We start from the raw sequence: 144,179 nt of genomic DNA, 5'->3' as shown, positions 1-144,179 counted from the left end.
AAGCAAGAAGTATTTTCATAGATTGGTCTACCATAGAAAACATTTACTACTAGTTAAAATGGCCATTTATACAATTTATACAACATACCCATGCAAGTGAGTAATTAAAACCAACAAACAGTTGGGTTATTCCTTAAATACTATTACTTACCATACAAGTTAACTTGAAAATTATTAACTATGGAGCGTCAGTGGAAACAAAGAAGAATCTACTCTGAATAAAACATACACCGTTAAAAAGTTTCCCCTTCTCCCAAGAGGTATTTAGAACTGTTTGAAGCATAAGCATTCACAATCTCATATTTCTCCACTAGTATGGGTATTTAAATTATTTTCCCCATAAAAAAGCAAGAAAGAAATAATTTGAGACAAAAACCCAGGAAAAAAAAAGTTAGCTTTGTAGCAATTGTATCATATAAACACAATTAGAATATGAACCATCTAGAAAAATGCACACTTGCACTGTAAGGATGCATCTACATAAAGAGGCCCCAATATAAATTGGACAAATAAATTAATATGCAAAGTGAAGGCTATTTAAGAAGCAGTTTCATTACAATGCATGGATCTTTAAAGTCAAAACATAAACAAACCCTCCCCTCCACACAGCACAGAAAAATCTGGCTGAATAAGTTAATTTCATGTTTAGATGGCAACAGAGGCTTCACATCATATTGATTTGCACAGCCTGTGCTGAAGTGCAGTCTAGCTGAAGCTAGAACTGCTGAGAACATTCAGTCCAAGAATGGAGAATTGAGGAGACATCTGCATTTTTCTCATTTTTCCTTAGTTTAAGCAGCACAAGAAATCATTTATCACACAGATAGCTCAGCAATTATGTAGAATCTTAGAGGCTTTCAGGTTTTTAGCACACTTGGCTCCCCAAGACTTTATTATCCAAATGATACCAAGGAAAGATAATTCTAAATTAAGATCCAAACTTGTATTTTGATCAAATGATTAAAAGCACATTGAACTTCTAAAGGTAGTTATTGATCAAGAAAACATTACGATTGATAGTAAGATTATATTAACATTTCATTGAAATATAATCATTAGACATGAGAGCCAGCTTCTTTTGTCTACAACATATGCAATTCATCCTCAAAAAGGAAATTAGTCAGATCACTAGAAGACACATAGCAGAAGCCATCTGTGCAGATAAGGATTTTTTTCATTTAAGTGATCACAAAAATGACAGTCACTGAAATGTCTTTGTACACATCAGGAATTATCACAGACATGTTCACTCATGCTCTGCAATACTGAACAATGTACTCATTTTTATATGAACCAGTAAGATCTATGGCTTGTGTTTAGCACTCATTTTAAAAGGTACTAAAACAGAGCCAATCATTGTACATAAGATGAAGTGATAGCTTAGGAAGAAAATGTGATGAAATGGTAACAAAGGAGGGCCTTTACTAACCACAATGTGATAAGAAAAAATACTTCAACAATAAAGTGAGATATCAATTTGTCAAAACTAAATTATAAGAGCTGTTGAACTGGAACATAATACATGGCTGATAGTAAATGCGATGACGTTTAGGAAAATAGTGTCTTCTATTAAACTGTTAGAGATATGTCAGAAATTTCATTGCTTTTTCAACATTATTGGATGAGGGAAGATAAATGAAATAAATTGCAGAATTTTCCAAAGTTTCCTACGACTGCTTGCCTATCCCTGCTTTAGTTTGTTACTCTAACTCAGCATAATCTCAGCAAACTTTTCACTGAGTGACTATTTCAAAAAGACTTGATAGAGCAATAAAGAATTCTCACAGGCTTTGTAGAGACAGTGTAAGTACCCACAGTGGGAAATGTAAGAAGAATGGAGCCATCACACATGCTTTAGGAACAGGCATTTGCCATAAGGATGCAACGATCCACAAAAGCAGAGCCACTTCTCCAGTGGCAGAGGTTACAAGGTCAAGGAATAGTTAGGGTTCAATGAAGAGAAGGGAGGGAAAAAAACATAGAGGATATAGGGCACATACCCATAGAAAATGGGATTGTATTAGTTCAACTGTTTTTGAAACAATCTTCTGTCTGCTAATATATGAATAAACTAAAACTGACCCTGAGAAAAAATGTTTCGGGGAATCAGAAGACAGAGTATCCAAGTGCAGGAGTATCCCATGAGAGGTTCATATATCCTGAAGCAACATAATGTATCAGATATGAACAAATACATTGTTTACTGCTTCCAGCAATGAGGAATAACACATTAAAGGGGGAAAAAAACCCTATTAAACTCTCAAAATAATTTATATTGCTATTTAATTTGCAATAGTCTCTCTTCATAAGTATTCATACTGATCTTCTGCAAGTAGAATTTTAGATTAAAGACTATGCCTAAGACAAAAAGGTGGTTAAAACATAGCAAGGGAAAATCATACACTCTGGCAAAAACAAATTCTGAATCAAGGAAAACTATTAATTTACAGAGAAAATTCTTACACTGTAAACTACTTTGATCTGAAAAACTGATTTTATATCAAGCTGAGAATGTAAAGATTTACCATCTTCAGTGTTATCATTACAGAACAAAGAGAGATCACTAACAGTGCTGAAGGCAAGTACAAGACCTTTACAATTGGTATTTCTAAAAACACACCTTCTGAAATTTTTAAAGGCTTCCTTCCAAGTTATTATTGTCCCCAGTTCAGTAAGGGAAGAAATTACTTGGGAGAAGGCAATTAACATTGGCACACAAACTAAAATTCATTTCTGAGTTGAACTTGCCAAAAAATCATCAACTGAGATAATTGGTAGGTACTTACCAACTTTCTACTCTCAGTTATACCAATGCCAAATATGCTAATAATTTAAATATTTGATAACATAGGAATTGATCCACTAGTGCTAAACATCCTTTATGAACACACAGTCATCTATTACAATTTTATTGCAGTGGACTGGTACTCTTGATTACACTACATCACATCTAATTGTCTGAACAGTCATGTATTTCAATATTTTACACACAAAGAACTGAAATGTTTCTCCACCTTGCAAATTCATTCATGTCATTAACAAAAGAAGAAAATCCTTTGCAGGCATCACATTTCTCTGTCCAGTTTGAAGGAAATGTTTTAGGGTTTGTTTTGGTTTTAAATAGAAATCTTTGGGGTTTTTCCCCAAACGAATAGAAGCAAACATTCAGAATCTATCATTATGAACTGGAACACTTTGTGATGGGTTTTTTTTCCATACTTTTATCAAGATAGCTTGCAAACCGTTTGCAAGCAATGTCACACACACACTGTTTACTTTTGAAGCAGTAGTATGGGTGACATACATCGAGAGAAAATCTATCCCAAAGTGACCGTTTGCCATTTCAGTGGTTTCCCCACTGTAATTCCTCCACCATTTACTTCCTTCCTTCTAATTACTTCAGTATGTTTTGATACAGAGCTGTTACTCCTTTCCCAACATAGACAGGAAACTGAAGCAATGTCCATATCTACTAGACAGATCCAAGTCTCTCCCTAGCACAATTGCTCAACATCGCTGGCTCATGTTTAGTTTGCTGTCCACCAGATCTCTCAAGTTCCTCTCTGCAGAGATGCTCTCCAGCATGTTAATCCTCAACCTGTATTGGTGTACGGAAATTTCCCTCAAGTTGCATTGTTTTGCTGCTGGTGGTAACTGGTAAAGGACCTCACTGACTTTTTCTTGACACACAACCTTTTTTATCCTATTTTACACCCTGTAGTGTTGAGGACAGGGAGTGAGAGAGTCGCTGGGTGAGGTTCTTGAGATTGCCAAGGTCAATCCACCACATCAACAAAGTTCACTGCAGCAGTAGAGGGTAGCGATGTTTTTGCACAATAAAGGAATTATTCCAGTCCATTCTCATAATCTGGGCTACTAAAATAATCACAACACAAATTACATAAAGCTAAGTAATTTCAACTCCAGTCATTTTTCCCTCTGATCTTGAGAAAAGTTTTAGGACTCAGTAATTTAAAGCTGATGTTTAACAGCTCACTCAGGTAGCACATAAGGCAATATCACTAATGGTCATAAAAGACTGAAACCTTTTGAGTGTTCTTGGCATTAGCAAGCAATTTCCAAGTGACAATTTCTAGGGAATTTAACGACCATAATAGAAACTACTTTGATTTTTTAGAAATCATTTCTTCAGGCAAAAAAAATATAGCAGTAGCACAACCTGAAGAAAGCATAGGGTGACCAAAGAAGGGGAATGAAAATTCTCTATCATCTCTAACAATGTAAGGTTTAGAAATCATCAGTGAAATAGTTTTCCTTCCTTCTGGAAATACAAAGCTATGCAGCACAGGAATATCTAAAGATATAGTGGAGAAAGAGGAGTAGGGGCGCATAGAACCATAGAGCATTTGAAACAAATCAATAAAAGGTAAAACTACTTCCTGAATAATAAAAGACTGAAAAGCCAGAAAAAGTTCTATTCTTTTAATTAGTTTAAATTTTTTAAAGGTTTATTTTTGTTGTAACTTCATACTGAACTTCATAAGATCACCTTCTTAGAGGACTTTATAAATTTCCACCAGTGAATTGAGTTACCTGGGTAACTCCATCTATAGTTTGTAAACATCACATTTGGGTTGTGTTTTAATCACAGCTTGTCGATATTCAGAGTTCCATAATGGATGAATCAATTTAAGTTTTTTAAATTAACTCTCTCTGAGGACAATACAGTCATCACAATTTTACTCAGTGACTAAACAATAATTTCATGCTATTAATTGATAGTTCCATCCTTACGAAGAGGGGCAAATTATGTGTTTGTTCATTCATCTATAGCCCTTTCAATTTTATGTGCCTTGCCAGTATTCCATTATTATTATTTATTCCAGTATTCCATGTACTACAGTAAGAAAGAGAAACTTATAGAACTCAGATTAGTATCATTCACATAAGAAAATGAGAAACCGAACATGCAGAAGGAAATTGACACTTTTTCCTCCTTAAAAACAAACAAACCAAACCAACAAGAAAAACCAGCTGCAGCCTGGAGTGTTGGATAGCTTACAAAGTCAGTAGGAAACAAAGTGTATTAATTTTCAGCATGTTACTGCTAAGCAAAATACAATTGCCCTATCACTGGTACCAAAGGGGAGAATTCAAAAAAGAACATAAATCAGCTGTATTGGCAGTTGAAATGTAGAAAAAGAAACATCACAAAGATCATTGACTTGGGAAACAAATGGTAATTTTTGAGGATTTGTAAACACTCGGAAGAGTAAATGAAAAGAGGTTTGGAAAACTGCTGCTGGGAATTCATTCCAAAGTTATATAAACTATAGCTATTCCCCGACTTGATAACACTGCAAGGAAGGGACTTAAGAAAAGAAGGCATCTTCAAAAGAAGAAGAAAGTGTTGACAGTGGCATGTATGGGGCTCTCTAAGGCACTGTCAGCTTTTAGTATCTCACATGCATGGAGACAGTTTAGCCCAGATTGCACAACTTACTGCTCATAAAACTTGTTATGTTTTGAAATACACACAAATCAGAAACAAATCCAAACATTTCAAGTCTCTAATCTTGCAATGGGCTATATCTAATTTTGTAATGAGTTGAAAGAAAAGCAGTGGTTGAGAAGTGCATTTTTGATCTTCTGAGACAAACTCAAGTTTCTACAGAAAGCAAGCTGGTATTTGCTTCTCATCTTCAACAAATCAAATCATTATTTTCCCATTTCAATTAATCATTTACATGCATTTGATTTTTATCTTGAAAAGCACGTTACGGTTATTTGATACAAAGTGCTTGAAGTATTTACCTTAAGACGCAAAAGAAAATTATTACAGATGATATTAGAGATCAAAATACCTACAGAATCAAACAGTAATGTATTCAAAGTTATATCTGGATGTCTGCTATTGTAAAATGCAAACATATTACAACAAAAACTAGATGTCAATGTCAGAGAGTATGATCTACATTAAATTTATGAGTAGGATTAGACAAACTAGTGCTATTTGAAATTATCTAATCTTATCAGTCAAAATGCAGACTTCTTGCAACTCTGGCCTTCTGTTTCTCTTATCACTGCTTCTCCCTACTAAAAAATAAGATTAGAAAAAAGAATTTGTTTATCTCCATGAACTTTTAGAATTGATATAGGGAAATAGAAATAATTCCAAAATCTCGTGGCAAAGTAAGCAAAGCTATTTATCTATCTATGTATCTATCTATTTATTTTGATTTCCTTTAGTAATTATAGTTGAACAAGTGGGTATTTCTTAAATATCTTTTGATTCTGCATTTGAGAACTAATGACTTACTGTCTGCTGAGACAAAGTTGTGAAAATCTCTTCTAAACCGCCTCCTTCTTTAAGCCTCCAAACGTGTTTGGTGATAAAAGAGAAAGAGCATCTTTACCTCCTCAGCATTGGGAAGCGCTGCAACACACAGAGCTCACTGTTTATTCACTGTCTGCCCTCTATATCCCTGGGGGTGCTCATATTGACGGAGCTATGCTGAAACAATGTGAATCGGACCCTTAATTCAGAACAGCTCCACCAAGATTTAAATCTCAGAATAGTGTAGATTTTTTTTTCTCCCCACACAATATTTATGTTACAAGCTCACTGTAAAGAGTGTTGACCCAGTCAGCTGAACACCCCTAAAGAATACAAATATTTTTATATTTATTTAATGTATTGAATTTACTTCAGTGATGGCACATAGTAATTTAATTCCACAATGTTTTGAGAGGTTCTGACTTGACTACTTGAGAATCATGACTTCCATTCTACTGATTTAATCACATTGGACTTTGATAAACAGGAAGAAAATACTTAGACACAACAGAGCTTAGCATCAAGACTAGTCACCACAAACCTGTTAGAGAAGTTATTATTGGATATTTTAAGTAAGAGTGATGGAGCACTGGAACAGGCTGCCCAGGGAAGTTGTGGAGTTTCTTTCTCTGGAGATTTTCAAGTTGTTTCGACATGTTCCTGAGTGACCTGATCTAGGTGGACCTGCTTGAGCAGGGAAGTTGGATTAGATGAGCTATACAGGTCCCTTCCAACCCCTACCATTCTGTGAACCTGTGATTCTGTAAGTACTTCAGAAAATACTTCAAGATATACCAACATTGTAACGAAACTTTGCCATCAGTGTCACATAGCAACTACTATTATACATAGTCCTCTGTTACAAGAAAATTGCAAAGATGTTTTCATATAAAGAATTAGAAGCTTACTTAGTAGTAAGTAAAAAGTATCATACTTACCTGTTGACATCCTACTCCAGACACCTAGTCTGGAGATGAACAGGCTGAAATATGATCACTCTCTGCAACTATCTGACAGAAGGTTGTAGTGAGGTGGAAGTTGGTCTCTTCTCTCAAGTAATGAATAAGACAAGAGGAAATGGTCTCAAGTTGCACAAGATTTAGTTTGGAGATTAGGAAGAACTTTTTCCCTGAGTTGTTAGACACTGGCATAGGCTGCCCAGGAAGGTGGTGGCATCCCCAACCCTGGAGATATTTAAAAGATGTATAGATGAGGTGCTAAGGGACACAGTTTAGTGATGGTCTTGGCAATGTGAGGTTGGTGGTTGGCCTCGATGATCTTAAAGGTCTTTTCCAACCAAAACAATTCTAAGATTTTACAATCATAGAAAAAAACACCAGCACCACCAGACCCTTAAGGTGCTTCAAATACACAGCTAACCTTTTAAATGGTTCTGTGAATTTGCAAAAATTGAAATGCAACCAATTGATATGTGATTTTGTACGCAGTAATTAATTTTGTACTAAAAGAATTTCAGAAGTGCCTAAAATCAGGTTCAAACGAGTTGACATGCAAATATTTGAATAAGAAAATTATTCCTACACAATTTTTATCAAATAATTAAATCATTTTGGCAAGTGTTATGTTGCTCTGGTTATTTCAAAGCCTGAGGCTGCTAAACACAATTTTTGAGAGCATTAGCAATTCACCAAGCTAAGACTTAGCCCTTGTTTTTCTACTCTTCAATTTTATACAAGATCTATTACCAAGTTCTACCTCAAGCATTCTCTTTATTTAAAGTCAGGAAACATTTCCTATGGGAATTGCTACATTGATTATTACTCATAGAAGTACTAAAAAAGGTGAAGATTTCACTTAAATCAGCTTTATCTGATCTCATAAAAATTTCTACAGGAAAAAAAAAACCTACAAAGATCTTTAAAAGGTAACAATGGGGATTATTAATCACTACAACTAAGAAATGACATTTTTTGCAAGCACTGAAGCATTCAAAACATTAGTCACGAGCGAGCAGCCTTAAACACAACAGTGAAGCCATCAGTGGGAATTCCTCAATGTATAACCCCTCTCCAGCACCACAGAAAGCAATTTACTCTGCCTCCTGTTCTCAGGTAGCTGGACACAGCTGCCAGCAAAGCTCATCTGAGCAGGATCTACCTGATCCCTCTTTGAGCAACAAATTGACTAAAGACCTCTGCACGTCCCTTCCTACCTGACTTATTCTGTGATTCACTGCAGCAGTACTATAGACACTGTAAGAGGGAGTTAGTTTCAAAGGCTCATTCAATCACAGTGTCCTTCCTCAGAAAGTTTGAGAAAAATAAAAATCAGTAATTCCACAAAGTCCTTCCTTCATTTGAGACCCTTAAAACAGATGACTTCTCTTGGTATAAGAGGGCTTGTATGATTACAGAGTTACCTACAGTATCTAACCACAGCTTACCTCCCCACACTGGTAGAGAAGCCCAGATCTGCCCCTTCCCCTAGGCAACAGCTTCCAGATGTAGCACAAAAAGGTTATTTGGCCTCCAGGTTCCAACAGACAGTGAGTGAAATTTATATAGGCCAGAGTTATAAGAGAAGCTATGAGACAATATTTGAAAGGGAGCATTTTTTAGGTTAATTGTCAAGGAGATAGGAAGATAATCAGTAAAAGCACTAAAAAACTGAAGTTTTTTGTTGACAAGTCACAATAAAGCAGTTATAAATGCATCAGACATTAAAACTATGAAAGAATATGCTATTATGCAATCTAAAACTCTAGAAGCAAATATAAGGTCTTCAATACTAAAACTGACATCGTACAACCTTAAGAAACCAAACCGAAGATGGGAAATGGCTGTTGCAGAATAAAGCTATAGCAAGTGCTAAATCCTTTCTGCAGACTATAGAAGTGTTTTCAGTTTCCAGAAATTTCTTGGCTGAAGGCACTCAGCATCTCACCAGTATAACAACATTCTCTGTTCATCAAAGTTTAATAGCCTTGACCTAGAGTTCCATCTAAACTGCATCTTGCTTTTTTGATGCTACATTTGATAAGTGAGTTTTGATAATGGACCTCTCACATGAAAAAGGAGAGCAAAAATGCATGAGAACATTCAATTGCTAGCCATAGAGATTAAACTCATGTGGAGATTGACTAGACAATTCAAAAAATACGTCCTTTAAAGATTGTTTTACTTTTCTCAGTGACATGCTTTTTCTTAATCTATCAGTCCACTTCTGAAAATCTCCCAATAAAAGAAAAATTACTTTTAAAAAAATTGAGATTATACTGCATCTTTTCATCTGCTAAATGGAACTTAAGTGCTTACTTACACATTTGAGATAGTAGATTCTCTCAAAGCAATGCTTTATTTCCTCTCAGAGATTTCCTTCAGTTATATTTGACATTGACATCAAATGTCAGTTTGCTTGTATAAAGTCTAAACACACTATAATCTACTTCTGAAAGTTCTCCAAACAACTAAGCATTTTCCCTTTCGAAAGACAGAATTTCTGTTCCCTCAGATGATCTCTTTCTTTTAAATTATATTCCCTTCACTAAGGTAATGAATTACAACAGATGGAAGTATAAATCCATGTATTCAGCACTTGAGTAAATGTCTGTGGACCCTGCATCAGCAGATTGTGTGCTTCCATCTGACTCAGTATGACCTTGAGTGAGTGAATTACATCTCAGCACAATTCACTTACCCAGAGCTTCGATGTCCACGTAGACACACATCAGCTTGAGTACTCACTGTTCATAACGATCTCCATGTTGGGAGAACACAGCAGCTTGGGAAAATAACAGAACCCTTGTCCACAGTGAAGCTGGTCAGCCAAAACCTAAGAAATTAGAAGATACCTTTGGAAAATGTGGCCTTAAGAGTTTTGACAGTGTTAGAGTAGTGGTTAGATTTGATGATTTTAAAGGTCTTTTCCAACCAAAATGATTCTATGATTCAAAGGACCCTCAGTTTCAAAATGCATGAAAATCTACTAGTAACTACTCCTATCAAGTTTTGAAGTTTGCATCCCAGTAAATGTGATTTTTACCATCACTAGAAGAAGCACTCAGCCACTGCCCTGTGACCTGAGCCTGGTCCAGATGGCACTGGCCACTCCAGTTGTCAGGGGGTGAGCAACTCAAGTCTCCCAAGAATGCGAAAGGACTTTGTTAAACCATGTGAACACCAGTTCTTCTTCCCTGGTGACTCAGAAAAAGAGATTTATTATCAAAACAAACCCAAATAGGCCTCCAGTCTGAGGAGAAAGAAGGTGATACTGAGGTCACATTTTTATTTGCAGGGGAAAGTAAGAAAGCCTCACTATAAGCATCACATGCCTTCTGGCGAGGACTTGTATTCCTCTACCCTTTTCCTCAAGAGACTGTGAAATGGCTGGTGTGAAAAACTAGAGAAGCAGTGGGAGGTTGAACTTAATCCCAACAAAGAACAACAGAAAAGAAAAAAGACATCTATTAAGGGGCTGTGCTTGGTTTGGGAGCTTTGTGTGATGCAGTAGCTTTAGCTGTATTATTACTGAGTCTTTTCTGTATTAAGTAGATAGTTTGAACTATTACATAATTTTAAAAAACAGATGGATTGACAATTCTTGGCTCCATATATATAGCATGTTCCCTTTTGACCATATGATAATTTTGAGTGTGATGGTTCTTAACAATGAAAATTGCTAGGCAAGCATTGTTGTGATCAGTATATATTCATAGAGGTTGAGACATGTGGAATGTGAGATGAAACAGGTTTTTAATATAGGCTTAATTAAGGTTAATATTGCAGCCTAGTATTAGAACTCACTCATTCTCATGTTGATAAATACTCCTCCAAATGTTATTTATCTACTTCCACACTTGCTTCCTTACCAAGTTGACATTCTCAAAACCAGCTTTAGCCATTTTCTTCCACACAATCTCCCTTGGTCCATGGATAGAAATCAGAGTACTGTTTAATTTTTCTGACGTTATTTAAGTGAGAGCGATTTTCTGAATTGGGAGTTCTCATCACTGAAGTCCTGTTACAAGAAATGTTTAATTTTGAATGCTATAATGTTAAATTCTCAGTGTTAAAAAATCAGGTGATCACTTACCTAAGAAATATACTTAGAGATCTTCAGTGAAACAAGTACGTTAAAAAATTCTATACAGCTTATCAACACTTCAAAACAGCAAATACTTTTTCTTATATAGAATAAGCTGTGATGGCAAATCACCCCTTACTTGCCCTCCACTTCTTTATGTATGCTGTCTCCTCCCACATGATTATCCAGGGCTCAATTGATTAACCGGCAGCATCTGTTTCTGATAATTGGAAGTGGTTTGCCAGCTGTATCACCTTTATTAAAGAAATTTCTGGCTGGTCCAAGTCATATTTCCACAAGAAAGGTATATCTTGCTATGAAAATATTAAAAATCCTAGTTTTCCATGTTAAAAACAATTTAAAACAGCTTATTGTTCAGTTACTTTATTGCTGTTCTGTTTTTCAGAAGGCTACCAAACTTCTACATCCCAAACAGTGCTACAGTATCACGTTAAACTTAAAAAACAAATAATTTTTTTTTCCAGTCTTCCCTCAACTCCCAAATGATTAAATTAGAGCATACTTTGCAGCTTTTTCATTTGCAGGCAATGAATTAATTTTTTTTCTACCTCAATTGTTTCCTACAACCCCTCAAACTGCTGATTCCATTTCGGAAAAGGGAACCTAGAGGACTAGGGTATGTAGCAAAATATATCTAAGAAGGTAGAAAATACTTTGTGATGTGGAAAGCATAGTAGAAGGAAATCTCTGGAGGTCTGTGATGTTGAATTTTAGATAACCTCAGGGACACAGTTCTCAGTACAGGTTAATCAAAGTTTTTAACTATTTTCAGTACTATTTTCTAAAGTGTGAATTCCAAAGATGAGGGGACAAAAAAGTTTGTGTACTGTGACTGTGATACAAAAAAGTATTTCTTGTTAGATTGTTCTAACCCATGACCTATACAATTTAACCTGAAAGACAGAATGCTAGATTCTTTCATTCAGCAGAAATTTAATCTTTAAGGATAACCATAAAGCAGAGTACCTATGTACAGACCAATATAGTCACACTAGAGATATCTAGATAAATAAGAATAACATATAATAAAATAGTTTCATTACACTAAACTTCAGGAGAAAATTATTCTAGTTCAGTAGCTTTTTAACTATATTCCAGGGCAAACAAGCCTTATTCATATAGTTTAATTTCAAAATTATAAACTGCTGCAAAATTGTAATATATCATGTATTTTCCATAGGTAAAACGTTGTAAATGTTCTGAATAATAAACTTTCTATTGCTACAACTTTCTTTTAAAATTAGATAGGAGCAATAAAAAAAAGCACAAAAGGCCTTTTTTAATATTCTCTTGATAAAGTATTACTAGTTGTTACATTTTAATTCAGGAGCTTTCAAAAGAGATCAGGTATTCCATCTTTTCAAAAAGAGAATTGTTGTATTGTATTATTTGGAGAAAGAGACAAAGAAAAGAGAAATATTTCCATTCAAGTATTCAGCTGTCTTTTGTTTTCATTTTTATAGTTCAAATGTTTAATTATATAGATGCTGGTTGTGTCCTGTGTATGTATGAGAACGAATACAAGAGCAGCTTCAAATACTTTCTTAAAAAAATAGCCAAATACCCAGTTCAGTTAAGAGCTGAATCTTCTGATTACCTGCTTCAGTGCCTTAATAAAGGATTTATCAGTCAAAATATTTAGAGAAGAAAAGAGAGAATGGTGTTGCAAAATAAAGCTGATTAAATTGTCTAATAAGAATCACTAAAAAGAGGTTACTTCTGAAATTCCAGCATTATTCCAGATGTAGAAGTAAGTTGAATTAAGTGACTTCTTGAGTCTAGGAATCGAAGCCTGAGTCTCTTCCTCTGTTTGACTCCTCAACTGTTCTTTGGTGTACATCGTCTGATTCACTGGTCCCTTCCTTTCAAAACAGAAGTGTTCCCTGGCTAGAAAAGGACTGGTCAGGTTTCCATTTGTCATGGGTTTGTGTGGAGCCATTACTGGTAAGGGGGAAGAGGCTGTAGAGATGGTTCCTGTAAGAAGTTGCTCAAAACTTTCCCTGGCTCTGAGCCAGACCCACTTCTGGGGCTGAGCCAATTGGGTGCCTCCACAATCACTTTTTTAAGAAGAAGCCAAAGGAGGAGAGTTCTTCTTTATTTTCCTGCTGGTGCTGGAAGGAGTTGGAGGAGAAGCGACTATACAGACCCCAAGATCAGTGAGGGAAAAGAGAAGTGTGCTGGAGTAGAGATCCCCCTGCATCCTGTGATGAGATGGCAGCTGTGCCCGTGCAGCCTGTGGAGAGGAGTAGTGAAGCAGAGATTTGTTGGCAATTCATAGAGGACCCCACACCAGAGGTAGTGACAATGTCTGTAGGAGGCCATGAATCTGTGGGAAGCCAGTGTTGTAGCAGAAGTTGCCTGAAATGCTGCTGGCTGCAGAGGAGTCCCATGGTGGAGAAGTTTGTAAGTGGAAGCTGTAGCCCCTGGGAAGAACTCATGCCAGAGAGGTTCATTAAGGACTGTGTCTTGTGGGAGGGACCCTGTGTTGGAGCAGAGGAAGAATGCAAGGAGTCATCTTCCCCGAAGAATAAAGTAGTGGCAGAGACCATCTGTGAGAGATTGACCACATCCCCCAGTCCCTACCCACACTGAGTCGTTGAGGGGTGAGGAGGTAGAGATAGTCAGAGCAGTGATCTGGGCCTGGGAAGAAAGGAGGGATGGAGGAGGGAGATCTTAAAGTGCTGCTTGTAATTTTCTCATCATCCTACTCTCTTTTTGCTTTTTATTCTGTTCCGTTTCTTGTAGGTAGCAGAACAAACTTTTCTTAAAATGCTTTTAAAAGTCTGAGGATCAAAAATCAGATTTTTTATATGATGTAGCCCATTTTTTGAGGCTGTCCAAAGGAGTGCAAGATGCACAGAATCAAAATAAAATGGTGTGATGTTATCCCAGCGTGTGCCACGTTACTTCCTTTTCCAATGCTGCATTTCATTTGATAGTATTATCTGATAGTTCTTTAATGTAACATATGCTAACAGCTCAAGACCTAGGGAGAAACCAAGACTCTTCTCCCTTCCAGACTCTCCGCCATGTAAAGGATTATATACTGAAACTAGAGTAATGTAGAATAAAAAGGAAGGAGTTCAAGCAGTTTGTATCCTAAGCAGTAAGTTTCTTAAGTGGAGCATCAAAAATATCATATTAAATCTAGGGAGACTGTCTTCCTCCTTAAGCTTTCCATTCAATAATGAAGTTGCTTCTGGTATTGATTTAGAAATTACTTGGAAAGCTAATATAGTGCTGCAAGAAGGGCTATCTTTCCTGCAACGAGACACTGAAGTAACCACAATCACTCCCTGTATGTCACAGAACTTTAAAAAAACCTCTTCAATTAGAGGACAAAACTCCAGTATATCCTTCACCTTCTTAACCATTTCTATTTCAGTTCACACTATGAAATGATTCTTACATATGTAGAATAGGAAAAATAATAATACAAAAGAAGTGCTGTAACTCAAAATAGAAGCTGAATGAGCCAGCAGTGTGCCCATGTGGTCAAGAAAGCCAATGGCATTCTGGCTTATATCAGAAATAGTGTGACCAGCAGGACCAGGGAAGGGATCGTCCCCTTGTACTTGGCACTGGTGAGGCTGCACCTTGAATACTGTGTCCAGTCCTGGGTCCCCCACTACAAGAAACACACTGAGGTGCTGGAGCATGTCCAGAGACAGGTAACAAAGCTGGTGAAGGGTCTGAAGCACAAGTCTGATAAGGAGCAGCTGAGGGAACTGGGGTTGTTTAGTCTGAAAAGAAGACTGAAGGGAGATGTGATCACTCTCTGCAACTACCTGACGGGAGGTTGTAGCAAAGTGAGGTAAGTCTCTTCTCCCAAGTAACGAGCATTAGGACAAGATGAAATGGGCTCAAGCTGCACCAAGGAAGGTTCAGACTGGCTATTAGGAAAAAATTTTTTCACTGTAAGAGTTACTAGACACCGGCACAGGCTGCCCAGGGAGCTGGTGAGGTCACCATCCCCATCCCTGGAGATATATAAAAGGCTTAGGAATATGATTTAGTGGTGGACTTGACAATACTAGGTTAGTGATTGGACTTTATGATCTCAAAGGGTTTGTTCCAACTGAAATGATTCTATGAATCTATGAGTCAAGAATGTGGGGAAGAGCTGACCATACTTGGAAGCATGCTTCTGATCTTCTGTCAACTTTGAGCAACATCAAGAATGTCTGAAGATGTCCCTTAGAGATAAGAGATGACATTTTCCTAAAAGGTAACAGTTGTAGGTTGGTTTTTTTTTTTAAAGAAACTTTTCCCTATAAATTCTGCAACTATTATGAGTCACCATAAACCTCTATCTATAACATATGGTCAGTTGACATTGTGAGTAACATAGAATATATATTTCTCATAAGGAATTAAGATAGCAGCAATCAAAGTGTTACTATACCCTAAGTTTGAATCCAAACTGAAATCAAATCACTGTCAGAAGTCTGACACAGTCTTCATCCATTGCTTGTAAGTCATAAAGCAGAGAAGCTTTGTCTCATTCACAGCAACATTTTTTTTCTGGAAGAGTTACATTTTGTTTTCTCATTTTCCCACAAGTACATCATGATATTTGATATTTTATGTCAGGTTTCATCAGTATGTTGGCTAACAGCTGAAGCTGACTGATCCTCACATATTTTTTCCTGTGAGAAAGGCATTTTTAACAGCTCGTGTTCTTGCTTCTGTCGTTCAATTGTAGCTCATTCTTCCTGAAAATGATTGTTACACTCTGTTGTACTTAATGCCACACATAATCCTACAGTTAAAATATGTCCCTCAAAAAACTTGACATCCAGAAAAGCTCATTGGGCTGTTACAGGAAAAAACAAACTCTGAAAAGATTCTTCTTCAATTTGAAATCCAGGGCTTTGGACAGATATTTTAGGCTCGTACTTGTCACTCCTACATCAGTGTCTTAACTCCTTAATGAGTTACTCCTGATACACAAGAGTAAAGCAGATTTTCTATTCTAACATCTCAAACAAGGAAATTACCAAGTATTAGTTAATAAAAGCACAACTTATTTTTTTTAGGAGGTAAACAATTAAGACCATATAAACAGCAAACTTAATTATTAGCAATGGAAGCAAACTAGACACAATATTTTTGGCATCAATTGGTATCCTTCAAGTATGCATGCTATTGATCTTACTGAAGGACAGATTCCTCAAAAAGGCTTGAAAATCTAAAATGAAAAACCAAAGAGCATTATAGAAACTCAAGTACAAGACCTGTATCCCCAAGCACCTTCTAACTCTGTAAAACCCAAATGCCATGACCATTCAAGTCCCTGCTAATAAAACTCCAGACATGAAGTTCTGCTTCGGAACATAGCTAGAAACAGATTTGTCAGAATTTGTCAGAAATGCCTTTGTTTTTGATAGAATTTCATATACCTCAATGAACTTGTAAAAGAAAAGTTAAGTGAATTTTTTCCAGCATGACTAGAAAAAAACCCTTCTGTTTCAGTGAAGGTCAAAGAGTATTAAAAATACTTTTCTTCTCCATTTTCTGCATTGACTCACAGCAATGACAGCTGCTCAGGCTCAGTTCTTATACAGGAAGCCTATGTGCCCCACAAATGGGCTAACATATAACATATAACCTAGAAGTGGATAAAAGACCACAGATACAAAGGCTATTTGTAAATGCTGCAATGAATGTGCCTATAATAGCCAAGCACTACTATTAGTTACTGATATCTTGAATCTAGTATCCTTATCCTTCTATTTTTACTGGGTGAAGACAATGCAGTATTTCCCTCTCAAACTTCACCACATGCTTATGTGATTTGTTTTCTACTGTCACTCCTGTTTGCTAGGTTTAAAGGCCAGAATTTTTAAAGTCTCTAGAGTTGTATTAATTAAAATATTTCGTTTCCAATCTCCTGAAATAGCAGGAGATATAGAAAAGAATGGTAAGCTCAAGTACAGAACCAAAAAGATTACAAGATTTGAGTTTTCCTATGGAGAAGGACAATGTGGTTATTACAGTGAATTATTGTGATTGGAACCCTCTTAAAGCAAATATAAGTCTTCTGAAAAGCTACAGCAAAATGTAGTTTCTGGCATGGAATTGGTTCTTACACTTTGGTAGAAAGGTTGACCAGTAAAACAAAATCAGTATTTTATATGCAGCGCAGTCAGGGCAGATTATACTCCTCCATTTAAATGGGCCAAAAATATTTTCTTTCAGCACAGGATATGTGATTTACTGTACTAACCAAGCTTCCTCTGCCACAGAATACAATAGAGGGACTAAGTTTCTTGTCCTCCAGAGACCACACCCTCATTAAAAATTATATGCATCTAATACTCTCCAGTTCATACCAGAGTCAAGAAAGATCCTGATAACACTTGCAGGGAGCCAGATCACCTCAAAGATGAGACTCAAGGTTAAGATGCATGCCAAAGGTACCACAAACAAGTCTACAGTTTATTTTATTATCTCAAAATGGCATTCTTCCTGTCTAATGTCAAGGTTCTGTAAAAAGACCTCATCCCAGGTTGGAAATCTCTTCTTGGGCAAAACAGATAAGGTCCCGAGTATTATGAAAAAATCATAGGGTTGCACTGAAATGTTTGGGAGTGCTCTACCCTTGCTCCACAAGAAGACTATTGTCCTCTCCTGAGAGTAAATACTTGTGACCATTTAACAAGATTAGGACATAGTCAAACAGGAGATTATAGACTGTTTGTAGCACTCGTAGGTTATATTACTTCTTGCTTCTAGCTCTCATTCAAGCAGTCAGCATAAGCTTCCCTTCAGCTGCAGGTGCTATTTGGCAATGAGCACTTCATGCCTCAATCCCAAGTTACAGCAACAGTGCCAGAAATCTTCACATCATCACTTTCCTTCCTACTTGATCGAGAAATCACTCATCACAGAGCAAACAGTTGACCTCCCACCACTCCATGTGTACTGAATCCAGACCTGGCAGTTAGCTTCAAACAGAGTCTGTGCAGAGTCAGCTCCAAATTTCCCTCCAAAATAATTAAGCTTTTAATAACGTTAGATAATGTAGAAGTTTTTATTAGCATATGAACAGAGGAAAAGGAAATGTTTAATCTTCTCTCCTCTGGATGTTAAACATCTATTCAGCATCTATTCAGATGCTATTCTAAAATTTAAAGACAGGAGTGCCTGATTTGAGTCTTCATACAGCACGAACTAGCAACTAAACATTGGAAGCCAGGCATCTGGCCAGCCATAACCACATGCAAACACTTGACCTGTAGTGGCAATCAAGATATTTTCATGCATATAATTATATACATACACATATCACTGAAAATCATTTACATTATCTTAGCCTAAAATATTATCAGCTCTCACAAATTAGGCTTACTGACATCTGGTCATTAAAGTAGATGTTCTAACAGGAAGTCAACAGAGTCAAGTGATTTAACAGATTTCTACTGTGTGGGATCTATGGTAAGATAAAATCCTCTTAAAGGTTACAAGAGCGTTGTCATTAGTGGTAATGCATCTCAAACTAGATTTAAATGCAAATCTTACAGATACTTTTGTTGCTAAAACTCCTGTTACGGCTTCTGGAAGTTGAAAATCTCTGGTTGCCTACACAAACTTCCTCTATTCCATTAATTTACATTTCTATAATTTTTTTTTCTGGTTTTCAATTACATGTAACATTTCAGTCAGCAATTGCACTACTCCATTGTCAGAGACAGCTGTTCTTCAGAGGCAGGTGAAATGGTTTTTGACTGTAACAGCATTAGGATGATTTGGGAGGCAAAGTACTAAAACGTATTGCCATCCTTCTCTCATAAATGCTGAGAGATATATTTTCACATTTACACTACTTCAAACCATATTCCCTATTGAACTTACCATTGTAAACCTAACTTGCATACTTAAAAGTGAAAAATGTGCAGGGCACAATAGAGCATTCAGGAAGTTCAATACAACAATGAATAGTGTTTCTCTTTAGTATTCAGAATTTGCTGCATTAGAAAACAATAAACAACTGTACCTAGAAATACAATTTTTCTCCATGTTTGGTAAAAACTTCTGTATTAATTTTCTAAGCTATTTACATTTTATATTTTCTACTCAGTCATGCTTCATAGGGAAGGAAAAACTAACCCAGAAGAAGGGAAAAGGAGCAATAATTATTTTGAGCAGTCCCTGTGGAGGTGAATAAATGTACACAGCATCACCTGAGTAGGTGGGTGATCTTGGGAACTCACTGAAATGTCCATAATGGAATACATTCGAGGCTTGTGCATTTCTCAAGACACATTCCTCACATATGGATCTTAGTCAACAACTCATTGCCTATATTCTGACTTTCGACTAAGTGGAGACACCTTGGGTGGATCATTTATCTTTATCTTGTTCAAAATCTTCAAATGAATGCTCACTGTGAGTCATTTACATCTTCCCTCTGCAAATCCCAATATCATTTTTTTAATCCACTGAATCCATAATCATTCTCTTTGGAGCAAATGACAGCTGCCTTAAAACTATGAAGACTTCCAAGAGATCTGTTAGACTCAATTCCTCCATCAGAAATAAATGAAAAGCACAGTATCATCCTGCATATCCAGCCATGCCATCATACTGCCTGTTGTCACGGAGGCATTTAGAGTGGGATGGCTGCAAAACCAGAACTGCACCACTCAGTGACATAAATTTCGGATTTCATTGACTACGCAGGATCGGTATAGTGGGTAGGCAGTGAATTCTATTGTGTGACAATTACACATTCTCTGTCCAGACCACATTCATCAGGGTCTGTAGTCCATTTGTCATTAGTACCACAGACTCAGGTACATAAGACAGTCACTCCAGTTGCTAAAGGTGTCCAAGTCTTGGCTGGTGACCTGGTCTTTACATTTACTGGGCCTTTGGTTCACAGTGTTGAACACACAGATGTGTTTTTCATGAAAGTGCTACTGGTTTTGATATTTTAGCTTTCTAACTCAGCTAGTTACCAATGGTCTCATTGTCCCTGTCTCTTCCAGCCCATTTCTGTGACTTTCTCTAGCTAACTTGTTACCTCAGTTACTACCACATTCTGACTACATAGATTTAAAGCTATGGAGTCCATCTGTCCTTTTTGGTTACTCTTCCACGCGTACCTAAACCATTACAGCAGGGTAGGCGTAGTCTGGATGCTTTGAGTAAACTGTACCTCCACCACTTATTTGTACTCAGTTCATTTCCATAGCCCAGGCCAGTCCTGGAATAAGTTAGAACAGGGCAGATGCAGTAAAGCCCTCGTTTACCTGAGTGATGCTTTCAAGTCGACTTTATTCCATGATAGTTATTCACATGTTCCTGAAAAAAAAGAGACAGCAATTAAAACATAATTAGGTACAGAGGAGACTGAACTGTTATTACCCAACAGATGTGTCTATAACACATACATAGTCAGACATCTCCATTTAGAGAGCATCCCCTCTAGGGAATATATGTGCCTATATCAATCCAATCCTTGATAAAGGCAATTCACTAAACAGGAAAACCTGGATGAGTCATGTTTTTTATCACTGCATTATAATAAGATTACTATTTTCTCCCTATAGCCATCTCTTCTGGAAAGAAAAACTGGTCTGAAGATGACAACTTTGAAACTCACCTTACAGATGACAGATACAGCACTACACTTAATATTTTTGCAGATAGGTGTTATTTAATTTTTAAGTTGAATATTGAGGAAATTATCACCTTTCACTGTGAAATTAATCAAAGTTGATTTAACTTACAATTAGTATGGATAATCTGTGGTATAAAAATAATCTCCTTGCTTTTTGGCTTGTAATTTTGCTTTGATTCTTGGATGCTCCCATCCAAAAATTATACGAGACCTTGAATTTATGTGAATTATGTGAGGACTTGGTGAATGTCACCCATTGCTTTTCAGTGTGCTTAAAGTAGTGAAATACTAATGAGGCAGTAAGTTATACCTAACAATATATCCTATCTGACGGTATCAAATGAAGGTTAAAGAAATGATGAATAAAATATCTTTGAGTTTGATATCCTTATAGTGCCTTTTGAAACAACCATTGCCAAATACATTTAAATCTGTGCATTATTAACCAGCTGCCTCTTGGGAGCCATGGAGTGTTCACATTCTATTCAGGATGCTATTACATACCAACTGCCTTATATGGCACTTGGTCTTTACATCTTGTAACTTTAAAATATAACTGGCCCTATATGAAAAGCTATTTCTGTAATGCCAAGACATTTGTATTCCAATGCAAAGTGCCAGTTCAATACAAAAAGGGCATGTATACCATTATGCACCAGCTGCCTCATCTAGCTGTTTGCACTTCCAAAATATAATAAAGATCTTTATTACATATACAAAAATGACATCAGAATCTGGACAGGTTTATGCTTAAAAGAGATCTTATTTTAACTGCAGAGAAGGCATGTACTTCTAAGGATTTCTATCTGAGTACTGACTGGAAAGGTCATTTTTAGAGGTCTCTGTTGGCTTTGAGACATAAATGGTCTCTATTCTGGAGTCGTTATTAGATTTTGTGTGTAGCCTGGGAAACAAAATGTGCAGAGAGAAAATTAGTACATCGTGAGAAAAGGAAGATAGAAGGCCAAAAAAAGACAATACTGTATGTACCTGCCAAGAAAGATGCATCCCTCCACCACCCCAACTAACAAAAACCCACAAAGACAAGACACATCCTTTGCTAAAGTTTGGAGTGAGTGAAAATCAGAAGAGAGGATGAATATAATGGATGTACAAAAATTCAAAAAAGGAAGGCAGTTAATAAATGCCATTGGATTGAAGACATTATGTTATGTTTGTACTACCTTAGTGCCAAATTTTAGGTCTTACTCTACCATGTGGTGTCATACAGTTTCAGCATCTGGTCATTCCTCACTTTATTACACCAATTCCTGATGTAATCCATAATACACAGAGTCATAATTATTTGATGAGGGTATGTGAAGCCCAGACAGATGTTGTGGATCTATGAACACTATAGAAGTAAACACCATTTTGTAAGAATTTTAGGAATCTGGAGGTCTAACAGAGTTGCAGATTTATGAATAGGCACTTTCACTTTACTATCAGATGCTGTACTTTTTCCTTTTGGATGGTGTTTGATGACACGTAAAATTCTATCACAAGGAGTGTGGTTACAATATATTCCCATACTGATAGCAGCTCTCATTTAAAAAAGGGAAAGATGTGCTGCAAGGTGGTTTTTGACTCATTTAAATATCAAGATTATAGGAATACTGTTTTAATGTATGGTGCATATGTGTTGTTAAGACTTCCCTGAACTGACCACTTTGTGATTTCTCACATGATACAATATGTCCAGCATAAAGCTTATAGATTCAAGTCAAGGACTAAGGAACCTCTCCAGGTGAGGAAAAGAACACCTTCTAGTGAGCACTCAGATTTTATTGTAAGTATTTCAGTGTTTAAGCTTGGAAAGAGAGGAAGATTAACCCGCTCTGCAACAGAAAGCTCTGCTATGTCAAAATAGATTACATTTTGTAACAAAAGTAACATGTGTTGCCCTTTATTGAATTAAACATTTTAATGTAGCACTGTAAGCTTTTGTTTTTAAGAAACACAGAAACAAGTGTAATACATTGGTGTAAATAACTGATCCAGAAAGATTCATACCTGTCTCTGCATTGATGTCTGTTCCCTGTAATTACTTGAGGAAGATGGATCAAGCACAGGAGAAGATGGAAAGCAATCGAAAATGAAGACTAACACCTTTCGTGCAGCCATATTTTTAATGTGTTCAGGAGGGCTGCTTGACTATTACTATGTAAAGGGAGATGGATACTCAGCCTCAGCTATGATTTGATCTATCTATTTGCATATGCACAAATTTGATATTCCCTATAATTGTCTATACATATTTATACATGCCATAAGAGAATCAGGATGAAGGAGTAAGCAGATAAAGAGCACTTTTACAGAAGTAACTGTTATACAACATCCCTTTCAGAAACGTTATATAATTGGCTAAAAAAAAAAGTATTACTTTACTAGAAAAATATCAATATTCCCAATTGGCTTTTGGTGGCTATTTCCAAATTTGGAAATTATATTAACAGAATCACAGAAGCACAAAATCCTGGTACTCCTTTTTGGACAAAACTACTAATTAATTTCAATAATATACACCTGAAGGGTTATGGGTCCTGGAGATTGATAATACTAATTACTCTTTCTGATCATTACATTTCATCTTAAGACTTCAAAAAAAAAAAATTACTCAAGAAGTCTGTTATTCCTAGCTAAAATGACCTCTCAGAAAATTATTTAAATCACAAAATGCTGTTTTTTACTCAAAAAGAGACTTTTAGAAAAAAGAGATAAAGCATCAGAAGCAGAAACTGCTATATTTTTCTCAAATCATAACATAATTTTATCTTTCCTTCATTAATTCGTTCTTTCAAGGCATTTCTCAATTGCCAGCCAAATATTAACTCTGTTCTCAGCTGCCCTGTGATATACACCCACATTGTAAGCACAGTACAATTTCAAAGCAGCTTTTCTCTTGTTTTCTCCTGAGGTGCCCTCTTGTTTTGGAGGATTTCCTTCTTATATAGGGGCTCTACTAACTCATTATCTACTCTATCATCTTTTCTCTGATGCCAGGAGAAATTTTAGCAACAATTAGGCTGCTGAAATGCTTAGCCTCATGTCTTTGATGATGACTAATACTATCAGAGATCCCCTCTAACCTCTCTTATTCAAATATATCCTCTGTTCTATATTGTGATGTATCACAGCTGCGAGTTCTCTGGATGCACTTTTTTAGCAGGAAAGACACAGCACAACAGAATTCTAATTGTTAACGTTGTTTCTAGAGGTTCTGACCCTGCACAAACAAATTACCTTCATTTCTCTGCTGTGAGAGAGCAAAGCTTTCTTACACTTTTTCTTACACTCTTCCCCTGCTTGTCACCTTCCCCTCTCAAAGTCTGCAATCCACTTCAGCTTCTCCCTCCCTCACTGCTTATCACATCTTTAATTTATATATGGTTCAGAAACATAAACCTGAAAACTTGACTATAGGCAGGCAAATAGAGAACACTGGAGGAGCTGTTGGCTAGAAAAAGCCTTTGGTCCTGTGGACTTTAGAAAAATAGAATAATCTATCTGATAAACTGGGATTTATCAGGTACATGAGGCTTTGTTAACTGAGGTTAATAAACATGGTAATATTTCTCAAACTCCAAGAGCAGCTTCTACTGAAATATTCCATCACCACCACCAGAAAATGGCCTTATCTCCTTCTCAGCTTTGAGGCAAATGAAAATTCCTGCAGGAACTATTAAGTTTGTGTTGGCTATCAGGCTCCAGTGAGATTAACAGAGACCAACATTATGTTTTTTCTTCTCCTCTATGATTATTTCAAATCATTCAAACTGAAACCTAGAAAATTGTTTCAGCAGAATTAAAAGACAAAATGTAAGATTTTTAATTTCTGTAATTAAGGAAGCACTGTTAAAAGGCAAACCTTTATAAAACCACATCTGTCAGAGAAAAGATTTGGCAAATGGACTTCACAATGAAGCCACCTTTGAGAAGTCTTTTTAAAATAAATCATTACATTTACACAATTATTTTATGTAGATATCCTATAGCACATTTAAAGTGTCTCGTCCACTGATTAAAACATCTCAATCAATCCTATATTTACAGTATTCTTAAGAAGACAATCCGAATTAGGTGACCTTTAAGGTCTCTTCCAAACCAAACCATTCTATGATTCTATGACCTGAAAAAGATTTTGATACTTTACTTTGAAATAGCTCATTGCAAATGTCTTACCAGCTCTAATCACCTTTCTACCATACACATCGAATTACCTCATCACCAAATTCCCTGCTTTCAGGCAGTTATTAGAAACTAAATGCCACCTTCTGTCACAAAGATAAATCTTTCCAGATATTGCTAAACTTAAATTACTCACATTCATATTCAGTACCTAAACTTACATGCTTGAGAGTTTGGGGCCATTCTCTTTGGATGGACCAACTTTGCCTTGAAAATATGATAAGAAATACAAGCTCAAAAAAATTACTTTGTAAAAAATACTTTCCCATGCTGGGGTATTTTTGTTCCTGAATAAAATAAGAAATAGCAGAAGGGTACAGTGATTTTTTTTCACTGACAATATTTGACAGTGGATACCTACCACCCACAAAGAATCAGAGACAGCATGAAATTGTCCTAGTTAAATATTTTTTCAGGTCACTTATAAAAGCTCAGTTTCCAAAATTTAACATGAACATTAACAAAAAATTTGGATGGAAGATTTTTATTTCAGGATTTTGATCCATTCCTCTTACCCATTATAAATGTCTGAGTAATTACACAGTCGAATCCGAGTAGGGCTTCAATAGCTGTCACTGAATACATCAGGAAGGATTAACATTACACAAGGGCCTAATAACAAAACAGCTGGATGTGAAAAAGGGACAAGAAGGCTGATCTATTGTAAAAGGCACTTTTCTGACGCAAGGCGATTGGCCCACATTTTGGAAAATTTCTTACAGATAAAGGAATAAACACAAATTGCATTGAGGCTGTGGAGCTTCATAATAATGTAGTGAAAACCTCAGCCATGCTACAGACTGCTGCAGATACTATGGTTTTGATAACACAAAACAGATCTAAATCCAAGCTGGCTAAACAACAATTCCAAATACACCATGCGGGGATTTTGGCTTGCAGAAAGGCACAGTGTTCTGTGTGTCTTGGCTGCTTGCGTTCAGAGCCATCTGTGAAACAGGCAGAAAGCCTTATTGCAACTTGGTCTGCCAGTGTCACAGGAGTCCCAGTGCCAAGCTACAACAACTTTCCATAGGCAATCTGCATGGCTAGTTGAAGTGCTGTCAATTCTGCATGAAACAACTCTTTAGTCTTTGTTACTCTAGACAAAGCGATGATCAGGTTTAAGATGTGCACTACAGTAGACGGTAACCATATGAATGGAATGGAATGGAATGGAATGGAATGGAATGGAATGGAATGGAATGGAATGGAATGGGTGGTATACAGATGTGTTCCAATATACATGGAGTATATTTATGGTGTATGTGTGCATAGATCTGAAAAGCTCACTAGTTGTATAGTCATAACCTCATGGAACAGTAGGGGTTGGAAGGGACCTCTAGACATGATCCAGTCCAACCCTCTGCTAAAGAAGGTTGACCCAAATTAGGTCACACTGGAACATGTCCAGACTGGTTTTGAAAACCTCCAGAGGAGACTCCACAACCTTTCTGGGACAGCCTGTGCCAGGGCTCCCTCACTCACAGAGGAAAATAAGCACATCTCTCTCGAGATATGGGTATCTCAAAATCTCACCATAAACATATAAGCTGAAGAAAATCCTACTCCTCTTTCAAATGCTGTCAGAATTTTGCCTTCATTAACAGTATGGTTTTGCACTACAGTTGATAGAATGCAAATATGTCATTCAAAGTAACTCTAATCATGCAGTCTTAACTATGTCTGTGATAAATCAGAAAGTAGGTTAAATTTACACTGGATTTTAATAAGAAATTACTCTGTCATTCTATGTATATGGTATTTGGAGAATATGGTTTATAAATTTGTTTCAGCTATTGTATTCAACAAAATATTCAGCATTCATGAAGAAACTCCTGGTAAACATCTGCATTCAGCTAAGTGGCATTGAGCACAAGAGTGTCTTTTTTCATAATCTCTCATATTTCATAAGCTATCTCTTTTTTCTTGGTTATAGATTTATATTGTTTCATTTAAATGTAATCCTTTGGAATAATTTAATAACTCTTTTGTTTGGCTTTTTTAAAACAAATGCTGATGAGGTTTGTGTTTCATCACACACCCTTGCTGTGAAACAACTTTCAAGAATGGATTGGAAATTTTTCTTCAACAACATAAAATAGGAAAGGACTAAAGAGTTATTGTAACTACCTAATACTTTTGTTAGCTACCTGAACTCACACGGAGAAAAAGAGAGTTGTACCAACCAGTAAGCCTGTATGAATATAAGTAATTGTACAGCTGATATACATATGGACTCTGGTTCTTACTGCCTATGCTCTGCTAAAGGAGTAATTGTACAGGTGTGCTAACAGTGGATAATATTTGCTTCTCAAACCACCTTTATTGACAGTTTAAACTAAATAGACTTTTTTTTTTTAAGCTGATTAGACAGAATGTAAGCCATATTTTTGCCTCAGACATGGTGGGAAAGCTAAATTCAGATAGTAGGAAAGTAACAAGCAGTTTGGTGGTGGAGGTGGCAAAGCAAACAAGTGAAAACAGAATAATCTTTAAACAGTACCTTTGTCATTTTATTATTGTAAAACAGCCCCTGTGATAGTTCTGCTGCTCTTGCTAAATACTGACAAGCTATGTTTATTTAAAGCCATACACATTGAAGTTGACTATCCATTAGCAGGTACTGCAGATAACTTTATTTCTCACTGTTCAAAATAGCAGTGCAGAAAGTTATAACTCTTTTCTACCCATCCTCCCATAAAGCTATTTAAACTGAAAAATGTATGTGATGTTCCAGGCCAGTCAGTCACAAGGGACAGACAAGTTGCAATCCTGGATCTAACCGTGTCTTTGGTTAGATCCATTGCCACTCTGGTGCCTCAGAAAGGCTTCAGCTATGAATGAAACTTTTCCCCAGGTTACATCTTTGTAGAAGGATATATTGTTCATACTGTGGATTCTCTCTTATATATTAACAGTGTCCTCCAGTTGCAACCTTTCCTTTACTCAGCTGTCCAATTTAACAAAATGTTAAAGAGAGTTATCTCCAAGATCATGGCACTGTTAAAAAATGTTAAAATTCTCCAGTGAGTTCAAAAGGTAAAGAGCTATCCAAGTGTACTTTAAAATGTACAGAGATCACATTGTCCTCGGATTCAGGGAAGCAAAAACTAAGCACATACACGTACTGAATGAAAAGCCACCTGTAAAATTCCACAGCACTTAAAATCTATGTTTGCAGTAATATTTGTAGGAAACCATTGATAAACAACATTTAAAAGTTTTAAACTGGCTGCAGGCAAAACCTGTCACCTTAGTTTATAATAATAAAAATTTTATAGACAGAAAATGTTTTCTGGAAAAGAATAAACTGATACATTGTTTTCACGGCTATTTAAAAACTGAAATGTAATATTTAGTATGCCTGACTTCTTTGTACATTTCCTGTTAGCCTGACATCTCTCAGTGTCACCATCCAGTAAGATGTAGTTTTAGTACTTGTCATATCACAGCTGCATGTCTTAGAGTAAACCCTGCATGTAACATGCTTTTCAGGCTGTAACAACTGAGTCAGCCTTGGAGGCAGCTGCTTTGAGGACAGCACTACCAGCAGCACCCACCAGTACAGCTGAAGGCAGTGTGGAGGCTCAGATGGGATTGCAAAGAAGCAGTGTGGCAGGAATGGGCCAGTGCAGGTGATGCTATTTGCAGCGCAGCTTTGACAGAGTGGTGACAAGGTGGTGGTTGGTTGGCAGGGTGCCTTGAAGGCTGTTGGTATGGGTTTTTGTGGTGGCTGCTCTCAGTTTGCAGAGCACCTCTAGTCTCTGCTTCCAGATCTGCTGGGGCTTTGCCTTATGTGCAGATTGGTGTTGGGAAGCACTGACTGCCAGACTGAGATGCTTAAGTGAGGGACAGTGGACAGACACGGCCACTGTCAAAGCAGTAAAGAGAGGCACACAGGTACCTGCCATCATAGTTTAGGACTGAGCAGAACCATATGCAGCTGGTGCAGTGATGGTTTCATCATACTGCAAGGCACATGCTCCAGTACTGATTGCTGCTAATGGCCTTGACACAGCTGAGGCTCTGGCTACTGCCTGGATTTGGGGCTGTGAAGATGGTCTGGGGTCTCTCCTATGGGAAGTATGCTCTGGTGAAAGTACTGAGCTGCCAGATGAAAGAACGGTACAGCAACAGCAGAAAAGCTCCTGTTCCATCCACAGATCTGCAATTTCAGCAATCTTTACAGAGCTCTCAACACTGGTTAAGTGGGCTTAACCCACTGGTTAAGAGGGCTTCATTAGAGCAAACTGAGACTAAATAGAGGTAAAAAGGCATGTAGTAGTTATATAAGACCCCTTCCTGCAGGCATGAAAGCAACTCTGCCAACCTGACTTGACTTTTCAGGAGGCTTCTTACTTACCATGGGCTAAGATCCAAGATGTTGCAGAAGAAATGTTGAGGGCCCTCATCCCTGGCTGCTTTTTCATATGAACACCCATAGCGTTATCAAATGTAACAAGACAGTTAAGTGTATTAAGAGTTCTTCAGAGCTCAAGGAATGAGGTGAAAGGTAAGGGGGTCAAGTGATATCTCTGTCCTTACAGTAAGAGGGAAAGGCTCCAGAAAAAGTGAACTCATTCAGTAGATGTTGCAAGCAGGACTTTGACTTCTGTGATTGCAAGGTTCTCTGTAAGCAGTAAGCACTACTGTGTAGGGATGAAATATATAACAGTGGGGTGGGAATGTCTTTGCAATTGCTAACATAGTGAGAAGTACTTTAAACTATGTTTGAAGGGTATCATTGCCATTATCTGAAGAGAAAAAAGGGCACAGGGCTAAAGTAGATGTGTCTCAGTAGTAGTATTCAAGGGGATGCTCTTATGCTTGGAGAGCATGGGGCTTCTTGGGGCCGCCCATGCCAAATACCTGTATACAAACAGATGTAGTATAGAGAACAAATAGGAGAAATGAGAAGTCCAAACCAAGATGCAGAGCTATGATGTCACTGGGATTATGGAGATATAGTGGGATAGCTCTCTAGACAGGAGTGCTGCAGTGGATGGATAGAGGTGGGAAGGCAAGGAGGAGGTTGTGCTTGATGTCAAGGAGTGGCTCAAATGTAAAAAACTTTGCCTTGAAGTCAAAGACAAAGCAGAGTAGTAGTGGGTAAGAGTTACGGACCAGAAACCAGACTAGCACAGGTGATGTAACAGGTATCTGCTAGATACCAAATGACCAAGAAGAGAAGGTGGATGAAGCCTTCTTTAGTCAACTGGAGAAAACCTCAGTCACAAGCCTTGGTACTCATGGGATGCTTTAATCACCCCTTCTGGAAGATCACTATAGCTGGTGTAAGCAGTCCAGGACACTTTCAGAATATCTTCAAGACAATCTTTTACCAATTTACTGACTAGAGAAGGTGCTCTGTTGGACATGCTACGCACAAAGAAAGAAGAAACTGAATGAAGTTAAGCAGAGGCTTGGCTGCCGCAACCGTGAGCCTAAAGTTCCTGAGAGGTGTAAGCAAGAAAAACATCAGAATTACAATCCTGGACTTTAGAAGAGCAGATATTGGTCTATTAAGGAAACTATTTAGTATAATTGTATAAGAAATTGTCCTGGAATGAAAGAGGCTAGGAGACATGGTTGATATTAAAGGAGAGCATCCTCAGAGCACAAGGATTAGTTTTACATAACTGCACAATTCCAATCTGGAAAATCCAATGGATTAAATTGTTTCACCTCAAAATAGGAATAGGACTTGTTTCTCTATCATATCTATTCAATCTTTTTTGTGACTTCATAGGAAGATTCTTCCTTTCGTTGTTATACCTGTCATGTAGAAAAATGCCTGTCCTGCTCTATATTTACATTTCCTGAGATCATATCAAACCATCAGAGAATATGTAAATTCAACAGTACAAATAGAAGTCTGCTTGAAGTTAAGATGCTTACTGCTAAAATAGTATATTTTAAATAGAAGCAAAACAGGGTAAACAGCCACAGATACAGGCTGAGCTTAGCAATTGTTTGAATTTTACATTAAAAAATGGATTTGGTTTATACTATTTATGACCTGATTTTTATATTAACAAGTCCTTCCTCATTTACTTGTTGTTTTGGAGTTTGTTTTGCTTTGAATGCTGCTAGCATTGCTGTGGTTTAGATATCTTAACAGATACTTGATCTCCTGAAAGATTTTACTATAGGATAGAACAAGATGCTTTTACACTTGATTATTTGGGAAAAGGATCTACAGAAAAGAATTTAATACATCTCTATAACTGAAGCACGCAAATCCTAAGCAATCATCATCTTTAACTTCACTTTCCCTTCAATAAAAAGATCATTAGTAAACCCAAAAATATTATTACCTAGCACTCCTGCTATTGCTTTTTTTCCCAACTTTTACAATCTTGAGAAAGCAGAAAAAACAGGCCAGACAGAACACTGCATCACACATCTGGTATTGTACTTACTTCACACAAAGTAAGGCAAGCTACTTTCTCATTACCCAGGCTAGAAGCTTGAATATGTACTCATAATAAGAAGTGGGATATTACCTGGTATATTTTGTTCTTGTAAAGTCCACTACTCAGCAAGAACCAGTTGATAACCTCCACCTCTCTCATCAGTAATTGTAGAGAATTATGTGTTTTAAAGAATAAGGTTCTGCACAGGTTACTTTATAATACAATGAAGTTCTGTAAGCCTTTGCTTTTTTAAGCCTGACATATAGAATCTCTCATGCTGTGTGAAATCAGCTATAATGCTTAAAATCTGTTAAAAATATACTGATGCATCTATTGCAAGTAAAATTAGCCTTTCAGAAAATGCTAACAGCAAATGGCCTCTTCATTAAAACTGGAATTATGCAAATCCATAACACAGATAAGCAAGAAAAGTATGTCTGGGAAGATAAACTTCCAAATTGTGCTAGATTTTCTAAGGTTCATATGCATGTGAGAAAGCTTCAGTTTAACAGGAATGGAAAAGAACACGTTTAAAATAATACCGTAACCCACAACAAAAATCTTCCTAAATCTGTCATGTCCATGTTCACTATTTTAAGACATTAATGAGCATTCTGAGTTTACTGTAATTTTGCATGATAAATACATCTTCTTCTGCCACTCAGTGGTAGATTGATCCTGGTTGTACACCAGATGTTGACCAAAGTTGCTCTATCACTCCCCTTGTCAGCTGGACAGGGAAGAGAAAATATAACAAAAGGTTGATGGATTGAGATAAGAACACAGAGAGATCAGTCACCAATTTATTGTCACAGATAAAAGAGACTTGAATTGTGGAAAATCAGTTTAATCTGTTGTCAATTGAATCAGACAGGGATAATGAAAAAAAACCCCTAAATCTTAACACACCTTCCCCCCACCTCTCCCTTCTTCCTGGGCTTAACTTTCCTCCTGATTTCTCGAATTCCTTTTCCCCAAGCTATGCAGGGAGAAAGGAAATGGAGGCTGGGGTCAGTTGGTGTTTCTGCTACTCCTTCCTCCTCAGGGAGAGGCCTCCTCACATATACTAGGCATAAGATGTCTAATTTTCAGCCACAGAATCACTTCTGTATATTTAATAGCCTATCTCTTCTCCAAGCAGAGCAACTCCTACGTCAAAGGATTAAAGTGACTGCTGTCCAGGAGTCACATGACCCATATGTCTTCCCTGTTCTAAGTATACTGCTAAAACTGACTCCTTTCTTCACCTGCAATAAACATAAGTATTACCTTTGGAAGATAATAACTTTGTTAAATTGGATGGGAATCAGAAGTGGAAAAAAAAATTACTCATGTTAGGGAGAAAATATTCTCAGCTTGTTCATCTCAAACTCAGTAAACTTCACATGTTTAAGGCCCAGTCCAGTGAAGACTCTTTCTGTCTTTACAATTTCAACAGTTAGCTCTAAGCTGTTTCAATTAAATGGAATTAAATTTAATTTTCTATATAGAGACTTTCACATATACCTTGTGCTCAAAACCAGGAGACAGACTAAAATTACAGTTTTAGCACAAAAAAGTGTTGTCAACAAACTCAATTTCAAAATTACTTTACACAAAAACAAAGTGACAGGAAGGGCAGGGAGTGTTAGAAAATTTTAGTCGTTGTAGTCATTGCTACTTCTACACTCATTAATTCCCAGTTTTGAATTCCAAAGAATTTAAGAACTTATTGTGTTTTAAAAATTTTTATAAAATCTAGCCAATGTCAGTAATGAAGATATTCTACTCCATCCTGAAGACATTTCAGAACATTTTCACTGCATCTGCAGCAGAAGAAAAGCCAGGGGAATCTGGAAATCTCACTTGACAAAATTCTAACAGTCATTTGTTGCCATAAATTTTATTTCTGTCATTTTTACCTTAATTTATTTCAGCTCATCAAGAAATACAGCTGCACTTAAAGAGTATATTTCTGAAAACTATTTCTTAAAACAGTGCATTCTTTACCTGATGAAATTAGGAAGCAGAACTTGTACAGATGCTTTCTGATTAGAAATCTTGCTTGTATTTTTAAACTATTTACCTATGCCTGTCGTAAAATTAAGATAAATGCATGTCCCTAAAACTGAAAACAGAGGTCAAGAAGTAGAACCCAGCTGAAATAATAGCCTCATTTTTCTGCAATGATTAATGGGTTTTTTTAATTATTCAATTCTGATGATTCCATTTATAGAGGTTGTATTTTTGGAGCCAATTCTACTCACCACAACTTTATTCTGAGCATTAAAGTTAAAAGTGTTTTGATTTATGGCATTTGCACAGTAAGTTTTGTAGAAATACATATACATGCATCTATATTCAGAATAAAGAATGAATAATTAAATTATTAAGAGGTTTTGACTGAAAAGTCCAATTCCAACAGCTAAAACAGAAATCCAGAGGAAAAGACTTTGGTCAAAACACCTTTACTGAAAAACATTTCAAAACAAGATACTAGAAGTGCATTTTCTAAGAAATTATGCAATTTTTGCACGTACATTTTGGCCATACTCTTAATTACTCAGATTTCATTATTTAGCTTGAGTCAACAGCAAAAGAGATATTAAATCATAGAATGGTAGGGGTTGGAAGGGACCTTTAGAGACCATCTAGTCCAACCCCCCTGCAGAAGCAGGGTCACCTAGATCAGGTCGCATAGGAACATGTCCAGGCAGGTCTTGAAGACCACCAAGGAATGAGACTTCACAACCCCTCTGGGCAGCCTGTGCCAGGGCTCCATCACTCTCACAGTGAAATAGTTTTTTCTTACATTTAAGTGGAACTTTTTGTGTTCCAGCTTCATCCCATTACTCCTTGGCCCTTTAGATATTTATAAATGCTAATAAGATCTCCCCTCAGTCTCCTCTTCTCCAGACTAAACAGCCCCAGTTCCCACAGCCTTTCCTCGTATGAAAGATGTTCCAGTCCCCTGATCATCTTGGTGGCCCTGCGCTGGACTCTCAGCACCTTCATTCCATAAAAGAAAATGTCTGCATACAACTAATCTACTAGGTTTTGAAATTAAAAAGTACCACCCCACCTAAGAGTAGATAGGTAAGCACATACTTTTGAGAGCTATTTAAACAGGCATATCCCAAATATTCATGATAACCTTTAAAGCCTAATGCTTCCTTTGAGTAAACTAGATGAATTATGTTTAGTTGTCCTCTGAAGACTATCTTCACACTCTTCAGGCTCCTACATTTTATATTTGACATGTAGCATAATGATTGCAGAAAATGAGTTATTCAGTAGCTTATTTTATAGTGGCTCTGTATGTGCAGATAAAATGGCCGGACAATGTAAAAGTCATCAATAACAATATTAACTTCTTTTTTAATCATTCTATATATTGGATATTTTGGAGTATATGCAGAACAATATATTAACAACCAAATTTCAATGAAGTTCACAAATGTATCTGGAATATCAAACTCTTAAGAATCTCTTTTTAAGAAATGTCTGTATCCAACAACGTTGTAATTCAATGTTAAGGTCATCTTGGAATGATGTGCACTGTATCATTCATTTTTATTTTCAAGGATTTAATTCTTGCAGAGACAGTATGTTTGGAAATGCTTGGTTTATTGCATTTGAAAGTTAAAATAAGATCTGATTTTGATCAACTATGTTTTAAATACTGTTAATATTACTAGTCTAACAAACATAGCTGCCTATAGGTAAACATTTCAACCTGGTATATTATGTAAAAAAATCACTACTTCATGCATTATTTTAGGAATCTATCTACAGTTCACAACAGAAAGTAAATTTGCAGTATCCTTAGCACTAAAGATATGGAAATTTCGTAAAATACAAACTTTTTAAGCATACCTAGAGTTAGATTGTAGATCCATATAGAGACACTGTTCCCCCCTGTAATTGGTATATGAAGGTTTAAGCATCAATACAGCAATCTTGTTCATCATTTCTTAAGGTCTACAGTGCAATGTTGTCACAGATGAGTGATTTAGATGTTGAATCACTTAAAGAAAACACCATCAAAGGTATTAGTAAAAGTGATGTTAGTGTCAATTTGTGAAAGCCAACTTAACTGAGTTCAATGTCAAGGTTCACTCTAATACTTAATCCTGTGCAGACATATGCAAGGGGAAATCATGTTGGAGTTGGTATAAGGTTATTTGTACAGACACTGTAAACAAAAGAAAAGATTAAGGGAGACTCTCCCAGTGAGTCATAAGGTTCAGAATTGTTCTCTTGCTTTCTACACTCCTTTTCAAAAGCAGCCTAGGTGAAGCTGGATCCAAACCTAGTCTCAGACTTGACCAATGGAATTTATGTCTTAAAGGAATTAATACAGGGGACAATAAGAATTTCTTTAACAACACTTTAATATGCTAGTTATCAGAGTGATAAATATTATCTGCTCAAATCAACACAATGATTTTATAGTAAAGTTTGCTCAAAACATAATAAAACTTCTGAGTCATCTGTCCCCCACTCCTAAAAATATATAGAAAAGTAGCTAACTTAGGTTTCTCTCCTTTTGGCCAAAATGAAATAACCTTTATATTCCAAGTTGTTAATCCTTAACCATGACTTTGAATCCGCACAGAACCATGTTGTAGTGAATCCCTTACTGTCTTCCACTAACATTTGTCATCAAACAACGATTAGCCCTTCGACAGCATTATACTGGTGGACAATTTGGAAATCATCAAGGTCCGTTACCCTGAGAGGCATCCCAGCTGAAGGGAAGAATCAGGGGCACAGCCTGCTGCAGTCCCAGAGAGCTCAAAGGGCCTCACTTTAAGACCTCCAGCTATGGAACTGCAAGATGACAGACTTTGGTCTGCGATTCTTCATTTTTAAAATGGTGCTTTTGAGGTAACTCTTGCATCTCCCAGAATGGGCCAGGCAGTTGGAGTCAGTGATAGGCTTTCCACACAGTATGAGTTTAGACACAATAAGGGAGAGCATAATAGTTCTAACTCACTACACTTGCAACTGGACAAAAGACTACAAAATTTTCTCAAATCACTGCACTGGTAGACAAGATGAGAGAGTGTCAGAGTGTCTTGAATCATCACACAGGTGATAAAGACAAGAACTTGGTGTTGGCTTACTCCAACATAGCAACGCATCCAAGGGAAGGTGGTCTGGATCATCACAGAAGTCAATATTGTATTAGACAGCTGAACTTCATTTTTATCTCAGGTCAGTCTAATATTGATACCAAATCACAATCACTCTTCAGAAAAAGAAGATATCTAATTATGTACCCATACATTCCAGGTAAACTGGATTTGCCAACTTTTTGTGCTTGAGTTGGTAAGCCCCCAATTTTACAGACAGTAACTGGGAAGAGTATGTGTGTGCTCATGTGGTACTTATAGATCTACAAAACTTATATGTTGAAATGATGAATAAGCTTCCCCGTGCCAGAGCCCATGAAAAGTAATTTGCCTCAACAGCTGTCCTGGTTTTTTTTGGATTTCTAAATTATAGAGCAAGATTCTACATATCATTTTAAAAAACTTTAATACACACTTTTGTGATTCATTCTCATTTGTTTGCTATACATTGATGTAGGGATGGATGAAAAAAAATAATAATCAACTACAATTAAAATAAATTTAAAATTGTTATTTTAAAGCTGAAACCTAAATGAAAGTCTAAAGAATAGACATCACAGGTAAATGAAATGAGCTGTAAAGAATGCTGAAGAACGTTCTCAATGGAGTGGCTATCAAGTTATTTCTAATTAAAATAAATAAATGAAGTAAAATATTCCCATATATCCCAAGTCAAATGTGTAAGATAGGAGACTGATCCATAGCATTGTCTCATTGTTTCAAGGCCTAACAGCTAAACATAGTGAGATGAAACCAAGTATGTGAAAAAATTTTAGTAGATGTTATTTTAAAAATTGCTACTGTTAAGGTCAAACTACTTCCAAGGTGATTTCTTAAGATAAGGTGACATTCTCAGCTCTTCTGTAGACAATAGTCATGAAACAGTAAAGACATAAATCTAGTATTTTAAACCTAATAGATTTTCTTAATCTCTCATCTCTGAAATTGCTGAGAATTTGCTATCAAAAGAAACCAAAGTACCAGTAAGTTACATCAAAATAAATTACATTGATCACATATGATATTATTTTTCTGTACAATAATTCTTTCTAGAGCAGGAAAGAGCCTTTCAATATTTTATCTATACAACAAAAGCTTTGCTGAGTATTAAACCAGATGATGATACTTTCAATATGTAAAAACATGTTACCAGGTAAACATTTCTTGCTGATTCAATGCTTTCTTATAAATTAAATTCAGATACCAAGAGCTCTGTTTTATTTCTTTCCATTGAATGTAATTTGCATTGTTGTTTATTGGCTATTGCTAGATGGCTTCTGAAGCTTAATTTAAAATGAGATAATCACGTCATCAGAGGACAAAACAGTGATATGCAGTCTAAGTGTGGCACTAAAAAGAATAAAAAAGAGCAAACGAGCGTCAAACGTCGGACTTCTAAAATGATATCCGAAATAATAAACCATCTGTACTAGTGTAATGTTTTCTATGTGTTACCAAGGCACATATATATAAAATGTGAAAAAAAATATTGAAGTATTAGCAGAAAATATTATAATGTGAATTATAATGAATTACATTTGACATCTATGGTTTACATAAACAGAAATGGCTAATAATGTGTGGTTCAGGAAAAACATATTATTTAACTGAACAATTTTGAGGTTAAGAGTACAAATGGAATATAATAGATACATTCAATAATTTATTATTATTATTATTACCGCAAAAAAAAAGAAACATGGATTAAAAAAGAAAAGTTCATTAAAAAAATCAAGCTTCTGGAGTGAATACTAACAAGTAAAATTATATCTACAGCAGGAAGAAATATAAAAATGATACCTGAATATTTGTTATGGCAAAAATGTTACGGTTCTTCAGATGTTTTTTAACATTTGGTTTTTATAAAAAATGTCATTTAATATCCATTTTGTATAAAGAAATCTTTTAACATCTGACATTCAGATGTTTTTTAAATGTGCAAAGTTGTTTATGTTACAGAAATGTTGAAAAGGTTCCTGCTCAGACCATTTTAGTTAAAGCTGAAAAGAATGCCATGAAAAGAATGCTATGAAAAGTACTGTTCAGTAAAATGCAAGCTAACCACAACTAATAAGCCATGAACACTTAACTCTTCCCTCTCATCCTCACCTCTTCCTGTACCAATCAGTTTGGAGCCTGGTTTTTATCCATAGTAGCAGTACTTATGGAGGAGGGGAACCTTACATTGCTAAATGTACCTCAATGATTTCTTGCTAAATCACTTAGGTTTTGTAGGTCAAAGGAAACAACACAGACTGCACTTAGCAAGTGGTTTTGAATCAGAACCATGGTACATCTTTTTTTTTTTTCTAGATATTCTAGACTTTCATCCAGATTTTTGTATCCATTGGACTCTATGTTCAAAAGTTGCTACACTGAGCTGCACATACAGCATTCGTTCTCATCAGTCTTAGCAGTTAAACAGTATTTCCAGGCACCATACACTCAAAGGGAAAAACAGGCAGAGAGGGGGAACAAAGGTGGGATATGTTCACTGGTTAACAAGTTCAGACAGTGCTTCTAGAACTCAGCAAAAGAGAATATTCTGACCAGGAAATTCATAATGTCTTGAGCCTATCATCCTATCCATCATTTGTCCAAAGACAACACTGCTTCACCTACTGCCAGCCTGCCTTATTACCATGGCTGTGGAAGCCATTACACACCTGGATATTAGATTCAGCCCAGTATTAGTGAATCAAAGGACTTGCTGTCATTTTGACCTAGATAATTGTACTACTGTCTTGTGTGTTTGTTACTATATTGCTATTTTAATTGTTTACTCCTAAAGCTGTTAAACTGATGTGTGTTACTCTATCTAGAACGTATAGCTTGGCAATGTCACATCAAGTCCTTACTTCCCCTAAGGATCTCCTAGGAAAAGTACAGGATTTCTAAACAGAATTTCATTTTCTAAAGATTAGTTATGAAATTAATGGTGCCTCTGTTTACAGTACGTTATCCTGCCAGCTTTCTTTCTGAAGTCCACAGAAAACTCATTGAAATATACATTTTATTAAGATAGAACAGACAGAACAATGTATAAAACTAAATTTGAATATTGCTACAGGTGAAATCATCCATCTAGAAACACGACACACAGACCAGATCTACAGTATAAGTAATATAAATGTGACTTTGAAAAGGTGAGGGTGGAAGGCATTCATAAATATTGAACAGGGCTTCTCAGTGACATGTTCTGGTCAAGACAGCTCATATTGTTCATATTGCTAGGCAAATAAATGCAGTCTTGGAACAATCTTAAAACAGTACAGTAAGAAGGAGGACTAAGAGTTTATGCAATTTACACATTTGATATGTAAATATGAGAGCACTGTCACCACTTTCAGCATTCAGACTTCAAAAGGACGAAAGAATTATCTGAAGTGTGGTAAAAAGGAAAAAAAAGTTGTGCATTGAAAAATTTAAAACATCCAATACACTGAATTCATCCACGGGAAGGAGAATATGTAGATGAGAATCTATTGGAGGAATTTCTGATACTATACAGCCTTATACATTTGAAAAAATACTGCATAACAAGATCTTGTGATAAAGAAGGTACAGCTAGAAAAATATATGTGCTTACTTATTCTCTTGGTAATAAGGAAAACAAGGAACACCTTATACTTTGCTAAGCCTTGCATTCTTCCTTGCTTTAAACCATTGAATTTTCTATATTTTCTTAGGAGGATTTTCACTCAAGCAAATATTGGACACAATGTCAACATCCTTAAATGTAGTCCTAGAATTAATTTTATATATAAGAAAAATAAGACAAATAGAAATGGTTTTTTGGTGGGTTTATTTTGCAATTAAAATTTGTTAGAGTTTTTGAAATGGGAATAAACACAGATTAGCCAGTTCAAAACATAAAGGAAGATATTCTAGGTGAACCTCCTTCTGCAGGGGGGTTGGACTAGATGATCTCTAAAGGTCCCTTCTAATCCCTACCATTCTATGATTCTATGTTTTTCCTTAAGGATACAGGTTCAGATCAAAGCCCTTAAATGGATCTCAGACACCTAAACACTAGAGAACACAGGTGACAATTTCATCCAGTTAATCCATAATTTCAACCAGTTAATCTAGATGTTTCCTGGAAAAATTAAAAGAGATAATATTCCAAAATACATTTACATTACCTTACCTTTTGAAAGTGTTTTGTTTAAATGTCTTGGCTAATGTATGGTATATAATATAGTCATGATATACAACATAATCATCTTAAAAACATTTTTAATTACTTCCTAGAAAAAATTCCAACAAAATCCATTTCAAATAAAAGTTTTTATTTATTCAAATCTTTATTTAGACTGGAAAATTCCTGTGATACTGAGTAAACACAGCTCTTGTTGAAATTATAATTGTATGCTTTCATTCATTTGTAATTTCAAGTCATTTATTTAGATGCTCAGATATTCCAGCTATGTCAGTATCTCTACCAATAACAATTAATTGGAGAAGAACAAATGTGTTTATTCATTGGTCAGATAAAACTGGTTCTTGCCACAGTCGTGTTTACTTCTACAAAACAGAAAAACATAGACCAGGATGGTCTTCAAAGCAAAGATATTTGAAAGATAATTCATATTTAGCCTCATTCAAAGAAGACTACGCTACTTATTATGCCACTTATCTCAGTTTGAATAAATTAACTGAAATTTGATTCATTGTGGCTGGATAAGTGGAAGTAAAATTTGATTAACAGCATTAATTAAAAGTAAAAGCAAGTGGATTTCAAAACTGCAGGACTGAAGCCAAGGACTTATAGAGAGCCAGCATATTTACAGAGAATACTATCCAGTAGGAATAGTGTATTAAACTTTATAGATGCCTATTGTCTATCAACCTCTATACCAGGGACTTGATATAAATATTGTTCAACTACATTACTTCAATATCACTGTTAAATTCACTTGATGATCTAGATAAAATAAGCTAACCTTCCCCTTCATCTGAAATACATTTGACATTACATGCTATTTAACTGGTATTACTGATGATCTTCAAATTTATCACTATTATTCAGGTACAAAGAGTAGTCTTTCTTTTTCATCTTGGTACATTTTCCTAATAGCATTTATGAAAAAGAGTGTGCCAAATTTTTTATTTATGCTCTCTGAAACTCTCTGAAATTATCTGAAGAATGAAAGTGCTGAATCTTTTACTTTTAGGTGAATACATTTTTTGTTTATTTGTTTTAGAACAGTTGGAATTATAGAGAAGAAAAATAATTTAATCCAAGATCTAAGATAATAAGAATCAGTCATTTCTAGAATTCAAGGCTCAAAGATGACATTATAGGCTTATGGAAGTGCCTGCTTCTTGGTAATTTTAATTTTGTTTTGTTCATTCTTAGTTCTGAAACAACAGAATGGCAAGAGGCAAAAGTTCCAAGTCATTATCTAAAAATAGCAGCTACGAATAACAGTAGCTGCAGCTCAGATTTTATTGAATCATGGAATGATAACCCACTACAACAGAAAAAATGTTGCAATGCCCTGTGAAGGTAAATCTGAATGACCCAAAGAAGGTGATGCATAGCTCACTCTCATTTCTGTTGCTAGCACGTTGCAGTCACAAACATAGCCTGTGGATGACTCCCCAATCGAAAACTCTAGAATATGATGAATGTTTCTGCTGCAAGATACACAGGAGCTCTTCAACATATTTTAATTTTTAATTGAGATCAATCATTGCCTTCAAGATGTATGAGTGTATAAGTGTTCTTTGGGTTTCAGCTGTTATTTAATGCATTGCAGACTTGAATCTTCAATATGTAAAAATTGGAAATAAAATATGTGGAAAAATATCTGTAAAACTTAGTCTGAAAAAAAGGCTATCAAAACATTCACGTCCTAAATTGCCAAAGACTAAGTACTTCTGTCATCTCCTGACAGCACTCCTGGAGCTCTGTAAAAACATAATTGTACCAGATGTAAAGCAGATGAAATATGTATATTCATCAATTTAACAAAACAGAGAATAAAAATGTAATAGCTTTTACTCATTTTGTTTCCTAGCGTTGATCAAAGCCGGTAACTGCTTGCCAAAAAAGAGAGCAAGACAGATGATTTTGTTCATCTTATGTACTTTTTTCACATTAAGGAACATTTCTGCATCTCTTCTTATTTTCAAGGGATGAAATCACATTAGTTCAGTTCATATCATGCCCTTGCTATAAATAACTAGAAAGTCATGGTCCATTTTTTGAGTTAATTTCGTAGCTAATTTTTCCTGCTTTAATTTCAATGCTAGAAATATGAAAAGATATGTGACCTATCTTCTGCTTCTGGGATGCGATTATAATTAAACCATTCTTAGGTTTGAGTTGTTTCTTTGCTATCTAAGATATTTCGATGGTCAAAGCAAAGAAATAAGCAGAGATGCTCAGTGAAAGGAGTACAACAGAGTTAAAACTTATAGAATCATACAAAAAATTTCTCATAGGAATATGCTAAGATCCATTTAAATCTGGCAACTGCCTCCTCTCTTCTCAGTGCTGTCTGCTGTTGATTTAATCTAAAATCTAATTGCCTACAGATACTTGTAACAAACAAGGACCTGTACACATGGATCTCATGATCTCTATTTTTGAATAATCAGATAAAAACAAAACGTAAAGAAATTTAATAAATTAAATTCAGCAGTCTATGAAACCTAGAAGATCATGAATAGATATAGCACCGTAGGCACAAAACCTTCTGTAACCAAGGAATACTGTGAGTAAACTGAAGAAAGATAATCTCTGCATTTTCATAGAATCATAGAATGGTAGGAGTTGGAAGAGACCTCTAAATATCATCCAGTCCAGCCTCCTGCCAAAACAGGTCCACCTAGATCACACTATACAGGAACGGGTCCAGGCGGGTTTTGAAAACCTCGAGAGGAGACTCCACACCCTCCCTGGGCAGCCTGTGCCAGGGCTCCCTCACCTGAACAATGAAATATTTTTCCTTATGTTTAAATGGAACTTTTTGTGTTCCAGATTCTTTCCATTACCCCGTGTCCTGACATTGGATACCACAAAAGAAAAAAAAGAAAAAAAAGCCTCAAACTCCTGACACCCACTATTTAACTATTTGTAAATATTAATGAGATCCCCCCCCTCAAGTCTCCTCTTCTCCAGACTAAACTACCCCAGTTCCATCAGCCTTTCCTTATAAGGAAGATGCTCCATTCCCCTGATCATCTTGGTAGCCCTGGGCTGGACTTTCTCCAGAAGTTTTCTTTACCTCTTGAGCTGAGGAGTCCAAAACTGGACACAGGACTCCAGATGAGGCCTCACCAGGGCAGAATAGAGGGGGAACAGAACCTCCCTCAACCTGCTGGCCACTCTTCTTGATGCATCCCAGAATGCCATTGACTTGCTTGGCCACGAGGGCACATTGCTGGCTCATGTTTAGTTTATTATCAACCAGGACACCCAGGTCTCTCTCTGCAGAGCTGCTCTCCAGCAGGTCAATTCCCAGCCTGTACTGGTGCATGGAATTGTTTCTTCCCAGGTGAAGGATTTTGTACTTGCCCTTGTTGAACCTCATGAGGTTCCTCTCTGCCCAACTGTGAAATCGGTCCAGATCCTGCTGAATGGCAGGACAGCCTTCTGGAGAATCAGCCAGTTCTCCCAGTTTGGTGTCATCAGCGAACTTGCTGAGGGTACACTGTCATTTTGCAACAGATCTTAACAATAACTTTAGTTCTTTTGCACATTTTCTACTAAGCTGCTTGCTTACAGATCATGTATTACTCTCAGTAAATCGTGGTTTGAATAACAAATCCTGGTGTGACTATTTCCCCATTACCCTGTAGATTTTGAGTAACAGGCAGAGTCACTGAATAAGCAAGTACTATACATGCCTGTATCGCCTTGGACAGAGACACTAAGACTTGTAATGCAGAAAACCAGAGAGAGACATTTGCTATGCCTTTTAAGCCATCAGCACTCAATAACAGCAGCCTTTGTAATAATACTTACCGACTATATTTCATAAGTTATTGGTACTTCCTTTGTGAATAAAAGGTCCTGCATGTGTAATACAATGTTTGACTCAAAATATGCTGTGATTTTGTTAAAGAAGCTATGTTAAGCTGTTAATTTTTTTTAAAAAGGATTTTTTTTTCTTTTCATATTTAAATTACCATAATTAAAACCCCATTTGTCATGCAGTTGTACAGTCTGTCCATGAAACTAAGTAAAAGGTCAAGCTGCTACTTTGTCTTTCTTTCAGTATCACCACCAGTTCACTTGCTTGAAACAACTTTAATTCTGTAAATCAAGACTGACAATGGGACAGGGTCAGTATTACTTTGCTGGCATCACAACTTTCCCTACTCCATGCTACCTAATGGCTTATGCACTTTGGATTGATTCTATCAGCAAACCAAGAAAACAGAAGACAAACCTCCTACATATTACTAACAAAATACACAGCGAAAGGTTGAGGTGATTTGGCTGCTGAAGAATTACTGTTGGGTTGCTGAAGTTTTTTATCATAAATCTATCACATTTTTGTAACACAGTTCTCATAGAAAATTGTGAGAATGCTCTCTGAAGACCAAATTCTATCACAATTCCAAAATCAAGTAGTGTTCAAACAAAATAAAGGGAAAATAATTAGGCAATCATTTCATGTGTGTCTTGCTATCAGCATTTTAGCATTCTACAGAAATTCTATGTAATTGGAGTTCATCAAAAGACATTGCCAAATCAACAGATTCTGTGCTACAGAGAAGTAAGAGGGAAAATTAATTCCTCCTTTTCTTTATCTCATCTGCACTGAAGCATATAACACAGCCCTACTTGATAGGTCTTCCTTTTGCTCTACAAGCCTAAAGGAAGAGATCACAAGACATGGGAGATAATGAGACAGAAATATAGACTAGATACTTAAAAATTACATAGACACGCATTCTCATTTGCAACAAACATCCCTCTCAGTTTTTTGTAAGACATCACTATAAAGTGCTGAAAAATACCTTACTAACATTTAGTCTAAAATATTTTATTCTTTGCTGGCAGAATGACATTGTAACTGTTAAGAGTCACAAACAGTTTTACCCATCCTCAGATTGACACTATTGAGGTCATAAATTACAAGATAACTCTCAGTGCACAGGAAGATCGTATCTTCCGTTGTGTTTCCTCCAGTGCTCTTTTACTTGATTCCTTTTCACCAAAAAATCAGACCTTCTCCTATTTGAAAAAAATATCAAACCTGTACTAGTTTCTTCTATGATAAAAGATACCCTCCTACTTGCATCCCTACATGCTGTCACATTTGCCCCCCTCAAAACTCATTAAACATATTATTTCCACACACTGTCTCAAGTTCCTCTTCTCCAGCTCAATCTAAGGCAATAGTCCACCCACATATTAGCTATGAAAACACAGTCACTTAGCAACACTATAATGTAAGATAAAAGGCTAAGAGATTTGTGCTGAAAATTTCTCAGATCTGCCAGATGTCACACATCATACATGGAGCTCACATTTGGCAGACTATCATTCCTGGCTGCAACTCCTAATCAAGTTTCATACATTATAAGAAGTGCAGGTAGAAATGTACAACATGCACTTCTTAGTATAAGGGAGGAAGAAAAAAAATAAAAATCACATGGTACTTCGGGGTGAAAGCCAAGATTTTACAGTTTTAGGTGTTACAGTTTCTAATTTCACATCTTCCACTAAGTAGTTAGAATGTATCTTTGTACTACACAATTCTGTAATCAAAGTCTCCTATCTCTAATCTGGAGTCAGGAGTCTTCAAATAAACTAGTTGTCAAATTTCATAGAGCTACTGGAAGCAGAACTAGCATTAAAACTCAGGCAGTCTTTGTGAAAATACACAGCCAAGTCTACCAACCACAAGGATTTTTCAGCATTCACATAATCAACTTGTTCCTGTCCTACTAAAGTAATTTTGCCAACCAGAATCTAAAAATTCTAATATCCCTCCTTATACTTATACCTCCTTGTACTTATAACTCAAACAGCATGTAACTTTCAGTAACTGTGCATTTAGTTACCACCTGGAAGCTTTCAGCAAATTCAAATCCCCTGGCTGGTTTCTAAGGATCTGTACTACTTTCCTTATCCTTTCTTGGCCATTTATTCATACCATCAAGTTCTGCAGCACCCTTAGCATGTAAAGACCATGGATGTCTCCTTGTGCTCCTGCTGATCATTCCTCCATAGTCTCACTCTGCACAAAATAATACAAGTTTTAACAGTATAGTCCTTAGATACAAGAAAAAACAAGGACACTGGTATTCACTGTCCATGTATGTGCCTCATCTCCATGGGCTTCCCTAAATTGCTACAATCCTAGATAACATGACTTTGGCAAATCATGTGGATAATGTCATTCCCACTCTCTGCTAAGAGTTGACTTGGCTAAAAACTTCCAAAACCCAGGCAAGAGTTCAGAGTTACTGGGAACTTCTTTGGTGGAACAGGAAGACTTGTTGGTCAATGGAAGTTTGACAATAGCTAAATATTAAAAGCTTAGAAAAGCTAGAACAATATTTTTATTAATATCAGAACAACTATTTCTGCTTTATCAGATGTCAGTGAATGGTTGTGCTTGGTCATCAGAAGTGCTGTATTTCACCTTGAAGTGACACAGGAAAGCGCTGTCCAGACCAGGAAGTTATTCTGTTCTGCTCTTGCACCCCATTTACCTAGGTACATGAGGTGGGTACGAAGGTGTTGTGTTGCTATAGCTTACTTTCATTGTGTAAACAGAATGGTTTGTAAAGTACAATTGTATTGCTGGAACTGAGTCACTCATAAGCATTTTTGCTTTTATATCAGTGTGATGTCATGAATATAACTAACATCGTTCTGTCTCAAAGTAACTGCTAATTAACTCTTATCACAGCTTACTTATAATTATGGTTTGTTTCTATCGCTTGCAGTCTTAAAACCATGGCTGGATAGTCATATATATGTTACAGATGTATTGTAATGGTTATAGCTTTACAGTGAAATGTCTGGTTTCAGTTCTTTGGGCTGAATTATGGAACACATGAGAAAAAATTATAATTCCTTCTGCCTTTAAATTATCTGAATTTCTAGCAATTTTCTTTCTGCATTCAAACAGTGCCTGAGAGAGACAAATACAATTTAACAACAGCAAACAAAGAAATATCTTAATCACCATATTAGCATTTTTTATATTTTCAGTATATGATTCTGCTTTTTTGTGTTTTATTTTCTTAATCACCAGGCTTTTACTTTTGGGGAGGAAAAATGCTGTGGGAACTCAAATGTAAGCCACTTGATTTCAGATGGTTTTAACACTAAGTATTCATTCCTATTGACAAAAAAAAAATCCTTTTGTAGTTGAACCAAATACTTCATCCCATTTTTCAGAGTATTCATTGTATCAGGTCAAAAAACACTGCAGTCTTCCAGCTGAACATTATATTAGCATCTAAAGTACAAATCTGCAACAATACAAAACTGGAAAGAGTGACTGAAACACCATATGGTTGTGTTGCTGATCAGAGAGACTTCAACAAGCTGGAGGATTGAGAAAAGAGCACCTTCATGACATTCAACAAAGGGAAATACTCACATCCTGGAGAATAATAAACTGCACCAGTACATCCTGGGGATCAACAGGCTGGAAAGGCAATGTACAGGTGCTGTTGACTAAGCAGCTGACCATGAGCCAACAATGCATCCTTGTGGCAGTGAAAGGCAACAGCATTTGGAGAGACATTAAGAAAAGCACTGCCAACAAGTCAAGGAAGGTGACTCTTACCCTCCTAGTCATCCAGGCTGAGACCACATCTGGAGTGCAGAGTCCATTTCTGGGCTCTGACCAGACAGATATGGACTTGTCTCTGACAAGACAGATATGCATTTCCTGGAATGAGTCCTGCACAGGTCCACAAAGATCATAGAATCATAGAATGGTAGGGGCTGGAAGGGACCTTTAGAGATCATCTAGTCCAACCCCCCTGCAGAAGCAGGGTCACCTAGATCAGGTTGCATAGAAACATGTCCAGACTCCACAACCCCTCTGGGCAGCCTGTTCCACTGCTCCCTCACCTGAACAGTGAAATAGTTTTTTCTTATATTTAAGTGGAACTTTTTGTGTCCCAGCTTCATCCCATTACCCCTTGTCCTGTTACTATCTACTATAGAAAAAAGGGATGTCCCAACCTCCTTTTCTTTTTTTTTTTTTTTTTATGGTGAGAACTGTCAAATAATGGAACAGGTTTCCCAGAGAGGTTGTTAGTATTCATCTGAAAGATATTCAAAACCTGACTGCACTTAGACTGTTTTGAGCAGTGGGTTGGACTAGATGATCTCTGGAAGTCCTTTCTCAACTCAGCTATTCTGTGAAAAAAAGCAGAAAGCAGTTTCTCAGGGACTGATCAGACTCCCAAGACACTATAGATTATGATGAACCTTATTTCTTTCTTCCTTCTCCACATGATTTTTCTTATCTAACATAAGCATGCAGTAATATGCACACATATACATAACGAATACGATCCATACCTCTAAAAAGCAAGCTATGTAGGACAGATGTGAATCATGTCATTTAGTATACAAAATATGATCAGGTATTTTGGTGATGTGCATAAAAATCTGCCTAAAGCAGGGCTTAATTTCTCATACTTAATATTACAAAATTATCTAATTAATATTTAAAAATAAAGATAACTGTGAGGAAATTGCTCTCTACAATGGTTACTATCTGTATTTATTATTAAAAAAGCCATCTCAATTTGCTCCACACATGTATAAAAACTGGGGTGTGACAATACATAGAACCCAAATACAAACATCTACTTCAAATTCTTGACAGGAATAGTTCTTTTAGTGGTGAGAATTTGATAAGAAAAGTTGAACTCTTCAAAGCAATGCTTCCAGAAGAAAATGTCAATTTTCTTTTTATTTGCATTGAAGCACATAGATTGCACACTTTCAAACCCTGGATTGTGTATCCAGGTCTAATAATCAGTCAAAACAAACCTTCTCTACTCAGGAATGTTATTTGCTATTTCAGGATGCTTTATTTGTTTTCCGTTTATACTGCAGAGTTCACTTCTGAAAGGAAAGTACTGTCTGTAAGATGCATTAACATCTTCATTTTCAGCATGTTTACTCACTGTTACATATCTAAGGTAGACACAGAGAAAACAAGGGGAGAAAGTAGATAGGAAAAGCTTACCCTCCTGTATCATATCAAGTAATTTTATGAGTTTAACCATAAATGCAGTGATACATCTCTAGGGGTCCCTGGGGTATACAAATAAGCAAATAATAAAGAAGGCACAATGCAAAACAACTGCAAAGTAGTATTTACAGAAGCATTTATGGCTTATTTGAAATGATACAGAGTCCAAATTATATATAAATATTAAACTTGAAAGAAACCTTAAACCTTTCTTTCTCCTATTGAGAGAGAAAAAGGAAGGAAAAGGGAGAGGGTGGTAGCAGCAGGTAAAGAAAGATGGTTAAACATGAAAAAGAAAGTCCTTAGTATGTATTGCTTCAAAATAGAATTTAAAGACCAGTATGCATGGCTTTAATGGAAAACAGATGTAGATATTTAAACTTTAAGTTACAAAGTTTTATTCAATTATTTTTTAAATTTGTTCTTTTAAAGATTTACCTGAACAGTAATATTCATTATATTTTCAGGAAATGGCTTTCTAAAGAAAACCTGCAACTCTTCATTTTTATTTCAGTCATCATCCATTGGTATTTTAAAAGGAAGCACTTCACTGCTTTTTATTTACAAGGGCTGAATTCAGAAAGGGTGGGGGGGGAGCTGGAAAGGAAAATATAATTATGCTTCTCCAGGCTCAGCATACAAAATATCCTTCATTTGATTGAAATGACAAAATAAAATGTTACACAGTTAATTGTGCAGATGTTCAAAATATTATCATTTTGAATTTTATCAAGATATAAAAAGGATTTAAAAAAAACAAGAGGACATTGAAATTTCTCTTTTCCATCCAGGCAGATCCAAAGCTTTTGTTCTCCTTCCTGCATGTGCTGTAACGAAATTGAGCCCTGCAAAATTCTGGAATTTATTTGATGGGCTTCTTTGTACCTCCCTCACATCATGCATAAGCTAATCACAGTTTTCTTAGCTAGGCCTCATTGCTTTATATGCATTTTGCACAGAGCATTACCATGTTATCCATTTGACCTTTATTAAATCTATCATGGGGTGAGACTTCCCAACTTCCAGTGTCAAAGTCATTTAGGAAGGATTTGTCTTTTGCCATGTTTATCCTCTATCTCAGACACTGAAGAGAGAGATATTTCTACCCCATGGCATTGAAATAGGTTTATATATTATATTCCTAGTAAGTTATACCATTTCTTTTGCAGACTGGTTACAGATGTTCAAGTGTGCTCAGTTCTCTTGGTATACATCAAGGATTTCATTTTTGTTCCTATAAATCCCTTTTGTTGAAATCACATCACTTCAGAATTGTCACTTCTTCAGTGTTGAAATCAAAACGCATTTTGTTCACTAAGCTAACGTAGTTGAAATTTTGCTCCTTTTCACTAATTGCACATATAGAACAACTTTGGCCTGCTATCACTTGACCTCTTCATTCCTATAGTTCATATTTTGTTACAATGGCATAACATAGGATAGTATGTGAGCTAAAAACATTAAAGGCTTTGATGTTCAGCTAAAGTAATAAACATTCTATAGACATTTCAGAGGAATTATATTTAAATCAATCAAAACGTGCATGACTACTGTAGGAAGATGGGTTTTTTTCTTTATCTAATATTTCTACATGTATTATTAATTATTCTCTCCCACTCCTAAAACATTTTCTATATTCTGCTCTCTTTCACTTCTACAGATGCATTTAGCTTTTCAAGGCATAGTATCTGAAATGCAAAATAAAGATCCTATGAAATAAAAGTGGAAATAAAATGACAAGAAATTCCCTGTTGCCAAGTTAATAGGAGTAAAATGGCTTGCTGTTTTAATTATAGTCAAAATAGGTTTGAAACTGTGATACAACTAAGAAAACAGCTCAACTTTCAATGATTTGCATCAATTTATTATCTGTAACAAAATATCCTTTTATATAACGGGTGGCTACAAAGAGCACAGAGGCTGTCGCTTCACAAGGAGTCATATGGAAAAGACGAGGGGAAATGGGTGTAAGTTGCACCAATCTCAACAAAAGGAGGACAGTTTTTACTGTAAGAACAATGATTCACTGGAACAATCTAGGGAAATGGAGGAGTTCCCATCACTGGATGTTTTCAAGATGCAATTGAGCAGGGTATTAGACAATCTCATCTAAGCTCCCTTTCCCATACACTGCTGGATCAGATGAGTTTTTGATGTCCTTTCCAACCTGGGTTGTTTCATGATTCTATGACAGATGCTATTTTGATATTTCTGGTTAGTTATAGGACTGTCAGAGGATTCTCTTACCCATTAGTTGTACAAATGCAAACATTTCTGCAAGCCCTGTTAGAACTCATGTTTTCTTTCCATTTTTTTCTCCAAAGTCATTAAGAGCACAAAAATACTTTATATTACACAAGAGTCACAATTTAACTGATATTATATTGCTATAAATCACTTACTAGTTCCACTAAATTGTTTTACATGTTTACTGAAGCAAGCAGTGCAATGTGTTATGTTATGTGTTATGCCTGCATTCTACACATGCTATAAAGCAAAAATCTTTGATAAATGAAGCCAGATGGCCAAATGCAGCAGCACATTGTCTTCTACTATTCATTTCATGTGAAGATTAGTCAGTTGCTGTCAGGATTTCAAATCAGAATCAAAGGGCTGGACAAGGTGTCAATTCCCTCTCACAAGCTTCCCCAAGAAACTTTCTAGCTTTCTAGAACAGTTAAGTATGCTGTTGTCATTACTTTGAAGTTTGCATTAAGCTAACACAGATCAGAGGACTTGTACTGTCTTTAATTAACTTGGCATGCCTGAAGATTTGTTTTACATTGTGGTAAGCTACAACTGTGATTCTATAATGACTAAGTTATATAACCTATTTTGTTTAGCATCTCCTGAGATTGGTACAGTTGTATGGTGTAGTGGTTATTGTCATATGTACTTCTGTAACTAACAGATTAATAACACAGAATGGACTATCTTTGACCATGGAATGCAGTGAATAATAGTGCAGACTGAATGAGAGTATGGGCCTTAAAAGTACATGGGAAGAACAATATCAAAGGCCACAGGATGACAATTCATCATCAGTCAATTACAAATCATTGAAGGACTGTAACACTGGGAGTTAGAAAAAAATCTATTTTAGGATTATCAAAAATAACAAAGAACAGGTATCCAGTATATAACACACATCTTAAAAAACTTAGTATCCAAGTCTGAATAAGTCGTTCACTTTAAGATACAAAGGGACATGCCAGATGAAAAGGTAGGCTGGAGAAAAATTATCATTTTAATTGGACAGAATTTGAACTGCAAGTATTAGTATCATCGTAACAGGGCTAATAGAAATTCTTAAATTTGACTATTAATTAGACTAATCCTGTGAAGGAGGTTTTACCCCTCAATTCTCAGAGAGAAAATTGAAATAGTAAATGACTTGCTGAAGATCATGCAGAAGCCTGTGATGGAAATGAATCAAAGCATCTTGTTTCTAAATTAAGCACTTTGTCCTCAAAAGATTTCATGGGTCCCTGTGAATGACATGAATGACTTCAATGACAAAACATAGGCTTTTTCAAAAATGAAAAAGTACAGCATATTTAATATCTGTATTTACCCTTAATTCTAGTCTCTGATTTATACTCATTGTGGCAAGAAGCCAAAGTTGAAGCAGTTCCTCACTTTCATTAACGCTCATTGTGGAATAGAGCCAAGACTGAGTTAAGTCTTGCCATAACCTTTAAGGAAAAAAGAAAAGGAGCAAGCCTGAAAGTAGACTAGACGACAAACTGATTAACTATGTAGGTGTGAGGCAATGAAACTAAAATGATTAACATAGTTTGTTAACTCTATTTGCAAACAAAAAACCCTCTAAATATTCATAATTCAAAATATTATGTTTAACTACTTCTAATTTAATCAGCAGTTATATCTGAAAAAAAGATGACAAAGTCAATTTTTTCTAGACATGCTTTGACACAAAATACATCTGGCTATAAAAAGCAATAAAAACCTAGGCAAATAGTTTAGGTCTTGAAGTACTGTTTGCTACTATTTTTTCACCTATTTCTTTAGGGTAATTGACAGGAGGCATTCTGATCCTGTTGGGGAGCAATTGTATCTGTTGATGATAAAGAAAATTACTGTCTAGGTTTGCTGATAGATTACAAACCTCTGACCTGACTCTTGCTGTTCTAGAGCCAGTCTGGGACCTAAGATGACATGATCATGTGCATAGAAAGGCTAACAGGCTTTGTCCATTGCTTGTCATTCATTTAAGCTGACAAGGTTGTGAGAAAGTGGTTCCTGCTCCTCTGTGTTTCCCTGGCTGCTCACTCTACTCTCACACCACTGCCTAGCTTGTCCTTGCAAAAGTATTTTAGTGGCAACCTGGGAGATCTAATCAGGGGTAGATCTGTCTGAAAAAAGAAAACCAACCAAGTGCTGTTCTTTACAGTTGCCTTAGCTCTCTGATAGAGACAACAAAATGCCTGCAGTGGCAATATTAAAAGAAGTGGGAAAAGGGCAAGAAGGAGTGACTGGACAGTCAACCAGGATCTGCAGTTTTTGGCAGAATACTGTGTAAATGCAAGTCAGGTGGCATTTTAAGAGTTGTTCCTATGGAAACGGTGTTACTTTCCTGAAGTTTTATCACTTGGAGTTATGCATTTATGTTTCCATCAATATCTCCCTCCTCATCTTTGTGGAGAAAAGCAAGCGCCATTAAAAATAGATTTACTGAATGTACCAGTAAACAAATTCTGGAAGTAGCTGTTTCCACAAAGTTCCCACCCAGAGACAGATTGTAAATTACTTCTACGAAGAATACATTAGTCTTTTGTGATTAATGATCTCTTTAAACTTTTACTTCTACCAGAGGAGTCAGAGCAACTAATTCTTGTGCATTATGATAAAGATAACCAGTATCTCTAAATCTGTATTTACAGATCAATTCCTGTTCAAACCAAGTACTCGTCATCTTCGGCTCCACTGACTGAACACCACCGTTTGCAGTTCCCTGGACTGTGCTTGGCTCCTTGGGACACAAGGTCACAAGCCCATGACCCAGCTGTGCAGCCTCCACACTGCCAAGGCGGTCACGCGTCTGGGGCCTGCAAACTGGGGTCTGGTGGCACTGGCAGCCTGGGGGTGAGTGATTCTCACCTCACCAGGGTAAGCTGGGGCTGGGGCATACTCTTGGTGGTCTGGGAAGTGCTAAGGAAACACATGGAAATAAACATAAGCAAGCCCAAGACTGAGGAGGAAGAAACTTACACTGCAGGCAAAAACCACGGTGCTGGGGTCTTGGTGTAGCCACAGCTTCCCATCTCTGGTGAAGGCATGGGGCAGAGGAGCCAAGGGTGAGCAACCTGCCAGGGAAGAGAAATAGTGGCTGAAAGGTGAGTGTCTTCAGGGGACAAATGATGATCTGAACACTGTTATTAATAAGGATTTTCATATTTGATAAATAATGTGGACTATTAGGTTGTTAAAGGATACAGTGAATCAATGAAGTTCTTAGCACTGTCTCTATATAATATGTACCCAAAAGCTTATATTAATGATAAGCATGTGGTTTCTTTCCTTTATTCTATGTTAACTCTTTAGTTCAATGGGCCTTTTGGCTCAGGGCAGATTTTCATTTTCATACAGAAGCCCCATGCAGTCCCTGCTCCCAGGAGCATTCTGAGGGCTTGAGACATGTGAGAGGAAAAACAAACAACTTGCCAATAAACACATTCCACTTGTTTTTTTTCAAGCTGATTTAGTCACAATGAAGAATGCTAGCAGTCCCTGTGAATGCAAACAAGAAGAATTTATTAAAAAAATATCCTGAATATACTTTTTAAATGTAATTTACTTTGATTGTAAGAATGACTCTAAGTAATTTTCTCAGCCTGTATCTGTACAGTGTCCACTCCAAGGAGAAATCCCTGGCCTCTAGATGAAATGATGTAGTGTGTTTCTAATTGCTTCCTGGTTTTGTAGTGGCCATCTCCACAGCTCTGGAGCTCACGAAGCAGATCTATGGCCTTACAAAAAGGATTTTTTTTTTGCTTTGAAATAGTTCTAAAAATAGTTCTAGGGGTTGAAAGAGTTCTAGAAATATTCTCCCCAGCATCATTAAAATAAATAGCATTTAGGAGTTGTTTCAGATGTATTCTGTGCCTTGGAACCTGATGTGAGAGGGCTTAGAAGCTAAAAAACCTGATGAGACAGCATTGGAGAAAAGTAACAGCACAGTGTTAAATGTGGTATGACTATACTTACGTAACCCATGGGGAGTAATGCCTGGAACAGTGTTGCCAAATCTGTGATCAGATTTGTTTTGTAAGGAGCAATTTAGTGAGTGCTGAAAGAGAACTTTGAAAAAATCTATACGCAGATTCATAATCATCACATCTAAGACAATCTGGAAAGGTAAATTATCTGAAAAAAGAGCACAACTTAAAAATATATAGTTTAACTTCCCAAATTAAAGACAGAAAAAATAATATCTGCCAGAGTTCCAAGATCAAAACCACAATCTTTAATCAGAAACTATAAAGAATTAAAGACTTGAAGTAGAAGAGCTCACTGTAGGTGCATAGACCATTGAAAGTATGACGAGAAGAAATCAGATATATTCTGCTAGATTCTCAGATTTCACAGATATGAAAAAACTAAAGTAAACTGGATGATTCTCTATTAGTAATATAGTATAATATATTTCTTAGGCACTCCGATAGGAGGTATTTCTGAAACATTGTTTGGTTTAGGTTATACATTGCATACAAAGGTCATTACAAATCTAATTGGTTTCGAAACATCAACCTAGTAACACATTAATTGGTACTACTGTGTAGCTGTAGTATATTAAATTAAACGTAACCATGTGCATCTTTAGAGGCATTTTAAGAATGATTTGAGTTTTAATTAGTATGTGTACCTGTCACAGTACTTTTCAATTAAATATTCTTATGAGATGTTCAGCTTAAACTGTGTTGGAAGGAAAAGATATTACAAGGAAATCTTGTAAGAACTGTGTAAATCCAATTGGACATTTATAGACTTATTTTCTTCTCAGTTTTGATGCAAGAGGAATGAAAGGCAAATGAATTGTGTTGCTACTTTACTTTGAAGTGAAGACACACTTGTATTTTATACCTTAATCTTAAGAGATCAATATGAAATAACTTAATTTTCCCACTCCACAAAGTGGCTGCCTTATCATAATTTCTGGTTGTACATTCACAAAAGCAGAAGAAAAAAAGTATTAGAAGAGAATGTATTAATGTGCATTTGATAGAAGTTTAGGGAGTGTGTGATATTACAATCTTTTCTATGGAAAATTAAGAGAATTCTGGAGTTTGGAGGTTGCCCAAATGAGGCTGTCACTGGAAGATACTCCATATGTGAATTGTACCTATTTGGCTGCCTCTTTTTGAAAAAAAATGTCAACAGTAGATACCAAATTAAAGTAAATAAATTCTTTAAGTAGAAAAGCACAGCTGGTCTTTGAAAATATGATCTGGATTTTTCAAGGCTGCAGTCTTGATCCTCCAAAGTTTTCTTTTTACTGTGTGTTTAATTATCACTCTGTTGTCATGGAAACTTCAAGCACCTGTAATTGTTCCTCGAAATCATGCTTAGTAGTCTGGAAATGGCATGTCACGATCTTTAATTTCTAATCTGCTCTGAATTTCATCAATGTTCCTCATCATTAATACCTCCCCCTGCTTCTTCTTTGCTCTGCAGCCTATGACCTGTGAAACTGGTGTTTAGAGCAGCAGATGCTGCAGGCTTCATTGCAGTAGGCCCCTGCCAATACTAACCTCTGATTCCACAGCGTGTAATCTCCATAGTGCAAGGTCACAAGCTTCTTGTCTTCCTTATCCATTCATTACCTGTGGCATCAGAGCCCCAGAGAGCTATTCCCTTCATCTCTTACCCAGTGTTTTGAAATTCCAAATATTTGCTGCAGTTAGCAAGCATATACAGCACAATGATTTTCACAAAATGTACTTGTATTGCTTAAATCGCAAGGGATCATCATGCATAGCTTTAACCGGCAAAGAAGGTAACAGAAGGATGTTAGACTTCCTAATTCCCTTCTAATGGAAATCCAGGGAAAAAAAATACATGCAGTCCCAGATATTTAGTGAAAGATAGAAGCTGGGCTGGTAGACAATTTCATCAAGAACACAATGGACAAACTGGAAAGTACGTGCACATCTGTAGGCACTGATAATTTGGAGAAAAATGGCTATTAAAAGGAACTCTAGTTGGCATTAAGTTAAAAGGAAGTTTCTTCCAGTTTCCACAGAGCTACTGTGTTTGTCATCTGAGAAATTAAAGAGAGGATGGCCTCCATGCTGGTACGGGAGCACTGAGATACCAATGGATTTACCTTTACTAAACTGGGTAGATAGCTCTCAAGAGATCTTCGGAGTTCTGATTTAGAATTCTGTCACTTTTCATGGAGAAGGAAATCTAGTCCCTCTTCTCTTTAAATCTATCTCAATAAATGACTTTAGAAAATTATCTAATAGAAAGCTAATACTTTTCTTCCTTCAAATACTCCTACTTTTGGGCTTTTCTACAAGTATCCAGTTTAGTTTGCTGCAGAAGCATTATCTGCCCTATATCACAAGTCACATATAATTCTCAATCTCCTGCAAGATTATTTTTCTTGAGAGAAAACATGTTGTTAGTTTTGTGCAAGGAACAGTTGCTAAATGATTATTATTTCCTACAGATTATAACATCTCATAACAGCAAAGCGCTTCTTTACAACGAGTTAATAAAATGCAAGAGAAGGCATCCAAGTTCCATTTAAAATAAATGGTGAATCTATTAAAATGTAAAAAGGCATTAAAAATATCTGCAATCTCATCTGTCAAAGAGATGGGTGCATAATACTGTGGAAAAGGTACTGGCTCTTTGCTAAACTGTACATCCGTAAGGTTCTATGAATGCTTTATGCTGCATAATTCAGCACTGCTCTGGAGGGAGTGGAAGCACCATGCACTCTGTAGGGAAACTAATTCACAGGGAAGTATTAGCCCTTTTTTGCTGCAGTTGGATGTTTAACGTGACATGGATTAGCATGGACTGATTGGATGCACAAAACAAAAAAACTCCTTTCAGCAGCAGTTGATGCTTTATCACGCTTATAAAACTGTTAGAAATGTTGTGAGCCTGAAACCAGCCTCTTTATATTGATTATATTTCAAGTAAATCTACATTCTCTAAATTCTGTAACCTTTTGGAAAACCATGATTTCCTTCTCTAACAACCTTATCTTCTCACAAAAGTTCAGTATGCTCTGCAGTGCTGCAGTCTTTGCTGGGTTTTCCTATGAAACTGTTTACTTCTTAACGGGAAACTCAGAACTGTGTTGCAGAATCACCAGCATGTTTAATAAAAAAAAAAAAAAATCTTTATTATGGAGTGATTTTCGGAGACTATCTGTTGGGACCATGAACTGCATTTCTCACACAAGTGCTTTTTCTATTATGAAGTACTGCAGTTGTACTAGTGATTCAAGGCCAGTATGTAGAAAGAATAAGGCACACAAGCATAATAGAACATGAGTGGAAATAGCAGTGGTAGGACCAGAAAGACACTCTTCAATGCACATAGCTGCTGCAGCTGATACACAAATAGTCAGAGAACTGTAATTCCCATACTACATTTAACATAGACAGTGTTAAACCCTAACAGTTATAAAAGTCAATTTTGGATTTGTTCCCTTGTGGCACCAACTGAAGTCAGCTAAAGTGATTTTTATGGAATTTCTCCAGGTTCAGAACATCAAAACTAGAAAAAAGTTAGACTTTCACATAAAGTTTAAGACTTAATCTGATTAGAATCACAGAATTGTAGAATTGTTTCAGCTGGAAGAGATCGTTAAGATCGAGACCAGCCTTATCAACCACTAGACCATTTGAAAACCATTGCACATTTAAGCGCAACATCTATTCATCTCTTAAACACCTCCAAGGATGATGATTCCAGCATCTCCCCGGGAAGCCTGTTCCAATGCCTGACAACTATCAGTAAAGAAATTCCTCCTCACATCCAGCCTGAACTTCCACTGGTGCAACTTGAGGCTATCTCCTCAATATTTTAATTTCACTTACCTTTCTTTTAAAAAAACATAACTGGGTATTCATTGATCTTATAACAACCTTTTACATTGGTTTACTCTGAGTTTCTGAATGTGGATGAGGTGTAAAGGCGAAAGGAAGGAAGGATTGCTCTTATTCTAAAATGTAATTAAAAAAATCATTTAGTCTAAAAATAGCTCAAAAAGATGATCTATATAGGATGTGCCAACTGTCCTGTTAAGTCAATATGCTTTGAGATTAGTGGGCAATAAATTACGAATCTCCCCAAAGCATTCTTTACACTTTTTCATATAGTTTTATGTACAGGTGGTCACAGATGGAACTATATGAGACAAACAGCCTACGAAGGACTAAGTCACAGGTTTGTGCAGATCTAAAGCTGCTTCCCAAGACAATGACAAAAAATACTACAATTCCTACCCCACAAGAAAGTGTAGTCTGGCTACTGAGCATCTGTGACATGTCCTTGGAACCCACTGGTTCAGGTTCTTGGAGATAAACTCAAGATTGCTTTCTCATACTGTTGTAGGAGGTTTCCAGCAATGCTATAAACAAACAAGTGAGAAGCAGCTTTGTACAGACATTTAAATGTACATTTCTTTTCCCACAGGGCCAATTCTTATTTCCCACTTCAGCCTATTTGTAGTGACCAATAGCTCAAAGGTCCTTGCATACTGCTTTTAATTAAACAAAAATGGTTTTAACCCTAAACAAAAAAAGGAGGCACATCATATTCAGCCTCCCACAATGTCATATTCAATAGGGGACAGTTTTAAGCTAGCAGACAGTAATTACGTTATTATGGTACTCCCCTGAAAGGGAGAGTCCTTCTCTAAAAATCCAGACAATGGCTGTGCTGAGCAGAACATCTATCTGACTATGAATGCACACAGAATCATTCTCCTTTAAAAATGTTTCTCTGTACAAAGCACCAGTTCAGTTCCCTTAAGCCTATGTAAGAGTTTTTTCACTGGACGCTTTGTGCTTAGCCTCAGCAAATTCCCTGCCATAAATAAAGTTTTCAGTAACAGTGCCTTAAAAATCTTGCAGTTAGGTGGAGAAATTTTACTGGATTATAAGAACAAGATTTGGCTTATAAAGTAATGCTAAGGAAGCAGTAAGGCTATCGTGGAACTAAATGGAAGAAATGTGTTACATAAAGGATTAATATAGAGTTTTGCTAAGCACTATCTTAGAGTAAATCACGTCTGCTCAGGGGAGAAGATTTTTGAATGCAAGTTACAGAAGGCAAGGAGAGAGGTTGAGTGTAGATGGCAGAGTCCTGTGATAAACCAGGGAGGGAATAAATACCTGTGTAATTATCAAAGGAAGTAGAAAGGAGGAGAAAGATCTTTTGACATCCTGTAAAAAGAAGGAAATTGTGTCTTTTAAGCACACTCCTTGGCCCATTTCTGCAGTATATGAGACAGCAATTATTTATATTTATTTAGCATTTATATCTATTGATATAAAGAAATACATGAAAGAAACATGACAGGAAAGATGAGGATGTAACAATGTTATCTGATAAAGGAGCAAGGAAATTGACTGTACAGGATATTCCAAGGTGATTTGAATAGCTCATCCTCGCATACAACTTCAGGAAGGAAATAAACATATGAAAAAGACTTGGTGTTTCTTCATCATTAGTGTCAGAAGAACTCAGGCCACATTGTCAGATGAGAAACAAACAACGCATCTGTGGGGAGAAAAATCCCAGCTGCTCAGAGAAGGTCTAACGAAAAGAGTGGTAGGACTGTGTGCTTAAGTAAACTGCACTTCATGTGATATAACTGCATAGAGTATCAGCTATTACTACAGTAGTAGAAATCAAGTTATGAACACTAAGCATCAGCAAAGCTTCATAAACTGGTGACATGTCACAGTGGAAACAATATACCATAACACTGTTTGCTATTTTAAGAATAGATGTATTTAACTGCTTCCTGTATTTAATATCTGAATATCAGCTGTGCACAGCAAACCTCTATATATTACCAAGATAAAAGATTATGACAAGTTCTGGCTTGGCAGTAATGATGCAACAGATGATACAACTTGACTTGTACTTGGTATCATATCAGTGCTGACCTAGATAGCCCACTGAGCATTTGAAGGACAAGCAGAAGTGAGATTTAAAACATGATTGCATTTCAGGTGGTTATATTCATAAGGGATCAAAGGCTAATCCTGTCTTTAACTTCTCAGAAAAAAACAAGACACAAATGTCAAATGTCTTTACAGAATAACACTATGTTTTTCACATTTACACAAATTTTAACTTGCATATTCCATTATCTAAGCCATACATCTTTTAAGTAACAGTTCTTGATAACAAAAAACCTGTGGTAAACTTTTCAGGTACAAATGAATCCCATTAATAAGCAGACTGTCTCTTTGGCTTGGCAGGATGAGACATACTGTGCAAGATCTGTTTCCCACATGGTAAACTTTGTCACACAGTCTGGCTCTAAGCAGTTGCATTATTTTCTATGTCACTAAAGTTAAATAAAAATGTTGAGAAAACCTGTCAACTGTGAAAACAAATAAAAATAAAAAATTAAACACCCAAACATGATTTATTGTTTTGTATGGCAAAACATTACTAGAACAATGAGGAAATAATGTGTCTGATGATTTATTTCATACTCTGAAAAAACGGTGTAATTCCTCAGTAAGAGCAGCCACTTTCTCTTTTTGCATGTCTTCTACAAAGCATCCATCAGAAAAATGAAATCATAAAGATGTTTCAAAGGACACAGTAAGATCACAGAAATTAAACCTATTTTAAACCTGTTGCACTGTCACAATTGTTCCCATGCACGGTACAGTAACTGGCATCCATTTCTTTCTAGCTAAAAATTACGTTGCTCATATGAGAAAAGGTACAGTGAAGCAGAACTTCATGCCTTGAATGACACAGAATTATAAATTGCAGCATAATAAACTAACCATGAGCCAGCAATGTGGCCAAGTAGGCCAACGGCATCGAGTGTGGCCAGCAGGTCGAGGGAGGTTCTTCTTCCCCTCTACTCTGCCCTGGTGAGGCCTCATCTGGAGTTCTGTGTGCAGCTCTGGGCTCCTCAGCTCAAAAGGGACAGAGAACTCTGGAGAGTGTCCAGCACAGGGCCATCAAGATGGTCAGGAGCATCTTCCATATAACGAAAGGCTGTGGGAACTGGGGTTGTTTAGTCTGGAGGAGACTGTGGGAGGACCTCATTAATATTTACAAGTATATAAACAGTGGATGTCAGGAGGTTGGGGCATCCCTTTTTTTCTATTCTATCTAGTGATGAGTAAAGGGGTGATGGGATGAAGCTGAAACACAAAAAGTTCCATTTAAATGTAAGGAAAAACAATTTTACTTTTCAAGTGAGGGAGTCCTGGCACAGGCTGCCCAGGGAGGGTGTGGAGTCCTTCTCTGGAGGTTTTCAAAACCCACCTGGACGCGTTCTTCTATGATATGTATAAAATTATTCAATATGCAAACACAAACAACTTTATTTTCATCAGTAATTTCTTCTTCCATGTCTAATGTGCTTATAGCAAGGCTGTGATCTTATCCAAATTATCAGAAACCAATGCTGTTCAGCCTGAGTTTAACGAATAGATAATGAGATATTTAACGAATAAATATATATTATAGATATTATATAAATAGATATTTGAGATATTTAACGAATAAATATATTGAGCTCAGAGATGAATGTCAGATATATAAGCTTGCTTTTACTTCTGTTCTGAATCCAGTAAAATATTTCATGTAATTATGGATCACCAACAATTGAACAGTACTTAAAATACATGTGCAGAATATTTTAATATAGTGATTAATGCAAATCAGCTCTAGTGCTATTTTAGTCCCATTTTGCAATCTTTTTTCACATTTTGTGGCAAAGACACTGTTTATTGACCAAAAAAAATGTTTATTTTCTCTTGTCATATTGAGGATTCTGAGGCCAGAAGTGAAATGACTCAGCTACTGATTTTCAAATAATTTTGCAGGACTTAAGAAGAAATAGTGCTCTGTCAACACACATGTGCATCTGTCAGAGATGTGTACAAAGATAACATGGAAATGGTATACCATGGTATTACTTAATGAAAAGTATCTTCCACAATGACTTAGGATAGTGACTCATACTGTACAGCTCCATAAATATCTTGGCATCCCTGAAACTGGCCATGAGCTTGGCAGTGAGAGGAGGTCACAGTTTGCCTTCTAGAATTTTTGAAGTCACATTTGTAGCAGTACTAGTCAGGAAGTGGTAGCATATTCCTTCAGATGACAGTTATTTAAGTTGGACATGAGAAGGATGAAATTGAGTTCTGCTAAATAAACAGCAAAAGTGGATTCTAGTTTTGTTTGTTTAGCTTTTGCTTTGTTTCTGCCTCCCTGCAGTCAGTTAGAGGCTGGCTTTATTAAACCTTGTAATATGTATCCATTCTCTACCATGAAAAGCAATAAAAAGATGCCTGTCTAACCTCTTCTATTTTGAGATTAATCTCTTCTTTACTTCCTTTGCTATGAGAGATCCAATAGAAGAATAATCTCTTCAGGCACTCTTGTTTTGTAATGATCAAGGCAGTAATTCCAAAAGTTTGTCTTTTGTGCTTGGAAAGAGCAAATGGAATTGGGATTCAGAGAAAAGTTTAGGAAGTGCAGGTTAAAGTATTGTTTTTGCCCCTGCTCTCAACTGCTTATATCATTTGCATTTATGTAGAATAAGTGTCAAGTGTTACTGCTGTGACTATATACTCTTCCCATACAGGCAAAATGACTATTGAACAACCAGAAATACATTAGTTCTTCATTCACATGTCAAGTGGTTACAAATCCTTTCTTTCTCCCAAGTCTAGATCTATCATGCTCATCACTGCTAAAAGTGAAACTGTCCTCTCACATCTATGTGCAGATCACGTCATGCCTTTCAGGTGCAGTAGCAAGTAGCATGAAAAATTATGGAATATATAGTATATACTGGTGTTCATGCTTCACATCTAATCATTTTTTAAATATTGTTCACTCAAATTTACTGAATGAACAAATGCTAAAAAGTACAGGTATGATAAGAAGATCAATATAAAAGCAAAGCTGCTGGAAGTAGAGGTACATTAGCCCTAGTGAGCAATCTGAGAAAAGTTTATTATGAAATTTGGTATGTAGCTGTCTGGACCTGTGACTATGTGTCATCTTCCTCTTCCATGATTATAACTAAAGTAATTGTATCTTTTTCAGATGATATCTTCAAGGACATAGATCACTCTTCCTATGAAATACAGAGTAGGGATGCAGCATTTTCTGCCATCCTAGGAATTTTTTAAATGCCTGATGAGACTTACTTTCCTTCCGAAATTCATCTTAATAACATCTTGTAATTTACCTAAAATCAGTAAAACATCCATAGTTTATCATCCATATTTCAATTGCAATTTGAGGTTTTCCAGCTGTCATATACCATCTGAATTCCAACATAGACTATACATAAACATTGACATAGTCTCTAGTTTCATCTGTTTGTCTCTATCTATCTTTTTGTTACACTAGTCATAGATTTCCCCAGTGTTTTTTTCCAGTGAGTATATTAAGTCACTTGGCAGCTCAAATATTCTGAAAGAATATGTTCTGAAAGAGCTAAATTTTTCCTCGTGGCTAGGGCCAAAGTCCTTATCTCACAAATGATATCTCAAATTTCTTTGATTACTATCCCCAAATTATATACAGGGGTATTCCAAACTGAACCTTTAAGCATTAAGTTTTGTCTGACATCCTGGGTTTACATAATGTGGTTTTTTAAGAGATGCTATGTAAAAACTGTTATATGCCTCTTGTCTTATTACTCTAAAAGTATTAATTTAATTGCAGGTGTTCCCCTACAAGAGAAAGTAAACTTGAGTATGATATCATCATCACTTTAATTTCTAATCATATAGTTTAAGACTACATAACTACTTCTGTGATCAGGCATCACTAACATATATCATACCATAATACTGGAATATCCTACAAGTTGAAGAAACATGACAGTTTTCACAGGAAAGCTGGAAATTAGTTCTTTTGTGTTTGCATGTCTGTGTGTGTTTGTAGTTTCTACGGTATGGTAAAAACTCATACTCCCCTAATAAATTAACCAGTGTATTTTAGGTGTAATGAAAAGTACATCATCATCAAAGTTCCTTCACCATTTGGAATTATTCAATTGAACTCCAGTTTTACATAAGCAAAGAATTTATCTTATGAATATGTCACTCTTCTGTGTTTTCTATAGCAAGACTACACATTTAAAGTTTCTTAAAATTACTTTGTTTTTGGAAAATATTACTTTGACAATATTCTCTTGTTACATCAGCACACAGTATGATGTATTAGTTTGCAACCTGAAGAAAATACTTATGCATGCTGTCCATAACTGTAAATGTGGTCTAAACCATTTTCTGTTTCATAAAGTGTGAAAATAATATCAAGATCGTACACATATCAGTTTGAGGCAAACTTACTTAAATTTGTATAGTTTACATCTTCAGACATCTCCCATAGCATTTTACTTGATTTTTAGACTCCTTCAACCTCTTTATCCTTAAAAAAAACAACCCTGACCTCAGAAATTAGGTATTTAAGATGTTGAGTAATGTCTAGCCATAACAGAGCTCTCAGGCATTTAATTCCTTGTTAACTGGAGATTCAGGAGAATACTTTAGAAATAATTTTTTTTCTTCTAATTTCCAGGAAACCTTAAATGGCTACCATAAAACCAAAATATCATACTTGAACATGGAGAAAAATAAAGACACAGCTTTATAGTTATCTAACAACCTATTGCTATGCTCTATAGTATGATAAAAAAGTACGATAAAATGTATTCTGAGTATTAGTTGGTTCTACTGAAAACTGGTTTTAAATGTCAAAATATTTGAAACTAATCTACATTTCATAACAGATCACACTTTTCTTCTATGTCTGCATTTGAGTAATTAAATTTTACAGCTTTTTATTCAGTAGCATCTGTTTCATATTTTTGCACTGTAGTTAAGCTATCAATTTTTGGCAGTGTAATAACCCTGTTGAGTCAATAGCTCCTGTTTGCTGTGACATTATTGACTCAGCAATGAATTCCTTGTTTTCCTTCTTTTTGGAGCACCAACACTTCACACACATGATCATTTTTAGCTGATATAGTATACTGATAAAAGATGTACCTCACTCGCTCTAACAGAGTACTGTCCAGTGTTACCCATGCGGTGGGCACTCTAGGAAAAGGTTTTTACAGTAACATAACTGGAGATAGCTTTAAATATACCAAGTGATGCAGCACTGCTGCCATATCTTCCAACATACCTACAGCTTGAATATCTCTTTCAACTGCGTCAGGTACTACTTACACTGTTTCAATGACCGTAGTAAACTTCCCTTTCTATTGTTCTTTACTACAACCTCCTATACACTTAAGTGATCTAAAATCATAGAATCAGAGGATGATTTAGGTTGGAAGGGGCCCCTTTAAAGATCATCTAGTTACAACCCCTCTCCCACTGGCAGGGACACAATCCACTAGATCAGGTTGTTCAAAGCCCCATCCAACCTGGCCTTGAATACTTTCAAGGAAAGGGCATCTACGACTTCTTTGGACAATCTGTTCCAATATCTCACCACTCTCATCATTAAAAATATCTTCATTACAGTTCATCTAAATCTACCTTATTTTAAAATCATTACTCCTTTCCCTGTAGCTATAAACCCTCTCAATCTTTCATGTAGGTCCCCTTTAAGTCTTCTCTTTTCCAGGATAAGCAACCCCATGTCTCTCAGCTTTTCCTCATAGCAGGAGTGTTCCATCCCTCTGAATCATTTCTGTGGCCCTCCTCTGAACCTACACTAACAGTTCTAGGATCTTGCACTTGGCCTTGTTGAATGTCATGACATTCACACTGGCCCATTACTCATGCCTCAAAGGTCCCTTTGGATGGTATCTTTTCCCTGAAGAAAATCTGTACCACTCAGCTTGGTGTCATCTGCAAACTTATGAGGTTGCATTCAATCCTGTTGTGTATGCCACTAATAAAGATATTGAATAGTATTATGAACACCACTTGTTTAAGTGGTGTTCTTGATTAAGCTGTTGACTGCAACTCTTTGGATATGGCCATGCAGCCAATTTCTAATCCATCGAATAGTCTATCTATCAAACCCACATCTCTCCAATTTAGCAATAAGAATGTTGTGGGACTCTGTGTCAAAGGCCTCATAGAGGTCAATATAGATGATATCAGTATGTCTTCCCTTATTCCCAACACAGTAACTCCATCATAGATGGCCACCACATTAGTCACACATGATTTGCCCTTTGTGAAGTCACGCTGGCTGTCTCAAATCACCTCCCTTAAATCTACACACCCTGGCATAGCTTTTAGAAGGACTTGTTTTATGATCAAAAACCAAGATGATCAGAGTTCTGGAGCACTTGTCCTGTGAAGACAAGTCTGAGAGAGTTATTCAGCTTGCAGAAGAGAAGGCTCCAGGGAGACCTTATAGCAGCCTTCTAGTACCTGAAGTCAACCCACAGAAAGATAAAGAGGTATGGGATTTGGATGGGGCTTTGAACAACCTAGTCAAGTGGAAGGTGTTACTGCCCACAGCATGGGGGTTGGAACTGTAAAGGCCCATTGCAACCCAAACCATTCTACGGTTCTATGACCTTCCTGGGCACAGAGATGAGGCTGACTGGTCAATAGTTAACAGTGTCCTCCTTTCCAATTCTCATAAAAAAACAGTATTATAGTGAGATTCTGTGATTGGCTTTGGATTTCATGCCTTTCAGTGCATTGATTTCTCATTGCTATTGTACCTCATTGAGCAATGTACATTGAACTAATACAAAAACCTACAATGCAATGGGTGTCTTAATGCAAAAATGTTCTCAGATATCTGAAGTTTGTCCTCAATATATCAAAAAACAATGGTACCTTGTCTGAATTACAGGAAAATATGTGCAAGCGAGAGGTATCTCTCTGCGGTTGACATACTGTGTCAGCTGAATTATTTGGAGGGAAGACAAGAGAGAAAATAGATTCTCTTTCATGTCAGTTCTGTTGTTTAAAGCAATAACTTGTGAAGTTCCTACATGTTAAATAACAATCACCATTGTCCTCTTTTAGTATTAATTTAAATTAATAGAGCTTACCATGCAAGACTAATTGAAAATCCAATCCACATTTTAAGAGAAATCCGTTAAAACCAGAAATATCAGCTGAAAGAAAAAAGACATAGAACATGGAAGAAGGAAAATACTACTCTAACCTTTATGTGGTTTATATTTGACAGAGCTATTAAACAGTTTCTTTCCTATCTTAGGTAGAGAAGCAAAGAGGAAGACAGAGCAGGCATGTAGTATTTGCTCTCTTGCATATCTAGGTTAAGTTCGTGGTTCCTAGGCTCCCAAGTGTTTTGAAAGCTGTTACAGCACCATTAATTTCACTAATCACACCAAAGATAAATGGGTCAGACACAGGTGGCCCCTAGGCCTTGGCCAGCTGTCCACGCTAGCACTGGGGATAGCAGATGCTTCAGCTCTTGCTCAGTTTTTACTTCCACAGCACGTATGGGATGGTATCCTATTCATCTCCTTCTCTCCAAATTCCCTCCAGGAATAGCTAACAGTGCTTTGACTTCATTTTAGCTCAGCATCAGAATTACAATGATACAGTTTGGCCACAATACTTGAAATGCAAAACAAATAATGCTGATCAGAATGACATTAATACATAAATGGCTCGGCATTTTTGGGTACTGGTACCTTTAAACTAGATACCAGAGACAGCAGGATCACAGTCCACAATGTTAAAGGACACACTGTATTTCAGGTTTCAGTACCAAGGCTAGTAATGTACATTGCAGGCTTCATCATATCACTAGAGAAGCAGTTGCTAGCCTTTGCTACAGTTAGCAAACTAGTATGGATCTCTTCTTGTAACTTAAGATACAGCTTTCCATGAAGCTAGTACAAAAAACTGTTTCAGGCACCCAGCTCTATGAAACTTGGTAGAATTAAGTAAATGATTCAGAAATCTTCGGGAGTGACTGAGGAGGCTGGCTGTGACTAAGTGACAGATATATTGAGGAAACCAATTTAAAAAGAGCTAAGTACAAATCTCAGAACCTGGCAGTAACCATATTTTATATAAGCAGGTTGTTAAACACAAATCACTTCTCAGGAGGTTTCTTTTAAAAATAAATACTGATGCTGGCTCTAACAAAGAGCTTAAAAGATTAAAAAAAAATCTAGTTCCTTATTAAGAAGATTGCAATGTTAATGCAATTCTTTGAAGAGTTGAGCTTGTTAATATGGACTTAATAAATACAGTTTTACATCAAATAGTCTTGCTTTACTGCAAAAAGAGAAAAGGTGTATTATGTTAACTTACATTTAATGAGAAGACTATGACGTGTCAAACCCTGAAATCTGAAATCAATGGATCACACATCCCATAAAATGCATAATGTGGAAAGGGAGAACATTCCAGTGTGAGATCTGCAACAGTGAGTGGTGCTTTCCACAGCAAAAGAGAATGATTATCATAACATTTGCCACGTCTGCTTAACACAGAATTAATCAGATACATAAAGCAAAACTATGGCATTATTCTTTGGTTTTACTGGGAAATGGAATATTTATCATGATCGTGGGCTTCTGAGATTTTAAAAGCAAGTCCCAGCATTTTTATCATAACAAATTATTTACTAAAAAAATAAATATCTGTTTGCATTTGAAACTGAAGGAATATTAATGGTCACATTCATTTTAATGATTAAAACAGGAAAGTGTTTTCTGGTAACAGAGGTAAATTTGTATTTTTTATTCCTTCTTACTACCTCTTTCCCATCCACGTGAATTTTGAACTGGAAAATCTGTTTACGTGTAGAATACATCAAGGACCCATCTTGTCTATGTGACTGCTCTGAAGGTATGTATAGGTGCAAAAATGCTTCCCAGCTTCTAACTTTTAATTAGAATATACTTCTTAATGGCTATATTTCACATTTGTTGCACTAAAAAGAGTGGCTATTAGTCTGCACCTCTCACACATATTAATCTACTTTACTTTTGTATGACTGCCTTCAAATACCTCTTTATCCTTTGCCTGCACTTACTTTTTTGGCAAGTTCTTGCCTAGTAGTTTGGATTTTAAAATTAATATTGCTAGATAATGTGAAAAAGAAATCCTACTTCTTATTTGTTACTCTCAATAAAATGTCAAGGATATAATTCTTCTGCAGAATGTATAAATCATTAAACCTGGTAGTTAAGCAGGTTCATGGTGATGTTGTCAGTGTCAGAACCTTTTGACATAATATTTTTAAATTAAAATCATGTTAAAAAAAATGTCTATTTCAAAATCTGGCTTGTCCCAAAAGAACCTTTAGAATTTTTTAAACGGTATGAAATTAAAATTCATTTCCAGTATTGACAAATGATGTTGCACAGTGCTTTTGTTTCATTTTACCTTGCATTCCTTTACAGTCTGTTCAGTTTCTACATTTCAAAACACAACATCTAGTCATTTTTCAGAAACCACATTAAAATCCCGCTGCATCAAAACAAAGCCTAAATATCTCAGTTTTTCTAGTGTTGAAAAGCAATATATTTATTGTAGATCACATGTGTGCAACCAGTTTCCCTTGTGGATAATATCCTTACTCGTTAATTAGTTCATGTGGTCAATATTTATGGCTCATGGATCTGCCATGATTAGTATGCAGTAGTTAGCATATTTATCTCCATTTATTTTTGTAGAATTCATGCACCATAAGATATTCTGTACAATAATAATATTTATATATTTACTATTCTAAAATGTCAGCGCAACTCTGCTTCACAAATATATAGACTATGAAGGTTACTATCAATTCTGCAGTTAGTAGCAATATTCATACTGTTTGCAGATTGTTTAAATTCTTTCCTTTTTTATTTTACTTCAACCAAATAAATTAAGAAGCATTTCAAGTAGACCAATTATGAAGTGATGCTTTATTATATCTGCAGCTTGCAAGACCAGACGTAAGTATTTATTTAGGACGTTAATTTTAAAAGGAATATAGAGAAATACTTTGGGGTTTTTTTAAAGCAGTCAGTATATTTCAGTAGAATTTTGTTTTTTAAAAAATTATGTATATTGTGAGAATACTTGCCATAAGGGAAACTACATGCTATTATGCTTTGCTTAAGACCCACAAGTACTCAAATGTTCATTTTAATACATCTCATGTTAATAGAATCATAGAATCATAGAATGGTAGGCGTTCAACGGGACCTTTAGAAGATCATCTAGTCCAACCTTTTGACAGAAGAAAGTCCACCTAGATCAGGCCACACAGAAATGCATCCAGGTGGGTCTTGAAGACCTCCAGAGAAGGAGACTCCACACCCTCCCCAGGCAGCCTGTGCCAGAGCTCCCTCACCTGAACAGTAAAATTGTTTTTCATTATGTTTAAATGGAACATTTTGTGTTCCAGCTTCATCCCATTACCCCTTGTCCTGTTGCTAAATACAATGGAAAAAGGGATGTCCCAACCTCCTGACATCCACCATTTAATTATTTGTAAATGTTAATGAGATCTCCCCTCAGTTTCCTCTTCTATTCAGTGTATGTTTTCTTCATTTCCATGGAAGGTAATGCTGTTGTTCAATGTCCTCAACATGAAGTAAGTCAACATTACATATTTTACTGTTGAGAAAACTTACTCTGTTATCCCAGCCTCTCGAGCTTCTGGAGAACTGCATCCAGTGTGCAGCTTTTGTACGTCTTTCAGAGTCATGTGGACAGTGCAATTTTCATGATACAGCATCAAAACAGTGCTTTCTAGTGAATGAATAGGGGCACAGCAGTAGGTTTCAAGTACCAAGTAAAATAAAACTTTTTGTTTGTTTTAGTTATCCTAGGCAGAGATGTATAGAAAAATGTACAGAAAAACATGTGTCACCTTCACAACTGAATCTGATGTCACCTAATGGTACTTAGACAGCTAAATCAGTTCTCAATGTAATTTTTACCTACTTCAAAGATTCTGAAAACTATGATCATTTTCTCAACAAATCCTAGCCAATCTGGCAAGAACCTGAAGAACAAGAGAGTACTCAGAACAAACTTGTTTCCCATAACCACCATATGCGATTCACATCAAATTTGATATCACAGAGATGGCACAGCTGATGTAGGCTGACATAGTGGCATTTCCTTTGGTTATCCTCAAAGAACACTAAAATACAAAGTCGCTGCAATGTTTCACCACCTGCAATGTAAGCTTTCAAATCAGCCTGCTCAGTGCTCAAGAGTATTGCAGTTTCTGAAAAATTACAGAGGAAATTACAAAGGAAATACACAGGGAAGGGCATAAAGGGTAATGGGATTCTTAATTTTTTCAACTGCTTTCTTCCAGTTTAATGTTAAAATAAGATGCCAGATGAAGTTACCAGTAGCAAATATGACATGAGAAATAAGAATTGAAAAGTAATTTGAACTTGAAGTAAATTATCCTAGTGGAATAAGTCGTACTTCAGGTCAGACTGCAGAAAGTCTTCAACATCTGTATTCTCAGGCTGCTAACAGTAACTATATACAGTCACTGTGACTTTCCTTGCTAAAATGTTGAGAGAAATCTAGAACATCAAAGAAGAAATGTTGTAGAATTTGCTCTCTTGATAATATTCTTTACTTTTTTAAAAGAAATGTATCAAGTGCAATCAATAAAATAAAAAGGTAGTATCAGTAGTTTTGAGGATTTGTTTTTATTTCACAGCACTAAGTTGGGCAATTAGTGTTCATAACTTGCCCACTATAAAGTTTCCCAAGGACTCCAGGTTGAGTTGACGCTCCTCTGCAGTAATAGATGTGTGTGGAATGGACTCAAGCAAGATGCAGTGCATAGTAATGAATTTTGAGCTGTTATATATAAGGCTATAACAGCTAAGGTAAAAATAGTAGAAAATCCTGGCATTCTCCAACATTCTTGCAATTAGAAAGATTTATCTGATTTCATTCCCCTATTGGTTTAATTGAATTTCCTTTATCAACAACATCAGTCTTCCAGTAGTAGTGATGCAAAGGTATGCCAATTAAATGAGCTATAAACTGTTGTATAAAATATGCAAACCTGAATAACAGTAAAACATGTGTAGAAAATGGTATCCTTTGATCTAGAAATATGAAGGAAGGAATGTATTTAAAATACTAATTGATATTTGCTATTTGAAGAAGAAGTCATCTTACAGTCAATTATAAAATGGATACTTAAAGGTACAAGCAATTGTTTTTGCCAGTTTTGAAGACCCAACGGCAGACTGATGAAATATGGAAAAAGATTCTTAGTGAAGTTTTATTGTGCAATACTCACATTTGTTAATCTTTCATTACTACCATATTGTTTTTCTATCTACACTTAAGAGCATTGTTAATTTTACCTTTTCTATCCCTTATCTTGCAATAGGAAAGTATTTTGAATTTTATATATATAATATTTGTTAAAAAATCCTTTGCAACATAAACCAAATAGAATCATTTGCATGTAGATATGTTAGGTCTGTGAGTTTGTTTTGCAAAATAGATTTCCTGGTCCCTTTTAGGTTTATAAAGCTTTCTGACACTCTAGCTTAAAAAAGTATATTTTGAGATTACCCATTTACTTATCAGAGTGGTTGTCTGTGCAAGGAATTTCCTTTTCAATCTCCCCAAGAATCAGAGACTACCAGTTTCCTTTAAATTGAGAATGCTATAGGGTAGTCAGGTCTGGATTGATGAGCAAGTAGTTGCTAAGGGCTTGCCTGGCAATCAGGGGAGTTATCTGAAAGTACTAACAGCACTAACATGACCTGCTTGCCTCAACCAGTTACTGTGGAATACAGCTCTTTCTGGTGAGGCCTCTGCTTCTGCCTATCTCACTTCGCTCTCAGCTCTTTTCTCACTTTTGGAGAGCAGCCTTCCCTGTCTGTCACCTTACATGATCATGTTGTATTGATTGTCATTGAGAGGATGTTTAAAAATCACTTACTTATAAGGACCTTTTAAACAGGACAATGCTTACCTTAGGAGCAAGATCTCCTAAATGTTTATATATGATCAGTCATTATCTGAATGGTTACAGGAGTCTCCATTGTAAGGAACTTTCCAGTACAGTCTTCAGCTGATCAAGAAACAGTCTGCAAAACACAACTCTGCTGAACTCTTACATTCATTCTTGTGTCCCGTGGTAGCTATGCGACCACTCCAGAAGATCCGTACGGTATTGCTATTAACTTAAACTGTGTACAAAACACCTCATGTCTGAAGTATATGTTCAAAGGAGCATCCTAGGTGACCATTTCTGCTTCTGCAGAAAGAACTGCCTCAGGAGTCTCAGTAACAGCCAGATTTTCCAACCCAGATGTTAACACATTGAAGCACATGGATAGTTACTGTAAATTACCAAGCATGCAGCAGAGGTAATCATCTGGACTTTCTGAATTTCCTACCTGAAAAGCTCTTGCAGCAATTAGTGAAATGTTTTGTGATGAAACTGGGGAGTCAATCCCCTTGTCTCAAATAGTCCATGGGTTATTTAATAAGAAACTGTTCAGGACTTTGATCAGACTGGTGACTGAGTATATTGGGGCTGCACATCGGTACAGCCATGAAACCTACCTACACCATAATAATGAATATGGGACAACTTGAATTTCATCTTTATATAATATTCATAACTTTAAGTCTGTACATCTACAATCAAATGTGATTTTTTCAGCATTTAAAGAAAAAATACACTTGTGCTTGTTAAGAAAGTTTTTTCTCTAAAACTAAAAATCTTTGATTAATACAAAATAAAGAGAAAACTTTAGGATTAGGATTAGGATTTTTTATGCCACATTACAACAAATAAGTATCTCTCTAATAGCTGGCCCAGAGAAGTTGTCAGAATGATAACAAATATGGGCAAAAGTTTTGGAAACAATTGTACCTACCTTCCAGTCATAGATCTTTCAGAATGGGAGTTTCTCTTTTTCCACAAGAAAGTACAAATTCTCACACTTCCATAAGTCTCTTAATAGCCGCTCTCCATAAACTTTACATTGTATAAAGTAAACTAATGAAACCTTCCACAAAACCAGATATCTAAACAATTAAAAAGGATTCTTATCTTGTCCAAAGGAAGGTTCCAATTTTAAAATGAGACTATAGAGTCAAAATTACTTTCTAAACAAGTAGCATATTCAGCACACTTTCCCACTGCACCTCTCTTTTTACTGTATTCCATCTTAACTGAACGTACTTTTCATCACTTCCAGAAGCTACGGAGTCTTCCACCATCACATATCAGAAAAGCTGTGCGTGAAAGCTGTAGCAGGCAGTTTCTAGTAGCACTCTGAAAGGTTTCTGGGAAAATAATTCATGAGGTAGAAAGACAGCTGAGAAAGGGAAGCCTGAAATAGTCGCAGCTAATCTGTTACTTGAAAGTGTCAGCAGCAGCAAAAGCCTTATCTGCTCTTCACAGTAGGACTGTTGGATACATGTCATGCCTGGATTACACTTTACTTACCCCTGGACTCATCTTAAGGCATGGGAATCATTTGACTTTATTACAGTGATTAAATCAATGTACTTTAAAGTCTTGGAGCTTTCACTTCTGGCCACTGTAGTCAGAATTGGTCCTATGCTCTCAGTAGACTCGACAAATCTGAATTTTGCTGTCTGAAGGAGAAAGGAAATATGAATTTTGGGAGAATTACAGTTGATAAATCTTTCTCCCTTCTGCCCTCCACATGGACAAGGCTTTTTTTTTTTTTTTCCCCTAGAAAAACTCATCAGGGCCACACCAACAATAGCCTGCGGGGCTGAGAGACTCAAAATCTGTTGTATGCCCACTAGCTCCACAGAGAAGATGTTGCCCTGCTCAGTGTACTAGTAGCATGTCTCTATTTTGATGAATTTCAAACTTCTGTCTAAAAATTGGTGCAAGGCTCTGTGCACTGTCAGCAAGAATGACAGGACCCTGTTAATGAGGGTGTTTTCTTACTCTCAGCAATCTACCTGGGACAGGTAGATGTCTACTGTAATAATGCTAGCCTAGCTTCAGTCAGAAGAAATAGGACTAGGAATAATAAATACCAGAATATTTATGTCAGCCTTTAAAATCAGTTTGAACTTTGAAAGACAAGGAGTAAATTACTAGGTGACCTTAAGAATTTCATTAATTGCATCCTTCTTTTTATTTGATTTCTTCACGAGGTAAAATAGTTTATATTTATGGGTAATCAATTAAAAATGTATGAATTTTACTGCTGTTTCAATGCCATTTTGTTGTAAAACATACCACCTTATTCAAAACAGTTGAAAGAAAAGTTGTGAGAAAGCTATAGCTCAATTACAGGCCAAAAACTAGAAGTGATTCAGTTTGAGGCTAAGACACATAAATCTAAGTTTCTACAAGCTGGAGTGCATGGAGGCAAGGTCTCTGAACTCATCTGTAAGCATTCTGGGGCCAAATTTGGCTTTTTAAATACAATCATCTGCTGAGAATTCATAGTGTACCTTAGACATCTCCACTTAGGTATATTTGATACAGATCATACAGGAGGTTCATACCTTCCTGCAACAGCAGCCAGACAAGATAGTTTAGAGGGCTGAAACGCCACTAGCTGCCCATGTAAGGAAATAGAGTAGAGCTCCTGATAGCTGATCATCTGAATATATCCCCTGTGACTATAATGACTGCCATGACAGTGACTGACAGCTGTCATAAAAAAGCTGCATGAAAGAATTAGAGATGTAGTGCAATGGAGGTTTGACCAAAGAAATGGTCATGAATTTAAGAATGTATTTGACTCATGTAGCAATGGAAAATTATTTGCTGCCTGAGTGGATTACTTTTTCTACCAGTTAGTGGATGATGCCAAACTTGAAAATGGGGTCTAGAGGACTTGGCTCTTGTGCAAAGGGACTTAGAAGAAATGTTCAGGTATAAACTTGATGAAGTTTATAAACACTGAGTCCTGCACCATTAACATAATAACCTAATAAAACAGTACTGTCTGGACATCAACTAGACAGAAAGCATTTTAGCATAAAGGGAGCTGGGTGTCCTTGTAGGTAGCAAATTGAATTTGAGCCTGCAGTGTGCCCTTTCAGTAAAGAAGGGCAATGGCACCTCAGGCTGCATTAGGTAGACTGTTGCATGCAAGTCCAGGGAAGTGACTCCTCTCCTCTCTTTGGCATTTGTGACACTACATCTGGAGCATTAGTTCTAGTTTCCTTAACATGAGGCAGACATTGACGTCCTGGAGCAGGTCCAGCAAAGGTTTAACAAGGTAATTAGAAGGCCGAAGAACAGGACACATGAGGATTGGCTAACAGATAATTTTGGGCTTAGGAAGAGAGGCTAAGAAGGAGGTCTCACAGGTGCCTTTAGCAAGCTAGTGGAAGCATATAGAAGAAACAGACAGGAGCTGCTAGGATGAGAGGCAATGGGACACAGTTTACAACATGGGGAAGTCTAAGTACATACAAGGAAATATGTTTTCATTATAAGAGTGGTTAAATTGGCTGCGCAGGGACCTTGTAGGATGTCTGTCTGTGAATATATTCCAAACTTGACTGGATAAAGCCTTCATTTACATGATGTAAAATGGCTTTTTTTCTGAGTAGGAGTTTGGATAAGGAGGATGAGGTGTTCTCCAGAGGTTTCTTCCTATCCAAGTTATTTTGTGAATAATGATTCTATGATAATAACAAAGTTAAATAGATGCAGTAATAGAATGAATCCCGATTTTCTGTTAGATTATGGATAAGGGAATAATGGTTTGCAAACAGTTAAACTGCAATATTCTAATGATACTGGGAGTTTAACAGTTGAGACTTTTTCCTCTAATGCACACATTTTTAAAAATTTAAATGCTGTCCACTGATTATCATCAGAAATGCAAAAAACTCCAGACCTTGCAAAAATGAAAGTAGGCAGACTTTTGCAGGCAGCAAACACAGAGTGTGAACTGTTATCAGTACTGCCAGTTTGTGTTTTGTGGGGCTGGCTTGTCGTTGCTGTACTGCACAGATACAGAATTCTGTGTATCTGTGCATAAAGAGTAGAACTTCAATGTAATTCTATTCTCCTACACATCTAGACAGCAGGGATAACTCGAAGACATACAAATCAAATAAACTGTTCCCTCTGCTTAAGCTGGTATTATGCAAAAACCACTATATTTAATGACATGCTTTTCAAAACTAACTTTACAAGTATCTCAAAAAAGGGCATTTTTTCCATCTGCTGCACCTATTTAAATCTATCAAGTAGGTAGTTTTGCATTTCGTAAGATGGAAAGGGCAGAGACACAATCTGTCAAGCACAGTCCATACTAGATGTGCATTACACAACTGTTAATCAAGTTGGCAAGCATATATTTAGAAAGTATCCTGAACTACTCAGAGGGATACAGTTTGATCTTCAGTGTAATGCAACAGGAAAAATGGGCTCAAGAGAGAAATATGGGAAAAACTTTAGCAGTGGTTTATCAACAGAAGAGATCAACATGTGTATGGAAAATGTACAAGTACTGAAAACTAACTTGTGTATTGATAGATTTGAGTATCTAGTCTCATCTTCATAACTACTTTGCATAACTGAATTGTTCTTTTGGTCATCTCCCTCTTTTCTGATTTTAGCTGAAACATAACTATACTTACATAAATGAAGGTACGTTCACATCACAGAATCTAAAGGGTTGGAAGGGATCTCAAAAGTCTAACCCCTTTGCCAGAGCAGGACCACCTGGAGTAGGTCACACAGGAACTCGTCCAGGTGGGTTTTTAATGTTTCCAGAGAAGGAGACCAGTCATATGCTTTCATAGGTCATCACTCTAAAAAAAGCCCAATCCCTTCGCTAATCTAAGTTCACAAAACATAACTATGGAAATGAGACAATTGCCTCCATAGCAAAAATATACTGTTTGAGTTAACAGAATTTGATGTTTTGGTCAGATTTAAAATATTGTGATTTTGAAACAGCATTAGTCTCTGGATCAAGAACATCACATTTATCTTAGTTAAGTGATAGCTTTAAAAAGACCTTCATAACATTAATTCTAAAATTTTCCACAATTCTTCATTCTTATGTATATAAAGTCACTTGTATTTGAAATAATGAAGTGGCAATAAGATTTTTGACTCATCTTGAAGAATTTGTGCTTACAAATCAAATAAAATTTCCTCTTAGCTTACAGCATCTTAAAACTCCACCTTTTTTTCATAGTTTGCAATTTCTCTTTCCACTTAGTAAACATCTCAATGTTTTTTATGAAGAAAAAACTTACTGAAGAATTTTTTTTCATCTTGTCAAGAACTCTGCAACTCTATCTCTTCCATCCCTGTTTTAAATACTTTGTGTATCTTCTCCAGTAGGGAATTAAAACCTTGAAGTTAAAATGGTTGAAATTTGCTGTAGATCCTAAGCAAAGTGAAGTTAGATGCCCAACTAGGAGACTATTACCTGTCAGAATGTTGAGAAGAGAGAGATGCATATTACTCTCCTCATGGAGGATCAAAACAAAGCGACAAGGCTATTGAAATAAAGGCAAATAAAGAGTAAAAGCAGATACGAATCTCAGGCAGGCAGCAGACTGCATGCTGTCAGGAGTAATGTGTAAAAGGAGTTGCTTTTATCCAACTTAAACTGGAACTAAAAAAAAAAATAAGAGTAATTTTCAATGTTAGTTAGTAAAGCCTATTTTAGGAGATGATAAAGGCAAAGCTTGAAGCCACACATTATATTTCCTCAGCTTCTCTCTGCTGAATATAAATTAAGTTTAATGGCTTTATTTCACACATATTCCAATGGACTTAGGGGCATGGTCTGCAAACAAATTGGCAGTACTGACTTTATAGCCTTTCATTTCATGCTCCTCTTAGCCACTAGGATTCATTTTAATCATCTCACCTCATTGTCCTAGAGAAATATTATCAGACATGGAAAAGATTGCTGGCAAGGCTCTAAATTTTAGATCAATATTCATCACACTATGCAGAATGCTAAGACTAAATTCAAGAGAAAACTTCAGCACTTCAAATTAATCTTGCAATGAGTTTTTACACACAGAGCAGAGTTATTATTGGCTTCTCTAAGTCAGAGATCTTTAAAAGGCAAAATATATTTGCCAAGGCAGACTTACTGATTGGTTAGCTAAAGTTAATGAACTCGCTGAATACGAAAGGTCCGATATACATGGTATAAAATTGCCTAAGGGTTGCTTGCAACAAGAAATTTTGCTTTTACATTTCCAGCATGCAATTGTGAGACTAAGAAGACATGATTCCTAACGTAATTTATGCATAACACCTCTGGTATGTTAAACATTTTAAAAACAATTATTATGTGGAAAACAAACAATTACTGATTCATTTAAAAACACACGAAATCCTGCTTATGAAGGAGATAATATTCTGAAGTCTATTTTAGTGAAATAATTTCATTCTACCTGTTGGATAATGCAAATTTGGAAAATAAAGTTTAGATGGGGAAAATTGTTAATTTCTCAAAACTAAGTTTTCTAATTGAAATGGCAGCAGATTTTATATATGAAACTATTATGAAGTCTCTGGACTATTACTTAGCAACTAAGTTTCTCTAGCAATCATCCCTCACAGCTATAAAGGTCTCTAGCATATACCCATAAATTAAAAGAAAAAAAATTAACCAGCAAAAACTTAATTCAAGCTAAAAAAAAAAGGTTTAATTCCTTTGTGAATGAAAATCTGTTTACTCAATCAGAAAACTATTGTTTGGTGACTGTTTTGTGCAAGTAAGAGTTAAATGGAAGAAAATTCAAAGAAAGCTCTCATGGAAAATAATTTTTCTTTTTCCTCATTGTCACTCCTTTCCTCATGTGTTTAAGTCATTTATCATTCATACTAACAGCAACAGGTGTATATCTAACTAGTTATGGTAGGACTACTTGTGTTGACATGGAAGATAATTAACTGACAGTTAACTGAATTTTGGCTAATATTTTTTATAGTTCTTATGAGTCAACAGTTGATATGGTCTGATCTTTCATCTTAAAGTCTTCTATCCCTCACTTCACTCCTATAAAGCTGAGGCACGTTTGCTGGCCATTGCTTTTTTTTCTGTATCTTTTGGTTAAATTCACTTTTCCTGCTGAAATGGAAAGAAGAATCACACAGGAAGGATTGTCATCCACCTGCTACAAGATTGCAGGTCTTCTACCCAGAAGTCATCTCTAGTCTTGGTGCAAACATACCTGCCTCAGTGCTTTCCAATTTTTTGTTGTCAGTCATATCCTGTTTCTAAATACATGCATATTTTTTATCCTTTTTTTTTTTTTCTGGTATTTATAAAGATCCATGCATTCTTATTCATATTTCCTTCATTTCAGTGTTTTACAGATCTCTATGGAAGATGCTTGCTCTCTGCACAGGCTATCAGACAAACACAGGTGTGACAAAAATGACAGCGTAAATGGAATCATAGTGAGATATACTTAAATCTATTGACATGAGTTATTTCTACATAGGAATTTTCAGCAGTTAGGCACCTGGCATCTTAGCCAGAGAGTTTTTGAGTAAAAAAATATTCTTTCATGTGTTAGAAATTTCTGAATTGCATTCTTATGGATGTTTTGAATATTATAACTTTCTGATAAAAGCAGGTACACTCCTTAGTTTTAGCCTCTTAAATTCACAGACATGTAAAATTGGAAAAGACAGTAACAGTATTCTGCTTCCATACACCTTAATTCTTAAAATCCATATCTCTTCTGGTGCCTGCCTCTTCCAGTATTAGTTTCCTAATACTTCTGTCTTTCTTCTTGCAGATTCTGCAAATTCTTTTTTTGTTTCCTTGAGCACTGAGAACCAGTAAGTACTGGTAATTTCTAACAGCCACTGGGGCACACATTCTGTTCACCATTGGTTCACTTTTGGGAAATTCCACTGAGAAAGAAATCTAGGCAGTCTCCTTCAAAACTCTAATAGACTCAGAGCAGTTCTGCTACAATCATCTGAACATTTTGGAAGATATGTATACATTCATTCTTTTTTTTTTTTAACAAAAAGGTTATCTTCAGTATCTCACAATACCATTTATTTTCTCATTCTACCATGCTTTTTATCTCTTCAGCTATTCTTTGTTTTTCATTAAAAGTACTGCTATATACTGAAGAGAATATTCTGTGACGTTAGCAAAACCAACAAGAGTGGAATAATTTCATTGCTTATAAGGTAAAGTACATCTTAGAACTGAGATTTATATTTTCCTTTTTATTTTTCTTTCCTTTATTACAATATTGTATCATTGACTTGATTTGCAGTCCATAAGAGCTTCTAAATCTCTTTTTAAAACACTACTGAGACAGCTATTCTCTACTTTTATATCTCTCAATTTCATTTTTCCTTCTGCTTTATATCATATTGCTTTTCTTTTTTGTTAACTTAATCTTATTAAAATGGAATCAAGAATTATTTTGACAAGTTGATTCAGATCTGTCTCTGAAAGTGTTTACTCTTTTCCTGGTTTGGTGATATCTGCAAAATGTCAAAGAACATTTCATACTCCGCTGTCTGAATCATTCATGAAAACAGTGATTTGAACTGGTTCCATCCCAAGTGTTTGCAATAATCTCACATCATATGTTCACATGGCCTGGGTGAATTTCAAATATGTATTAGCAGAATGTGACTTTTAACCTGTTGTGCACTCATCTCAGAATTTTTATCTAGGCTGTTGAACTTTTTTTATTTTACTGGAACACACTGGATGGCAGCATGATTTTAAACAGGAAAAGGATTAGTGGCTCAGCTTAGCAAAGGGTAGGCCTACTTTTTGTTTTCATAGTATGTCATGCAGTCACGTCATCCTTTATATTAGCAGGTATTACACAGCCTCCATATTGTTGGAATCTTTTGTTCAGATTAGGCCAGTAAGGCTGTATTTTTCTGGCTTCACTATGAGGTCTCATGTGTCACTGTGCAAAAGACTTTATTAAAGCATGTCATCTACTTTCTTATTATCCATTAAACTAAAAGTTACTATGTCAAAGGAGGAAATTAGATTATTTTGACATGACTTACTCTTGAGAAAGCCAAGTTGGCTGGGGTTTATCATCTTTTTATTTTCCTGTAGAGTGCTTTTAAATTGGCCGTTTAATAACTTCTCCTAGAATCTTTCCACATAGTGAGAACACTGTGACTGGTAAATGGACTCAAGTCTTCCCTTTCCTAGTGGAATGTTAGGGTTTGCTTTTCTCCATTCCCCTGAGACTTTTCTATGAGATCTCAAAGATAATAACTTTTGATTCAGATACTACTTTGGCTATTTCATTAAGTGCTCAAGGTTTTGTTCTTTTCCTCTACCCTTACCCTGGCATATCTACTTTCATCAAATATATTTAAATACCTTTTTCCATGACATTTAAAGTTTCAGTATTAGAATTAACTACACTTGCTTTCTAGTCACAGAAAGTAAGATACCATGGCATGGAAAACTATATCCTTCATGATTTTTTTCTGTTATATAATTTTTCTCTTAATAAATCTTTATTTTCCTTTCTTGTCTTCAATCTTATGCTGTATTTACACAACCTTTGTCTCTGCCTTTTTATGAACTACTTAGTATCTTAATCTTCTAGGCTTTCTCCCTCAATAATTGTGCTGGTACTGCAGACTCCTGATTAACTTTGTAGTTTTGCTTTTATGTTCTGTATGTCATCCTTTCTTTTTTTATTTTCACTGATCTAACAAAAACTCTACAAAGTTTACAAACTCTAAAAGCTACATTGTACTTTTAATACGGTGTTCGGTTGTTCCTCTGCCTTTGGAAATCTCTACTTATTCTCAATAACTCTGAATTACTCCGTATTTTTTTCCATGGAAAGTCTAATCTTGCCATGACACTCATACAATTGCAAAATTAGTGGAAGCTTCTAAAAAAAAAAATCTAAGAATAAAAACCAAACTCAAACATTGTTTTTATCATTTCAACTCCTTTCTTCTTTTCTTTTTCTTTGGAGTTATGAACTTGAATCTCCTGTGACCATCCCTGATACTTTCAGTCTTCTAATCCTCAGTCACCTCCTGTAAGCTGGAATCAAGACTGGAGACAGTTGTTTCCTAAACTAACTCCCGTTTCACATTCTCGCCACTGCATTCTCTAATTTCTGTTAGAGGCTGTGTCTCTTTCTAACACGTAATGTAAAATTGATGTTTCCCTTTATCACTGGCTCTCACACTTTCTGTTGCTAAATTTTGTACTTGTGGTACAATGGTTTGAAAGAATCTCTATCATTACAAGTTTTTATTCTTTTTCTTTTTACATAAATCCAGAAAGAAATAGTTTAGTGTCTTCATCACTATGTTTTAAAAACAAATATATCTTTCTTAATATTTAACACTTCTTCCTTTTTTAGTTCTGTATTGGTCCTCTTAAATTCCAGCCTTGTGACTTGTTGTGAATATTTGTAGTGCCAATGAAGATATAGCTTCATCTAAATATGAGGACTTTGAGTTCTGCCTGTTCTGTACTCTGATGTTTAGACACTGCAATTAATTTCCTTTTCCCTCTTCCACTACTAGAATGAAGCAATCAATTCTCAGCTCTTTCAGCTAGATGAGAATTCTGGTTTACAGATAAGAATTGCAGTTTACTTAGTGGAGGGTTTTCATCACCAGCTCCCATCAGTCTAAAGCTCCTTTCTCTAGTTTGTTGAATTGATGATCTCATCTGTTTGTATGAGGGTTACTTGATTTAAAGGTTTTGTAATACTAGAATTTGAGTTAGTTAAACTTGATGAAAATGAAATTTCCATGCTAAATAGACAGAAGAGTGATTTAACCTTAACACAGTTTGTGTCTGGTGTTTGCTAATTAAAGACTAGGGTAGTAGACCCTGTGTAGTGTCAACAACTAGTTTTGGAATGTGTTTTCATTAAGCAGAAAAAAAAAAATCACATTCAATGGCACAGAAAATACTTCATCCCCGTGCAAGTTAAAATAACTTCTCATCTCCTTTACTATTCCCATGACCACAAATGTATTTGAAGTTGGCTAAGCTACTAGTACATGGGACTCTTAAGTTAATGAAGGCTGCGTTATACACCTTATGCCCAAACATATCTTATGATTTGAGTCAGTATCAAGATACAAAGTATTTAACTGGGACAGGTACTATCAATAGCTAGCATCTATTAACCGCAATGATACCCTAGAGTTATTTGCTTCTCCCATACTGAAACATCATCACAGGACACAGAGCAGCACAACACTAAAGAAAAGTAGTAAATATTAGGAAGGTTTTGTACAATACTTCTAATTTCATTATATGGCTTTTCTGTATTAATTAGATAAGTTGGACCAATAGTAAGTTTTTTAGTTCCATATGTATAGTGTATTCTAGCTCTAATAACATGGTTTTGATTGCAACACCTTCATGGAACCCTTTCTTATCATTAAAAAATGCAGAGTTCATGGATATTTATGCAGAAGTTACAAATCTTGCCTAGAGCCTTAATTGTAAACTAGAAAAAACAATGAACTGAATCTGTTATCTGATTTCCTCTCACTTCCATAGTCTTTTACCTCTAAGTTTTATACATATACATGCTCATAATACACATATGCTATATATATATACACACAGATGAAAGAGAGACTGTACATCTATGCAAAATATTTATGCTACTCACACGACAATGAAGATATAGTATCAAGAAGTGTGTTTCCATTGTCAAATGTGTGTCTAAACAGATAACTGTTCATCAATCTCCCAGGTTAAATTGATTGTCCAGTGTAGAAATACCAGGTAGGAAGATCATTAGTACAGTGTGAAATAGTAGGTAGCTTAATTCAAATAATTCAACTAGGAAAAGCCTGTCAGATTAGCTGCAATATTCTGCCTAAATTCCCTTCCAAGGGACATAGGCTTATCTTAGCTGGAAGTCCTGTTCCTAAAAGTGAGATATCCAGACTAGGATATCCCATTGTAGGATGAGTTTTTAGAGGCTAAAACAAAAAGAGGAAGCTTTCAGCAGTTAACATATTTTGTTGGATTGCCTTTTATTTTTCCTTTGGGATAACTGTTAATCAGGAAGAAAAGAGCTTGCTTCATTGAACAATCTAACAAGAAAGTACATCTCTTACAATTAATGGTAGCTGCAGAATAGATTTGCCTCTCAATGCTCCCTCTGTATGAACAGTATGTGTATACTGGCTTATGAAACTTATAATTAGCCAGTAAATCTGTCAGTCATTCTAATATAAACAGACCATTGGGGAATATAAAATCAGGGATAAAATCATGGGCTTTTCTTAGTGTCTCGGAATAGTCAAATGCAATTTAAAATAAAGTTGACTTAACTGGTTACTGTTCCTGATGATTAGCCTTCATTTTGATTGAAACATAACAGGCATGTCATTTTAAACAAAATGTCTCACAGCACCAGCATTACCAACAGTCAGGAATAAAACAAGGTACAGCACAAGCCATAACAAGATAAACAATTGTATTTCCGATAGGGAATGTAGCAAATATGAACATATATTTCAGATAAGTTCATCTGAATCCATCTGAACTTTGTTCTGTTACCTTAAGAAGAATCCTTATGTATCTTAAATAGATGCTAATACACGACTCCAAACCTCCTAAGAGGACATCTTTGCCTTGTAAAATCTGCAGAGAACACAGAAATATGCTGTCAGGATATAGTTGGCACTAAAAAATAAAAGTGTAAGTTAGAGATGAGGAAAATATTGATTTGGATAACAGGAGCCCACTGCATTTGTGTCCTACTGTCTCCTAAATGTAAGATAAACTTACATCATGCTTCTTATTTATACCTTTACATTGGTAAAAAAGGAGCATCTTTTTTTTTCCTCAATGGTATGAATGTTCATTGAGATTGCTCTGTTGCATCCAGTTGTTCCTGTTCTCATCAGCAAGAACTTATGTCATGTTCTATTCATCCGATTCTTCTTCCAGCAGCAGCTAGGAAGGTGCAGAAAGCCCATGTTCAAGAGCTGACGCTCATACTTTTGCATGCTGAAATAACTTTGTCTTTCCACATGTATTTCTAAGACATTTGATGCTTTCAGGATATCTTTACAAAAATGTATTTTCACCATGGTTCTATCTCAAAGACTCTCAACTATTTTGGTCTTATGAATAACCAAGTTGATGTCTATCAATCATTCGAGAGAGATGTAAAACCAAGCAATGAAATAGGATGAAAAAGTTCTAAATATCATTGCAATTTTGGTAATTTTAACTGATTGCAGTTATGTAGGGGCAGAGTAGATGCTGTAAAAGAAAAGGAAACAAAATTGCTCATTTTCTATAATGGACAGGAGGAAGTAAGCAGATCCTATATTGCTTGCACTAGTAGCGAGATTAGTATGCCTTCTTGATTCTATGTGATAAAAAGACACTGTTATCTTAATTCTCCTGAGAAACTGCTTCTAATATAACTGCTTTCTGATACTTTATCATCATGTGTAGTTTTCTCCTCAGTCTGAGATCCTGACAGAATTGGTAAGTGTGAACAAAGGTGGCCCATTTGTAGCCCAAAACAGAGACTTGTATGAAGTCTGATCTGACCTAGTATCAGCAAAAGGCATCAGGGACTAACTGATGCAGAGAGCACAGAGAATATCTCAGCTTCCTGTGCATCCAGCACACAAGCATTCAAAGTCTGTAGCTTTCCTGTGCATCCACTTCACTGTCTCAGGCAAGTCTGTACATCTGGGTCTTGGCCTACACTCTCATCAGAAAGACAACAGCCATCAATTTTACACTTCATCTACACTTCACTGTTTCTGCTTTGGCGTCTGGGGAAGGAGGCTGCCTTCCAGGTCTCTTCCAGTTGTGGTCTCTCAGGGTTCAGCACAACTGTCTTAGAAGCAGGGTCCAAAGCTAACTCAAGAGAGTGAAATATTTTGCTGCCCTTCCTCATAGTTCTTGAAGCATACCCAGGAGATAAGCATTACTTATACAGCACACCTTAGAGCTGAGAGAGTCGTCATCTGTGTAACCCAAAGGTATTATGGCTGCTGTAGTGGAGAGTACTGCTTGCTCCCATCATGATTTTGTACTGTTACAGTTGAAATCTGTACCCATCAAGAGCCCAGAAAGTGATTATGTATTTTGAAAGGCTATGGTAGGCATCTGTACAACAACCAGTAATAGGCATAATACTCTTGTGATACTGTACAATTCTCCCTCACCAGCCCCACAATGGCATCCTGTATCAGATCACAAAACAGATGGTTTCCTTGATGTACTTGTGTAGGCAACAGCCCCAACCAGCAAAAGCAGACTACTAGTCATAGATGGCATAGGTGAAAATCAGATCTTTCCATGTCCTGGCAGCATTCCATAATCTACTATCAGACTGTTATCAGGGTAGCCAAGGCATGTCCAGCATGCCAGGGAGGTTGGATGTGTGTGTAGGAGTGGGCACAAGTACACATTGGCAAGACAGGCTTGGAATACAGCAGGGCAAGAGTAAGAGTTGGGGTACAGGGTACTTGCTGCTCTGCATCCTTCTTCCCATGTCTTTTGCTTGAGGACGTTAATCATGTGTCAGACAGAGGAGACATGGAGCTCAGCCCACCAAAATGACAGTGACTACAGTGGGCATGGCTACACATACACTAGCAACAAACCACTTAGCCCACCTGGTAACAAGTGGCTCCTCCAGGCTGTGTAAATATAGCAGATGATCTGGAAGCAGTGTTGGTGAAGGGTGGAAGGTATCTCTGGGGGTTGCTGAGTCTTGCCAGCTCATGCAACCATGGAACTACTGAAGTAGCTAAATCCTTTTTTCTAACTGCCTGGCAGTTTAGCTATAGGCACTGAACCAAACACTGTGGCAGTCAGCCCGATGGAACTGGGACAGGATCAGCATATCCTTCTTGCTTTTATTGGTGCTGATTTTTTTGGTTAATGGAACAGGGGTGTATGCAGCCATTCAGTCTATTTCTCTCTTCATTTTCCTACTGTAATTTTGCAAATATGATACATCATACTTTTGGATGACACTTTGCCCAGTGCATTTCCTCATCTCTCCTGGGCCACGCTCTCACATGGAGGCCCCAATATAGGTCAGACAAGTCAAAAGGTATCCAAAGTGAAGTGTGGCTTGCACTGGGAGACAGCAGGTAATAGCTTACTCTCTGTTACATGAAGGAGTTAGTAATGGAGTTCCTGAGAACATTGCAGACCAAGGGAGAGACAGGGAAGTCTTGTGGAAGGAGAACTTCATAAATGAATGCTTAAAGCTGCAGATGTAGAAAATTCCTATGAGAAATGGATGCAGAAAGCAGCACAGTACATGCCAGTAGTGCTTGGCTACAGTAAGGATGGATTAACTGCACATTACTTCAGCAGAATGAGAAGAGCAGAAACAGATAAAAAAAGAATTTAACTTTGAACATTTACACAAACCCTGTCTATCACAGGAGACATATACTGCACCAGAATGAAGGTCTAGTCAGGATTCCTGTCTGTTACTGTCTGACAGCAAATGCTACGGAAAAAAAGACAAGTTTACAGATGTTTTCTTCTGGAATTTAGTGGTTTAGGGATTTCCTGAGACACATTATTAAATCTAATATACAACGTTATTGCAGTCATTCTGGAATTTGGTTATGTGGTATCTTTTGATCTTCTTTATATCAAATTCACTTGTTTCCTGATAACCTGTTGTGGCAGTGAAAGTAATAACATTTTATAGGAAAATGTATTTCTTTGTATCATAAAGTGTCTGCTATAGAATTCTTCTGTATCACAAGTCATTCCAAGAAGTCAGTAAATCGTATTTTAATTTATGTATTTTCATTTTAAATGTCATCATTTTCATGTTCGTATTGATCCTGTAGTCCATCTCAATACATATTTCAGAAAACATCGAAAAGGGAATTTCAGGTGTTCTCTGCTTCCACTGAAGTTCATGGGGAGTTTATTTCTCATCTGAAGTACAAGTACATTAAACTCTATATCTGGACATAAAGGTTTGGACTCTGTGGCATTCAATTAGTATTTACTTTCATAGACTTAGTCACAGTTGGACTTGTTTATCTAAATGGTCCTTTCCAATCTAAATGATTCTTTAGTCCTACTGCAGTCCAGGAGCTGAATGGACTGCACAGTGAGCTGTTGCACTGTTGCTTTTGAGGATGTGCCTGAATGAGTCTAATCTCATGGCACCACTGTGGCACACATCTGTACCACAGACAGGAACTTAGACTACTAGAGAAGACCAAGATAAACAGGTATTATGGTTTACAGATGCTGTCTCATACCCAGTCATTTCAGATAATCTGCAATAATCTAGACAGGACTGTGCTAGGAAGTATACTATGATGTATACTATAAAGTGTAGAACATGTCACTTCAGGTTTTTGTACACTAAAGTAAAAGAAGTTGGGGTACTAATCTGAATAGGCAACACTTGATTATCTTTCTACTAATTTTTATTCTTCAGCATGCCTTTCCCCATCTGTCAAATGATGCTTAGAAACATTCTGATAAGAATATTCATATATATACATACACACACTCTCCTATATATTTTTCTATGTAATAATACTTTCTTCTTTCATGTTAATTTATAAATCCATTTATTTCATTAAAATTACTCTTCAGAGACTTACCACATACTAATTCCGTATTTCTTCCCAGCTTTAGGACTTAAATATTGCCTTCAGGTATACTGGAAAAAGAAAATACATCCCTAAAACCCCCTTATCTTTGGTTACATTAGAAAGCACTAAGAATTTGACCAGTAGGATTCCATACAACCCGATAGGTTTTGTTTGAAGTTTTTCCAGATTTTTCTTCTTTTTTTTTTTGATGGTTCTTAACATGATGTGCTTTTGTTAACAAGTTCTGATAACTTTGTACTTTTTTTCTTTTTGATTTTCATATTTGCCCTAATATTTGTTCTAGAAAACACTCTATTTGGAATGACTTCTTAAAAAAATGCAGTAACAACATCTTATGCTGGACTTGCAAGCTGGTTTTCACTAGTTAGCAAGTATACTTCAGTCACTTGATTATCTTTTCTTATTAAGACTGCTTTCTAACAGCCCAAGTGAATGATTTCTTTCCCTCAAAACTCTTTTGAGTCATTAAGTAAAGCTTTCTTCTGCATATTGCAAATCAGAATGTGTGCTTTACCATCTCTTTTTCTATGCACTTGTATACTGACGTATGATTTGGTGAAATAATTATTTTTTCTCTGTGAAGTGTTGTGCACATAGAGTTCTAATTTTATCTTGAAATAATATGGCAAATTCTTCATCCTGTCTGCAGTTATGAGCAGAATAAACCTTTAGGAGAGGTTAGTCAACTGCTGTTATCCAGAAACCTGTTGTATTGTTTAAGATACCTGAAATTTATTTGTGTGGGAATTCCAGAAGGTTGTATATAGATAGAGTGCCACTAAACTAGTTGCTAATTACTTCTAATGTTAAACTGGGGCAATTGAATCATACAGGCATTTCTCAATGGTATCTTATGTAATTTAAAGAAGAAAAAAAACAACATCTGAGTAAAATATTTTCTGATAAAACATAAAGAAAATCTGGAACATATTTTCCATCAGTATATCTATGTGTCTGAGAATTTAAAGACTACATTAATGTTTATAAAGCAGATTGAGCTGTGATATTAATATTTAATTTATTTCTTACTGTAGCCTTTTTATTAATAACTTGTTAACATCTTAGGCAGGAAAAGATCAGTAAGAAAACTGTAGATTAGTTTAATTTTGCTACATTATGTAATTATGCAACATATAACAAACTTTCATTTAAAAATTACATGCAGGTTGCCTTGAAGGACACTGGGGGAACCTACTAAATGTTAGCAATTGGTTAAGGCCATAGACAATATTTTTTGACCACAAACACAGAGAAATAATGTAATGGAAGACAAAAAGTTAAAATACTGTAATATACTGCTGGGTTGTAAATCAATTGCAAACACTTCAGAACAGACTTAGATTTTAAGTTCTGAGCAATACTGTTGGAGTATCTACTCAGCATGTAGCTCTGACATCTCAAATCCTAAAATTGACTGAAACATATAGCTACATTTACTTGGTCAAAGTTCTGGGTAATGAGGGATGACTTTAAGAGAAGAAGTGGAGTTGACGGGAACAGACTGATGTGTTGTTTACCCTTCTTATACAACATAGAATGGAGGAACAGTGACTAAAGTGTCTGTGGCACTTGTTATTGCAGACAGTCACAAAGTGTGTGATAGATCTGTCTGTGCATCTGTCATCACTTACAAAACCATTTGCATAGAATGTTTTTTAGATGACCCCAATAATCTGTGCTAATACTCTACCATGTGTTCAGTGTGTTATATCTGCTTCCCGTTTCTTTCAAACATACTTAAAAAATGAGATTAGAAATTCATTTGCATATAAAGTTGTATTAGGTAAGAATGTTGAAGTACTTTAATGTAGGAACATTATTATCAAAATAATCTGGTAGTGTACATTATTCTACTATAAACTTTAACAGTCTAATTTAGAGGTAGACTGGAATTTGTAATTCACATGACTAATAAGTCCTTTGCTGCTGCCTTCCTTTCAGAGGAGGACTCTTCACAGTTCCCTTGGTACAGTGTGCGGTCCCTCCCATGGGAGACAGACCTCCATTACCTTCATCAATGTAGATCTTCCCCATGGGCTAAAGTTTTTCACAAACTGCTCCATCATGAGTCTAATCCACAGGTGAAACAGTCTTTCAGGAATTAACTGTTCCAGTGTGGGTCTCCCATGAGATCACAAATAATGCTAGTAAACCTGCTCCAGTGTGGGAGGCTCCTCTCTGTCCACAGGTTCTGCCAGGAACTTGCTGCAGCTTGGATTTCCCACGTGGTCACAGCTTCATTCAGGCATCCCCTAGCATGGGGTCCTCCATGGGCTGCAAACAGATTTCTGCTCCCCTGTGGCCTCCATGGCTGCAGAGGCAGGGCCTGCCTCACCATGGTCTGCACCTCAGCTCACAGGGGAATCTCCCCTCCAGTGCCTGAGAACCTTCTCTTCACTGACTTTGGTGTCTGTCAAGATATTCTCACATTCTCACTTCCTCCTTCCTCTTCCTTCCTCCTACAGTTTAGCATCTGTACAGAAACTTCTTTCCCTTCTCCAATATGTTAATCACATAGGCACTACCTCCATCGCTAATTGGCTCAGCCGTGATCAGTAGTGGGTCCATCTCAGAGTTGACTGGCACTGGCATCATCACATATAGGGGAAGCTTTCAGTAGCTTCTCACAGAAGCCACCCCTGTAACCTCCCCGCTACCAAAACCTGGCCACACAAGCCCACTGCACATAGCTGCTTAAAGTGCTCTAGAGGATTATGTAACACTCTATAAACGCCAATGTACATTTAATTATCCTAGTGTTTTTTATCCCCTAGAGCCATGAGCTATAATTTCTGTCTCTCCACATTCAGCATTGTCTTTTGCTTTTCATGTGAAAAAAATCAATTATCAGTTAAATTAAATGTTGAGACCTTGAGTTGTAAGAAAAGTGGCACATGAGGTCCTAGAGGCAGAAAACCAACTCAGTATCCAAAGATGAACACTGAGTAATCAAGTTGTACTGCTAAACAAGTAATCATTGTTAAACCAGATCTTTGGTTCTACAAATAATTAATCCTTTCTTCGCAGTGTAAATTTACAGTAATTCCATAAAAATTCCATTGCTGGGTTTCTACACAACTCTGTGTAATATTCCATAGAAACCTTTTCTACTAAACAGGATTCTCTCACCCTTTACTCTTTCTGTGTGCTTGCCATTATATATACCACATTACTGTAGCAGTGTGATGCTTATGTAATAGTGCTTAACCTGCATACAATCAGTTTTCTTAATTACTTCAGCTACAGTAGAATTAAAGCTATATTATCACACTTTGTTTTGTGCACCGATAAAGCTTTCTAGTGCGGATTTGTATATTGATCTGTATTGTCCTTTTACACAATGTTTAAGCTATTGAAATCAGATATTTCATCCTGGAATTTAATGTGACCTGTCCAGACTCTTTATAAAAAAAGGAAAAATTACATTAGCTTGCACACATTGCTGAATAAAGATCCTTGTGCAATCAATGATAAGTAGACTGCTGTTTCAGGGTGCATGGCTATCCTAAAAATTCTGGTAGGCAACCCAATATCTAAAGTAGACTATTTTCTCCAGTCTTTCATAAGCTTCCATCAAAGTAGTCTCTATATATTTTCAAACATTTATGGATCAATGGATTTCTAATTTGAGAGGAAGAATTTTCTACAGAGTTTGTGCTACCAAATCTATAAACTATATGGCTAGGAGGGGATTACATATTATCACTGTGAAAACACTCTTTTCAATAAAAGGCAACAAAAATTGTTATAAGGAACATCAGAAAAACTAAAAATATGAGAATCTAACATATCTATATGTTATATATATACTGAGAGATTATTTCTTATATTCTTAAGCATCTTCTTGGTATTTATAATACAAGCAGTGAATGTGCTTACAAGCAAATGAACAAAGAATCTTCTTAGCAAATTGCAAAGATTATACCAATCATATAGCAGACACAATAATGTTTGGCTCTAAGCTTGTTATAATGGTGTTTTAGGTTATTTGGTTTACATGGTAGTATGTAGGCAGCAGAACAAAATGGATTATATATACTAGGAATTAGATAACAGAATAAAATTAATCAGATAAAGGATATTCAAGAAACAACTTTTCTTTTTGTAAAGCTTCTTTTGCTGGCAGCATGTTTAAAACCAATTTAAATGGATTATCTTAATCATCTACTGAGAAGTGATGCACTGATTTCTGGTATTGCCCAGAGTTGTGAACTGAGAACTGTCATTCATCCCTCAGTAACTTGTTAGAAAAGATACTGTACATTAAGGATTCCAGTACAGAGTTTGGCTGAAGATGAAGCTTCTAGAGATAAAATATTCCTGTTTCAGAAATACCAACTGATAATTGTGAAAATTCAGTTTCAATGAGTAGTGACTGACTTGAAATTACTAAAAGTCCAACAAAGAGGAAGAGCTGCAGTGAAGTCTTGTCACTTGTACCTCCCTCCAAAGGGTAAAATAAAAAATACAGAGTGTTCTAATCATGTAGGAGCAACTAAAGTCCCACTATATTTATTAGAGACTGACAAAGAATTGTTATTTAGTGTAATAACTCTCCATATACAGCTTAGGAAGTATAGCAAATAGGTAGACTTGAACTCGCATACGTAGAAACTTTTCTCTTGTTTCATGAAGACTTAGTTATAGAGAGCGATCTAGTGGTGCTCTATGAGGAGGAATGTTATTATAAGATGTCTTTAATTAAAAAAGAAAACCAAGCCTGTGCTTACATATAGGACACCTAGGAGAACAGAGTATATAACAGGTACTAGAACTTTAGCAGCAATTCTGGACTATTCAACATAGATGCAAGTGTACAGCAGCAATGCAATCTCTCTGCAGAAGGGGTGCACTGATACAAGCTCAGTTTTCAATCTACTTGGCAGCTGGCCTTGAGCTGTGATTACTTTTAAAGGTTTCCAGTAAAAGTGGGTAAATTAAATACAGAAAAATTACTCAAAAATCAATGAGAAAGTTATCCAGGCCAATGGTATTACCTGCAGACTTTCTTACCACATTCATTAATTTTTGCACCACTGTCAAAAACCCTTTTCTGTGCTGGCCTTCATCAGAAGATTTGCAAGGGCTATTCTTTCACCATGGAAGCCTACTCCTTTTGAAAAATAATTTTCAAGTACCATTAATGAATAAAATTCATCTAAAAATGAATATTAAAACATCAGACTGTCAAGGCATTTTTCTACCTAGTGCTGACCATTTTTAGAAGTAGTTTAGTATCTACATAGGAAGTGTTGCCTAGGTACAATCAAGCTTGAAGTAAATGGAAAGCTGATCATTTATTGGCAGATACGTTTTAAAACTGATCCCCAGAAGTGCTTGGGCAGCAACATCTACCCATAAAATAAACACATGGTACATGTTATCTTCAGACAACAGTGTATCAAAGTTACATGTATCAAGAAATCTGAAGCAGATGCCTGCTCCTGAAGAGTTAAGAGTACTGTCAGTACCTGAACTAGCTTGCTTAGAAAGCCAGGGATTAAGTATGTATATCTAGTTTATTCCTTCACATCAAGCACAAATATAAACAGTAATTATTGTATAGCTGAATCGTACCTGAAACTAGTAATATACTAAGATCACAGGACTTTAACTATGGGTACTATCTCTTGGCATGAGAAAATATCTTACATGGAAAGATATCTTACTGCAGTATAGTAGGAAAACCAATAATAAAGATATAAGAGGGAACTAACTTTACGTTCTTTTACATCATTGTTTTAATAAGTAAGAGTTGGTTTCATATAATGGTGTATTAGATATTAAAAAGGCATTGCTTTTACAAACAAGACTGTACCTTACAGCACATGATTGTATTGATGGTGGTGGGATAATATTTGCTGAAATAAACAAAATACACTACTAAGTCATCCCTTGGAAAGTGTAGCACAAATATGTGCTAGGAGCTAGCATTAATTCCTCTGTTACAAGTTACTCTTCTTCTGCTCTGAAAATCTATTACTAAAGCGTCTGCCTGATACAACAGTGGAAATTACATTCCATATAATTTAACTAAATATGGTTTTGATTGCTTAATTGGTGAGGAATGTCCCACCTTTTAAGGGCAAGTATTCGCAACACAGTCCCCATACTGTCCCCACAGCTCTGCCTCACCCCCTGTATACCACGATCATCACTAGACTAGCAGAACAGCACCTCTTTCTCATTTTAAATATTATTGCAAAGATTTCTAGTTTTATTATTTGAACAGTGAGATTCTATTGCATGTCCTGTTTGCAATTCATATGTTAATTTGCTTTCTAGCTGCCTCTCCTCAATGGAATCTGCTGCTTTGCCAGAACTGTTGATTTGAGTTCAGTCTCAGGCCAGTGCCTTGCTGTGCTGTACTTATGAACTTGTTTTCCATAGCTCTTTTTTCCTCCCAGTCTCCTAGCAAAGCCCCCAGATTTGTAGACACATTTACTCCTTCAGACATTTTATGATAGCTATAATTAGCATTCATTTTCAACATCCTGAAATTTTCTGCAGTTATCTCTTTCAGTTTTAGCAGTTATTAAACTGTCCCTATGAAAGTGCACTTTCAACAGGGACTAGCAATAAAAATAATACTGAGATTAGTAGACCTCAAAATGCACAGTGACAAGGTTTATTAATTACAGCAGTGGACTTCAGAGTGCATAATTAAGATAAAAATCATACAGTTCATGGATTGAGAGAATATGATGGTTTACATCAGAATATGGCCCTTCAAATGCACCACTCACCTATTCTGTAATTCTCTTCTTCTAACACATTAGTTGGCTCTGTAAATATCCGAGAAATGAAAACTTTTTTACCTGAATAAATTATTCCTGAAAATCAAAGTAGTTTCTACTAAGGCAGTTAAATTCCTTAGAAATAGTTTCCTGGAAATTGCTTGCAAATGCTAAGAACACTCAAAAGTTTTCGGGCTTTTATAGTCATTAGTGATATTGCCTTACGCGTTACCCAAATCAGCTGTTAAATATCAGCTTTGAGTTACTTCAAACCCTAAAACTTTCCTCAACATCAGAGGGAAAAAAAGTCAGAGTTGAAATTATTTAGCTTTATATAATTTGTGCTGTGGTTATATTGATAGCCCAGATTATGAGAATGAACTGGAATATCTCCTTTAGCATGCAAAAACATTGCTATCCTCTAAAACTGCAGTGAACTTTACTGATGTGGTGGCCTGACTTTTGTTGCCATCCACAACACCTCCACTTAGCCACTCTCTCACTGTCTTCTACGCAGGACTGTGTGACAAAAAAAGATTGAAAAGCTTATAGATTGAGATAAGGATAGGGAGATCACTTACCAGCTACCATGATTAGCGATCAGACTTAATTGGGTAAAAGTAGTTTATTCTGTGATTTATTGCCTGTTAAAAATAGGGATGAACGTGTCATGAAAATTTTACAACAGCCCAGGCTGGCAGAGTAAGGCAGCTGGGATGTACAGAGTTGCAAGTGCATGAGCCGTTCCTGTGCATGAGCCGTTCCATCCGTATTGTTATACCAAATGTGGTTTTATGCATGGTTCTTTAAAGCACTCAGGTACAACATGACTTGACCAATTACTACTTAAACATATACATACCAGTCTTTTGCAATACAACTATAATTTTATGGCAAAATCATTCATTCACTCCTTTCTTGACCTAGATGTCCCCAGAGTCACTCTGCTATTTCTGATGTGAGGGTTTCACAGAGGTGCTGGAGGGGCTTGGGTACTGATATCCTTTATTCTTGAGGATGGGAGTGTCCTCTACCTTGCAAGAACCTGAAGTCCTTTAGTCATGCTTATCTAACCATGACTATGCAGTATATAATGTAAACTAGATATACATTTTTCTTATTAAAGTTCTTATGCTTTTATAATAAGGAGTAATTGGTACAATAGTTCAAGAATGAGATTTGCCTAACAGACAGTAAGAAACAAACAGATCCTGAAGCCTTCCACCTACTATCTCCCTCTTCTTCCCAGGCTCACCTTCACTCCTGAGCAAAAAGCGTGATGTTGAATACGTGCTTCGTTCAGTCCCTAACAGCTCCTCTCCGTCACTCCTTCCTCCTCAGGCACCTCCCGCCTCAGCCTGGGCCCTTCCCAGCGGCTACAGGGAAACTCCTCCTCAGCGGGGTCTGTCCCGGGGCCGCAGGGGCCACTCTGCCGGGGCACCCAGCGCCCTTCCTGCCCTCCCTCGGGGCTTGCAGGGCTACTTCTCTCCCTTTGTCCCTCGGCTACCGGGCAGCGTTTTGCCCGCTCTTCCCCAGGCTTTCCCCGAGGCGCCTACACGCCCGCGGCTGAGGGGCTCAGATATACCCTGCGCTGGGCCTGCTGGAACCGGCTGGAACCGGATGTGTGCCCTCAAGGGCCCGCGCGGCAGCCCCTCAGTGCTGCTTCGACCCTCACCTGCATACCTGAACCCCGTAAGGTACCTGTTTTCCACTAACACCCTTTCTAGTTCAAGCAATTTTTCATTATTTTTATATATATATATATATATATATATATATATATATATATATATGCTGAACTGTGCCTGTGACTGCACTAAAGAGATACTAGTATCAATCTTATGTTTTCTTTTTTTTCTCCTCTTGCCTCTAAGCCTTGTGGTTTTCCTAATATCTTATGCCTCATATGCTCTACTAAACAGCACTTGGTAAAATAGGCATCTTCAAGGTCTCTTGAAGGTACTCTGGGCTTATGCTGTCACATGTTTTCCTCGTATTTATAATAGAAATTATATGATGTGAAGTATTTTCGAACATTAATCATTTTCCATTTCATTGTTTTCCTATGAGGTTTTTTTCCCTTACATGTTGGTAGCTTATTTATATGTGGACAGTTACACTGGTTTCAGAGTAACAGTTCACCTCTTTATGTATGAACATGTATGATTTGAGTCCAAATATTTATATTTAGATTCTACATAGGGGAAAAAAAACATGGAAGGCAAATGAATCCTACATCTTAATTCAGAGTGGGTTTTTTGCCGTGCATACAGTGAGATCGTAATTCATTAGATGTGTAACCCATGTGTCTGTTGAAACTTGGACTGCATAGCTGGCATCATCTTGAAGCAAACTTGCCCACATATTTTTGTGTATATTCAACAAATTGAACCATCATGCTATGCTTCACCATGTAATTGATGCTTTAAGAGATGCATTTGAAATGGGCAGTATAAACCCTGAAATGCATTAAATTAGTCTGTGTATTCAATTATCTCATTTTTTGTGTTAGGGAAGATCTTAACTATGTTCCCAAAAAACGTAGTCTGTAACTGCTGTCTGCAGCTGAGTAATTAAATCTCTATAGAGGCCTGAACTAAGTTTTAGAAAAGTCTCATCAACTGGATGTTTATTCATTTTGAGTTTGCATCTTTCCTGATGGACTGCAAACACAATCAATGAACCTAAGATTTACTAAGAAATGTTGAAGGTATTTCTTAGTAAACTAAGGCACTAGAGAAAAATCTCCTTCCATTGTTACTTGTATCAGTTTAAAGATTCAGCAGTGTTTCATGAACAAACTTGTTTCCCTTCTGTATTTTAATTGTACGCTAATAATGTGTTAGTTTATAATTTAAGAAAATAGCCATAATTGTTTTTTCAGGATTGCAAACATTTCATGTTCAATATATAAAACACTCTTAGGAAAAAAAAAAAAGATCCAATTACCAAAAAAAAAAATATTTTGCAATGTTTGACTTTTCTGAAACGATCAAATGACAATCAGATAATGTTTAAGCTTTATTGAGTGATTTTTTTTTCCCCAGTAATCTTTCAGTTCTCATCAGCAATAAATTACTTTATGGGGAAAATGCTATTTGGATTGATAGTGGTTTTAATCCGTATTTTGGAAGTTAATTTATTTATTTTACCCTATTGCACTAAGCAGTACACTTCAAAATGTTGAAATCTCTATCATTTATTCAGCTAATGCCTTTCTCAACTCTGTGCCACATGATTTTCTAGGGAAGATAGCAAAACCTGCATATGACATCTGCTTGATGCTGACCTAGCCTTCATATAGACTGTTCCCGAGTCCGAATATTTGAAGATTCAGTGCATCCTCTTTTTGAAACCATCCTTCTGCACAACAAGATTAATACAATGTATTTTTCTTTTCCTATGGAAAACAGTGTAAGATCCTGTTTAAATAGATACTTACTTTTGAGCCAGCAGTCAGCTACAAGATCATGTTTAAGGTTTGAGGACTGTGACTTGTTGAAAAAAAAAAGAGTATATAGTCATTAGTTGTGACATTCAGTGTTTTTTCCACAACCCAATGATCTCCAATTGTTTTGCTCTTCAGGAACGATGAAATGTATGAACTCTGAGACGATAGTAACAAAATTAAACAGTGGCCTTCTGTACACTGTCTCTAAGGTTTTGAAATATTTTCCTGGAAGACAGAATTGAGACATGATGACCAGCCAGCTTAAGAGGTAAAGCCTTTTCTAAAATCCTATATAGATGTTGCAAAAGGTATGGAGCCAAAACATGGATATTTTTGAAGAAGAAAAATATGAGAAAAGATTCTATAGAGAAAAGAAAACAAAGAAACAAAACCAAACAAAACCCCACTTTTTTTTTTTTTGTTCTGTTTTTGATGGAATGATGTAAACTTTTAATGACTTGGACTTGATTCTATTCTGCCTTCCATACTGCAGTCAGGGCGATTTATTTGGATGGAGTTGATTGGTATTAAGATAGAAAAATAAAATCTTGTATGAGTGAGATTTTTTCTTTCTGGTTCACTTTGCTAGGTGCTATTTTTTCTAGAAATGAAACAAATCATAAATTTTCATCTCACATATATCATTTAGAAGTCATTGTTACTGAGTCATTTTAGAGAACACTGGTCTATACAGAAAGCTGCATTTCCTTGGAACAGTTGCTCATTTTTTTTAATATAACACACAATATAGCTGAAGCTTGGCAAGAAAATACCTAAGAAGGATACTTGTTGCTGTGTTATATATGTATATTTTTACCTTAGACTGCAAATCCCCCACTAATGAATTGTTAAAACCTTATATTATGTGTGAGATAGGCATTAATCATAAAAGGGTGTTCTTACACCAGCCTGAGTTTTTTATGTGACACTGAGGTCCTCAGTAATTTTTCTAGACAAGTTAAAGTCCCTTGAAAATATATTCACAGTTGAACTGCTGACATAGTCTTAACTGTAGCAGTGTGACCAGCAGTAGTGCTTATACAAAAATGAAAGAAATCACTGTTGATCTCAACAATGCAGAAAAATAAGTGAAAAGCACATATCTCTGCTTGCATTTCCTGAAGGGACATATCTAAGTTGTTGAGTGTTGCCAAAGTGGACTATTTTTCTTGAGATTTACTCCGCATAAAAGAAACCAGGGTTGTTTTCTTTTTTTAGCAATTTTACTCAGCTTATGCTCACAGCATGCACATTAGCCTGTCAAGAAAAATCATCACCTAGCAGCTCCAGATACGTTTCAAACATTCTTTTATGGGTTTCTACTAATGGATATATGCCATCAAGACAAACTCTACTGATGTAATCATGTGTGTCTGTGTGTGTCTGCATGTGCACTACACAACTGTTACTGAGTGCTTATGAGACTTTTGATTTTCTGAGTAGTATGGAAACTTACATATAAAGCGGCCTTCTCTCCTACTTCTCCCCTCCATAAAATGTGTTATGTTGTCAACACATAGCATTCTGTGGCTGTTTGTTTAAAGCTCAGTTGAAGTTCTAGGGACACAATTTTCTGCAAGATACCTTATTTCTTCAGATAAAGAAGTACAAGAGGCTATGTAGGCTGAGTATTTTGGAATTACTTTTTCGAAGTAATTTTATTTTCTCCTGTATTCTGAGCTCCTTCATTTTTGAGCTCAAAGAGCTCTCCCTTGCATTCTAACATAAGGCTGTGTTATCTTGCAGTAGGACGGCCAGATCTCAGGCAAAAATCATGCAGTTGCAAATACAGTAGCATCTAACACCACAGTGGTTTGAGCCACACAGAATTACACCTTACCACATGTAATCACAGTGGCAAGATTAAACTTAAATCTACAGGCCTTTTTGGAAGTTTGGTGCGTAATGCATGTATGTAGGTGCACTACCTTTAATCCTCATTGTTTCCTCGTCTTCCAGTATTTTTCTGATGTCTGGCTCCTTGTTCCTTTGCTGACAGTTGAGGCTAATACAGCAGAGCAGGCAGTAGTGAGTAAGTATTTACTAAATACTCCTGTGCAACGAGACAAGAAAAAAAACTAGGAAAAGCAAAGAAGAGGAGAGACAGGAAGAGTAATTAAACCACGGGGTATTACCTGAAGATAGATATGTTAATTAGAATGTGAAAGAATTAACACTGCAATAAAAATCAGCATCATAAAATGTTTATACTCTAGGTTTGTGATCCTGCTTCACAAATGAATTAGTCATCTGTAATCCTGAAGATGCAGCCTGAGCTGAGTGTTCTGCTTGTTAATAAATTATCGTGTCTTCTTTCTAATTTCTGACTTTTGAATCTTTAGTAAATATTAGTATAAATAAAATTCCTATCAAACCAACTGTGCAAAAATTATTGCCTTCATGGCAATAAGCTTTTTGGAAGAACTTCATAGAAGAAAGTCAGATGGTTTAAACAATTTTAAGTTGCTGAGAAAAGCTAATAATGCTTGTGCAATGACATTTGTCCACGTGTTGAGAGTACTACAGGTGTTTAATTCATGTGGATGGAAGAGAAGGAAAGTAAGAGAATTGATGTGTTTGCTGTAATAGTTACTGGAGCAAAATATGAATGATTCATTGTAGATTCATACAAATATTTTTTCTCTTTGTATAAGTGGGATGTATATGAAAGGGTTCAAATTTCCACACCTGAAAAGTGACCTCAGAGAGTGAAAGAAAAAGGTTTTCTAGGTTCGTAACAACTTAAGACCTTCTTTATCCAGCTGTATTCAGGAGGAAAATGATATTAAAGAAAATTATGCATGAAGCTTTGCCTGAGGATGTATGAAGAGCCAACTGAGAGCTTATGGGTCAGGATTAAAGGGAGGGCAGGGGCAGGGGAAGGTATAGTGGGATTCTGCTACAGGCCATCCTACCAAGAAGGCCAAATGGATGAGGCCCTCTATAAACAAACAGGTACAGCCTCACATTCACATGCTCTGCTCCTAATGGTGGACTTCAGTGACCCTGGTATCTGCTGGGGTGACAACACTGCAGGATGTAAGAAATCCATCAAGTTCCTGAAATGTGTTATGTTAATTTCCCACTCCAAGTGATAAAAGAGCCAACAAGGACCTTGTTCTCACCAACAGAGTCTGGTGAAGAATCTTGATCATAAATTAATAGTGTAAGTTAGTAAAAACTAGAATGAAGTAAGAAAAAAATAACAATCTGAGAAACTAATGCAGAGTCTGTATAGAGTGAAGCTTTCAGACGGTCATTTGTCACTGCTCATAAAGATGCAGCAAAGGAGAGAAATTAAAGTGTAGTGAGAGACTCCATTTTTTCCCTTTGTTTCTTCCTCTGACATGTATATGAGACAAATAAAACATCAGGATGTGGTGCAGTGGGAAAAAATTTATATGTAGTAAGTGACGAGTTATTTGATAAAGCAGCTACATAGAGAGTCCACAAGATTAGATACAGTCTGTGATTTGGTGCCAAGCAGTGTTCAAGATCTGGGTAAAGATTTCTTTTTTTGAGAAGTAACTCTGTAACAACAAGGATGATAGTTAGCATCCTCACAAGGATTTACAAAAATCTAGGAAGTCCACTGAAAAGAAACCTTTTCTATGTACTATAAAAGTGTGCAGCACTACTGAATACAAGAAATCTTGTTTAGGTAAGCAAGAAGGTAGGGAGAATCATTAAACAAGAAGCAATCTCTGAAAAGTTGAAATCAGCTTTTTTTCCAGTGAGAAAGTAGAAAATATGAAGAACTCCAGCAAACAGAATTTTAAAAGACAATCCAAAAGGCTATGACAAAAGACAAAAAGCAGTTGACATAGGAATCAAAATAACTTTCTTCAGACAGGAAAATCAAGAAACCTTTTAGTGAGTCTCATCAGTTGCTGATCAAGTTGTTAAAAGACCAGTCAGAGAGGGCCAGGCCTTTACACAGAAGCTAAAATTATTCTTCTCATGAGGTTACATTATGAAAGAATGGTGGCAAATCATGTTAGACCTCATTTTTGAGGATGTCTCAGCAGAGGATAAGTCTGAAATTGAAGAGGCTATGGAACAAGTTGATAGCATGAACACTCACAAATCAGCAGGACTGGAATGGGGTTTATTTCTCAGAGAGCTCAGGGGTAGAGTAGATAAATTACTAACAGTATTTTTAAGCAAGGGTTTATAAATTTCCTTGCTACTAAGGTAGAGTGGAAAATGTAGTTCTGACTTTTAACATTTTTAGAATGATGAGGGAAGGTACAGAACTATCAATCTGACATCAGCATTAAACACACTAAAAAAAGTGTAATAATTAGTAAGCACCAGGATTTATGCAATCTGTTTGAGAAGAATTGATGTTTTTTTGAAGGAATCCTGCCTTAGAAATCTCTTAAGAACTCTTTGCAGTAATTAAAAAAGATGCAGATAAGATTGACCTGGTCGATATATCTCCTACTTGTTTTTTCAAACAAAGCTTTAAAAACTGTCTACCAAAAGTTGTTTTTATTACTTGGGAGCAAGTTTTTAGCATTTTGATAGACAGTTCCTTAAAAACACTAACTTAGCATTCAGCAGTGGTCAAAAAATGTCAACTGCAAGTTAAGAATCCATAGAGAAAGAAAATAAAAAACTTCATCATGAATGTAAACTCATAATGCAGCCCGCTTTGGATATCCTAGGCAGTATTAGGCTTTTTATTTTAGAGAAATTTTGTTATATCTGGAAAAAAACAAGAGCAACACAGTATAATGTTCTGATATTTTGTCAAGTTTTCAAGTGGAGCATTTGGAATTTTTTACACCAAAACCAAATACTTAGAATGCCAATTATGGGCATCTGAGATTAGTTTGTTGTTTTGCTTTGCAAAACCAAATTAATCACTATAGACAACCTAGACAAAAATTACATGATTGCTCGTCTAATGGGGCTTACTTTTGTAAGGTATTTCAAATAGTTTAGCTGTTTGTGCTGTATAGCACCACCGTTTTGAAGAGAAATAATAAATATTGCTAGCTAAAGTAAAGGTAGTTTCTAAGTGTGCTCAAGACATATAATAATGCTGTTTAAATATTTTGAAAATAAACTAAGAAGAATATTAATATAGTTCATATTTTCATGATTAAATCTCAAAATGCATTACAAAGGTTTAGGTGTATGATCTCCAAATATTTGGACAGGAAGAATGTAAGAACTAAAAACTATCTCTCTTTCTGAATTCTAGCTTGGGGTTTTTTTTGGTTTTTTTTTTTTTTTTAATTTGGTTTGTTGTGGTTTTTTTCACATCATTTAAGTTCTTGCTTATTTCTTCAATGAAATTCCAGGTTTTGTTTGGCCCTGTTTGTATACAAAAGCATTTATATGTTTGAGAAAAGTCTACTTCCTTTAGAAGTACTTATAAATGACATATCTGAAGTGGAAAACTCTCCAGTATGGCAACTATAAATAAATACATAATTATTGCAATCTCAATAGAAAATATCATCCCGGAATACTTACTCCCAAAATGAGGAGTTTGGATATCCTTAAGATGCATGTTCTTTGTTTGGAAGTGGCTTTTCAGAAGCCTTTCCTGTCTTTTATGTATGCAACTGCAGTAATTCAACAAAAACTACAAATGCTGATTTGTGTACTTACCATGTGAATTTTTTAAGAAAAAAACACAACACAAATAAAATTTGGAAAATAAATGGCATTTTTTTTGCTGCCTACTAAGATAAATTTGTAGTACAGGAGGATTTAGGTCACATCAAGAGGTGAATGTGGGCTGCTGGCGCCAAGAACAGCAAATTTAACAACTAAGAGGATGGTATTAATAGGTTTTGTTACAACATCCATTGGACAAGTTTCCTATCCATACTTTGTTTTCATACTGTATTGATGATTTCATACTGTATTAGGGTTCATGTCCTGAAAGTATGCATTTTGTTTTATGGACTGAAAAACTAAAGTAACTCTTGCAGATGCAGATGTATACACAGTGGCTAATGAAATACTGAGATGAATCCCATCCAAAGTGTCAGTTGGTTATCTTACACTCTGTTTTTATCACAGTACTGCAACTGCAGATCTTGTGAATGAACTATTTCAAAATGCTGAGCAATAGGTACTTACAACTGTTCTGTATTTAGACATTAAAAATACTTAAATAAGAGAAAACAAAGAACTTGCCTCATTATGTGATAAAATGATCTTACTCTAGAATGGTCCAGCTTTAATAAGAATTCTGTCTGCGTACAGAAATACTTCAGTACAACTCCATGTTTCCAGTTATTTTAAAGCCTTACAAATGCCAGAGACTAGTAAGACTTTATGGAAAATCATAGCTGTTACGTGAAGGATAACTTACACATTTGGTACTTGTTAATTGTTGTACAATACAATTACAAGGGTACAGCGTGTGAAATGGAAAGCATTTACTGAAAAAGCTAAATATTTAATTTTTTACACAATGTTAATTATTTTCTGGCATTCATTGCTACAAGCTATGACTAACACAAAGTTTTTAGCATGAAAGGATTAATTCTTTATGTTACTGAGAACACAGCCTTAGATAAGATAAATCCCTTCAGGAAGAGGAGATAAACTCTTCATGTTTTCAAGCATAAGACAACTGGGAAGAAATTTTCTGTATGATTGGATTTAATTTCCAGTCAGGTTTACCTGCTACCTAGCTAAGATGATGATAAAGACTTTTTCCTACCTTTGCTGACAGCTAAATTTTGATTAATATCATGTTAGGGAACTCTTATTATAACTTTAGCTTTGACCTAATTTTATCTTGCTGTTTACCAAGCACAGGGAGGTTCTTTGACTTTCTTCAAAGTATTTATAAGCATTTATAAGCATTTGGTGTTGAACAAAATCTTCACCTGATGGACCATCAAGTCTGGCTCAAAGATTACCACGCTTTCAGCAAACTTAACCCAAATTGTGATGAAAACTTTGGAACAAAAACTGTTTAGGGTACACTGTTGATTGAAGCTACTCTGTGATCTTTATGTAAATTAATTAGCTTGAATTTAAGAATAATGTCTTTTTATCCCTTTTAGAATATCCAAAGGCTTTTTGGCTTTTTGCAGGTTAGTAGCTTACATGTCTTACAAAGTCTCTTAAAACGTTTGATACTTTTTTTTTCAGCTGAAAATTAATGTTTAACCAAAAGTTTGATAATTTTCACATCATTATTTTTAAAAAGTATAAAAAATAAGACATGTCTGTGTATAGTAGCAGCATTTCTAACACAATCAGAATTTACCAGTCATCTCTGGAGTCAACCTCAGTATGTCCCAGCCAGCATCCAGCTTTTGTTGCACTGGAAATTTCCCACAATATTATTTCCCACCTTTTGGCTTTTTATATGTCACATGCACCTGATGACATTAAGCCCTTGATCCTTCTGTGAATCTTCAAGTACTTCCTTTGGAAAAAAACAAATGTACCTGACAGCAGATCTCACATAGTTGAATGACCAAAGATTGTCGATGTTGTTAAGCAAAACTAGGGAGGATTAGAGAAAGATTAAAACAGGCTAGAGTGTAATTTTAATTTTAAATTAATACAAATATATGCAAAGTGAGGATTACAATGACTTTTAATGAATTAATTTGTAAGCTTTTCAAAGTATGATCTGAAGCTCTTGTTATTGTGCACTTAAAGCTAAAATTTGTAAATAGTTGCTGTCTTGCTTTGAGATCAATGGTTTGTTTGTTTTTAACTTGTATCTTTTCTTGCAAATGACATGCAGTAATCTATTATCAACAAATAGATGCATACCTAAGCGTTTTGTCAATATAAAATTATAATGAGTGGACAGTTACAATGTTTTTGGCAATTACTTCTGGTAATTGGCTGTAGATATCAGAATCAGCACAAAACTCATAGATTCTCATGTTAAAAGGTTAACAGTGAAAATGAGGCATTAGAATTCTATGATTCTGTATATGTTCAACAAAGCATTTGACTTAGACTTGGCGGTTTAATATGTACTAAAAAATTGCTAGTTTGTTTTTTTTTTAATATGTGAAAAATCCACAGGAATATGGAAGCAGTGAGGAAAATATTCATCAAGGGTATGCATTTCCTCAGAATGAATATTCTTTTGGAGAATTTGTAGTATTTGTAGTCTTTATAGATATCAAAAATAAGAGGAAAGGCAAAAATCAGAAATGCTGTAAAGCAAATATTTATTTTTAATTTAATCAAGATAATAGCCTTTTTGGGGAAATGATTTCTATACTCAGGTTCCTTACTTAGATGTCAAGATCGGGGTAGCGTCACTTGGTGGTTTTTAAATATGTCATCCATCAGCTTTGAGAATTTTGATGTAGCTTACTGGAGAAATTCTGACAGATTAAACATGTCTACAATGCCTTTCTCTAAATACATTTTTTTTTCCCGAATTTCACAATGATTAGGTATTTGTGATTGAATTAATACATGCACTGTTTTCCTTCATTTTGTAGTTCCTAGTTGCTGACTTGATTTACCAAAGTGTTGAAGATACCTGGATAGACTGACAAAGCTTAAAGTAATTGTTCAGTGATTGAGAGATTGATGAATTTGGATTACCACAGTATAGCTGTAAATTCTTTCACTGAACCTCAAAAAACTGCCACTTTACAGTTATAGAAGTTCATTTGGATTTATACATATCTTGCAGAATCATGAGGAATTAAGTTATGTGTAGATGTTTGAGTTTTTTTAAATGTTGTTGTTTGGTATTTTTGTAAGGTACATTTCACTTGTTAGGGAAGTATTTAAAGTACATTTGGCCACCAGCTTTGATACAGGTAGCTTATCTTTTAACTGCTTCCTGCTATATTGGTTCACCTCTGCATATCTATGAATTGATTTTTTGAATAATATTAAAGCACCAATATTATATGATTCTTCACCCATGAAGTATTCTAATAATATTCAAAATGCAATAGATTTTTTAAAAGGACTTGCAGAAATTGAAAAAATTGGAGATTAGAAACAAGGTGTGATGCAGTTTTAAGTACTGCCATGTGTGAAAACATGCTTATATCATGGCAGAGGTTTAACAAAGTTATGATTTATGTTTAGTTCCTTTATCAGGGACATGGGATAAATGTTGGGAGAGTAAAGTTTGCAGGTGATTGGAAAGCAGTTTATTAAAGCTGAAAGAAAATATGAGGAAGCTGAGGAAGTAAATTAAGTGAATGAGTACTATAATCTGAAATGAAATTAGCTGATGAAAGCAGTCCTGTTGGAGGAGGGCATGACACCCTGTAAATATGAAACTGATACAGAGCTCAAAATTAACTGCATGCACTCCTGAAGGTGATCTAGTTACTAAACTCAAAAATTCACTGCAGGTTGATCAATGAGCAATTGCAGTTCAAAAGTCAAAACAAAATGCCTATGGAGAATGTTAAGTCTTTGTTAGTTATATGAAGAGTAATATAGGGTATCTCGTCTCAGAGCCCTCTGAAATTTCACTGAGAAACTTACTATGAAATGTAAGTGATGTGAAATGGCTGTGATGAAATGTGGATGATATAGTGTTTGTTTGGTTTTTTTTTAATCTGAGGAAGGAGATGTATAAGAAGCAGCATGATAAGAATGTAAAAATCAGAAACAGTTTGAAGAAGTTAAATTGCTTAGGAAGGATAGAAGAGCAATAGTGTGGCATTTGGTTTGCAATCTTCTTCCCTTATTTAAAAATACATCCTTAAAATTAGAGTGCTTGTGCATTTATATAGATTTTAAATTATGCAGGTGTTACAATGTGAACTTCATTGGACTCTTAAGGGGCACAGGGACCTAATTTGAGAGAGCTGTGGAAGCATTTCAGGTGTGAACTATGCAGGTATGAATTAAAACTCAAACTACTGGAAGTAAAAAGCAGAATTAAATTTTGGTTGGAATACTTCTATTAACATACATATGGGTTTGGCCAGCAAGGCTCTCAATTTATGGATGTCATACAGGTCTAAGCTCTAATGAGACACCGTGTTCCAGGCAGTCAGTCTGTGGCATAATTCAGCACAAAAACTGAGCAGAATAACTGAGATACGCACATCTCCAGTGAAGTATTCTTTTAAGATACATGGCCAATAAGCTTGGAAGCCACAACATCTGCGTGAATGCAGTATGTTCTCTCTGAAATAATCTACTCATTTGTCTATATTTTGTGTCCGATGTCAGTCTGTTTATCCACTGACTATATAATAACTTCTCTGAAATGAAATTCAACATATCTTAGAATGGCATTTGGCTTTAATGTAAATTTGGCATTAGGGTTTAATGTAAAATTAAGTTCCTGATTAGTAGACTTGTCTGGGGAAAAAAAGTACATTTCAGTTCCATTAATTCCACAAGCTTTCCATTTGCTTTTGAGGAAAAAAAAAAAAACCGCAGACTGCTGTGTGGGGTTTTGTTTGTCAAATCTTCTTTAATTTAAAATTAGGAATTTATCATTTTCTTATTTTAACTATTTGGTTAAACTTTACAAAAATGTTCTGAAAAAAACTGTGTGAAACTACATTTAAATTTGAACTTTGACATGAACATCATATGGAATGGAAGAATCTAGTTGATCAGATCAGCTGAGACTATCCAGATCTCAATGGTCTTTCCAAATGTCCTCAGCTGTTGCTTCTTTTTCTAGATGACAATAAAATATTCAATTGAAAATGAAATTTCACAGTGCTTTCTCATCTCAGAACCAAAAGTTTGTTCAATAGGTGAATAACAATAATTAAAATCCTTGGCTGAATTTGAAAATTATGTCTTTCCTTGCAGCATTCTCTAGTAATGAAAAAAATTCAACAGAATATTCCTCCCCTTTTTAACTATATTTTAAAGTTTATTTTATCACAGATCATTGATACTGTTTGGCAGCCATGTACATTGGCCTATTATTCTCTTCTTGTTACGCACTATCGGTTTATATGCTATTTAACATGCAAAGCCAAATTAAACACTGTTGAAACATCACACACAAAAAGGAAATGTTTTATGAACAACGGAATAAAGGAAATGATTACTCAGGCTGGAATTTTACAATCCCATTTCTTTTGTGTAGCTCAACAAGTCTAAGTGTAATAAAGGTGGATCTTTAATGCCTAGAAACACTTGTAACAGAGTCTGAGGTTCATTATTTGTAACAAATTGAAATGTTGCTTTATGACCTAAGATCTTGATATGCCTGAAATGTGAAAGAAATCCAGCCTCAGTTAAAGCCAAGCTTTTCTGTGGGCTGTACATTTCCTGAAAAAAGTTTACAAGCAGTGGAAATAAGAAAAAAGTCTGACTTGATAATAGAAAGAATCTTTGGTTTGTTGATTTGTTTTATCATAAGAGACTTTCAGATAAACAATTTCATTTTTCAAACAAATATTTTACTATTTGATCTTATGAAAGACTCTAGTTGATAACTTACATGGATTTGTTTTCCCCTATTGAAACTTCAATGTGACTTTTAAGGAGTACAGCAAAATAATATGTAAGCCTACCATTTTTTATGTTGGCTTACTCTCTTTTATTTAAGTTTTGGTATGTATATGTATTTGGCTTTATTCTGTGTAGAATCATCAGTCCTCTCCTCTTTGTGACATGAAAAATAACCTATGACCTGAATCAAGCTTTTATGTGCAACTTGTTTTACATCTGCCATTCTATAATTCTCTGATTCTATGATCTCATGACTACAAAGCTATAAAAATATATAAAAATATACATAAAAATATATTGGAAAGACATTTTAAAAGCTTCAGATTAATGAAACTTTTGTAATTAGAAGATTAAGTATGCCCTTCTCACTTACAGAGCAAAATGTAAGTCATCTTACCAGAAGCAAGAATTTAATTTTAAGGATGGTATAAATTGGTGCAAATTCTGTGCCTTTGCTTCCTTACTATCAACCATATTCTCCCTCTTTTTACATTTACATTTCAGTGAAAATACCAAAAATAAATAATGTAACTAATTAAAAGAACAATGAAACAGTTATCAACATTGTCTTTTAAGCAATTGCCATGTCGATATTTCATGTGTTGTACACTACTCTTCTGAAAGCTTCTCTTCAATATATAGAAAAAGCTGTTAAAGATTACCTAGTGATGCACACTCATAAAACTTACTTCAATTATTATTTTTGTCGAAACAGGTACTTTCATGTAATGCAGAATCACTAACATCTTCTTATGGTGTTTAACAAAGATTTGATCCCTGTATTCTCCTCAGGGCAAGGATTATTGCATCCTAGGAGTGTTAACTGCTTCATAGACTGTAAGGAAGAGGCTCTTCATTTTCTTCACTCAGCTGGATGTCAAAATAATGTTAAATGGCAACATTCTAAAAGGTGATGCAGAGCATTAATTAGTTTTTCAGAGAAAGCTTTCCTAGGAGTAGCATGGCTATTATCTTTTGGTTTTAAGCTAGCCTTGAGCACATAAATGCACAAATGACAGCAGAAAACTTCTATTTCCTTTTTGAGCTATTGGAATAAGTTAGCTTTTTGGATTAGAAAGAGGGCCCTTAAAGATCAAAAACAACTGTCTGTAGGAGGCAAACAGGCATAGGAGGAACAAATTCTTTTTGAATCTTTCACAGCAACAAAGGTGCTGGAATAGATTTGTCAAATCATTTTGAATCTATTCAGGAAATATTTCAAGAGAGAACAGCATGAAACGTTTCCTGTCTGCAATGGCAGAAAAGAAATGAGGGAAAAAATAACTGTTAACGTATTTGTTCATACCAGGTACTAACTTGAACGCTCTTCCAATAAAACCTAGTCAAGATAATTATGCTTTCCTCTCATTAGCCACAATAATTCTGTTATTTTTTTTGCAGTTTGGGAATCAAAAGATTGTTTAAAGATCTAACTACAGCTTAACAATTACATGTTTCTTCCTTACATATGTCAGTATAGTCTATTCAGACATTTTTAGGTTGATTTTAAATTATTTTTCCATTTGTATGAATAGAGGGAAAACTTCCACATTAACATGAAGTAATGAACAAGATGGTGTTTTTCTGTTTTGTGGGAGGTTTTTGACTGTTTTTAATGCCTATGAGAAGAGTCTGTATATTTAATTTACCATGGAATTCACTAAAATGTTTCCATGAATTTCAGTTTCTTGCAGAATATCCAGCCTTAAATTCCTCATTTCAAATTTATAAGAAACTTCTGAAATATCATTTCTAATAGTCTCTGAAAAAGTCAGGAAGTAAAATTTATCTACAATTTGCCAATACTAAGACCATTTTACCAAAAACTTTAAAACTTTTGAAATAAGACAGAATTAGCTTTTTTTTGGACTTAAATCTGGCGAGGAGCATGCGGGGCAACAAGAAGGACTTCAATGAGGACCTAAAACAGCAAAAGGAAGACCAGTGAAAATGTGTACTCACTGCTAAATGGATCTGGAGAACTAACAATAAAGGACATGGGAAAGGCTGGGGTACTCATGGCTGACTTGGCCTTTGCCTTTCTTATTAAGGCTGGCCTTTGGGACTCTTGGGCCCCAGAAGCAAGAGAGAGTCAGAAGCAAGAAAGACTTGGCCTTGGTAGATGAGGAGAACATTTAAGCAAACTGGATGCACAGGTTAATGGAGGTGGATGGAGCATGCCTGAGTGCTGGAGGAGCTGGCTGACATAATAGAGACACCATTCTTGGTTATTTTTGAAAGGTCATGAGCATCAGGGGAGGTTCTTGAGGGTATGGGGAACTACAGTCAGTCAGCTTCATGTTGATTCTTCATAAGATGATGGGCAAATAATCCTGGAAACCATTTCCAGACACAGGAAAGATGAGAAAGGGATTGACAGTATTCAACGTGGATTTAGAAAGCGGAGATTGTGCTTAACCAACCTTGTGAGTGAAATGACTGGCTTGGTAGATGAGGGGAGAGCAGTGAATGTTATTTACTTTGGATTTAGTCAGTCTTTTGACATTGTCTCCAATAACATCCTCATAGAAAAGCTGATAAAATACAGATCGAATAGTGAGGTGAACTGAGAAATAGCTCAACTGACGGGCTCAGAGGGCTGTGACCAATAACATAAGGTCCATAGTAATGCACCCCAAGGGTCAATATTGAGTGTCATATTATTAAACTTCTTTATAATAAGCTATTTGATGAGACTCTTGCACCCTCATCAGGTTTGCAGATGATACAAAATTTGGAGTGACTGATACAGTCACTCAGGTTAGTGTGCTGCTGTTCTGAGGGACATCCACAGGCTGGAGAATAGGCAGACAGTAACGTCATGCAGTGTGACAAAGGGAAGTGTGGAGTTCTGCACCCAGGGAGGAACAATACCCTGTACCAGTACATACTGGGGGCCAAAGCAGCTGTGGAGAGCAGGACCTGGAGGTCCTAGTACGCAACAGCTGGAGCATCAGCCACTGATGCGGTTTCATGGCAAAGGCAGCCAACAGCATCCTGGGCTGTGTTAGAAATGGGAATAGAAAAATAGAAGGCATGATTACATCATTCATGTCAAGTGCAAAATAAGTATGATAAGGCTATCTTATTCAGGTCAAATTAAATTAAATTAAAAAAGTCGTAGAGTACTTGCACTGTGACATAGATATTTATCTCTCCTATATTAATATACATTTGAAGCAACACTACTGTATTTAGAATAGCAAGTTAGAAATTACTCTTATACTGCTCAACTAGAGTCAGACTAACCTAATACTATCGTGAACGGTGGCAGTGCTGAAATATTTTTATAAAAAGATAAAAAATACAATCACCTGATTCTGTACCTTCTAAAACTGTTTCATAGTAAGTAGAAAAACATTTTGCAATTTCTTGTGTATTTTAAGTCTATAGGAAAATTAATGCAAAATATTAAAATGCCTTATATTGCAGTTTTTCGTATGTATTTTTTAATGTTACTGTGTTGTTGGGGAATTTTACTGATTGATGACTATTTTACAATTTGGATGAGCAAAGAACAAAACCCCAAAACTATCTTCTAAAGTTTATAACATTGGCTTGTGTTTACTTCCTTTATCTACTGTAAACTGCTAAGGACTGAGCTTTGTTCTGAGCTTGTTATTAGTTGCAATTTTTTGACAGAGGGTGAATGCAGGCAGAAATTTGCTCAAGGGTAATCACTTACTATATCAAAAAATGAGAAATTTCTAGATTGCATACACAAACTCTTAGCAGAAGTTAGCAAGAATCATGGTAAAATTCTCTTAGGAATTTTTGATGAAGGACAGTGAGATCAGTTCATCTCTCGCTTTATTAATTTTAAATGTGGTTTTCTGGCTATACAGAGTTTACTTGCAGGCAATATTCAAGTACAAGAAGAGTACTCTGCAGAGAGCCACAGAATTTTATTAACAGAAGTTTTTATTAGCCAGTCTAAAAAAGGAGATGAAAATAAACATCAATAAAATTCATAGAACACAGTATAAAACATAAAATAACAAACTCTTGCCTGAAAACTTTTCCTTGTTGAGTCTCTGGATTTCTGGGAAGTGTCTGATGATAGCAAGTATGACACCAGTGGCACAGTAGCACTCACTACTTAGCTAATTGTCCAGTACTTTCTATTACATTGCACCAAAGAAAATCTAAAGATGAGAGGTGAGTTTTTAAATTTATTTTTTTCTTTCCAAAAATAATTATGTTGATGGAGTATATTATTTTGGTTTCTATCTGCTGTGTCTTAGATTGTGAAGAATTAAGTGGTATATATCTAATTTTAGAAAATTAGATGTCCTAAGCTGGAACTGCATCATATCATATAGTAAATAACTAGGATATTTCCAGAAAAAAACCCTCACAGAATAGAGAAAAAAAATCCTTCTGAAATGCCTCTAATTTTTCAATGGCATTTTCAGCAAAATGTTTGTACTGATCTGGAATTGTCTATCAGACTCTAGTACTGTCAGGGCACAAACATAAATTTTGACAAGGACAGGTAGACACCTGAAAAAGAGAATCCCGTATTAGATCTACCGTTAGATCATTCCACATCCATTAGTCCTATTTACTTACATTTTGAGACCCTTCTTTCAATTTTCTTTCACATTTATTTCCATTCACCTTCTCTGATATCTGCTTATTCACTTCCCTTGTCCCTTAATTAATTTCCTCCTACTGTATGCCTTATCCATACCTGAGATGGTTGATAGGACTTCCTTTCCTCTGCTGGTAACAAAACACCCATATCACCCAAGCTAGAAAGGTAAATGGAAACTGTAGTCAATACAGTTGACTAAGACAGAAGTGGAATTCCACTAAAGAAACTTGGAAGCACTAGGTAACGCTAAGACTTTGGCTTATAAAACTTCAGTGTTAAGTGCATTATGCAAAGCCTCCAAACTGAGCTTTCTCTGCTTTATATAGACTTTCCTCATATATGTGGGTTTGGGAATAGCCGTTAAATGATTACGTGAGCAGAGCTGTAAATTTCATAACATTAAGTGTACTTATACTTGGGCTGGTCATCTGTGATTATAAAATATGAGGTATTCTAGTCCTGTGTAAGGAAGTATTAGTCAGACACTGCCTAAGGTGATTTAGTGACAGAATTAAACAATTGCAAAACTTATGAGACTGCTCCACCACCTTGAAAATAATTTTTACTTTGTGTATTCATCCACAGTGTTTGATTTATATAAACATCGTGTATTTTATTTGCATAATGTTCACAGAAAAGGCAATTTAAGCTAATACACTCAACTTCTCTAAATGTGTAGCATGTATCAACAACAATCCATCAATAAAATTCAGACTGAAATGAAATGTTAATAAATAAATGTGTTTGAGTTGTCTTTGTTTATTTGGCTATATGTTGTTTCTTGCAGAGCAATTAAAGTGTGCAGAGTATTTTTCAAAGCATCCTCCTTCTTGGAGAATGGCAGGCAATCTAACTTTCTATGACAATAGTTCAAAAGTTGTTTTGCCATGGTAAGTTCATTTTTCAACAAAAGGCTTAGAATAATGAAATAAACTATATATGTGTTAATTTATCTCATAATAGGTCTCAAACATTTAAAAACCATCAGATTTCTGAGAAGCAATGTTGTCATGATTTAATTAAGCTGCCAACTAAGCACTACTCAGCTGCTCTGTCACTTCCCCTACTATGGGATGGGAGAGAGAATTGGAAGAGTAAAAGTGAGAGAGTTCCTGAATTGTGATAAAGATGGTTTAGTAGGGAAAGCAAAAGCCATGTATTTGAGCAAAACAAACTAAGGAATTAATTGTCCACTTCCCATGGGCAGGCAGGTGTTCAGCCATCTCTAGGGAAGCAGGGCTCCAGCAGGTGAAACGGTTACTTGGGAAACAAATGTCATCACTCCAAATATCTCCACCTTCTTCTTCCCCCAGCTGTTACTGCTGGCCATAACATCATATGATATGGAAAATCCCTTTGGTCAGTTGGGGTCAGCTGTCCTGACTGTGTGCTCTCACAGCTTCTTGTGCATCCTCTTGTGCTGCTTAAGTGCTGTAAGGCAATTACCAAAACATCCTGATATTATCAATACAGCTTTCATCATAAATCCAAAGCATAGCCCCATACTGCATACTTTGAAGAAAATTAACTCTGTCCCAACCAAAACCAGCACAATTGTGTACCTTAAGCCTGACTTAATAAAAGTAATATCACTTCAAAGAAATTACTGAGTTCCTCACTGCATGAGACACAAAAAAAAACGTGGGTAAGGATTGGATGCTAATACTCAGAAACTTTCAGAACATTCACAGTATTTAAAGAAAAAATAATCATTAGACTGGACACATTTTCCTCTGCAATTGCTAATGCTGTTCAGGTAATTTTTTGTCTTTTTAAATAGTATGCCTGTATTGTGGTTTAGTACAGAGTGTCCTAAACCTGCCAGAATAGTGGTATTTTGTAAGTCAGATTCTGCCATTGTTCTGCATAATATCTGCTTGAAAAACAGTCCCATTGCTTATCTGGGTGAAATTCTTACTGTCCAATTTAACACATAACAATGTACGTGTCTGCATTAGGAGCCTCATTAGCAATGCCTCTTTGAATGTACTTGGAACATAGGCTTAGGCTGTGTGGCTAATGTGAATATCTGCATGAGGAACTGGAAAGTCCGCTGATTTAAGATCTTTGTTATGCAGAATTTGTATAGAAATAAGGATTTTAGTTGTTTGAAAGAGAAACACTGGAACTAGAAACAGGGGTTTTGTTTGTTTTATTAAAAGTTATGTACCTGAAAACTCTTGATTCAGCCAAAGGTTTGGATACCAAATCCCTCTGAAATTCATTCACATTCAGATATAAAAATGTTTAACCTTGCCCTGAAAGGATTATCTCTAAATGTTTTGTGTTTTCAAATCTGTTACATATTTTCAATGCCGATTTGCATGATTTTCACTAGTAGTTCTTTTTTTATGTAATAAAAAAGATCATGTGATACCTTACATTTTACACCAAGTAAAATATTTAACAGTTTTTCCCAAACAATCCAAGTGGTACCTAAAAGATGTCAACAGACAATATAAAATAATAACAGAACAGTGAGAAGGACACTGATACACAACATTGAATTCAGCTTTTTCTAGTTTTATGTCTGGATTTGATCTTGTTTTCAAGAATTTGACTGGAGATAGGCCAGCTTGGGAAACAAAGTAAAAAATAAGAGATGAGAAAAATCCTTTGAGGACTGAGAGATGATGCAGTGTATAAGTTCAAGAAGCTGTTATATTTGCAAGTGCAATGTTTGTGAAGAAAGCAGATACCTAGAAAATAAGACAAATGTCAGAGACAAGTCTCAGTGTTGGGATTTGGAAGTTATATAGACCCTGAAGAAAAATCAGGTTTGAGTTTGATGTAGGAAGAAAAGAGAAAGTAGGAGAGAACTCAGAAATAAAATAGAAAGGAATGTTTCTTTGTTAGTGAAACAAATTATCTATATACCAGTAATACAGTTATTGAAGCTTTTTGTTGTGTTGGTACTTCTGGCAAGGATGGTGGTGTATTTTGTTTTATTTTTTCAGGACTTACTTTTTTCCAGATTGTTTGGGATTGATTTTATTAGGGGCCACGTGCCAACCTCTACAACATGTGATGAAGAATGATAGAATGCTTTCAAGTGGAACTGAGTGGATCAGGCTTCGAGGTTCAGCTTCTACATAAAAGTAAGTTATTTGATTAGAGAGTCACTAAATCAAACCTGAAACGCAGCATATGGAGACATATGTCTTGAACTACTTCATTTCTATAAAGTTAGACACAGATATTTTAAGTGCTGTTTGAGTTTAGGAAATAATTCCATTTATGCTGGTCATTTCCAGGTGACTTACATAGTAATTAATGGTGTATAAATAGCACTGTGAAAGATGCACTTGGTACAGTGTGAGGGGTTTGTAAATTGTAGAAATTTGCATCTCAAAGAATCACATTACCCAAATCTGTTCTAAAAGTCTGCTCAGGCCAATTCTGCTGCCTTTTGGTAAACCTTCTCAGTATTTGAATTCCAAAACTACTAGTTATTTGTTACTCAAATACAATTTAAAAAAAAGTCTAAAACCCCGAGCATTTGTTTATCTACTGGAATTAGGATGTTCTTAAAAGCATTCAGATGCCTGTATGTGTAATATTATTTATTCTTTTTTCAGCATCCCTGTTCAATCACTGGCCCAATTCAGAGATGCTTTATAGTTTATAGGGTCCAGGAATATTATATGAGGCAAAAATATCTCTGAACATGAATGTACTTCTAGATGTGTCTTTCCTGATGAGTTATTAATCCTAGCTTATCCATCAAAATTGTGCAGTTAGTATTCTGATTTATAGTCTTTTCTAACAATAACAGTAAAGATTTTATCCTCATACTGAGGGACTTTAAAGACATCAGCATAAATCAGGATAAATATTTGTGTGGCAGGTTCATCATTCCAGGTGATTATCTTAGCATGTGATGGATACATAATATATTGATTTTAATGAATACATCTCTGTAAGCATAAGTCAAAGTATCTGATACAGTGACTGGAAAAAAAAAACCTCCAAACAACAAAACACTTCATTTTTTCTCAAGTGAAAGTATAACTCCTATTTTCTTCACAAAAATGTTTGTCTTGAAACATTTGACTATTGTATCCAAACTTCTGTATTGTTCAATTTACTACAGTCAGACTAAAATAATGAGTAGATCATAGAGTCAAGATTTCATTTCCTTTTTCTCTGAATCTGTGTGAATATAATACTTCTGTGGTATAGCTGTATAAGCTAATATTACATGAGAATAAAAACATCACTCAGGTACACATTAGAATGTGAATGATCACCTACAGGATGTGGTAAATAGCACTGGTTAAATAGAAAGGCTTGACCTTTATTAAGTGATAAGAATGCTTTTTTATTGCCAATATATATAACTTTCCCAAAGGATTCTATATGACAGACTAATTTGGAAAGAGATAGAACAGGTAGAATTGATAAGAGAAAATATTTTGGTGTATGTCAGCCAATCAGTTAATGACTTTTACTTCTTTCAGTAAAGATAGTAAACTGTCACCTGATTCAAAAACCCTAAATTATTACTGATTTCTGACACTTGCTTAAGTTTTCTGAATTTTACTATGTACACTTCATAATCTGAAGTACTGATAGAGCAGAAGGAAGAAATCAGGGCCAGATTCTCCTACCCAGGCTGAGGAGCAAAGGAGTTGTTTCATCAGTTTCAGTGGAGTTACTCATAGAATACTCAAGAATAAATGTCGCCTGTGTAAGAACACAAACATTGTGTAATAAACCTTATGGTGATTTGCCAACTGACGTCTGTGACGTTGTTTCTTCCACAATAACTAAAAAAATTGCCATCTATTACTGAAGTAAAGGGCGTGCCGTAAAATCCTGCTACTAGATTGAAGTATGTTCCTCTTTACTTCTTGATATCAATAAGCGGTAATGGATAGTGAGTGCAGAACTGATCAAATGTCAGGTATTTGATGATTGTGATAGATGACACAATTTTAATTCATTCAGAAAAATGGTACAATCTGAAAAGTTACCAAATGGGGGCTTATTTCTTCTTAATAACGTCATTTTCTCCATATGCCTTGATGAGACAGACGTGAACAGAACAGGATCTCCTCTGATCAGATACTTGCTCTTCTGGTGCTCTGCTTGTCTGTGCTTTGTCAGAGTCTGCATGGAACCTCATTCCATAGCAATCAAGTTTTTTTTCTTCTCCTTTTGTAATGTTTGTCCTTGGCAGACCACTTAGGCTTTAACCTGTAAAGCTTATTATGCTATTCAAGGTTAGGAAAATAATCATTGTAGTATCAATTAATGAAATAAGAAGGAAGCCAGTTCTAATCTGGGAAGCTCAGAAAAAAAAAAGCTAAGTTGATCGAACACAATTACTTAAAGGTAATTTAACTCAGAGACGAAAATTGGATCTTTGCCCTTTTTTTGCTTCAGTATGAAATATAACCAAGGTCAGTAAGTTTGTTATTTGTCTTTAAATAAATATTGCTTGTGTTCACGCTGGTGAGTCAAAGAAAAAAAAATCCCTTTGTTGTGAACCCTTTTGTAGACAAAGCGATTAATACCTTTGAGTAGCAGGCAGCTTATTTCAATGTCTAACCAAGATTAGGGAATGTTCTCATGTCAGTGATCATTGGTGTGATTCATACAGAGGTATGAAGATTGTACAGTTATTACCTCATATTTTTGTCAATAAATTTCAACTTTTTCTGTAACTCTTAATACTTTGGTTGTAGAATATTGTTAAGCAGAACCTGGCAAGCATATTGAACGTGGTAATGAGACTGACACTGAATAAGATTTACTTTGTATGCAATCTTAGTTTAGGGTAGAGTGCTAACTCAGTGATTTGATCTGTCAGTCATGTATAGTAAGCATAACCGAATGGAGCATTTCCACTACCATTAGGTTATTTTTTTACCTATAGTAGAACTCAAGGTATATAAAAAGCCAAGAACTTTAGACGTGATCATGGATACATATAGGATACACGTAGCCACTCAATTTTGTAGTGTGTAAATAAAATTTCATAAGCGGCTTATTAAATTAATTATGTCTAGACTTGTTTTCATAAGCAGTTGTAAAAAGAGCACTACATTATTGAGACATTCCTACAGCTTTAAGAAAACCTAAAATTAAAGCTATGAAGCTCTCAGAAAGTTGAACTGAGATTTCAAATCCAAACTTCTGTTTTTATCATCCTGCTGAAAACACAATTCAGTGACCAAGGACAAGTTAAAAAACATAGGGATATGAGTGGGAGACCTTCTAGTGTTTGCATCCAACTTTAAAACTGGTACGTAACTAGTCTAATAATTTACACGCTTGCTTCTCAGCTAACTTGCAAACATTTCCAATTCCTTTTACTATGTTAAAATCTATGTCTTCATTATTCTCTGTGCCATCAACGTATACAGCATTTGTAGATTAGGAGCAATAATGGCCCTATTGCCATGTTTTATGAGGCAATAATAATGATTCTAGTGAAGTTAAAATGAAGGGATATAATAAAAGGAAAGATACATGTCCAGGAGCCTAATCATGTCCATTTTTTCCTTGTCCTAACTGAAAGAATCACTCTTTGTGAGCAGACAGATTTAGAAACTGCTTACGAAAGAGGAAGGTAAAGAAAGGAGCAGTGTTTTGTAGCGCCTACTCTGTAACTCCACAGGGAATACTCTCAGCTGGATGGAAACAGGTGAAGATTACCATGTCATAAATTCTTAAAGACTCACTTTTTCTCAAGTGTTGTTACAAAACTCTCTCTGTTTGTTGAAGAATAAGGAAATAACAACTTAAACTAGCTGGAAGCTGTCACCACTGGCAAGGATGCCAGTTATGTTTTTTGGAATGCTCTCTTACTGCACCATCTGGATGCTTTTAGTATAAAGTCCAAATATGAAATCACAGGAGACTACATTTGTAGCAGACATGCTTATTTGAGTACAGGAAACATTTTGCAATATTTATCTAGTGTTCTTTTATGCAGAAATACTCTATTAAATCCTTAATAATATACAAATAAACTGGATTTATAGTTTTTTGATAGCTCAGTTCTCCCCCTTCTCTTAAACATCTTTAACTGTACATGAGATGTATATGACAGAATGCTGCACCCAGGTTTTAAAGCACACTGTTCATCGTCGTGAGAGGCATGGAAAGAACAGACAGGGATCACTTCCTTGACCTTCACTGTGTGAGAACTGTGTTCTGTACACTGCAGTCTCATTTATCATTCATGTTTGCACAAATGTTAAATATTGTACTGACTGGTAGTAAATTGTTTGCTTACATTTTAACAATACACCATTTCCCCCTCCTTCTAGAGGTATGTAATACAAATACAATATGTTAATATTGTTAATATTCATTTCAGTTGGATTTTTTAAATCAAAACTTACCAATTATTTACAAAGTGTCAACTATTGCTAATGACAAGTAAGAATATGTGAAGACTGAAGATTGCAGTCTTCAAAATAGTTGAATACTTGATGGCTGAGCGTCATATGTCTGATACAATCACGTTGTAACAGCAGTTTTTGCAATAACTTACACTTTGTGCACCTTCCTTGCTCAGAGTTTACTCTGAAGTTAGACTTCAAAAGTGTGTTAATCCGCTGTGAAGGGATATTACAGCTAAATTTTCAGTTATGCAAGCAGGATCACAGGTTTTCTCACTTCTGTCTTTTACCTCTAGACCTTCTATATGCAAAAGCAGAAAGAATCAAATATTTACATACATACTCTATGATTTTATCTTCATATAACTTCTAAATTGAGTCTCACTTAGGTAAACAGAACCGTAGAATGATAGAATGATAGAGGCTAGAAGGGACCTTTAGAGATTGTCTAGTCCAACCCCCCTGCCAAAGCAGGTCCATTTAGACGAGGTCACAGAAGAACACATCCAGGTGGGTTTCAATATGGAGGGTTTAAGGCAGCATAAAATTCTGAACAAACTTTAGGTTTTTGCTGTGTGTTTTTGTGTCACCTAACATGGCTGGTGGCTAAAATAAATGGCTACAATTAGGCATATGAATAGAAATAACTTCTACCTCATAAGTATTTTCATCACTGAAACTAGAATCAAAGGATTATTTATGTTTGGGTTATTTGCTTGGGGAAGTACAGTCTTACAAATATGAGAGGTTTTTATGTAAGATATAATTCACTAATTTTGACAAACCCAGAAGAAATGAGATTTGCAGATTTGTGCTTTAATAGCAATGTAATTTGTTTTAGAATCACAATCTTGAACTGCCAGTGTATCTCACTGTGCAAGCCAAATTTCAGTTTTACTGGAACTGCACTTAGGGAAAAGATATAGGAACTTGAAACATCATTACTTATGTCTAGAAAAAAAGGAGCCAAGGACTTTTTTATAACTTTTATAACCATATTTTGTGAAAGCAATGGAAAAGATATTCTTGGCTTTCTTTTCCTTTATCTCCTCTCATTGTTCTTTTGTGTTAGATTGCATATTATCTCCGTTCATGAGGAGTGGAGGAGTGTGTCTTTGCCTCATTTATCAACTGTATTATGGTGCCTGAGCATCAGTGGCATATCCAGAAATACCAGTTATCTAATAAGAATCAGATTATGTGATTGAGGTTTTTAAAATAGATGCAATATATTGAAAATGAGGTTCATTTACAAGGTTATAACTGATACTTTAGTTACAGGGTTGTATTCATTTTGTTCTTGACATTTACAAGCCTTTACATTGTTCTCTATATCACATGAAACGTGTCTTCTTGCATAAGCAAGAAATCATGTTCTTTCAAATTAAAAAAAAAAAAAGGAAGAAGAAAAAGGAAATTATCTAAAGGGTTAATTATGTTTTGATTTTTTTAATATGTTTCTCATTGGTTCAACAGCTATCAAGAAGGCAGCTACCAGCTGGAAGTCAGTAGAGAAAGTCTCTGGTACTTTCAATGTCTTCCATCATCAGGCAAAATTGGCTTCCAAAACGTATCTGGAAATTTGTCTCAAGTCAGTTTCTTAAAAATGACACTTTCAAAGTCCTTAAGTTATGGTAGAAAAAATAATGACTTGTGGTTTACAATGCCAAATGGAACGAATAGGTGGGAGAGTCAGATGCTAAGTGCTTCTGAAAAATTAGTCTATTGATCTGTGTGTGCACTGGCTTCCAGAAATGTAAAACAGAAACTCCCTATGAGTAAGTGGACTGAGGCATAATTCACTCAAGTTTCTAAGCGGCTCAGATACTGTGTCGATGAAAACTCAGTAGTAAATAATGCAATGGTAAAATCTGCAGTGGTAAATAATAGAAGTAAGCTGAATTAATCATTTATTTCTGTGATTGTCACCTCAACTGAAAAGGATTAAACATTAGATCACTTTAAACAATGAAATAACTGGTATTTTCCTTCTTGAAAAATGCAGTTATGTACAGTTAAAAAGCTGACTCTCAGGTGTTTGTGCCTATGTCAAAACCTGTATTTTTCATCTTCTTTAGTGTGTAGAAAACTTCAATTACTAGCACTGATAACTGTCAGTTTTAATTAGTAGATGTACATTAACAAATGTCTGCAGCATTTTTACTCTTCTCCAAATGCATGTTGTATTAAAGGCAAAAAATGAAGAGACTCACCTCTAATTTATTCCTCATTTGGGTGTTATGTACAGCATCAAATCAAAATCTTCCTGTTTTGTTGTCCAGCTGAAATCTCTGATGTTAGACAGCCTTTCAGGGGTTTCATTTTTTATGCTGCCCTTTCATATTTACTTCGTCAGTGAAAATTGTTTTAGAAGAATTATGACATGAAATAGTAGAGTTCCCTACCTCACCAAAAAAAGTCAATAAAATATCATGCCATCACTGAATACCAACAATGTGAACTAAGAATGAAGGTGTGTCTGCAATATATAAGGCATATCTGAACAAAACATCCCAGTCCTCAGGTGAACTAATAAACACTTGGGTGAGACTCTTGGGCCAGATACACACAGAAAGCTTATGTCCTTCTTCACCTCTTCTACATCAAATGCCACTTCACATTTTGTACTTGTCACAAAAACCACATCCTCATTTCCTGCACTTCTCTTTCTTCCTTTCCTGAGTATCCTTCATCCTTCCTATTGAGCACTGGATTGACATGTCCTCTGACAAATTAACTCTTCTTACCTGTAACAACATAGACAATTTTCACTAGCTGGAAATGGATTTAATCAGATCGCTAGGGCAGTTCTAGTTGACTTTCACACCTTTCAGTTTCTTCTCTCCTTTCAGGGTATGAATGGCCATTAATCATCTTTCCATTGGGACTAATAAGCTGATATTGAACCAAAAACACAGAATTCTCTGGCTGCAGAGTCTGGCAACAACTTCAGTGTTTTAGTGCAAAATGTGCTTTCTGTGGTATTATATTTGACTTCAGTTACAGCTGAAGTTTTTTTAGTTGTGACAGATTATGTCAAATTTATAGCACTTAAGTTATTTTCTAAGTATATTATCACTAATCACATAAATGATATGATAATTTTCTGTCACTATTTCTCTGTGCAATGATGGAACAAAAGATCTCAGCACATGTGCTATTAGCTGTTATTCTCTAAGGGATGTCTGCAAGCTTCCATCTTTTTAAAGCAACTATAACCTGTGAAAAGACCTCAGATTTTACTCATGGAAAAGACATCTAAATGTTTAACTCTGCTTGTCGTGAACCTCTGTTCCTCAGTTTTGGATGTTTTCTGTGTGAATGACATTTCTCTCTTGAGTCTGCTGCTATCAGTGGCAGCATGGCAGTAACAGAGGTCATTAACTGTCGGATCACTGCACATTTGGTTTGCTAGGTTGTGCCTAAGTAACAGAACCACTTGCTCACTACCTTGTCCTGTGGGTCAGGGATCAAAAAAAATTCAAAAAGCAGGCCATAATATTTGTGTATTGAGATAAAAACAGTTTAATAGATGGAACAAAAGCTAAATCTGCAAGCAAAGCAAAAAAGAAATTATTTAGTTTCCCATCAGCAGGCAGATTTTAGCCGTGCCCTGGAAAGCAGGGCCTCAGCACCCATAACAGTTACCTGGGGAAAAAATGCTGCAACCATCATCTTTCCTCATTCTCTTTTTCTTGAGCTTTTATTACTGGGCACAGCATCATATGGTACAGAACATTCCATCGATCAGTTTGGGTCAGCTGTCCCATCTGTGTCCTCTCCCAGTCTCTTTCTCAGAGAAAGCCTTTGACTCTGTGCGAGCATTGTGCAAGCCAAAACATTAGTGTGCTATCAATACTGTTTTAGTTATAGCTCGAAAGCACTGAATCACACTGGCTGCTGTGAAGAAAGTTAACTACATCTCAGACAACACCCAGTAGAGCTGGTGGTCTGCAGAAGGCTAGAAGGCTGTCGGGTTCTTTGTCTTTCTCTATGCCTGTTCTTATGGTTTGATGGTTTTTTGCATTAAAAGACAGGTGGGACATGTAGAGAATTTTCCTAGCACTTTTCTATATCAATCATTTTATTTCCCCATGGGGCCTGCAGTATTGTGAATGGTAAGGGAGAAGTTTGTAAGATGATATCTTCAGTAAGTACTGTGTGTTCTCTGAAATGGTTTCAAAAGACAGTTGTATAATGTCACGGAGCATGAGCAACTACTATATAAGTAACAGCAGAATTTCTTGTTTTTAATTCTCTGTGCATCATTAAAGACACATACAAACTAGCAACGTTCTTTAAAGAACAATGACATTTCCCCCTCAACCTAGCAGAGTCAGGGTTACATTTCACAAGCAAGAGCAGGAACAGTGAGGGTGGTTGTTGGGCTGGGCTGTAGACTCTGAGACCCCAGAGATACTATTCTGTCACAGCAAGATGTGTTCTGCTCACGTGCCTGATAGTGTGCCTTGTCTACAACATAACATAAAACATGAGACATTTTAAATACACTTTATCTAGCACAATGGCTGCTGTTAATTTAAACTAGGAAAAAAAAGTGGAAGACCTAGGTGAAAACTGAAATGATAATCGTTATAAACCTTTTTGTTGTATTTGCATTAAGTACTTTGAAACTTTGAGTATGTCTAGATATTCTAATAACAAATACAGTATTCATCATTCATATTTAATGTTAACTATGCAAATTTCATTGTCATTGTTTGTAAAGTTTGGAGTTAGATTGATCCCTAAACGTACCATTGTTAAGCATTTTCTTTCTATATCTGTCTCCTCTGTTTGTCTGTCTCCCAAATCCATACCTTATTTTACTGCTTCAAAAGAATTTGCTGCTAACAAGAGCTCTCAGGTTTGTCAGTTAAACTTCCCAGACAGTTTAACAAGCTACTTATTACAAATCTTCTTAGGGAAAATCTCTTTTAAAATTACATAGCTTGCATTTGAATTTATAATACTGAAGTAATGTTGGCTTACAGGTTTATAGGAATAATAATAATAAAATAGAAGTAAGATGTGTAAGACACATCCTTTCACTTTGTCTGAAGAAAAAGCTGCACTTTAGAGATCAACTGTCTATAGAAACATGGTCTCTCATCAAACAGCTGGAAGAATTCCTGAGTTAAAGGATATCTCTTGCTAAGCATCTTATAAGAAATATCCATACACTTGCACAGTTAATCCAAATAACCAATCTTCAAAAAGACATGACAACACAACACATGGGCTGTAACTTGTTAAAAATGCCCATAAGTCATTATGATGTGAATAATAAACTTAGCAGAATGCATGGTTGTCAATTCTATACGATTAGCAAGTTCATTTGAAGGCTTTAATTTAAAGGGTTTGTATAAATATCCCTAAGGCCTGGCATAATGCACAAGTTACTCTGCAAATCTCCTTTTTAAATTGCCAATGACAGCAAAACCGGATAAAACCTTTACACAAATGGCATAAAGTCTTCAAGCAATGAGGACCAAGACTTGTAATGAAGAACCCAAGTACCTACAATTTACATGCCATAGTGTCTTAATGGCTAGCACTTCCTCACTAGAAAAACAAAACCTAGAAAGAGGCTCTGGGTTTATTTCAAATAAATGGGATATTCAGATTCCACAGTGTTGTCATTTGAAAATCTAGATGTTCATCAGGCAATGTTAGACTGGTAAAAAAAAGGTGTTAGTTTTCATTCACTTGGAAATCACGGCATCATAGGAAGATTTCTTTGATGAGGCTATTCAAGGCTTTATCCAGTTCAGTCATGAAAATCTTCAAGGCTGGAGACTGCATGACCCTTCTGAGCTGCCTCTTCCACTGCTTGGCTGTCCTCATGATGAAAAAGATCCTCCTTATATCTAGTCTTCTTTTTCTTTATGCTTGTACCACTGTGAAGAGTCTGACTATATCTTGTTCATAAACTATTTGAAGATATCAGCAATCTTCATTTAGTTCACCCCAAGGCCATTTCTCCTCCAGGCTGAACAAGCCCTGGTCCCTTAGCTTCTTCCTACAGGTCAAGTGCTTCAGACCTTGGTCTACTTGAGGGCCCTCTCTCTTTCCTGTGCTGAGGACGGTCCAAAACTCATGGAGAGTATCCAGATAGAATCTCATGAGTATTTAGCAGAGTAGGATAGTCCCTCCACTCCATGTCATGGCTATGTCCCTGAATACCTCTCAGAGTGCTGTTGGCCATCTCTGCAGACATGGCTCATGTTCAAATGTTGTCTTCCAAGGCCTCCAGATCCCTTCCACCAACCTGTGACCTTGCACAAATATTTCCTGTCCAAGAGCAGCACTGGCTTTGTCTCTGTTGAATGTTATAAAGATCAAACAAGTATTTCTAGTGCTATGAATTAGCTGAAATAATACATCTCATATTATTTCTCAAAAGACTCAGAATAAAAAAAAGGTCATTTAAAAAAAGAGATGAACCAGCAATCCATCATTGCTAGCTATTGTGGATATTGAGCTGTGGTCACATACTTTCTGCATTTTTAGTGTGGTACCTTAATTATTTCTGAATTCCATTTTAGATTAATACATCTTTTACTAAATAGTCAATGATGCCTTCTAAACATAAGCTCTTATAGAAAAACATTCAATAGACCCTATTATGTTCAAACCAATTCCAGCACTAAACTTCTCTCTCTTTAGATGAAGTCTTCTAGGATGTTTTCTTTATTATTTCTTTATGGGTTTATTTTGTCTAGCAGTGTTTGTTTTCCTTAGATGGCTTCCTGGCAAGGCATACCACTCTGGTCAACATCTATTATCAATAAACTAGGATGAAGCGTTTCTGCATCCATCCTAAAAGCAAAGTACACTGTCAGGATTCAGCTTTATGTGGGAAATTTATTTCCAGAGTGATCCAGAAACAAACAGATAAATATTCTGACATTGTTCAAAGTAATAAAAAAGGCAGAAATTCCACGAATTTTCATAGCCCATTTTAAAGCAAGGATGAGAAAGAAGACAGCCTTTCAAAGGGAAACTAATATGCTTCTCTGCTGGATTTAAAATCATCTGACTATTGTATTGTCAGAGTGTATAATGTAAGTAAAATAAAATTCTCCAAATCCATAGCCAGCTGGCAATAAAAATTGTATTTCTGTACTCTAATGACTAATAGAACATTGAGCTGGGACTTTCCTATGAGTTTTGTTAATGTTTACATTAAGTTGTCTTGAGGGTTTGGAGGGTTTTGGGAGCTGTAGCAATATTCAGTTAAGTATTTTTTCTCTAAAAAAAGGTGAAAGTAAATGTTTAAAAATCTGTTCTGAGAGGAATTTATAAAGGAAAGAAAGATGAACTGGAATGAAATGCTGATGTAAAAAAAGTCGTGATAGAGTCTTTTTGATTTTTTTTTACAATTTTCTCTTTCCATCTACTGAAAAAAGACTGGGTTTTTTTTTTTTTATCTAATACTGAAAATAGGTCAATATATTTTCTTTAAAGAACTTTTTCTTTTGTTTTGTTAGTCTGGACTTTGCAATTGAGCTTGATACAAGACTTTGACTTGGTGTAATCACTGTGGTATTGCTCTTTTAGACCTTTGGAAACCCTAGATAAGCAGACTTAACTAACTGTGTGCCTGGCACAGAATATTTTTTCTTTAATATCAGAAATCACAGTAGAATCTTTGCAACAGACTCTTCTGTGCTTACAGAAAGATATTTTGTCTGTTATGTACGTGCAGTATTTTTATCATTACAGTTATAGTATAAACTTTACTTCTTAAAGAATAACTTGGAGTATGCTTTAAACTGATCTGACTTTGTGTCAGTATAATATTTGTTAACTAATATAATGACTTGTTATTGTATCCACCGTACTCTCAGGTTTTCACAGAGTATATATTTGTACGTATAATCCGTGCATAATTTTTTCCACCTATTAGAATCATAGAATCATAGAAGTATAGAATGGTAGGGGTTGGAAGGGACCTTTAGAGATCATCTAGTCCAACTCCCCTGCAGAAACAGGTTCACCTAGATCAGGTCACATAGGAACATGTCCAGGCGGGTCCTGAAGACCTCCAAGGAAGGAGACTCCACAACCCCTCGGGGCAGCCTGTGCCAGGGCTCCATCACCCTCACAGTGAAATAGTTTTTTCTTATATTTAAGTGGAACTTTTTGTGTTCCAGCTTCATCCCATTACCCCTTGTCCTGTTGCTAGCTACTATAGAAAAAAGGGATGTCCCAGCTTCCTGACACCCACCCTTTAGATATTTATAAATAAGATCTCCCCTCAATCTCCTCTTTTCCAGACTAAAAAGCCCCAGTTCCCGCAGCCTTTCCTCGTATGAAAGATGTTCCATTCCCCTGATCATCTTGGTGGCCCTGCGCTGGACTCTCTCCAGCATTTCCCTATTCCTCTTGAGCTGAGGAGCCCAGAACTGGACACAGGACTCCAGATGAGGGGTCACCAGGGCAGAGTAAAGGGGGAGAACTTCTCTTGACCTGCTGGCCACACTCTTCTTGATACTAGAATACTAATCCTTCCCCTGCATCCAGATTCTTGTGTGTTTAAATAGTCATATAGAATGCAGCTATATTTCAAGACACCACTAATTTCATAGCTTTGCATTATTTTCTTCATAATCTTGCTCATTTTACAAACTTGAATAGTAATAATATTGTAGTTTAACCCCAGCTTGCAATTTTGTTTGGAATTCCATTTATATTGTTGATATAAAAGTTACTTTGGTGTAAATGAGGAAAAAGAGCTTACATATTTTGGTTACAGAACTTATGTTACTCATTTGTGACCTTTTAATTTGCTTCTCTGTGTTCATTTAAGCAAAGCTGGCCAATGAATGTGGGATTTTTTTTCCCTAAATCATATTACACCTATATAATTGCAAATTACACCTATACAATTGCATTACACTAGCCAAATGTGATATTCTCCTCGCTCTCCTAGTAGATCTCTCATTGCTTTTTTGTGCTTAAGAGTGAAACTGGTTTAATAAACTATTTCACAAGTATTTTGAATAGGACTGTATTATTTGAATAGAATTATTTTGTCACGAGAATTTGAAGTAATAACTTCCAACAGAAAAACCCCTCAAAACATCAAAACAACTTAATGTAAAGATAAAAGTTATTTAATAAAGAAATTGAGGCATCATAGTTCTTAAATCACCAGTTATACAATGGTACAGGCAAAGGTATTGTCCAATCTATTCAACATCAAGTCAATTGTGTTAGTCTTTTCACTGGTATAGCAGTTATTAGAAAAAGTCCTTAATTTAATCTCTATTTCTGCAGATCAGAATCCCCCACAAATACAAAAAAAATATACTGTCATGTCCCTGATATTCCTGTTTTTCAGAAGCAGTACTGCAAAGAAAAATTATTCTTGTTGAAAATAGACTTTTTAGATCTGGCATGCTATCATCATTTTCTTGGAAATACTATGTTGGCTTGCATATGTGATGGATGAACAGACAGGCAACAGATTGACGGCAGGACTGTAGATGATGATGAGCATGAGAATGTAAGACACTCTATTCAAATTAAAAGCAATACATGCTACTCTTTTTATAGTCTCAATAAAGCTGTAAAAGAAATTCTTTTCAAGAACTTCAGTGGATTCACATACAACCAGCTGTTACTTTTCATTGACTTGACACTTCTGTGGATAACTGTTGCATCTACTTAATCCATGAACTTGAAATTTGCTACTATGAACTGAGTTATATTTTTTCTTAAATGTTATATTCACACTCTCTTTATCATGAGGAGCTGTTCATGAGGATTTGTCATGACATTTTAAAAAGTATTAAATTCTTCCTTTTATTCAGTGTAGTCTTTGAGATACCCATTTAGTTTCATTAGATTTTAACAAGAATTTAAATTGAGTTTCAAATTAATCCAAAGCCTACTTTCTGCAGAGATGCTACAAGGTCTTGGAATAATATTTTTTAAGTTTAAATGGTGCTTAACGATAGTTTTAATACAACGTGGTCATAAAAAGAGGTGGTATCTTTTTTTCTGTAGTATTCTAGGGGATAGTGTTCTTACCTTCATCATTATAGTAAGGATTGCCAAACAACTGATTAATTTTTAATATGGATAGTCAAATATTTAAATGTCTTGCCATATCAGTAATCAATTATTTCCATTACTTATTGACATATTTGTGGGTACCATAACCTGCTGTGACATCATGCAATGGTTACATAACTAGCAATGAACATAACTGAAGGAAAGGACTAATGACTTTGATCACTTGAATGGCAACCAAATTTTATCCCTAGAAAGAAAATATGAACTACTTTCTTTGGGAACTTTTCCAAATAGAAAAATTAATTAATTTTATAATTAAAATGTGTTATAAAAACAAACAAAAAAGCCTCCACTAAATTAGTTTTCTTTATGAGGTTTGCAGAATGTGTATTTAAAGTCAAATTTGGTAGAGAAGAATTTTTCCTGCACCAATAAATCATGTAACCATATACTTAAGCATGTGATTAGTCCTGCTGAATCACTAGATTTGTCAGGGAGAAAAGGATTATACAAATAAAGTTTAGCTAGCTACAGCTTTATTAGCTTTACTATTATGTTAATTCTTAAAAAGTCTCATTCAGATTTTTTTCTGTAGTGTCAGATATTTTGACAGAGCTGCTAGCAACCTTTGTGTCCCTTCCCTTTTATAAAGTAGCAAAATCATTATGGGATTTCTAGACATGCCTTCCTTATATAACCAAGAAGGAAGTAATTCTCTAGGGGATTACACATAAGAGGTCTGACATCCCCTGTGAAGGGATTCATTTTTGTAATTCCTTTTCCTTTTCTGGACAGTTAATGAGGGAAGACAAACCCTTGTTTTAGATGAGCAGATCATCCAAGTTGACAGTATCATTCATTCTAACAAAGAAGTCTTCACCTGACGTTCACCTTCAAAAGAAACGCAAACTTTTTTGAGTTCACAGAGATAAAAACAGGTTGATATGTTTGTGTATGACGTTCAGGTAAAATGATTATAAATATCATCATAAAGAGTGATGTAGACTGACAGCACTAGGATAAGAAGTAGTCTATACCCATATTTCCCTACAAGATGCATTCTTCTTCCTTTGGGATTCCAAGGATATCTTGTTAGCACATTTTTCCTGTCATCAGTCACCTTCCTTACTACCATATTTTCTGTCATCCAGACTATACAAGTTGTTGTCATTACAGTTGGCCTCTATACTTTCTGGCTGTAGTGCTTGTACTTATTTGTCTAATATTAAATTGAGCCTTTCATGTCTGTCATGTCAAATCAGTTTCATAATTTCAAAAATGGTTTCTTTGTATGAGTGGCTGCCTGAAGTGAACATGAGAAATGTGTAAAATTTCTGAAGATATGGAATGTTTACTGCATTTGTCAAACGTGTTTATTTGCTCTGATGTTTCGTGTCACAGAGAGAGATACTAATTAAATCCCTTTTTTCCCCACATGCTGTGATTCATACAGACTAGCTATACTCAAACCGCTCATTTTGCATGTTGTGTTGTCACTGCTGAATCTATTAAATATGAATTTAGCAAGGAAGATGTGGGGTTTTGTATAAATTGTTAGAATGCCTGTAGCCAGTGCTTCTGGGAATGTTCACCAAGATAACATTCTAAAAACCCCCAACATCTATTTGTACCAATACCTCACTTTTCCATTTGTGATATGATGAGTGTATTATTCCTTGTTCTGTTTTGTATCTCAGAGTTTGAACTACAGATGAAACTATATGGATATAATTACAAAGAATGCATGCACCTCAAATACCCTAAAATCTCAGTTTAAGTGAGAAAGAGTCACTTTAAGTAAATATCATATTAAGGAAGATATGATTGTTTTCAGAACTGTCACCCACATTGTACCTTCATGTTGTTTTGTCCTAATTTCAAGAGTGATTTCTGAAGGTGAGACACGTTCCTGTGCCCTGACTAGGAATATGCTAGAAAAAAGATTGTTTAAGAAAAGTCTCACTTAAGAAATTATTCACAATGGAATACCAAAGCTCATTAAAAAGAACTGTGCTTCACTCCGAGCACATTTGCCAGGAAGGCTGAGATTCAACAGACATTGTTCTGTCAAATGATCTGTGCTGTAGAAGAGGAACAAGAAAGATATCTGCAGCTGCAGGCTGATAGACTGCATACACAGCCCTAGCTACCCTGGCATTTTGGTATTGTACAGTGTGCTGACATGATAGAAGTTAGAAGAGCTGATTAAAAAAATCACAACATAAATATAATAAAAATAGTAATTTAATTCTATCTAATAGAAACTTATCTGCTATTTTAAATCCAGAAATTTAAGTCTGTATATACTTTGACACACTTCATTTTATAGGAATTTGCATTTATTATGCCCGAAGATGAAATCCCACACCAGCGAGACCATTGAGGTAGGGCTTTGTGTTTTCCTTAAAGTAAAACCACCAAGAAATGTCAGAAAGCTTTTCATATTTAATAATGTTATATTAGAAATTAGCCTATACTGATATTAATTTCCAATTAAAGAAAATTCAGTTTTGCTGATAGAGGTTCTGAAAGTTGTTTCCTCTCTCTTCTTCAGTCTTGCACATTGTAATCTGGCAAGAAAGATGGTAATGTTCAAGCCTGGTCTCATTTATCAAGTGTCAAGAGTATCCCAGGCCGGTAAAGCTATGACATAGTCATTGTTGGGTCTTCAGGAAAATATGTGTTTTTTTCTTGTCACTACAAAGTCTAGCTTTTAGCTGCTCTGCTGATGGCTTGGGAAATTCCCCTTTCAAGAGCATTGGTCACTATGCGTGACTGGGCTCTGGTGTGGTCCCCTGCTCTCAAAGAAAGATGCAGTCTCATTCTGGCTTCTCATAGTTGTACTTTACCCAGTGTTTAGCAACAAGAATGCGATAGAAGCAGTCTTTCTACCTGCTTTTAGTCAAATACAACATGAAATTAACAGTGAGTCAACCAAATTATTATCTTGGTCATAGGAAGCGAGCCCATTGAACTTGCTAGATTTGCAGTTACCCAGCTGCCAGCTAATGGATGTACAGTCAACTTAAAAACCAAACAAAAACAAGGAGATATTAGAAGATATTGTTCATACAATAATTTCAACAGTCTTGGTCAGCCAGTGTTACCAGGCCATGCAAAGAATTTCCTTTCAGGAAAAATTTTGAACTATTTTATATTATATTATAATTTCACCTTGATGTTACAATGAGGTGACACAAAGAGCAGCTTCTCCCAACTAAAGTTCATTAATGAAAAGTTATAATCAATTGAAATAGTTAAAAACTAGATGTCTCTGTACATACAAATCCATATGTTTGCTTTACACATCCCAGAAATAATTCAGTTTTGATATTTATTATTCTCTTGGGCATCAGGCAATAACATCCCTATTATAATTCCTGGCTATCTGAGTCAATATCAGACTACATCTGTTGGCAGCTTTCAGATTGTCATTATCACAAGGCAAGCCTTAGATGCTCAGTTTTTGTGAACCACCTTTCTTCTGCTTTTGGAGCTCACAGTAACAAACCTGATTATTTATACATAAGTAATTGTTTTGAAATTTCCGCCATGTTAATTTGAAAATAACCCCATGCAATATACATTATATTTATAAAACTTACATCCTTCTATACCAGACCTTTCTAGTGCCACCTTGTTCAACTCGTATTCAAAACTGAGTTGTGAAACGAGGTATGATTTTCACCAGAGAATTCCCAATGGAAACTGATTCCTAGCCTCTTGTGGAAGTGTGAGATACTAGTAGTGAAGTTTTGTAAGAGACAGCTATTCTGAACTATAGACTAGATTAAAATAATACAAATTCTCTTCTGTATTCCTTTGCCCTCCTTGCCTTAAGTTATCAGAGACTAAATGTAGCACCTTAAAAGAGATGGACAAAATCGATTTGCAAATTACATTCATTTCCAACTCATAGTTTTGTCCTCAGAACTATATTTCCTTGTACTGGGTCTAACTCAGTTAGACCCAGTACACATCCCTTTACTCTACATACCTACCTTACTGCTTTAGCTGCTGAAAATGGTACAAGTCAGGCAGAATAATGTTGAAATTTACAATCTGCAAATGCTGGAACACACTGTTGTGTATTCCATAATTGAAACTGTTACTATGTCCTGTATATCCTGCAACCTTTTTGTACATGCAGCCATTGTTACCCATTTTCTGTAAAATATTATCCACAAAGGTTCAGAAAGTTTCATTAGAGTTGCTATAAAAGTCAGCTAAACCATGTTTTATGTCTTCTTTTAAGTTGAAGTATCTTGCACCTAATAGAAAACAGTTTGTAGACCACTTGCTAAATGAGTGTGTAGCAGACAAGCAGCAGAGGTGATTCATTTTTGTGTGGAGTGATGATATTAGAAAAGATATAAGCTAATACATCTCTAGCTAATGATTTTTTCCTTTGTTTTCAGCAGGTGACACATTATTTCATGCATGTTTTTCTGCCTCTGCAAAGCATCTCAATCTGCATTTGGACTGAGGTTATTTTTATTGAATAAGTGAAATGCAGTCTTCCGTGCACGAGTTTTTTGAGAGACAATGGAGATGGATGGCAAATTAAAAATTTGGAGATAAGAAACACTTATCTCACTGATTCTTCCCCCATACATCAAGCAAAGAACCTTACAATTAGGCTGTGGTTTGCAGAGGAGAAAGCCAGTACTGGATAATTGAGACTGGTCATTAGATGTACAATCCCATGAGAGATGGAGCAACACGTTCTCTTTTCAAGGGTAGATAGGATGAGTCAATCAGATGTAAGAGGAATCTGACTCACTTCTATGAGTTAAATTGTGATACAAATGACCTATGAAATGTTCCCATGAAGATTTTTCATCACAGGCAGGGCAAAAGCAGTGGAATTTTGATCCTGCTGCAATTACTGGTTTTGTGAGCACTGAAACTACTTTAACTTTCTCATACCCTGCTCTGTGTTTCTCTATGTGAAAGCAGTAATCAGAGATTTCACATATGATAAGTGGGAAAGGGAGGGAGAACAAACTGCACACAAGAAAAACGTTTAAAAACCTTAGTATAAAAAGTAGCACTAGACAGCCAGCTTGAAATTACAGTTCACAGGTGCCTACAGGGGCATGGACCCCTATACAGTATGACCTCCCTCTCGGCTACTGTCGTTATCTATGTCTTTGTGACAACACACTGATCATTTTTACAATAGGAATAGTACTGCATGCACTGATGCCTGTTTACAGTCTATCCCATCATTCCCACCCACCCTCCTTTTTTTTTTCTGGTAACTTAATAACTAGGGCACTCAAGGAGATGTTGAATTTCTTCATGTACTGGAGTCTTACAGATCCAGGATCTAATGTCTCCATGCCTGTATATTCTGGTTTGGTAGGAGAGTTCACTGCATCTTCCAGGGTTGCTCCTTCAGTTATGTAAAATAGTTAGGGTGGTTCCGCAGCAAAAATGAAAATACCTCCTCGGTTTATCCTAAGACGCTCCCCTGGGAAGCAGGACTTTAGACTCTGCTACAGATCTTTCTTCATTTGTGGAGAATGGAACTTCACTAATAAGATTTTTTAATAAACTTTTTCCTTAGCTAAATGCCTGACAGTCCTAGATCTGTGGCTTCAAATATCACCAGGTGGATGAGGAAAGTGATTTGGATGTCCTGCAACAGAACTTTAATGGCTCTTGAACAAAAATATAATAATTTAATAATACCTACCTTTTTTGGCTCAGATAGGACTTTTTAAGAAAATCTTACATCTGTTTTTAAAATCAGGAATGACAGGTTATATATTTCCCTTTAAAAAGTGCCCAGCTCTGATTAGTTGTATTTTGTTAGCACAAAATTTTCCATTTTAATTCTTTAAATCCTTAATAGAGATGGGGCCTATTTCAGCACAAGTGCACACTTCTGTCTTAACACTGTTATGGTGAAGGCTGCTTTAGGTAAAGCAAATAATCTCTCCTGAGTTGTAAAATAATTTTCCAAATATTCCTGAACAGGTTTTTGGAAATCCTTTCAAAGGACTTTTCATATCTGAGCTACTACCATGTGTCAAAAACTTTAATTTTGCTTAGGGGTAATATGTAATCTGGCACCAAATGACCTTATCGAATTTTTATCAAAAGCAAAAGCAATACAACTGGATACCCTCAAGTAATCTCTCCAAAGCATTTTTAATATAATCTTCAAGCAAGGATTTTGGTTTTTTCACTTTCTTTTAGCACAACTTTAGCTAGGAGCATGTTAAATTGGTGTTAGAACACTTTCATCTACCGTAGCTCAAGCATTCACTTGTTCACTTAAACATGTCATGTTCTATTTTTTAAAAAAAAGCTTTACAGATGTAGAATATTTTTTGTCTTTGCACACTTTTTTTGATTTGTATATAGAAGTAGCAGAAAACAGACTATTCAGTCATATAATCATAAATTCAGAGAATGGTAAGGGTTGGAAGGGAGGTTCCATCACCTTTCCAGGGATGGAGGTGAGGCTGACCTTGTCATCTGCATGGTCGCTTCTCTCATCCCACTCTTTCCATCACCTCCAACTTCACTCTTACGGTTTTTCCTCCTGAAAAAAAAAAAATGGGCACGTAGAGGTGCCCAATTGGCTCAGCCACAGAGGTGGGTCCAAGCTGGGAAAAGTTTCAAACAACCCCTCACATGAATGACCATTACAGCCCCTCCCATTACAACAAATAGCTCTACACAAACCCAACACAAAGTCATATGTGAAACTCTGTGGTTTTTGTCGTGAGTCTAGGCATGAATTAGCAATTGTTTAAAACTAAGTAAAATTCTAAGTTTACAGATAGCTGTTTCCATGTATAAAAATAACAAAATTTACATAAATATCATTAATTGCCTCAAGTGGTAAAGTTAAAATATTAAACAAATAATTATAAAGAATTAAAATATGCAAAGTATTTGATACATTGAAAATTTATTGCTTGTACTTATATTTTTCACCAGCAATTCCTTAAGAAACAAGTATTTTGTACAGCATCACTTCAAAAGCCCTTTATTTTAATAATATATGGGGTATATAAGTTCTGCTGCTAATATGACATCTCTTTATTCTCCTCAAAATGGCAGTTATAATAAGTTGAGTGCAGATGAATTTAATGTTGTTCAGTGAAATACCTAGGCTCATTTAGGGTTATGACAAGCAATAATGGCCTTCATCTAACATAGTAATATCCTATGTCTAACCAAACACACATTCAAATGGTAGGAAAAAGTGAAAAATGTAATGACTGGCTAAAGAAAAGCAAATGCTATTATCAAAATAATAGATTAATTCTACCAGATAATTTTATTTAATTCCAACATAATTATATGTAGTAAATTTATCTTTGCCTATCATCTTTATAACTTTATAGAAGTTAGTATCCCTGCTCTCCAAAAGTGCTACTATTAAGATCAGAATAAACTCTACTTTTTGTTATTTTGAACAAATGAGCGTTTTAAGTAGAAATTTCTAAGCAAAAGGAGTCCATCTGTTCTTCTGTTTCACATACAGATGTGGAAACTAATATTCCGAAAGTATTAACTACTTTGGTACTCTAATAAGGAAGTTAACCCTGTGGCAGATTCAAGATACAATTAATCATCTGTCTACAGTTTGTTTGAGATTTTTTAAAGTAATGAATTTGTCACTTTTTAAAAGCAACAATTATTACACTATACATGTGTAATCTTGGTCAATGAAATATTGGCTGAGACAGTCTCTATTAAAAAGCCATCATATGATAGTTTGCCAAATAATTCACTCAGAGGTATTGTAAAGGATATTGGCCAGAAAACTGACTAGAATTTTCTTTAAAAACTTTCTTTAATGAAAAAAAATGCAACTTCTGAACATATACCTTCTCTGTTTCTGATATGTGCTAAAAAATACTGTTTGGGAGCAGTCAGTTGAGAATTTGTTGAACCAGATTTCCTAAGCTGATTTGTAGCACCTATAAAAGTGAGAGCAATTTATTTTACCTTTTTAAAAGAAGCTTTGCAAAATAATGCCAGTTATTTTCAAACCAGAGTATTGGCCTAATTCTGACAGAATTTTCTTTAAGAATGTACGTGCATTCTAATTCTAAACCAACTCATTCATCTCTACACTAACATAAGCCCTTCCTTAAAAAGCAGAATAAAATAAGAAATGAAAACAAAGTTGGGTCTTTTTCTTTGAAATAATTAAATTACAAAACCTAATCAAGGTTTTTAAACTCTCCATATTTTTTTTACAATTGATGAAAACTATAAAACTCCTCAAAGATTATTAAAATAAACATAACTCCTATATTGACTCATAATGTATGAGTTTGGATATATCATTGTGATTTACTTACCATCCAATATTTTCCTTAACTTCAGTTGCCAGTTGTACTGTGGATTTATAACCTATTTCTCTCACATAGTTTCAAGATACAAATTAATTTAGTAATGTTAAAATATTTCAGGGGAAAAACAAGTAGTCTTTTTACCCTATTTTCTTTTGATAGACAGGTGTTGGAATCCATCACATGTATGTCATTTCTTTTTTCCAGAAGGAAATAGATTGCACTTAGGAGTATCATGCAAAATAACTAACTCCTCAAAATTCTAAAAAAGGACCAGTATGAGAACTATTAATAAGATGCAGATCTTCTTTAATCTGTAAGAAATATAGGAGGGTAAATTGAAAAAATAGATCATTATGGAATTTTTAATCAAATATAATGTATTTACCTCTGCCAGTCTGTCAAAGTAGTCATATTTTACTAGCAATTTATTCTGGGAAAAATGATTTTGCTGAGCATTTTATTACATACAAATTCAGCATGCTGCAGGTGAAGTAAAAAATCTTGGCTGCTGTGGAGATATTTTATTACCTTCCTGATTGTATTGGGTTCCAGCATGTGATGTTCTCTGTAATCAGAATCCTGCCTATAAACAGAACATCCTTTATTATTC

This window comes from Colius striatus, chromosome 4 (genome assembly GCF_028858725.1).
Source record: "Colius striatus isolate bColStr4 chromosome 4, bColStr4.1.hap1, whole genome shotgun sequence".
NCBI lineage: Eukaryota > Metazoa > Chordata > Aves > Coliiformes > Coliidae > Colius > Colius striatus.
This window is presented reverse-complemented; position numbering follows the sequence as displayed.